This window comes from Botrytis byssoidea (genome assembly GCF_014898295.1).
Source record: "Botrytis byssoidea strain MUCL 94 chromosome Unknown BBYS_004, whole genome shotgun sequence".
Classification (NCBI taxonomy): Eukaryota; Fungi; Ascomycota; class Leotiomycetes; order Helotiales; family Sclerotiniaceae; genus Botrytis; species Botrytis byssoidea.
Window position 1 is genome coordinate 1,270,605 of NW_024065845.1, and position 111,948 is coordinate 1,382,552.

General features: G+C 43.6%; 29 protein-coding genes across 29 annotated transcripts; 17 read left to right on the top strand and 12 right to left on the bottom strand.

Moving 5' to 3' along the window:
- Positions 1–1,018: 1,018 nt before the first annotated feature.
- EAE97_002480 (uncharacterized protein) lies at positions 1,019–2,140 on the top strand (the record flags this gene model as incomplete). Its single annotated transcript, XM_038872991.1, has 1 exon — positions 1,019–2,140. One exon carries the CDS (start codon positions 1,019–1,021, stop codon positions 2,138–2,140), a length of 1,122 nt encoding a protein of 373 aa, XP_038736197.1.
- A 723-nt stretch (positions 2,141–2,863) lies between these two features.
- Positions 2,864–4,025, top strand: EAE97_002481 (uncharacterized protein; the record flags this gene model as incomplete). Its single annotated transcript, XM_038872992.1, has 4 exons — positions 2,864–2,962; positions 3,128–3,261; positions 3,422–3,540; positions 3,637–4,025. The coding sequence occupies 4 exons, from the start codon at positions 2,864–2,866 to the stop codon at positions 4,023–4,025; spliced, it is 741 nt and encodes a 246-aa protein (XP_038736198.1).
- Positions 4,026–6,379: 2,354 nt separating this feature from the next.
- Positions 6,380–8,053, bottom strand: EAE97_002482 (uncharacterized protein; the record flags this gene model as incomplete). Its single annotated transcript, XM_038872993.1, has 2 exons — positions 6,380–7,433; positions 7,502–8,053. 2 exons carry the CDS (start codon positions 8,051–8,053, stop codon positions 6,975–6,977), a joined length of 1,011 nt encoding a protein of 336 aa, XP_038736199.1. The 3' UTR covers positions 6,380–6,974.
- A 970-nt stretch (positions 8,054–9,023) lies between these two features.
- Positions 9,024–12,636, bottom strand: EAE97_002483 (uncharacterized protein; the record flags this gene model as incomplete). Its single annotated transcript, XM_038872994.1, has 3 exons — positions 9,024–10,892; positions 10,945–11,971; positions 12,056–12,636. The coding sequence occupies 3 exons, from the start codon at positions 12,634–12,636 to the stop codon at positions 9,024–9,026; spliced, it is 3,477 nt and encodes a 1,158-aa protein (XP_038736200.1).
- Positions 12,637–15,093: 2,457 nt separating this feature from the next.
- EAE97_002484 (uncharacterized protein) lies at positions 15,094–16,383 on the bottom strand. Its single transcript, XM_038872995.1, has 2 exons — positions 15,667–16,383; positions 15,094–15,615 (listed from the first exon to the last, which is right to left on the bottom strand). Exons 1-2 carry the CDS (start codon positions 16,124–16,126, stop codon positions 15,275–15,277), a joined length of 801 nt encoding a protein of 266 aa, XP_038736201.1. The 5' UTR covers positions 16,127–16,383; the 3' UTR covers positions 15,094–15,274.
- Positions 16,384–19,802: 3,419 nt separating this feature from the next.
- Positions 19,803–21,098, bottom strand: EAE97_002485 (uncharacterized protein; the record flags this gene model as incomplete). Its single annotated transcript, XM_038872996.1, has 3 exons — positions 19,803–20,261; positions 20,315–20,980; positions 21,036–21,098. The coding sequence occupies 3 exons, from the start codon at positions 21,096–21,098 to the stop codon at positions 19,803–19,805; spliced, it is 1,188 nt and encodes a 395-aa protein (XP_038736202.1).
- Positions 21,099–22,395: 1,297 nt separating this feature from the next.
- On the top strand, positions 22,396–23,404 carry EAE97_002486 (uncharacterized protein; the record flags this gene model as incomplete). Its single annotated transcript, XM_038872997.1, has 2 exons — positions 22,396–22,443; positions 22,586–23,404. The coding sequence occupies 2 exons, from the start codon at positions 22,396–22,398 to the stop codon at positions 23,402–23,404; spliced, it is 867 nt and encodes a 288-aa protein (XP_038736203.1).
- Positions 23,405–23,977: 573 nt separating this feature from the next.
- On the bottom strand, positions 23,978–25,011 carry EAE97_002487 (uncharacterized protein; the record flags this gene model as incomplete). The annotated part of the gene is made up of 3 exons (XM_038872998.1): positions 24,826–25,011; positions 24,491–24,770; positions 23,978–24,438 (listed from the first exon to the last, which is right to left on the bottom strand). The coding sequence occupies exons 2-3, from the start codon at positions 24,531–24,533 to the stop codon at positions 23,978–23,980; spliced, it is 504 nt and encodes a 167-aa protein (XP_038736204.1). The 5' UTR covers positions 24,534–24,770; positions 24,826–25,011.
- A 300-nt stretch (positions 25,012–25,311) lies between these two features.
- Positions 25,312–28,524, bottom strand: EAE97_002488 (uncharacterized protein). Its single transcript, XM_038872999.1, has 2 exons — positions 28,232–28,524; positions 25,312–28,179 (listed from the first exon to the last, which is right to left on the bottom strand). The coding sequence occupies exons 1-2, from the start codon at positions 28,415–28,417 to the stop codon at positions 25,501–25,503; spliced, it is 2,865 nt and encodes a 954-aa protein (XP_038736205.1). The 5' UTR covers positions 28,418–28,524; the 3' UTR covers positions 25,312–25,500.
- A 1,610-nt stretch (positions 28,525–30,134) lies between these two features.
- EAE97_002489 (uncharacterized protein) lies at positions 30,135–35,871 on the top strand. The gene is made up of 2 exons (XM_038873000.1): positions 30,135–34,090; positions 34,148–35,871. The coding sequence occupies exons 1-2, from the start codon at positions 30,550–30,552 to the stop codon at positions 34,666–34,668; spliced, it is 4,062 nt and encodes a 1,353-aa protein (XP_038736206.1). The 5' UTR covers positions 30,135–30,549; the 3' UTR covers positions 34,669–35,871.
- Positions 35,872–36,004: 133 nt separating this feature from the next.
- EAE97_002490 (uncharacterized protein) lies at positions 36,005–37,595 on the top strand (the record flags this gene model as incomplete). The annotated part of the gene is made up of 3 exons (XM_038873001.1): positions 36,005–36,172; positions 36,237–36,275; positions 36,357–37,595. 3 exons carry the CDS (start codon positions 36,005–36,007, stop codon positions 37,593–37,595), a joined length of 1,446 nt encoding a protein of 481 aa, XP_038736207.1.
- Positions 37,596–44,603: 7,008 nt separating this feature from the next.
- Positions 44,604–46,365, top strand: EAE97_002491 (uncharacterized protein; the record flags this gene model as incomplete). Its single annotated transcript, XM_038873002.1, has 5 exons — positions 44,604–44,678; positions 44,738–44,802; positions 44,863–45,020; positions 45,083–45,509; positions 45,645–46,365. The coding sequence occupies 5 exons, from the start codon at positions 44,604–44,606 to the stop codon at positions 46,363–46,365; spliced, it is 1,446 nt and encodes a 481-aa protein (XP_038736208.1).
- Positions 46,366–50,138: 3,773 nt separating this feature from the next.
- EAE97_002492 (uncharacterized protein) lies at positions 50,139–52,146 on the bottom strand (the record flags this gene model as incomplete). The annotated part of the gene is made up of 4 exons (XM_038873003.1): positions 50,139–50,207; positions 50,260–50,805; positions 50,858–51,328; positions 51,415–52,146. The coding sequence occupies 4 exons, from the start codon at positions 52,144–52,146 to the stop codon at positions 50,139–50,141; spliced, it is 1,818 nt and encodes a 605-aa protein (XP_038736209.1).
- Positions 52,147–52,604: 458 nt separating this feature from the next.
- EAE97_002493 (uncharacterized protein) lies at positions 52,605–55,243 on the top strand (the record flags this gene model as incomplete). The annotated part of the gene is made up of 5 exons (XM_038873004.1): positions 52,605–54,069; positions 54,122–54,199; positions 54,252–54,424; positions 54,475–55,139; positions 55,201–55,243. 5 exons carry the CDS (start codon positions 52,605–52,607, stop codon positions 55,241–55,243), a joined length of 2,424 nt encoding a protein of 807 aa, XP_038736210.1.
- Positions 55,244–55,696: 453 nt separating this feature from the next.
- Positions 55,697–58,327, top strand: EAE97_002494 (uncharacterized protein; the record flags this gene model as incomplete). Its single annotated transcript, XM_038873005.1, has 2 exons — positions 55,697–55,866; positions 56,050–58,327. 2 exons carry the CDS (start codon positions 55,697–55,699, stop codon positions 58,325–58,327), a joined length of 2,448 nt encoding a protein of 815 aa, XP_038736211.1.
- Positions 58,328–58,863: 536 nt separating this feature from the next.
- EAE97_002495 (uncharacterized protein) lies at positions 58,864–60,087 on the top strand. Its single transcript, XM_038873006.1, has 2 exons — positions 58,864–59,736; positions 59,836–60,087. Exons 1-2 carry the CDS (start codon positions 59,004–59,006, stop codon positions 60,021–60,023), a joined length of 921 nt encoding a protein of 306 aa, XP_038736212.1. The 5' UTR covers positions 58,864–59,003; the 3' UTR covers positions 60,024–60,087.
- A 289-nt stretch (positions 60,088–60,376) lies between these two features.
- Positions 60,377–63,249, bottom strand: EAE97_002496 (uncharacterized protein; the record flags this gene model as incomplete). The annotated part of the gene is made up of 5 exons (XM_038873007.1): positions 60,377–61,400; positions 61,506–62,256; positions 62,334–62,354; positions 62,527–63,025; positions 63,097–63,249. 5 exons carry the CDS (start codon positions 63,247–63,249, stop codon positions 60,377–60,379), a joined length of 2,448 nt encoding a protein of 815 aa, XP_038736213.1.
- Positions 63,250–66,115: 2,866 nt separating this feature from the next.
- Positions 66,116–68,339, top strand: EAE97_002497 (uncharacterized protein; the record flags this gene model as incomplete). Its single annotated transcript, XM_038873008.1, has 6 exons — positions 66,116–66,191; positions 66,241–66,260; positions 66,309–66,409; positions 66,456–66,677; positions 66,729–67,334; positions 67,388–68,339. 6 exons carry the CDS (start codon positions 66,116–66,118, stop codon positions 68,337–68,339), a joined length of 1,977 nt encoding a protein of 658 aa, XP_038736214.1.
- A 427-nt stretch (positions 68,340–68,766) lies between these two features.
- On the top strand, positions 68,767–72,320 carry EAE97_002498 (uncharacterized protein; the record flags this gene model as incomplete). Its single annotated transcript, XM_038873009.1, has 2 exons — positions 68,767–68,783; positions 68,831–72,320. The coding sequence occupies 2 exons, from the start codon at positions 68,767–68,769 to the stop codon at positions 72,318–72,320; spliced, it is 3,507 nt and encodes a 1,168-aa protein (XP_038736215.1).
- Positions 72,321–73,702: 1,382 nt separating this feature from the next.
- EAE97_002499 (uncharacterized protein) lies at positions 73,703–76,462 on the bottom strand (the record flags this gene model as incomplete). The annotated part of the gene is made up of 2 exons (XM_038873010.1): positions 73,703–75,673; positions 75,728–76,462. 2 exons carry the CDS (start codon positions 76,460–76,462, stop codon positions 73,703–73,705), a joined length of 2,706 nt encoding a protein of 901 aa, XP_038736216.1.
- Positions 76,463–79,275: 2,813 nt separating this feature from the next.
- EAE97_002500 (uncharacterized protein) lies at positions 79,276–80,388 on the top strand (the record flags this gene model as incomplete). The annotated part of the gene is made up of 2 exons (XM_038873011.1): positions 79,276–79,940; positions 80,147–80,388. Exons 1-2 carry the CDS (start codon positions 79,478–79,480, stop codon positions 80,386–80,388), a joined length of 705 nt encoding a protein of 234 aa, XP_038736217.1. The 5' UTR covers positions 79,276–79,477.
- Positions 80,389–80,979: 591 nt separating this feature from the next.
- Positions 80,980–83,511, bottom strand: EAE97_002501 (uncharacterized protein; the record flags this gene model as incomplete). The annotated part of the gene is made up of 2 exons (XM_038873012.1): positions 80,980–83,454; positions 83,509–83,511. The coding sequence occupies 2 exons, from the start codon at positions 83,509–83,511 to the stop codon at positions 80,980–80,982; spliced, it is 2,478 nt and encodes an 825-aa protein (XP_038736218.1).
- A 480-nt stretch (positions 83,512–83,991) lies between these two features.
- Positions 83,992–84,717, top strand: EAE97_002502 (uncharacterized protein; the record flags this gene model as incomplete). Its single annotated transcript, XM_038873013.1, has 1 exon — positions 83,992–84,717. The coding sequence occupies one exon, from the start codon at positions 83,992–83,994 to the stop codon at positions 84,715–84,717; it is 726 nt and encodes a 241-aa protein (XP_038736219.1).
- Positions 84,718–86,493: 1,776 nt separating this feature from the next.
- EAE97_002503 (uncharacterized protein) lies at positions 86,494–88,542 on the top strand (the record flags this gene model as incomplete). Its single annotated transcript, XM_038873014.1, has 8 exons — positions 86,494–86,534; positions 86,586–86,694; positions 86,750–86,981; positions 87,032–87,096; positions 87,162–87,249; positions 87,380–88,094; positions 88,162–88,218; positions 88,272–88,542. The coding sequence occupies 8 exons, from the start codon at positions 86,494–86,496 to the stop codon at positions 88,540–88,542; spliced, it is 1,578 nt and encodes a 525-aa protein (XP_038736220.1).
- A 459-nt stretch (positions 88,543–89,001) lies between these two features.
- Positions 89,002–90,860, bottom strand: EAE97_002504 (uncharacterized protein; the record flags this gene model as incomplete). The annotated part of the gene is made up of 2 exons (XM_038873015.1): positions 89,002–90,608; positions 90,665–90,860. 2 exons carry the CDS (start codon positions 90,858–90,860, stop codon positions 89,002–89,004), a joined length of 1,803 nt encoding a protein of 600 aa, XP_038736221.1.
- A 284-nt stretch (positions 90,861–91,144) lies between these two features.
- EAE97_002505 (uncharacterized protein) lies at positions 91,145–93,823 on the top strand (the record flags this gene model as incomplete). Its single annotated transcript, XM_038873016.1, has 6 exons — positions 91,145–91,285; positions 91,346–91,503; positions 91,560–92,601; positions 92,654–92,770; positions 92,823–93,572; positions 93,662–93,823. 6 exons carry the CDS (start codon positions 91,145–91,147, stop codon positions 93,821–93,823), a joined length of 2,370 nt encoding a protein of 789 aa, XP_038736222.1.
- Positions 93,824–94,564: 741 nt separating this feature from the next.
- Positions 94,565–96,851, bottom strand: EAE97_002506 (uncharacterized protein; the record flags this gene model as incomplete). The annotated part of the gene is made up of 8 exons (XM_038873017.1): positions 94,565–94,603; positions 94,655–95,726; positions 95,776–95,872; positions 95,928–96,089; positions 96,142–96,544; positions 96,610–96,621; positions 96,707–96,731; positions 96,832–96,851. 8 exons carry the CDS (start codon positions 96,849–96,851, stop codon positions 94,565–94,567), a joined length of 1,830 nt encoding a protein of 609 aa, XP_038736223.1.
- Positions 96,852–98,221: 1,370 nt separating this feature from the next.
- EAE97_002507 (uncharacterized protein) lies at positions 98,222–103,516 on the top strand (the record flags this gene model as incomplete). The annotated part of the gene is made up of 6 exons (XM_038873018.1): positions 98,222–98,228; positions 98,681–99,105; positions 99,168–99,194; positions 99,268–99,361; positions 99,421–103,360; positions 103,414–103,516. 6 exons carry the CDS (start codon positions 98,222–98,224, stop codon positions 103,514–103,516), a joined length of 4,596 nt encoding a protein of 1,531 aa, XP_038736224.1.
- A 3,186-nt stretch (positions 103,517–106,702) lies between these two features.
- On the top strand, positions 106,703–109,003 carry EAE97_002508 (uncharacterized protein; the record flags this gene model as incomplete). Its single annotated transcript, XM_038873019.1, has 9 exons — positions 106,703–106,747; positions 106,898–106,932; positions 106,996–107,055; positions 107,107–107,429; positions 107,490–107,797; positions 107,850–107,943; positions 107,997–108,079; positions 108,183–108,447; positions 108,534–109,003. The coding sequence occupies 9 exons, from the start codon at positions 106,703–106,705 to the stop codon at positions 109,001–109,003; spliced, it is 1,683 nt and encodes a 560-aa protein (XP_038736225.1).
- Between the last annotated feature and the right edge of the window lie 2,945 nt (positions 109,004–111,948).

A 111,948-nucleotide genomic window follows, 5' to 3' on the forward strand; every position in this document is an offset into this window, starting at 1 on the left:
ATCACGCTCGAGCCCTTCCTCTTGTTGACTAGCTTCGAAATCATTTTAATCCACTCTTGAATTGTATAACCCCAGCCATAAGTTTTTTCCATGTCACGTACCTTGTAACTCGATATGCGAGGCACGTTTCGGCAATGGCGTCAAATATCATGTCAAGCTGTCATTCGTTCACTTCCGTGACTATACAAAATCTCCGAGGACTTCAACTAGGTTACATCGGAAAACAGCTCAACATCAACCACTCAATGGTCTCCAAAGACTATTGGTTTTGAACCAGGGAAACTCTTGGAGCCAATGGATATTGATTTCAGTGTTTGTTCACCCCACCAAGAATAGTTTACACTTACCCCTGGGTCCTCGATCAGGCTGGGTGGCTCGGGTGGGTGGATTGACCGCCCAAGGTCGGAAAGATGGGCAAGGATCTAATAATTCTGCACTTCTGCACAGTGCACACCCACCTGCAGCTCAGTTCAGTTCTTTGTTTGTTCGATGATACCATCATACCATACAACAACACATACGCATCCATCCATCAAATGATCCCGACCTCACAGACCATAGGTAAGACACTTATGCCGCTCCATAGTCCAACACAGACACTTTCTCCACTTGAAAAAGTAGCTCCAAGTACCGGATACGATCATTGCAAGTTTTATTATTCTTATATAGGTACTGGTGCCTACATCTTGAGTTGATCTTGGACCTTCATTACGTCTGAACTAGATCTGTCAGGGTATTTGGGCTGGTCTCTGAGGATCAATAGATCCTAATAAGACTCGTTCACTTATTTCTCTTGAACCCTAACCTTTTTCATCCTCTTTCGTTCACTTACATTTCATATTCATTACACCATTTTTCAATCAAGACCAAGAAGTGAGAAGTAACAAAAGGACCCAGTCGGTTCAACAGTCCAACGACTGATAACAATGTTTTGATAATATAAATCGAGCTTGATACTTGCTCCTTGGCCAAGCAACCTCACTTCATCATAATGCGGGGCATTCACTTATTGTTCGCAATGTTGATGTTATTTCTTCTATCATCCGCTCAAACACTCGTTGCTATAAATGGTTTCTCGATATCAGAACCATCACCTTCAACATCTCCTAGCACAACAAAACCAGAGTTCTCGACATCGAGGAAGGATGAATCGACATCCACGTTATCTACAGCCACATCATTGATCACAAACACAATCGCTATCTCTTCTATTCTATCAGCCTCTTCAACTTCTGGAACAGAGCACCTTACGGGCAATGCCGAAGTTGCATCAACAGCCACAACGAGTGATGCTCAATCGACTCAAACAGCAACTTCATCCACAAGCTCTGGTACAAATCGCAATACGCTGATCATAATTCTCGCTTCTGTCCTCGGTACACTCGCTATCATAGTTGTTTCAATTGCTGTATATCTTCTCAGGCGATATCGAAGGGAACGTAGTTTTAGTGGAAGAGGAGTGACTCCGATAGACGACAGCGAAATCGAATCATGGCGACGCTCTGGGAATGAAAGAAAGGTGTTTATGGGCGAGGACTTGGTATTCGACAAGGAGACTGGAGGTCGAGACTACTTTCAATCCAACACAATACAAATGGCGCACTCTCCGGGTTGGACGTGGACTGCTTCTCCTACATCCACTCGAACACGATCTACTTTTTACCCTTCAGGTATCTCAGGATACGTACCTGATACCCCTACTTTCCTCGCTCAGGCTCCGAACGCTAGAGTTGGTCTTACCGACGAAATCATACCGGGTGCAGAACCATTTATCAAACCAGCGGAACGACATAGATCAAGGTTATCAAAGTCAGGAGGCCATTCACGTACGAAGAGCAGGAGGAGTAGTTTGAGTGCGAGAAGTATGTGGAGTATCAAAAGTGGCAATGGAGGCGAATCAAAAGAATTGAGAGCCAATGACAGGGTAGCGACATGGTACGATCCAGAAGATGACTTTCGAACCCACAGAGATTACAGCCACAACAGAGACTACAACGATTCACCCATGTCATTCCGAGAAATGACACCAGGCCCGGGGACGCCTGGGCCAGTCACATCATTATCACCAAGACCACCACCACGTGCTGCGCACCCGTCATTCTGGGATAGCGACCGTGAGATTGGGTTGGCCATCTCATAGTATTAGGCCTGGACGCCAGTTCTTTTTTTGTTTAAATGCATTGTTTGGTTATGGGGGCAGTGGAGTTAGTTTATTATAAACGATGGGGGTTACTTATATTGATACCAAGGAGGATTTGTTTATATTGATGGAGATTGACAACTCGGGGAAGAAACCGTGCTGATCGGTGCAACATTGTTTGCACTGTAGAATGGGAATTTGAAATTCACCACTCGATGGGAGATTTTATTTATGATATGCACAGTCTGGTGACTGAAGCAACAGAAGAAATACACAGAGGCATGATGTAGCATGCAGATATGACAAATTAAATATAAAATCAATACACAAATAAGCTTTGGCTTCACTTATTCCAAGTTTCTAAATGCTTCAAATCTGTACATTGCGCTCATACATCTGAAAAAGTCGAAGTAACGTTGTCCGAGTACTCTGCTAGCCTCAGCAAAATACGTTGAACTTTCTACAGCCTCACTAACAATTCAAACCTTGGAAGCCATACCCCTCAGAAGCCACAGTAATAATACTTTCACGTGACTCTACACGGAATTTCGCGTCAGCGTGTTTCCCAGGCTTAAATACTTCACCGCCTCTCAATTGAGAAATGAATTGCCCAATCGCATTTGCTCAAAGTCAAACCCATAAATCAAACTACTATTCCCATCCTCGACGTCACTACCACCGGACATCCTAATTCCTCCTTCTCACGAATACGAATATTTCAACATGCCGCCACGAAAGAGCGATGTCGCGAAGCCGGTCGTTGGAGATGAAGCTACACCTGTCAAAGAAACGACGGTAGTTCGAGAAGGAATTAGTATTGAGGTTTGTTCTTATAATTACTTTCTTTAGACGGACCAGACTCCAAATTCTTCTCTTCGATTGAATTTCTGGAATTGGGTTCCATTGACTCTGAGTGACCTCAATTACTTCGATTTCTCTCCTCGCATTCGGACTATACATCAAACTAATACACGTGGTGATGGGCAGGATCTTAGTCTCCCGAAAAGTATCGTAACGCGATTGGCGAAGAGCGTGTTGCCGCCCAACACGCAGATTCAGGGAAATGCAATGTTGGCGATGGGAAAGAGCGCGACGATTTTTGTTAATTATTTGGCTACACAGTGAGTAGATTAGGGTTCTTTGGAGATTCGGAGGATTGAGAGGAGCAAAAGCGATTGGATATTCGGGCAACACTGAAAACGAATGTTTAAGAGAGAAATGAAGAAGGGAAGCGGGAGAGATTGTGTGAGCAGATTGCTAATGCGATTTGGAATGGAATAGTGCCAATGAAAACGCACACAGCCGAAGTGTTAAAACGATAGCGCCGCAAGATGTTTTTAAGGCGTTGGATGATATAGAATTTCCTGATTTTAAACCAAGGTTGGAGGCGGAACTTGCGAGTTAGTATTCCATTCTGTATTGTGTGGTTATGGGCGTTTGTTGGAAGGCAAACCAAGGGAAATACCACATGCTAATCACGAATAAACGAATATCAGAGTTTATCGAATTGCAAAGCGACAAAAGAAATACATATAGAAAGAAAGTCGCAGCGGACAAAGTAGCTGGAAGTCAAGCGGGAGGTGAAGACGGAGAGGGCGATTCGGAAATGTTGGATCGAGAAGGGGATGGAGAACCAAAGGCTAAAAAGGTCAGGCGAGATGGGAGCAGTGGGGGCAGTGGGGAGGCACAAGAAGAACATGACGACGAAATGGATGCAGATGAAGAGCATGATGAAGAGGTGGAGGGAGAGGAAGGCGAGGATGATGAAGAAGGGGAGGGTGAAGCAAGAGAAGACGACGACGGAGAGGAGAAATTTGATGTTGAGGAGCCAGAAGAAAAAGAGGTAGATGACGAAGCGCTGGATAATGGGGAGGATAGTGATTGAAGCTAGCATTGTTGCGTATGACTTTTGAAGAAGAGTGGATGTGAAAAGGAATATCTTGTTTGTTAAGGATTGGGATTGGAAGGAAAGCGAAGCGTGCATTTGCAATGATGGAGTTTGGAATATGGATATAGGTTGTAAAGAACAAAAGTCCGCCAGGCACAGCAACATATGATTGTAAATTTATATCCGCCAAGGTTCTTTGGATATAAATTTTACGACGGAGGGTGATCCCAAGCAAGAAAAGCTTGTATTTCAATTTCGGGATAGAGAAAAGACTAGTGTCTAACTGCCCTCCAAAAGGAATAGGCTTGAGGACCTGCAATGAGCTTCTTGAGTGAAGTAATCCCCAACCTGCACACATCAAACTTTTACATGAATTTGATCAATAAGTTGAATCAAATTGCATAACCTTTCAAAACCATGTATCGGACAGTAAGGCAAGGGCACATGCATTGGGAGTATCAACAAAGCACCGTTCCCAGCTACATCTTATTGCCAAGTCAGGCATCCTTCATATTTCATCTAAAAGTACCTAGATAGGTATATTTGAGAAATTGGATTCATCATATTGCTAGCCATTTTCATGATTACAAATATCCGCTATAAATCAATACACTACCAACATAAATGTGTCATGTTTTCAAACATCAAACTTTCGAAGATGGAGAGGAAGTATAGAATGAACATTCTCAACAAGCCGTAAACATTACCGCAAGGTGAGAAAAAAAAGTCTGCATACAAATGAAGGCTTTGGGAAGTCCATCCTGATGTCAATTTTCTCACGTAGTCAAATGCAAGAGATAATTCATCAGGTTCAATAACATCTAGGGTGATATTGTTTGCCGATCCTGGATATTATGTGCAAGTTGCAGTAGTAGACTCTCGAAAGTATGTCATAGTGTTTAGGGAGCAATAGGCTTCTAGGTCCACCTTCCTCCTGTGTGGGAAAATCCGAATTCGATGACAGTGAGCGAATTAGGGAGGCCAGTTACCAACCCCATATATTGAGATCGTTGAGTGTTTGTTTGTGAGGCACAACTAGGTAAAAGAAGGATAGATCATAGAGGTGTAATTTTACGAAGGAGGAGTAGAATTAAGATGTTTGCAAAGGCGAAAACTAAGTTACCAGCTATTGAAATTATGATTTCAGGGTAAAATTTAGGTACCGTGAGTGTGGAGCGAATTTCTTGTCCTACATAGTAAACAGAATGCAATTCTAAGTCCTGGCCTTATGATCGTAGTGTGATGCTGTGTCTGATATGCTTACACACTACGAATAACGACAATAGTCATTCAATCTCCTCGCGACTATTCGTCTGATAACCTACCATACACCTTTTTTACCACTGTAATCTTGAATATCGGAGACGAGAGTTTGACGTCGACACAATGTATTATAAAGGTTGAGGCGTAGCAGATCAATGAAACCAACTGTTCAAACAAATCAAGTCAATAACAGTGAATATGTCTTTCAAAAACAAAAATTGTAACAAATAGATAGTACGATGAGTTGCTGTTGCGACACGAATGAATATTCACGTGAGCGCACACGCTAGCGTTAGCGCACAAACGTTTTGCATATAGCTCTCGTAGCTCTAGAACCTAGAAAAGAATAATTACAATATCAAACGTTGGATTAGACTTATTACGAAGACGTCATGATCACCACCGAGGTGATATCAATAGATGCGTTGTAGTGATATAAGTATCTCATTACACTTTCATTAAGCGTAGCGAAGCGAATGAATAGCGAGCGTGTGGGGCAAGGGGGCTCGAGGGGGGCTAGAGCAACAAAATATAGATTAATAATATTCTTATAAATACTAGTCAAAGCTTTATTGTAGCACGCAAGCTAAACGATCAATTCACTAGGAACAGAATACTGCCATGAAGCCTTAATCCAACAATTCAAATTGAAACATGATGATATTGTAGTATATAATAATATGTAAGAGTTGTGGCCCCGGCTTATCGCACACCACTCTATTTCGTGACAAAATCCCTGCAAAAATATCGTTTTTCTATATAAATTAATTTTTTTTTTAATTCTTTAATGAATCAAAGATATAATTTGAAAATTGGTTATATAAATATTAGTTATTATTAGTTTCCTAAAAAATGAGTGAATAATTTTTAATAATTTTTTGAATAAAGTTATAAGTATTTAAAATTGAAGATTTTTAAAATCTTTAATATATAATATTTTTTCTATACAAAAAAATCTCTTTTTTTAATTTTTCAGAAATTCTAATTTTAAAAACCTCTAACTTTCTACAAAAAATTATCAAAAATATTTTATTTATTTTTTTGAATTATTTTATTGATTTTTTATTATTTATATCAGTTTCAATAATTCAATCTATTTATATATCAAAATAATATATAATTAAAAAGTTGAAAAAATGAGGGTTTTTGGTGTGTTTTCGCTAAGTGTGTGATAAGCCAGGGCCATAACTCTTACATAGAAAGTAAGTGTTGAAAGAAAGTCAAACTATTTACTCTCCCCTCAGCTTGCAGTTCTTCCCTAGTCTGTTTTCTCTCTCTTTACTTCGACTCTGTTCCGCGGCTGTTTGCGTAGAACCATATTCAAACCCGTATCAGCTAGAAAATATACTCGTGGCGGCCGAATATCACTAAGTAGTCTTATAATTTCCTTAAAACATTGAATCCACGGCGACACTTGCACATTATTCTGCAGAAAAGAGACAAGAGAGCTGTCTTCCCTGGACAAGCCAAAGATGAACTCAGCAAATGGAACACTGCAGGTTAAGAACCGATGAATTGGGTGACCAGAAGAAGTGCAGTATTGTTGTTGAGCGGGCCACGGTAAAGACGGTGCAGACTGAAAGAATGAGGCCTATTATCTTGACCTAGGCGAGCTGTTTCAAGCCTAAGCTGACAAATCGGCAAGCAATTGATGACGTGATAGTTTGATGAGACAGTTCAGAACTATAATATACAAAAGAAATATATCAACGAGACCGGGGTTATCACAAAATACGTTACAAGTATAGGGACACTGGCGATGGCGTAGACGTTAGGATACTTTTTAGATAATATCGGTGCAATTGAAGAGAATAACATGATAACACCTATTGCATTGAACATTGATTGGCCATGTTTTTTCTCAAAAGTTGTCGTCTGAATTGGTTCAAGACAGTCGAGGTGACAAATTTCGCCATTCGATATCGGAATAGAGAGCATGAGATTTAAGTCTGGCGGATGAAGCACCCTTTCCTGTCCACACACAGCTTTACATTGCCAGGCAGGTTGTACAATTTCCAGAGCTTCTGCAAGCACATCCATATCCCATAATACCGGCAGACTGATGGCTGCTACGTCGCGTTTAGAAAATGCATCTAAGCTAGCATCGCGGTTTGCTCTACAGAAATACGAATTGACGATATTCTAGAACTGATCAGCGAGCTATGTTTTGGTGTGTAGTTACACGACATAAAATGTGACTTGTGACTTACCGGTTGATCTGGAAATGATACACATGCCGTGCAAAGAGCTAACCGGTTTGCTTTTGCGGTAGATTCGGCAGCAGTGCTCGATTGCATCCAAGTAGAGGTTCCATATATTACTGCGGCGATAAGACCAAGTGACGTTATAGCTAGCGTTAACGGGCTACTTTTTATTTCTGTGTCTTTCAACCAACCCCACAGGGCCTGGAGGAGAACCAATTTTGTAGGTGTGACTTGTGGTGCCGAAATCACCGGATCAGCGTTCAAATCATCTGCTCCAGAAGAAGTAAGAGATTCGGGGTTGCTCAGAGAAGTATCAGTTGTGGGAGGCTTGCTCGAAGACGCAACAAGATTATGTCCTGTCAAAGTTGGAAGGCGCACCTCTGTTTGGATTGATACATCAATTGACCCTGTTTGAGTTGACATATCAATCGATGCGGGGTTGCTTAGAGAAGTATCAATATCAATTGCGAGAGGTTCACTCGAGGATACAACGAGATCTTGTCCTGCCGAAGTTGGTGAGCGCGACTCTAAATGAGTCGATATCTCAATCGATGCCATCTTAGTATCCTCTAAAAAGATGAGATAGATGAAACGATCACATCATGAGAAATATTGACAATTTTATTCCAAGGTTTTATTCATAATCTCACCAATGAGGCTGGGGAGTAATTTATGATTGGTGGACAGTCAGTCTTGATCATAACCAAATCTAGGCTGTGCACCACAGCCACTTCAGGAATACATAATACTCACTCTACCCATTCGATCGTATGCAATACGCGCTAGAGACTTCTCCAGATAGAACGAAGACTTGCAAATTCCATTTTCTCTACGCACCCTATTGCAAAGGCCTGATGGCACCCTAACAACTCGCCTTCAAAGCCAGAAAAAAAACACAAACTTGAAGTCACGACAATAAAAGCACCAAAGAGTTGATTCAACACGATCCGTTCATTCCAGTTTGATTCCAAGATCAAGTAAGTTACTTGCAACCAACCAATTGATTCTTCTCCCTTTCCTCCCTTCGTTCCATCTGGTATCTAGAAATCCAGTATATACAATATACAACAAATAACCATATAAGCCATTGCTTCTCATTTATCCCTATACCCATATGTATCTACCCCTGTGTCTCCACGAGGCTTATTACCAAAATAATTACAACCGTCTCCATTCCCTTGACCACAACTCTTCAGTTGTTTCACCACCCTGGAAACAATATTAGATAAAATACCATTCGACTCCACCAAGATATCTGTCGACCTTAGTATATATAATATGATGCAAAAGCCACCAAACTGGCCCATCCCATTTGATGCATTTTGTCAATGACTAAAAAAATAATGCCAATCAATAATAAACAAAACTCCATATTCACCCATCCATTGAGACTCATCAATTCCGGAGCTCTTGGGTGATCAATATAGTAAAAATGCTGATGTAGAATCACTACCAGACTGACAAACGCTAAAGCCGCTTGATGAAACAATCTTAAAACCACCCTCTACCTCAACACCCCCCAAATTCATTATGATGAAGAGTTAAGAGTAGCGAATCTCCCCTCGAAAGCTCTCAATCTTTCTTGTTCAATCGTCTTCTGTAATTTCCTCGTTTCACGTACAGCTTCTTCTCTTTCGTTCTGTAGTTCCATTACTTCAATCTGTGCGATATTCATACGGCCGACAACTTCCTCCATCTCTCTATCTGCTTCTGCAAGAGCAGCTTCAAGGTTTACAACTTGTTGTCTTAAAATCTCAACCTTCGAGTCCTCGGATACCGACATTCCTTTTCCGGATGTGGTAATAGAAAGACGCGGTACCTTCTTCGCATTTGCAAACAAAGGAGACATTGGCGATTTAGGCCCGAATGAACGAGGGGAACGGAGTTCCGACTTCACGCGAAGAAGCTGGATATTATGACTATCCTTGATATCACGAATCTCATCTTCATGACGAGCAATTCTGACCTCAGAAATATTCTGAGCAGCCATAAGCTTCTCCTCGAGAGCTCTGAGCTTAGTTTGAAGGAATGTGATCTTTTGCGCATTGGCTTTCTGCTCCTTCTCTCCTCGCTCAATAGCGTCAGCTAGGCGCTGTCTGAGAGTGCTATTTGAAGCAAGTTGCAGTCTGACTTGTCCAGCTAATTCCTCGACTCGTCTGGCTGATTCACGTAGCTCATCTGCCAATTGCATTTCCTCTTGAAGATGTACCTTCTCGGAATCTCTCAAAGATTCCGATTGCTCTCTGACTGCCTCAAGCTCTTGTTTTACAACATCTCTTTCAGTAATTGCGTCAGACAAGCTTTTCTCCAACTGCTCCATAGCTCTTGCAGTATCCTCGTCATTAGAGGCTGAGGTTTCAAGGGCCTTGATTCGCTCCAGGGAAGCTGAGTAAGCCGCTTGAAGATCCCGGTACGATCGCTCAAGTGTCTCGGAGGTTGCGTGTGAGCTGCCGGGACTAGAATCTGTGCTAGATCGTTTTATTAATATGTCCTTCTCTTGTAACAAGCTTCGTAGCGAGCCGATCTCCTGTTCAGCGCGATCGAGATCCATCTTCAAACCACCTAGACCTTTTTCACATTGCCACTTCTGCTCAATTGCTTCATCAGCACGGCGACGAAGGGTATTGATTTCCTCTCTAAGATTTGAAACTTCCTTATCGTATCCTTGCCGCCTCGGGGATTGGTTCATAGCGCGATCTCTTTCCATTTCCAGTTGTCGAATTTTCTTTTCATTTTCACGATTCTGGTGCTCTTGACGTTCAAGCAAACTTTTAAGAGCACGATGTAACGAATCTCGTTGGAGTTCAATATCCTTTACTCTTTCTGCCAAAGCTTCTCTAGACTCAGCAGTCTTGACGGATGTTGTCCTAGATAACCCAGGTGATCTGGCAGTTTTGCCAGTGTGTGCGAGAGAGTTGGCCCGTTTCAAGCCACCTAGACCACTACTCAAACCACCGAGTCCACTGATGCCACCAATGCTCATTATGGATGATCTCGACCTGGGTAGATTGCTTATGCCGTCTTCTTCCGAAAGGGTGTTGAATTGGTTCATCTCCATTTGTAGCCTTTGGGCATTGATCAATGTGGTATTCTCCTTCTTTAGAAGTTGGATTTCCTGATTCATCTTGCTTTGCTCGTAAGTCAACTTTTCATGTTCTGCAGCTTGTGCTTCAAGTCCTTCAACACGTGCCTTGAGCTGAGGAACAATTTCATCTCGTAAATTATCACGCTCGTTGTGTGAGGTTTCAAGATCACCTTTGAGTGCAGTCAAAAGATCTTCAAAGTTTTCCCTGATCTGTTTCTCTTCGGACAGTTTGCGTCGAAGATCCTCACAAGTTGCCTCCAACTCTTTAAGTCGCCCATTGGCATCCACTGAATTTATAGCTGCAAGATCAACCTAAGCCGTTATGTTAGTTGTATTCATTTCTGTTTAATTTAGAGAAAATTACCTGAGCTGCTCTTTCTTCCAAAGACCGAATTTGTGTTTCGAGTTGCTTTCTTATAGCTCTCTCATCTTGTAGCTTATCTGTAAGCTCTAATTTGATAGAAGCCTTCTCTTGCTCTGTCTTTCTCTGTATTCGGTCAAGCTCATCCTGCTTAGGATCGGGTTCTCCATATCTGGGAATCACACTTGTTCCAGAATCAGAGAAATAATCACTTGTTCGCTTGCTACTGTTTGTTCCTGAATTTTGGGCCTCGAGCTGTAACCTGTCTACAAGATCTTCCAGGTCCATCTCCCTTCGTATGGAAGATGCTAGCTCTTGGCTAATTTCTTTCAATTCTCGCTCCATCTCTTCGACTAGTAAAGGCGGTGGACTAGGCGTCGCTATGGGTATTTGTAGATATGCGTTTTCGAAGTAATGGGCAGCATCTGCATTGGCTTTGGGAATATCGATTGCGGCCGGTGGCGCTTTAGTATGTGTCCTCGAAAGGGAGTCTTCAAATTCCGAAAGTTTGTGCGGAGATGCATTTGACGACGGTATGGGTGAGTTTGGTGAATAATCTGCCTTATCTTCCGAAAAGGTTGTCGTTGAACTCGATGGGGATACGGCACCTCCCCAGCTACTAAAGAAAGAACCAAGTTTCCCCGGTGATTTAGGTTTATGTATAGTTGATATAGAGTCGTGAGATTCGTGAGTATAGGTTCGTGCCGGAGCATTAGGTATAATATTATGTGGTGGTGTAGCTTTGGATGAAAAAATGGACATAGTAGCAGAACCCGGACGACTTCCTGGACTTGAATCCCCGTACCAATGACCGGTAGATTCAGAATCAGAACTTAATGGCGAATCACTAACCAATCTCTCATGCCTCGAGGCTCCCGGTGGACGTGTTTGAGACGGAACTAAAAGGTTCGGACTTTTTGGACTAAGGATTTGTTCTTCGTTATCTGTTGGTTGTTCTTCGTTATCTGTTGGTTGTTCTGGTAGCGTTGGCGTCACTGAAGTCCAAGCGATATGTTCGCTCGAGAATCTCCTAATTAAGCAGTCTTAGCATCAACATGAAACAATGAATAAGTTTGATCAGATGTCAGAAATGGTGAATGCCCAGTAAACATACTTTGATGATGGACGTTCTTGTTTCGAAACACTCTTAGAGCTTTTAGAACTTTTGGAGCTCCTTGAACTTCTTATTGAACTTCGGATGGAATTTCTATTGCTAGAACTTTCTGGGGAAAATGGCAAAGCGCTTTTTATATCCGATGGAAATTCGTAAAGTGTTGGACTATCTGCAACATTCGTATACCGAGAATATGGAAGATCCGGCTCTGGTAATTCTTCGATAGATGGACTGAAGTATTCCGCCGTGGAATACCTGGTGGAAAACCTGGTTGCCAAGGGCGAGGCACTTACAGGTAGAGGTTTGCGACGAACGGAATTTACTGACGACGTGGAAGCAGTTGAATATGCGCGCGATCGGGCTGTGGCTGACTGTGTTTGTGAGAACTGCGAATGTGTAGGATTCTTTGGTCGAGAATTTGGCCGATGTTGGTTTTCATGTGGATTTGGCTGTGGAATGGTGACCGGGGTAGTTGAGTCCGTGAGATCAGATGGATTCAATTGAGTATTCGAAGCGTAATGAGTCTCAGAATCAGGAGTTGAGGGGTGAGCTTCTGGTTGTATATCTGCGACGGACGCCATTCTTTCTATAAGGCCCAGATGGCAATATCAAAACATTAGGGTTTAGATGAATACCGGAAGAAGAAAAGGAAAAAGATGTGCAATCAAGGAAGGCCGCTGGAAGAGGTTTGGTTCGAAGGGGGGGAAACGAGGGATGGACCGTATGGGAGATAGAATGGATCAAAAGGGTCGAAAGAGGTTGGAACCCCCGACAGTGAAAGATAAACGATCACAGTAGTAATTGGGCTTAATGATGTCCGGGATTGGGATTGAAATTGAGGAGTAAGCTGGGGGTGGAAGTGGAAGAGGAGAAGAATTAGGTTTACTCTTCAGATTTTGAGATGGAAAGTCTTTCGAACGAGAATTGAGATCCAATGGAGAGGTGGTAGACTATGAATTAAGATTTACCCTTAGCAATAATAGTAAACAATAGAATTTACCCTTCACCAGAATCAATCTTCATTAGTGCTTGGTTCTTACTCTTTTCACTTCACTTGGGAAAATGAGTTTTGACTCAAATTGGTAGTGACTGCTACCGTTGAACCAGGATAAGGATGTGAAGACGGAAAAAATGGACGCGCTACTCATTTGGAGTTAGTGCGGGAGGACGGACGAACCTGGTACTATTACCGATGGAGAATAGTCTCTTCAAAAAAGTGGAGAGATAGAATGGAAGCGGAATCAATTTCAGGTACAATTCAATTTTGATTGGTCGAATGCTTCTCAGGGTGGATCATCAGTTAACGCAATCCCAAATTTCGATGTTCTGTCCATCCAATCTTTGCCTCACACTCATGTTGTTCCCTTGCACAGTAATTATGAATCGTCAACCGCTTCATTCTAAGCCAATAAACTCAATAACAGGACTATTATCTGTTGATTTTGCTGCCGAAACTCTGCGTGTGCGCGCCAATGTGCATATATGCCACATCAACAGTAATAACTCAGTGGATAGCATAGAAAGGATAGGGAAGACGGGGGCCAATCGATCTGATCTTCTCATTGCCGACAGACCCATTACCCCTGATTAACAGAGGTGCAGTAATGCAATGCAACCCTTTATTTCTTCGAGGATAACGTTGAACGTATCAAAGATTCATCCAATACCATTCATGCTTCGCTTTGATCAAGATCAAATTATCAATATCCAAGTCTTCGGTGTAATTCTGCTTAGTCCTCCAATCATCAACGAAAGGATTCATCGATTCATACCACCATTGCGCTGAAGAATAAGCAGCCAAACAGTCATCTTACTGCCCCCATCACATCATTGGTAACCAGGTAGTATTCAGCCCGATGAGCATACATACCATCTTGAACATATGCAACATCCACAGCGATTACACTCGACTCCGATTACGCTTCTTACGTTGCTAATGCTGTGTAGACTTATTAGACTCAACATGAGAATAACCGCACAATCTTGAGTCTATGTAGCACATAAGGTTTGAGTGAGACGTCTTACAATTACCTTGCATCATAAGGCTTCAGCCAAACAGATAGATCATTCGATGATTACCACGACGAAATTACGACTGTTTGTCTTGAGACAGTCTACCACAAACATCCGAGTTCAAACTATTCTTAGAATATTATACTATCCTGTATGAAATTCTTCCATTCATATGACCCATCCTCTGATATCCGGATCTCCGCATACAGATGGACAAACTACAAAGCTACATCCATTGCGTATGTCAGAATGGCACCTCATCCTAGAGGAGTAGATTACATTGGATACCCAGTAGGTACAAACAATCCTTTCGTGAGCGCTAAATCTTCTCTAAATCTTCTCTAAATCTTCCCTAAATTGGTACATTGTACTATTGTACCATCCATTGAATGGCCCGTTCCGGTAGGTAGCCAGGCACTGGAAATTACTATGCCCCCTCGCTTGATCACAGCTGCCGATGCCACACGTTGCTCTAGAATCTGTACGTTTCTTCACAGCCACCAGATCGAAATCTCATTCAACGTAGATTAAAAATTCGGAGTAAATTTTATATTGTCTATTGATCCTCTACTCGAAAGCTAATTAATCTACCCTCAAAACTTTCATTCGTTTTAACTTCCTACAAAAGTAGATGGTAATGTTCCAATGTTCTATATCATTGCTGCATTCACCACAAGTCCTTCATCGCGAGAAGTTTAAAGCTCTTAAACTTTTACCGAATTTGCAATACCATCTCGACGGATGCTTCCACAACACATACCGAGAACCGAACGTGAAAACTATCCAAAGTCTAAACTCTCGAGCATCGTGTACAAAATAAATGGATTTAATCCCCGACGATTACAACCGGCGAAAAGTTGAGAAACCCCCAAACTCAATTTCGAAATTAATAATCCCTTCATAGTGTTCATCTTACTAGTTCAGCCCCACTTTTCATCTCCTTGATGACTGATGGATCTAGACCTTGATAAAGATATTCATCATGATTCTATTTTGAACACACTTTGTCAAATTTGTGAATTATGCCCAAGAGAATTGTAGAATTACACTTCGCTATCGTAGAATTACATTTCTCTGCACTCAAAATTACCCTTCTGTCTACTTTTACATTTTTCATGCTGCGAACCCTCCTATCCAGCATAACCCAGCAAACCTTACTCATTTACACAAAATGTCAAAACGCTACCCGTCCTGACAGCTCGTCTTCTAGGTCTGATGATCCTCCACCCACGTTTCCAACGCTGCCTTACACTCCTGCCTCTTGAGATCCTCAGGCCATCCGTGTTTTCTGATGATAGCTTGCAGCTCCTCACAGTGCTCCGTACCCTCATCTCTCTGTATATCTTCATCATTCCAGACCTTCTCCCTCCCAGTGGGATCTCCAAAGGCAACCCAGTGCAAGCTTTCGAACTTGCTTCTCCATTCAGCCAAGAGATCCTCAAGCTTCTTCGTCTCCCCACATGTATTGCGCCATGACCTCGGGTCATCGGGGGCGTAGTCGACGTCGGCTTCGGTAGAGTTGCTATGTGCCCAATCTGTCACAGTGCCTTGATGCCCTTAGCAAAGGTCCAAGGAAGACCACGAGAACTATAATTTACCATCAGTAGTATCGAGCAGCCACCAGTTCCCCCAATAGTTGTCCTCACTCATCGTCAAGGGGATGACCCAGCTTTTGACTGCATCTTCTGGCCATGCAAGGTCAGGCTTGAAATTCTTTGCTTCCTGTATATCAATCGGCTCTCTGAATGGTGCAGCAGTGTAATCAATGGGAAATGTCCCAAACGCGATCGCATAGCCTTTCTCCTTGTCTGGATTCTGCAGATATGGAAGGTGCTTGAGAAGGTCAATCACAGCACTAGTCTTCTCTAGCGGTGCGAAGTTGGATTCTGTGATATTCGGCCAGCCAAATGTGGGAGGGGAGACAATGTCAGATTCGTCGACATAGGGAAGCTTGCTTAGGGCTTTGTAGTAGGTTTCTATTGCGACTATGATTGATTCGGGTTTGTAGGTCAATACTTGGCCGTCGAATCGAGGATCTGGTTCGTTGGAGGTTGCCATGGTATAGAGGTTGTGTACGAAACGTTGTGAATATTAGTACTGAATGTGACGAATCGTACCCATTCGCACCCGGCAATCATGAGGATGCCTGAGATCTGAGCAACAACTTCGATATTTCAATCTTTTATCTTCTCTTAAATATCATTATCTCAATCTCCGTTTAATTCAAAGTAAAATTCTATCAAAGTAAAATTCTAACCTCTATTTTCTTACCTATGCACATCTTCCATCACCAAGAAAATCGAAACATCAACGTCTCCCTCTCCTCCTCCCCTCTCCCTTGTTTCGCTTTCCTCCCAAAAATAAATCCAAAAATAAAAAATACACAAGCTCCACATCCATACCTCGTTTATCATCATCATCATCATCATCATCCATGTACCGATCATTTCATTCACATCTCCACCTCCAATACCCATTTCATAATCCATTATTTTATCCATCCAGGTCCCAAGACCTTGATGAAATAAGAGCCAAGCTCCACAGTCTAAGCCTCCCCCTTAACTGAGCAAAGATCTTCTCCCATTCCCAAATCCCCATCCGTTTTGAGAAACACCGAAATTGGAGAGAGATTGAAGCTCGAACCAAAGAGGTATCCGGTCGCGTCGTTCATCAGGTTACCGCGTTGATGCTGGATAGACGCGGCTTCTTTACCTCTTTCTCATTAGAGTTCAGTTCAATGGTTGAGAGTGTTTCCCTACTCTGAATTATTTCTTCCATTTGATAGGCTTTGGTATGTACCTGTGTCTCTTTTCATTTACCCGCGTTAACTTCAGGAAATAAAAGTAGAGGCTATTATTGAAGAAATTTCAAGCTCTTGATTTCGTCACATATTGCGCGGTTCATGATCCAGTAATATGTTGTTATTCGTCCTCTTCTGTGCGGAAGTTTCTCATGAGCATGCTTTGAACTCGTCACCTGGTTGATATCGCATCACACCACAAAATTATCAACATCGAATATCACCTTCGATGGATAGATAGATAGTCTGCAGTTTACAAACGGGCGAGATGTGGATGCATTTGTGATAAACTTTCATTCTTGTCTGCCGGCCTATCTTTTCTGCTTTGAAACTTTGGAGTATCAAAGTCCTTGTCCTGATACCCCTGATCTACATATATTCTCTATCACTATTTCATTCTTGCTTCAAAATGTATGATGTTGCTTGTGTGATCATCACCTACCTGATGCTATCTCCCCACCTATCTCTCTATCTACCTACTACCTACTACCTACCTAGGTAACCAATATTGTTCGTCAATCGACGAGCCATCCATCCATCATCGATTTCCACCAAACCGACCGCCCAGAACTGGTTCCATCTCAAACCTCAAACTCCAATCCAAACTGTTACAGATCCACACATGTTCCGTCGGTCCCCTTCTCTCCTCTCCTCTCTACCCACCATATCCCTCCCCCCCTCTCTCCCACATCCCAAAAACCACACCTCAAAAAAGCACCATAAAAATAATAAAAAATGAAAGAATCAAATGTCCTCGGAGAGACTCGAACTCTCGACCTTTGGATGGCTAAAGTGACTGTTATCAATCACCTCATATAGGAATATGAGACCAACGCTCTAACCAACTGAGCCACGAAGACTAGGGTATTTGATCATGTGATGATTGATGAATTTCAGATTCGCTTTTAACAATATATCTAAAACGCATCGTCTCTCAATTTTTGGAAAACTATCTATCCTCTGAAGATTTTGTAGGTGGGCTTTGGGGACTTGGAAACAATAATAAGAGAGAGATCGCGATGGAGATGAATTTCATATACTAGGTAGTTGATTATGTTTATTCATCATCACTGTCTTCTCTAATTTTTTCTTTTCTACAAACTCCATCAATTCATCAAGCTATTTGAAAAGATACAAAACCCTCTTCTACCGATATCCTTCTCGAAGATAAAAAGCCATCCATCTCTACCCATCACGTCCATATATGTACTTAGCATCCCCCCTTCCTCTATTATCCCTCCATAGTTTTCTCAATTCGACCCCTCACGATACCAGCAGCTCAACATCGACTTCAATCTATATTACTATTATATAATCTTCATCACAATTATCACACCCTGTTGACATCCTCCTCCCTTCTTCATACCATAACTTGATCCACCTCCTCTCGTCTCCTCTCATTGCATCGCACTTCCACATTCACATTCACACCCATACTTACTCAAGAGATAGAAATTCCAAACACCACCCACCCATTCATACTCATCCACTCCCTCTCATTCTCATTCTCATCTGTATCCACATCCACATTGCCCCCCCTCCCTTTCACCCTTTCATCCTCTTCTAGATTTTCCAAACCTTATCTTCTCTTGTCATTTCCCATCTCAATATCTCTATCTTACATATCCTCCCTCTCTATCCCCCTTTCACCCCAAATCTCCCAACCAGAAACCATTTCCAGTTCCAGTTCCAGTTCCAGTTCCCAGTTCCAAGTTCCAAATTTCAAACCACCTCGAACACCAGCCCACCTACTCACCTCAACCTCCCAATCTCCAACAACTCCCACCTCCCGCATCCCTCCACTCCAAGAGCGACAATACCCACTAGCGCTCTTCCTCTCGTCATTTAGCCACCTAGTGACATACCTCCAACACTTTTTACTCAGTCCCAATCCCCAAAACTCAATACTCAATACTCAGTCCTAGATACCCTCCTCCTTCGTCTCTAATAATCTTCAACATCCAAGCCCGATTCTATCCACCGCAATTATTTTATATTTTTCCATGCATATATCCTTCCTTCACCTATCAAATCACTAGAAATAAATTCCATGCTCAGCCTTGCGCCATCCATCCCATCACCAAGCAAGTATACGACACATCAAAGAATTTGCGAACAATACGAACCCATCCCCAAAGGGAAATCTCTGCACAATAGCAATGATCTTGTCAAAGAGATACAAATTCTCGAGGAAAGTTTCGGCAAATTCTGAATACAGGAAGGAGAAATTTTCAGGGCTGTTGATGTAACTATTGATCCCCAAATTCTTGAGTTTACACAAGTCAAATAATCAAATTCACTTCATATCACTAATATGCATATATCAAATAATAAAAGTAGAGAAAGAACAGTAATCTTAAATTGCTATCCCCCCACTAAATCCAAAAAAAAACTATTCTTCTAACCATCAAATCATGATTAGATGATTGTCTATCCTCAATTCAAATCGAACTAAGTTGAGCTCCATGCACAATAGCAACTGAGAATCCTCCCAAGGCAACCTGCCCAAGGTATTCTCCGACTATATTGAAGATGTTGAAGTTCTCCGTAACGCCGAATGCTATGTATGCCACTCCTCCCATCCCCGAAAAGAGTAATAACCAATTGCCCGCCATATCTACGGTCTATGTTGAAAGACTTTTTATCTTCATTTGTGTCTTTTGCTGTGTTATTCTTGAAAAACAAAATGAGAAGAAACTCAGAAAATAGTGCTTTTGTCATACAATAAAGCGCTGATCAAAGCAGGTGTAAAAAAAAATGTGAATGATATCATAAAAAAACTCCCGCCATATATTGGCCCCAAAGGTCGTTGAGACCATGCCTTTCATCAATCATTGCGCCGTTAGATATCCGTAGGAAATACAGGGAATCCTGGTTGTACAAAGACGTTGAGTCCTGTACTGATGTTGTGTTTTGAGTTTATTATATTTTTGTTTAGAACTTGAGGGTCTTTGGCTTCTCCCAGCTGAATTCTTGGCTGGTGAAGTGACCGTTCTTGGCAGTCTTGAAGTAGATTGGCTTGGCCAAATCGAGCTCCTTGACAATGACACCAGGTCTCAAGTCAAAGTTGGCTCTGATGATCTCAACAAGTTCATCAGAGGTCTTGCTGGATGTGCCGTATGTGTCAACGAAGATTGAGAGTGGCTCAGCAACACCGATAGCGTATGAGAGTTGAACGAGAGCACGTCTGGCAAGTTTGGCATTGACCAAAGATTTGGCAATCCATCTAGCGACGTAGGCAGCAGATCTGTCGACCTTGGAGAAATCCTTTCCGGAGAAAGCTCCACCACCGTGAGCACCCCATCCACCGTATGTGTCGACAATAATCTTTCTGCCGGTAAGACCAGCATCTCCTTGAGGTCCACCAATGATGAAAAGTCCGGATGGTTGGATCTGAAAGGGATGTTAGCATATTATTATCGCAAGATGATTACAATTAAACTTACGTGGTAGATGGTCTCCTCAGTCAAGTATTCAGCTGGGATAACCTTCTTGATGATCTTCTCCAAAATCTCCTTTCTCAAAGACTCGGTGGTGATGTTCTCGTCGTGTTGAGCACTGACGACAACGGTGTGAACCTTTTGTGGGACAACAGCTCCGTTGTCGTGCTTGTATTCAATGGTAACTTGAGTCTTGGTGTCAGGTCTGAGCCATGGCAAGCTTCCGTCTCTGCGAGCAGCGGACATAGCAGCGTTAAGCTTGTGTGCCAATTGGAGGGTCAAAGGGAATAATTCAGGAGTCTCGTCAGTGGCATAACCGAACATGATACCTTGATCACCAGCACCCAATTGCTCAAGAGCTTGCTCGTAGTGAAGACCTTGAGCGATATCTGGGGATTGTTCTTCAATGGCAACCAAAACGTTGCAAGTCTTGTAATCGAAACCCTTGGAAGAGTCATCGTATCCAATATCCTTGATGGCTCCACGGATAACCTTTTGGTAATCGAGACGTGCCTTGGTGGTAATTTCACCAAAGACCATAATCATACCAGTCTTGGTAGCAGTCTCACAAGCAACCTTGGAGAGAGGGTCCTCAGCTAAGCATGCATCGAGAATAGCATCGGAGACTTGATCAGCGATCTTGTCTGGATGTCCCTCACCAACAGACTCGGACTAGAGAAAACGATCAGTACGGAAAATTTGTTATCGAGTCAAGAGGCCAGCTTACGGTGAAAAGGAAGGTTCCTTGGTTGTGGTGGGAAACCCCATTTGATCCGTTAGCTTGAACCATGATTGCGGTTGGTATATGTGAGTGAGGAGAAGATGGAGAAGAGAGAGTTGTTTGAGAGAAAATGGGAAGAAAAGACAAATTACTGAAAAGTGTTTTGTTTTTAAAGGAAGAAGAGAAGAGTCAGAAGGTTGAGGGGTCGGAAGAAAAGGATCTATGTAGTATGTAAGGAAAAGGAAAAGTTTGTGATTGGGATTTTTTGGGGGAAGGTGGGGTTAAACAAAGAATATGTCTGTGCTACGAATTCCAATTGGTTAGTAATGAAATGGGAGAATTGCACCATATCTCCAGCTCCAGGACTGGTACAGAATACCTCCCTAGTTCCCAATAGAGACTGCCAGGCTGGCCGACAGTCCAGTAGCATATTTCTCCATGCCTAGGTAGGTATGATATCGAACACCTCACCGCTGTCAAACCTTTCCTTTCTTTTGATTTCGCAAAGTCGTAATTTGTATGTAAGATGCAAAGATGCGCATGCAAGATTGATTCCATACATCCCATGTTGATTCCGTACAGGGGTATCGAGGATGAGGGACTTGCAGTTCCAGTTGCCTTTATCAGGTTATGATACAGATATGAGTGATGATCTGGAGATGTTGAATGGAATGATTGGCTGATTGTGTCAATAGTGGTTCACTGGCTTCAATCACCTAGGATACATCTCGGACGCCGAACATTTGGATTCAATATACCCTTCGCTCCGAGATTGTTTGTGGTATTCTATATCATATTATGCTTGGGCAATCTAGATCATCACATCCACTCCATTGACTTGCCTATGTAGTGCAGGTAGTCTCTTAGGTAGCATTGCCGCCGGAGAATTGTCAATAGATTCCCATCTCAGTCGGGTTGATAGTTTATTTGATAGATATCAATATATTGTAGCGGTACCTAGTTTATTATTGAGACAGGTTCGTACGGGGCACACTCGTACCGAGACGGGCCTTGCCTAGTATCCCGTAGGTTAGGTGGTACTAATTACCTTCTAACTTTCTACTAATGATAACAAATACTAGGTAATCACTACGCCTTCTGGAAACATTCCACACCTCAGCCTTGTGCAAAGAAACTTTTGTCCACGCCCAAGGTTAGGTAAGCAAGGAAGGAGAAGGCTGAACTTTTTTTTCTCTCACTGATAGAAGCTACCCCACTATGAACATTTTACAAGTCTGATAATAGGTAGGTATTCATAATCTATCATTGCTTGCCAGGGCACATTATTCACAAACCAATACAAATACTATCATCGTCGCATATTATCTACCCATCACTAATATCAGGTATCTACCATAATATCAAGATGAGTAAATTCGGTGTCCTAGTAATGGGACCTGCAGGTGCTGGAAAAGTATGTCTTTCCATTCCATGCGCGTCTTTCTCATATTTCCAGCCCTTAACCATTCCCAATCCAAATCTTGATTTATGTGAATATTCTCCTGAAACAAGTCAAGAGAGAGACATATACTAATATCCTTCCCCTTTACCTCCAGACAACTTTCTGTGCCGGTCTCATAAACCATCTCCAAAACAATCGTCGCTCCTGCTTCTACATTAACCTTGATCCGGCCGCCGAAACCTTCTCCCACGAACCCGATCTCGATATCAAAGATCTTATATCCCTTGAAGATGTCATGGAAGAAATGGGCCTCGGCCCTAACGGCGGTCTCATCTATTGTTTTGAGTTCCTTCTCGAAAATCTCGATTTCCTTTCCGAAGCCATTGAGCCTCTTACCGAAGAATATCTCATTATCATCGATATGCCAGGCCAGATAGAATTATACACACACATTCCAATTTTACCTGCTCTAGTAAAATTCTTGACCAAGACGGGCGCATTGGATATTAATCTATGCGCGGCGTATTTGTTAGAAGCGACGTTTGTGGTTGATCGCGCAAAGTTTTTCGCAGGCACTTTATCTGCTATGAGCGCGATGATTATGCTCGAGGTCCCACACGTCAACATTCTTTCCAAGATGGATTTAGTAAAAGGACAAGTCGCAAAGAGAGAACTCAAAAGATTCTTAGACCCGGATACGTCGTTATTGGATGATGATCAGGAAGAAGATGATGGAGAGGGTGAAGCAAAGGATGCGCAGACATTGATGAAGGGGAACAGTTTTCGCAGATTGAATAAGGCCGTTGCGGGTTTGATTGACAGTTTCAGTATGGTCTCGTATTTGAGGTTGGATGTGCAGAGTGAGGATAGTGTTGGAGGAATCTTGAGTTATATTGATGATGCTATTCAATTCCATGAGGCGCAAGAACCAAAGGAACCAAATGATGAGGTGGAATATGACGAGGCAGAATAAGTTGGCTTGGTTTGGAATTTTGAAAGAAAGAGAAAATGTGCTATGTGGAATATTCAGACAGCTGCAAAGATCGGTAGTCAAGTATACTTCGAATCTCGACACAAGCAGAGGCGCATAGCTGGTTGGGAGGTACGGAATTGGGGAGGGTACCGAACTGGCGTTAAGGAGAAAAGTTGTATGATGCATAGCGTTGGCGTTTTATGGGTGAATTGTCATATCCAAGAATATCAGGAATTATCAAAGAGTGGAGATATCTACAAGTCTTGTTTTTACTTTCATGAGCTTGCTCTTCAAAATATGCCAATGTCCGCATAACGACGTATTATGTTCATTGTCAAAGTTGCCCTATTCGCTGATGGCAGACGGTAATTACAACGCTCATCCAATCATTGCTGATGCTCCGAAGCATATACCCTTCTATCCAATGCATTTCCTCACCACCACCCGTCTTTTCCTCTCCTTTGCTATTTCCCATTTTCCTCACATATCATCACAAAACCATCCAAACCCAAACGCCAATCAAACCCACCAACCCACAATATCACAAAAAGACCTCCCCATCAAACCAACCCCTCACCTCCTCATCTCCTGCTCCCTCCTTGCCTTCATATACTCACTCCAAAAAACATCCAGCACCCACCTTCCCCCCTCGACCAATTCCGCCCCAGTCCTCCCCACCCCCCTCTGCAAAACCACCACCGCCACTCCGCCCAGCACCCCCCAAAACACCAATCCAAACACCATGCGCAGTCCCCACGCCACCATCCTGCGCATCAAACCCATCAGGAAAAATATAAACCAGATGACTGCCAAAACTCCCACCACGACCGCGATCCCAGGACTCTGACTCGCGACTTTGAGAGCGGCTTCGAGGAGCGGCAGGACCAGTGGCATGATGTGCGTTATGGTGAAGAGGTACAGGGGGTGCAGGAAATTGGTGAAGAGAGAGGTGTAGATGCTGTGGAGGAGAGGGTAGGCGCGCAGAAGGTAGGGGTACGCTTGCATTAGGTAGGGGGCGAGATGTTGATAGATGTCTGGAGGGGAGTTAGCATGGTGGAGGAGAGGAAGAGAGGCAAGTGGACATACCGTTAACGACCGGATTAGCTTGAATGAGCGCCAGAATATCCATTTTGAGCGAGTTTTCAAAGTGGCTTGCTTGTCGATGTTCCTTTATATGGTAAAGACTTCTGATCCTTTGTTTTTTTAGGGCAACTCCCCGAGAATAAAATAGAATACTAGGTAATAATATCCTTTCTTTTCAGCAAGAATCTCGTTCGTCTTCTTGATGTTGATATTGATATTGATCGTTCCTTCTTTCCTTCCAGTAGCAGTATCTCAATCCCAAACACATTAACTTCTTCGTCGCCTGTAAAGTTCACCGTTAACGTTCTGGATATTAATACCAAGTAAGTAAAGTATACCTATGTATCAAGCAACGAGAAAATCCAGCTCTGAGTGATCCGCTCTGCAATCAATCAATGAAGTAAATCAATCAATCAATCAACCAATCCCTAGAATCCAATAGAAAGAACCAGAAGAAATCGACGTGGAATTATTGAAACATTTTATTTTTCTATTTTTTCTGCTTTTCTTTCAGGAATCGGTGCAGCGCGGATGCATATAAAGTTTGTTTATCATTATCAATTTGTTTATCGCAGTCCCCGCCATGCTCCACTTGCTATTGCGTTACTTGCTTCCCGGTTAACGGTAACGTGCCTAGGTAAGCTAATGTTTTTGCAAGTTGTGCTGGGACGGACGAGAGGTCAGGTATGTAAGGTTACGGGTGGGTAGTTGAAGTCGCAGGAATTGGGTCAAGGAAGAAAGGATAGTCAATCATTCCAATTATTTTCAACGTCATACTGGAAAGTCTTTAGACAATTTAATAATTTATATATTCATGTATTTATATCTCGCAAATGCCTATGGAAGTGTGTATACTAGGTACGATATGCGATGCAGCACCAAGTTGTAAAATAGTTCATACAATACGCCAATGCTATGCTAAACCCAAACCCTACGCAATGCAGCCAATCAGTCATGAAAACCATCCCAGTAATTGGTATCAATTCAAATTACTCCTGTCAAATGCAGTCATATCATGCCAAGTCATCAATATCATCATCGTTCCATCCTAACGCCTCATAATACGATACCTCCTTCTTATAAATTTGTGTGGGTTTCATCTTTTCTAGCGCTACTGGCACATCTCTTATGTTCTCTTGATCTTCATTTGAAGGACCCGCAGGGTGGGTGTAACCCGATATCCATTCAGATATTTTACGGATAGGAGTGTCTTTCATTGGTGTCTCCTTCAGTGGTGTCTCCTTCAATGGTGTTTCTTGTATCCCAGTAAACAATGTTGAAGGTGAAGGTCTTTTGACCGGTGTTTCCAAGTAACTTGGGACAGACGACAGAGAAGGCCTTTTGACTGCTGAATCAGGAATGCTGTTGAATAGTTGTGCGCTAGAGCGGCGCGTTTGCAACGGTGAAGAAGGTGGTATTGCACCATAATCAGCGTCAAAGTTTGTAAAATTGCTCGTAGATCTAGACGAACTTGAAAGGGGCTTTCGAGTTGGAGTCGCTTGTACAGAATCTCGAAAGGGGTCAAGATCATATGAAGGGCGAGCTTTGGATTGTGGTATGGTAGGTACACTCGATGGGGGAATGATGCCAAGCTCAATCTGGTCGAAATCTCTAGATCTGCCAATAGTCGATTGAGATTCACCGAACACGTCCTTTTGACGATTGGTTTTGGGAGTGGCTTTAATCTGTACCGATTGAAATGCTTGAAAGAGCGGGTTTCTGTCAGGCTTTTTGGATTTTCGAGGATGTCCACCAGAGGCAGATCTTCGTTCGGCAGTCTCAACTATAGCTTTACCAGCCAGCTCACGATTTGGTTTCTTTAGTGCTGATATGGCATCCTTCAATTCTGCATCAATGGCAGCTTGTTTCTTTGCTTTCGAATTAAGGTCTGGCGCAAGTGTACTCATATCCACCTCTCTTTGGGAAAATCTTTTAGAATTCAAGACACCACCTCTATTAACATGAAGAGGCTTAAACTCTGCAGAAGGTATACTAGACAATGATGGGGCTTCACTTGTCTCTCTCTTCAGTCCGGGGATGGTAGGATCCGTAGCTGACCTCATTAAGGAAATGGCTCTATTTGAGCCTATTGACATACTACGCCTCTCTCTATCGTCTGTCAATACACGCTGCAGACTCTTCTTTTGCTTTGCAGGAACAGGTCGCTTAGTGATAGTCCCTGGCCGAGTAAGTGTGTTTGAGAAACTTGCAGCTTTAGAAGTCCTAGGTTTTGAAGCCGATTTGGTGATGGGTCCTCCAAGTTTACGATTTATCGCATCACAACGATCGGGGAGACGGGCCGAGAAGAAAGGCACAATAACTTCTATACAGAAGTCCTTGAGAATATTATCAGTATGCTTCAAGGTATTGTTGGACGTTAGGCCGGAGCTTGTTTCTGGAGCCTTGATAGCTTCACTTGCAATGGATTGCCAAATGCATAGTCTGTCAATATGAACGTCAATAAGCATCGCGAGATGATCCTGTTTTCGAGTCTTGGGTGTCCTTTCTTTGCTTTGTATTATCCCATCGTTAATCGGACGGCTAGGTAAGCCTCCGTCTAAGTTGTCATTTGTCGAAACCAAAGGTTGTAGAGCAAAAATCTCGAGTATTACAATCATTTGAAGTTGTGTCTCGCGAATACGTAGATTCGCTATGCGAGTTTTCGCTAACTCCTCTTTAGATGATCCTGGAGCCCCGGGCTCTATCTCCTCGTCATGGCCGATCCACCATTGCTTAATGAGCGACTCCTCATTTGGATACAGCCCATTCTTGCCAGGTTTCATCTTCTTATTGCTCTTCTTCCTCTTGGGTTTCACTGTAGTATCGTCGGCACTCTGGTCATGAATATCAATGGATGAGACGCAGACAGGTATGCCATCACGATATTTCTTGTCAAGAAGGGTACTTGATAGTACAAGGCTTTCTAAGAATGCGATGTGCTCACTCATATCGAGACTTGCGTCAAAGTCGAGGTGAAATGCCGCGCGTGCTCGTGATAAAGGACCTTTTGCAAAATAGGCCAGTGAAGTCTTTGAAAGATAGAGTGATTCGAAGTACTGAGTTCGAACATTATCAAAAATTTCAGTGGAAGTAGCTTGTGTTTTCGTCTCCAAAGCAGGTAGACAGATAGTCGCTTGGGTGCCATTTTGAGGTTCGGATGCGGGTACCTTTTCAGGCGCAGCTGATTGAGGGCGGGATTCTGGCAATAGCGGAGTAGATGGGCGCTTGATCATAGACTGTATCGCTTCGATAGCGAGTCTCTTTTTTTTGGTATATTTACTTCCTTCCGGTGTGATCAATGGCTCGGTCGAGGTTTCGAAATGAGATGAACCGAAAAGTAGTCCCTTCACCGGCACATCTGTGCGCTCGGTTTGGGCTACCACGGCCAATGATCTCAATTGATGTATGTTGATCCAGGAACCCAGTTGTAAGACTACATATAATCCTCGAGATTCTCTCTCGACAGCATATAAAGTGCGATTGTCATCCAACCGAGCTATGAGGACCATCGGCTGATTTCCCATTCGTTCCTCCAATTCCAGTATCTTAACATGAGTCTCGAAGAGTCGCGATTGAGGCAAATAATTGGTCGCAGATCCTATGTCTAGATACGAGAGTGGTAGCTGTGACCGTGGTAATAATATCATAGGCTGGAAAGTTCGAGGTCGGGTGTTGGCTTTGGATGGGTATGGCTATTTTCGAATCAGACATGGTATTGTAAAAATAAGTAAATAAATTACCCACCTTGACGACGAATGTATCTTTCAACAAGTCCTCCAACGAATTGCCATCTCTCTTCCGCTTTTTGCTTCCCAAGTTCCCTGTATCATCTTGACAAATTGATTGTGAGCTTGGGGTCAAGACACCAGATTGTCGACGCGCTTGGTGAATCGACGCGTCGGAGAAAGGGGATGCATCTTGACTTGACATAGCACCCGAATATTAATATTTGTTATATCATGAGGAAGATATTTTATACAATAATCTTTAATTGATATACTGCAAAGACTGTTTGAAAAAGTTATGTTGTGGTGAACGATAGGTAATACCTTGACAATATAAAAAGCAATTTGCAACAGTTATAACATTTCCATTTCTACATCTAGATTCTAGACGCGTTCCACGCGAGGCTACCAACTGACAGGGATTAAGAGTATCTAAGTACATTTTAGCATCGGACGTCGGAATCTTTTCTCCGATGGATGCGATCGATCATTGAAACATTTTGTATCCAAAGAATGAGCGAGCCCCCTTCATCAGCCTTTCTGAGAGTTCGGCTCATACTCCGTAACCTTATAAGATACTGGGTAGAGGCCTAGTTGTACCCATCTGCCCTCAACCGCCCAGACGAGTCAAATAGAACCATTTCGCTTGTGTATTAGAAAAGAGGGTACGGCAAGCCTTCAATTCCCAACAGATCACTGGTACCGAAAGGTCAAAGATAGATATGATGTTGAGACAACACAAGCCACTTTCACTATCTGATAAACATGCCTACTCTCGTCACAGTGAACACGCGCTCGGGCGTCCTTTACACTGTCGATCTTTGCATTCATGATTTCCGGTTTGTATGGCATTTAGACACTCTGACTGAATACAACATTATATCAAATGTGCTGTCCTTACTGTGCTAAATTGACATCAAATAAGAATTCACAAGATGCTCCAGCCTCAACAAACTATAACCTACCGCTTGTTCTACAGCCTCGAGTCAGGCTGTCCGATTTGAACTCCCCTCGCTACCTCGCTTCTATTGTAGATGGTAGCTCGGTAAATAGTGGCTTGGCTCTCGAGGATTCACTTTGAAACTCATCAAATATGGAATCCAAGCTTGTCATTGGAAGTGAAGGATATGATCGTCCTGGCGGGTGGCAAATGAAATAATGTCGCGGGGTGAAATATGGCTCGCATGGTTTTCTTTTTGGAATGACAATCATGACATCGATGCTAGGAAAACGAATCCCTTACTACGAGAAGGTGTTGAGTTGTAGCCGAAAAGCAACATCTATGTAGTGTTAGCAAAAGAATATATCAAATCTCATTGGCCTGTTCAAGTAAATTGAATTTCATTTTATATGAGTGTATGAGAGAATACAGAAAAATCTCAATTAGCTGTAGGTATCTATTTGAATATCCATGGATTGTCTAGTACCTCACTCTCGCTCTTTTTTTCTCTCCCGCCCAATCCATCTCTAGGTGTCTGGGTAGGTACTACTCGATAACTACTAGAGCTAGGTAGATATATCCAAGTCAAATCATTCACTTTCCGACGTCGGGATTCGGTATTTATATATATATATATATATACGAATACTGGGGATACTTCGTAGCTGGGGATAAAAGTGCATCGGAAGATATCGACTACTATATACTAGTCAAGAGCCCAAATCGGATAATTTTTAATAATTTTGCATTACAGCGGGTCTCGAAGGTCGATGATTGTGTCCCAATCAACAATCCCTAGTCCTCATCTTAAAAGCTACCCAATAGCCTTACCTACCTTCTTGGGTCTTGATTGGTATCATCTCATCTATTCCGTATAATATCTAATAGATCGTTCAGCTAAAGATTACCAGACATATATAAACGTATGTAAACATACCAGGTATATACCTAGGTATTCACTCGCGTCGTGTAGGGGTTGTTTATATTATATTACTATTTGAAGCTTCTCAAAAAAGAATATCCATCTACCCATCCTATCTACCTATCTACCTACCCACCCACCTAGTACTCATTTATCTCTCTCGCCCTACCTACCTAGGTACATCAGTGCGAAAGTCAACTTAGAATTTTTTCCTCGACTTTAGCTTTTTCTCTCTTATATCTTCATCTTCATCTTTCATTGAAACCTTCTCCAAATTCTACTTTCTACGCACCTGAATCGAGGTTCTAGGCATTCACCAAAAACAAGTACCACTTCAATCTATATCACCACTCTCACTCTCTCACCCCCCTGCTTTATCGGTACCAGGATGACTTCCCATCGACGCTAAACAAAGGGCAAATTAGGTACTTTTCGCAACCTCTGATTTTTCTAATAACCAGTTTCACTCTTGAACATGAGCTCGGAGATTTCACCTCGTGCTGTACGTTTCACAGACGGGGACGACAACCACAGGTTCGAATCATTAAAATCTTCTGTAATCATGGAGCGCCCACATGTTGAGACCAGCGACTCTGGAGGCTCTGGTTCTTCTGCAGATTCCCACGACTTTGTCGAACATTTAAGTCCAGATGCTGCACACGACGCACATCCCGATGCCTTTCACCCCATCGATTCTCGACCCCAGATGAATAGTATAAATTCAAGCATGCGTAGTCGAGGCAGCAATTCGGAAACAAATGGGGCGATATATAACCGCGAAACGGCTTTCAGCCCTCCACCACAAACACCTTTGAATGGCGCAACGGCCAGATCTCAGAGGCCTACTGCACCAGCCCGAACTCCTTCGAGTACATACGCGCCTGCGCGGAGACCCCCACAAGCTCCATACATGTCAATTTCGGATCGTCATCGATCTGGTTCAAACTCGAGATTTAATAGACAAGATCCAAGTGGCGCATATCGTGCGCAAGAAAGAGCTTATGTGCAACGGTTACGGCAAAACGATCCACCTTTCGAATATTTCGCTGAACCTTATACACCTAGTCTTGGATATGGAACAGGATCAGATACTGAAGAGGAATCCCCATCAGAATTACAATTCGATGGTGATCCCTTCGATCAAGAGACTGTACTTTTCTACAACAACGATGACATACAACCTACTCAGGAAGACTTGAAAGATCCCGCAAATAGAGAGCGTCTGGAATGGCATGGGATGTTGGCGTCTGTGCTAACCGGAGACGTAGTTAGGCAAGAGAAGAAACGTTTAATTGGTAATTCAGAAAACAAAGCAGAGAACATTGGCACCGAGATCTGGCTTGGTATACGATCGAAAGTATGCGGCAGAAGCTTAGGGGCCCAGCGACGGATATTAGAAGATACCCGGGCCAATCTTGACACCGTTTTGGAGGAAATTATTAAGTTTCAGGTGCAAGGCGAGAGTGAGGCTGGAAAGTCACCTATTGATCAAGTGCGGGGCATAGTTGCTAAGATTGAGAAGTGTGAAAGTCTATATCCATCTCGCACTGGCTTGGAAATGGCGAATAAACTGGCAGCGTCTACGCAATTCGCTGCGACCTGTGACGCAGTCATATCATGGCACAATACCACCGAACTTATCAACATTGAACTTGCTGTCCTGCAAAACTGGGTAGGAAATCCGGAGCTCGACTTCACCAAAGTGAGAGAGCGCTCACCTTCAGGACACGGACTCTCCGATGAATCATCATTTATTGATAGGTTGCTCAAGGAGGATGGATTAAGATCTCTACAAGGTGATAAAAGCATACTATTAGGTGTATCTGAGGTTATCATGAAAGCAAAGAATACTTTGATCGAGAACTCTGAAGGTTTTGCGAAGCGTCATTTACCTCCTTATATCGAAGAGTTACTCACCCTCATAAACTTCCCATCGCGCCTCATCGAAGAGATTATCAAGGTTCGATTAAATTATGCGAAGAAGATGCGAGAATCCACGCAGCAGAACGCAATGATGGCCGAGCAAATGATTTCGCAGTTCAGAATATTATTGAAGCTAGCCATATTGATTAAGCAGGAGTACCTTACCATATCAAATCCAGAGCCTGGGTGGGATTTACCACCTTGTATCGATGAGTCCTTTGACCAGGTAGTTTTAGATGCACTCAAGTTTTACTTCAAGATGCTCAACTGGAAATTGGGCGGAAACAAAAATACTTTCAAAGAAGCTGAAGTTCTTGAGCAAGAATGGGACTTCTCTAACGAGATCGGACGACATCTACAAGGCGGCGATGTTGAAGTGGCAGAGCAGTTTAGTTCTTTAACTCACAAGGCCTTCTTCCGACTGAATACCACTTTCGAAAAAGAAATGGTGAGAAAGCCAAAGGAAACAGCTTCTGAGATGACGAAGCGTTATAAGCAGAGTCTAGACTCCGTTCGCGTGCGGCAGCGTATGTTGCAAAGATTTTCCAGAGTCTTGAGTGATCGTTTCGAAAACTCGACGGATTTCAGCATTGCTTTGAAGCAGAGTGGTTTGCAGGAACTCTACTCGAGGCTTATTGAAACCGGTCACTTCTTGGTTTATACTGCAAGCATTGAGCACGATGGTATTTTCCTCATAGCTTCTCCATCTTTGTACAATCGACCCCAAGACATCCAGTCCATTCTAGGAACTTGCTATCACACCGAGGATACACAAGAAGACCCTAGCAACCCTTATATATTAATTCTTCGCCCCGAGATCCCAATTGGATGGGATGGTCGACAGGTCGATTCAGCTTTGATAAACATCAACATAGATTTGAAAGTTGGACATCTTCGACTTATTGCAGATGGATCACAAGCCAGATTATCAAACGCACGAATGGCGTTTTTAGATTCGATCGGAATACATCTGGATATGGTAGTTGAACAGAGATCTCATCTCAAGAAAGTGCATCTTAAATTGACCGACATCAAGAAAGTTGTGTACAAGCTATCAAACTTGATTATGGACAGCGTGGAAATTGTTCGAAAACAAACAAAAGGATTAGAATGTCAAGAACTCATCCAAACCTGTTTCATCTTCGCTACCGAGTTTGGTCAGCGGTCTTTGCCTTATATGGATCGAAACCGCAAGCAAATGAACAACATCAAACTCACAAAGATTGCCCTGGACTGGGTGAGCTTCATTTGTGATGACTGCGTTCCTACAGATCGTAAAACATTCAGATGGGCGGTACTAGCACTTGAATTTGCAATGGGTATGACTCAAGGCCAACATATTTTAGCTTTAGGGGAAGATGAGTATACAAGACTTCGATCCAAGGTCTCGGGATGTATGTCTCTATTGATTTCACATTTTGATATCATGGGTGCAAGATCCAATTTGGCCGCTCAAGCAGAGAAACAGCGGGTGGAGACATTGAACGGCCAATTCAGGAAGATGGATATTAGGGGAATGGCTGACGATGAGGAATCAGCTGCGTTTGTTCTTAAACAACGTCTTGAACTGATAGCTGATCTTGATGAAGAACGAAAGGTTATCGAGGCGGAAAGACAAGCTCTTGGCAGAGTTCTTGAAGAAAATAATGAAGCAGACCGATCTCTCACGCATCTTTCTGCTTCTCCATCCAATATCAATATGCGCTGGCAACAAGGAAACTTTGTTGGTGGTGGTACCTTTGGATCAGTATATGCTGCGATCAATCTGGACTCTGGTCATCTTATGGCTGTGAAGGAGATTCGTCTACAAGATCCTAACCTTATTCCTACAATTGCTGCTCAGATTGCCGATGAGATGCACGTCTTGGAGGTTCTCGATCATCCCAACGTAGTCTCATATCATGGAATTGAAGTCCATCGCGATAAAGTCTATATCTTCATGGAGTACTGTTCTGGTGGGTCACTTGCAGGTCTTCTAGAGCATGGAAGAATCGAGGACGAGCAGGTTATAATGGTGTACGCTTTGCAACTTCTTGAAGGTCTAGCATATCTTCACGAAAGTGGCATTGTTCATCGTGACATCAAACCAGAAAGTAAGTTATCTTTTTGCCTCGTTCACATTACGATCAGTTCTCTAACAATAAACACAGATATTCTCCTTGATCACAACGGTGTAATCAAATATGTAGATTTTGGCGCCGCCAAGGTCATTGCTCGCCAAGGTAAAACTCTCGTCACCGCGACTACAGCCAGTCTTGCCAACAAAAATAAATCTATGACTGGAACGCCAATGTACATGTCACCCGAAGTCATCAAAGGGGAGAACCCAGGACGAGCTGGTTCAGTCGATGTCTGGTCACTCGGCTGCGTTATCCTCGAAATGGCTACAGGTCGTCGACCTTGGACATCTCTTGATAACGAATGGGCTATTATGTACAATATTGCCCAAGGCAATCCTCCTCAAATGCCATCACCAGATCAACTCAGCCCTCAGGGTATTGATTTCATCAAGAAATGCTTCATTAGAGACCCCAAGAAACGTGCTTCGGCACCGGAACTCTTACAGCACGAATGGATTGTTGCGATCAAAAACCAGGTCTCTATCGAGCCGCAAACACCAAGCGATAGTGGAAGTTCCCAGTCTAGTACTAGAGGAAGTTTCACCAATTGAGGCACTATGAGTTCTCGCCTTCGTCAACTATTCTTGTCGGTGATCACAACACCTTTCTTCTACTTTCCAAACAAGAAAACGTTTCCTTTGTATTTGCATTTGTTATTATTGTCTTTTCAGTCGTTTTGGGAAAAAGCGCAGTACATGAAGCGTCTTTTAATGGGCATTGGGTTTGGGCACAATGGGTCGAATTGGAACTAGATGTATATGAGGGATATACATATACACGAGACTTTTTCATCAGCGATTGAGTTGGGAGTTGGTGGTTTTCGTAGCATATATGTGTTTATGAGGAAAGTCGGGTTTAACTTTCTAACGTCTATTTGGTTGTGCGAACATAAATTTAGTGCCGAAATGTTGTCGAGGGTTGGAATGGAGGAAAAGCCGGAGGCTGAGTCGGAAGGTCGGATGGTCAGGTGTAATACATGCATGGAAGCAAATGATAGACTGAAATCCGTTTCGCGGCGAAGGAGGCAATGGTGGTACGAGATCAGTAGAAGATGAAGTTAACATTGGGAAGCGTGGCTAGAACACGTCTCGTAATGGAAGAATGGAAGTGGTGGTGGGGACTTGTAGTATAATCAGAACAATCATGAAACAAGATGACACCACCGGTATGACAGTATACCATTACAATAATCTTCAAATTTGTTTTCTTCTGTCACATCATTGACAATGGCTCTCAAAATCCTCTAACCCGGGTATAATATTCCGCCGGAAATATACATAGCAGATGCATCGGACACTGCTCGGCGCTTCCACTCAAATGCCCCACTCCTATATGCTGCAGAGGCGATATCCGCGCTAGTGATCGACGGTTGTGACATGGAAAACCCAATCATGAACTCTTCAAATTGGGGACGCAACGCGCAAGGCTGAAAAGATGCCGTGAGTTTTCGGAGATGTAACGGGAAGGGTCCAATTTTTTTTCCCAATCTAAATCTCAGTAATCAGATTACAGAAGATTGGAGACTGCGGAGATGCAGGTTTGGACGGAAAAGTTTTCTCTTGTGGATGGATTTTGCGATGGTAGATGGTGGATGTGGAGACTTGTAGATATGGATCGGTTGGGTGGATTGGATGGCGAGAATGGGAGGGGAAGTTTGGAGGAGGCGTGGAGGGGTATATATATATATATCTTGCGGATGTTTTCTGTGTATCTAGGATTTTTTATTTCATTTCATTTCATTTCATTTCATTTTTTTTACTTTCCGCTAGGAGGGAAATTTACAAAGGAGGTTTTTGGAATCGCAAAGACTTAAGGCTTTGACACGTGAATTGTGTCAATTCTCATTTCTTAAACTGCACGGAGTTCAAGTAGGGACGCATTCCAATCATGGCTGCATCGCAAGATATTGCCAAGCGGGATTTATCTTCGATGGGGACGGGGGGAGAGAAAGATGGGAACAATAATACGGCGGAAGAGCTGAGATATGTGGATGGAGATTCAGATGCTGAGTCGATGGATACTAAAACGGGGTCTATTTGGACGATTTTGGGTTCTGTAAGTTGTGTATCTCATCTGTAGGGTAGTAGTTGTAATGAGTGTATTTAATTGATGATCGTAGGCAATGGCAAATTATTCAGATGGATATCAACAGGGCTTGGTAAGTTTCTTTCTTTTCTTTTCTTTCTTTCTTTTGCTTCGGTATTACCACAATGTAAAACTGCATAGCTAACACAGACAGGCATCCAGCACAAACGTCGTATTCAACCACCTCCTCGGTCCCAAAATCTACACCTCCACAATCCAAACCCGCATTTCCAATGCCCTCCTTATTGGTTCCGTCCTCGGAATCCTCATTCTCGGCTACACCTCTGACAAGTTTTCCCGCAAGGGCGGCATGCTCTTCACCTCCGCTCTCGTCATCATCGGATCTCTCCTCTCCACGCTCGCCTTCCAAGTGCATCCCTCCGCACACATGCTCTGGTTCCTCACCATCGCCCGCGGCATCGCCGGCGTCGGCGTCGGAGGCGAATATCCCACCTCCGCCGCCGCCGCCCTCGAAGGTTCCGCCGATTCGTTCGATGCGAAGAGAGGTCCCATCCAAGTCTTCATCTCAACTCTGATGGCCACAACCGGCTCCCCCACCTGCACCCTCGTCTATCTCCTCGCGCTGCTCGCCTCGCACAACAATCTCACCGTCGCGTTCCACGCCATCTACAGCATAAGCACGCTCCTCCCCCTCCTCGTCATGCTCGTCCGTCTGCGCATGACAGACGGGAAACTCTTCCAAAAATCGAATTTCCGCACCCGCTCCATCCCCTGGCACTTTGTGCTTCGCACCTACGGGCTCCGCTGTCTCGGCACCAGCACCGCCTTCTTCCTCTACGACTTTGTCAATTTCCCCAATAGCATCATGAGCGCCGCTATCATCAACGGTCTCGTGCCCAGGAAAAACATCCGCACCGTCGCCATCTGGCAGTTCATCCTCGCCATCTTCCCCATTCCCGGCGTGCTGCTGGGCATGTGGCTCGTGAACCGCATCGGGCGCAAGTGGACGGGGATGCTCGGCTTTGCGGGCTACATCATCTTGGGATTTATCATCGGGGGCTGCTATGGAAAGCTGACTACGCCGGAAAATCTCCCCGCGTTTATCGTGCTGTATGGACTCTTTGCGAGTCTGGGCCACATGGGACCCGGTGCGACGATTGGGTTGATGAGCGCGGAGAGTTTCCCGACTGCGATTAGGGGGCTGGGGTATGGAGTGAGTGCGGGGTTTGGAAAGGCGGGCGCGGCGGTGGGAACGCAGGTTTTTACGCCCATTCAGGAGGCGGCGGGGAAGAGTAGTACGTTTTTTGTGGCGGGGGGTGTGGGGGTGTTGGGGGTGATTGTTTATTGGTTTTTGCCCGAAGGGAAGGGGGTTGATTTGAGGGAGATGGATGAGGAGTTTGAGAGGGGATTGAAGGAGGAGGGGAGAGATTAGTAGATGGGTTGTGGTTGGGATAGAGAACGCTTGAGTGTTGGGGATTGTATGGCTAGATAAACACGGTTGATGGTATAATGTAATCTGTCGATCTATTATGATATAATTATCTCACCACAACATATCTATTGACTTGATACAGTCTCTCAAAGATAACATTCGTCGTTTGAGATATCTATATCACTACTCGAACCAATGATTCATAAATGGATATAGCAAGTATGTAGCAAGTATGATTCCAGCAATTTATGTGCATTTTCAAGGTGAATAAAAGAATCTTCCATCACATTCATATCCACATATACATTGCAATCTCAATTCTTCTCTTCATCTCTACTAAAGAAGAAACGATAGAAGGCGAGCTCCAAGTACGAAGATCAAGTTTAAACAATCGAGGAGGAAAAAGAAAACCCACAAGGAGAAGATCAGTCTTGAAGAATAAAAGAGAAGACAAAAAGTTAAGACTTGGAGAAGAAGAGAGAAAACTTGAAGAATTAATCCCTGATTTCTTTCAAAGTGTATATAGAAAAACTTACCAATATCATTAAAAGCACCATTCCTATCTTGTATCCCACTAACCCCCGAATACCCAACCAATCACAAGATACAACTGAATGAATAACTACTTCTCAACTCCTCAACTGAATACATGCTAGAACTCCAAACAACCAATCCAAAAGTAACAGACTATCTCTCCTCAAATTTTGAGTAAAGAGGGAGAGAGGGAAAGCCCCAGTTTTCTCACTAGATTCAATAAATCAAGAGATGTGAATTTCTTCACGAGAGAACAGGTTGGTTTGAGATCAAGCGAGAAGAAGGGGAATATTCTCAAATACAAAGCTGTCTGTAAGCAGTACTAAGTTGGAATACCATAGTGCTGGAGCTTGTACATACTACCACGAGTCAAATGGCGACGTAGTCATCTGCGGCTCTTCAGCATTCGAACAAACCGGCGGCTTAAAATTTGTCATCCGTGCCGGAAGCACCACGACGACCGTTCCGACGCTCACACAGGCCCCTAATCCCACAGCCACAAAATAAAATGCTACATTTTAAGGCTCTGCATGCAAGGGCGTCGCGCCGGATTTGAGTGAAAATCCATCACCTCCGCCTGTGGAATGGAAATGGACCGTCTATCTCCCTGATTGGGGCACGCCTAACAGCAAATCATATCCATAGCGGAGTGCGGAAGGGGCTTTCTAGATACTTTGCGCGGATGCTGTGGCGTCATTGCCGATTGGAGATGTACGAAATCGGAGGACTTTGGTCTGTATGTTTATGTGTGATGTTACACCGCTGTCGAGTAAGTCTTTTTTCTTTTCCCTTTGCTGTTATATCCTACAGCCAATCATCGAGCAGATGTGAAAACTAGGATGTTAAAGATGCGTTCCAGACGACCAGTGGAGGTACGGAGGATTGGAATAGATTGGTGAAGCGCGTGGACAAATCAATCCCCTTGAGGGCGGCTTCGAAGGTGATGCCGAGATGGTAGACGCGATTATTGAGGGGACTGCCGCTGCTTTGAGAGGCAACTGATTCGTAATAATGAAAAATAGAATAAGAACACTGAGAAATAAAGTATCACTCGTGGACTTTAAAGAAAAGGGTTCACAGGAGCTTGAATGATTTTTTGTTTGAAAATGTGAAGATTTAATATGGTACACGCGTGTTACATACTGATCGATGATTAACGATAGCATATGAATAATATGTCGATGTATAGGACAATGGGTCTATATGCTCTATATCTTTCTTATATCCGTTATCAACAGCAAACAACCTTCCTCATCTTCGAAGACTATAATGCATCAAAGTAAAGAGTGAGGAAATCGTAGAAGATATCTTTCTGAAGCACCTACTAGCACTCAACATCTAGGAAGAAGAATTTGTTCAAAAAGGAGGAAGGGAAGTACAAGAACAAATTAATGGTCACATTGTAACATTATACCTAAGAATAGCATCGCCACACAAGATCTTGTAATGGTAAGACGTAGTAAAAAAGTGAATGAGTATTTGAATAACATACACAATGAGATCATATGAACAAAAAGCCAAGCCAAAATCAACCCGTTTCTGGAGATGAGCCAAATGCAATCAGCCTTTTGATTCCTAGGGCTTGGTCACAAAGATACACGGGATGAAGTTTTGTATAACGTGTGGCGTGATGAGGGGTGAGATTACAAGCATGTGCGGTGAAATTTGATGAAGGAAGACATAGGAAAGTAATATTCAAGAGAAAGATACAGATTGTGATATGATCTGATGAAGTCTCATAGTGTAGGCAAGGCAAGCATTTCCGAGAGGGAGAAAAGAGGTGAGCAGTAGAGTAAACCATTCATTCACTCAGTAACTTCTCGGATCAACTCTAAGAATTGGAGCACTTGATCCAAATGAAAGACAATCAAAGAAGGGTTATGATGAGTATCAATTACAATAAGAAATAAAAACAAATATAAGGTTGTAGATAAAACTCTGAGCGGATATTTCATTTAAGCCTTGTACCATTGTGGCGTGACACCAAACTCAAAAGTAGTCATCTACTTTTTAAGAATTTCATGGAATCGAAGAGTTCGTACAACAAGAAGACCACTCATATTCAAGCAAATTATGGCAGCTGGCTTGCTTATGGGCGTACGGTAAGAAGCTCCTTGGCGATACCTTAACACTAGTAACCCTTACTTGCGCATGCGTGATGAAGCTCGTGTTAATTCATGAGATCTTGTGGAGTTAAAACTCCTTTTCTGGCTGAAGCTTTTGAACCATCACTTGAAAGTCCACTCTCAAAGATTTTTGTGACTCGATATTTTCGGTCAGAGATATTCGGAGTATTCCACAGTTCAAGTACTCGTACTCTTATCTCGGCCAAATATTCCCCCAAGGCTGGTTGGTAGAGCGGCTCAAAGAATCCCAAAATGGAAGGACCCCCGGCCGTTTTAAATCATTCGGTTCGGAATGGATGGTTAGGGAGCGGATGTAAGGCAAATGGATGAATGAATGGCATGTTAATAGCTTTAGTTTCAAGTGAATCGAACCACTCAAGTTTAGTTCACCTGTTTCAGGGGAATTGCCCATGCGTAAGAGGCGTAGAATGTTTTTTTTTCAAGTATAGAATCATCCAGTGTCTTGAAACTAGTCCCTTTGCACTGAAAGAGTTCCCATTCGTTAAGGTTGATGGTTCATTATTGATGATCCATAGTGGATATTGTTTGAAATTTGATCGTCCCTCGATGTAGTATGTAGTATTCGCATGTAGGGTATGGATTCGTATGCGTATGCAGATACATCTGGTTCGATGTTATAATTCGGGAGAATACACCGAGGAGATGATGCGCCAAGGAGGCAGAGTTACCTCTCACACGTTTCAGCTATCGATTTGATAGATGAATTGAACCGATTCAAATTTTAACGTCTCTTGGAAGTAATGATGATGATGATGATGGATAGATGGATGGATGGAGGGTTGAATGGTACGTGTAAGTTGTACCATCCAGCTTTACCTAGCATTCCGGTATAATCTTCATGTTCGAGGGTCTCTTTGGGTCTTCCAAAGCTTCCCAGGAGATACTCTTCAATTAGAATGGATCTGGCGTAGCTTTTCGATGTTTAAGATCGTGTAGATGAAATGTCTAAGATGATCTAATCACGACGTTATTCATAAGCGCCATGTAATGTTGATAGATGCAAGCAATAGAATTCCAAACAAGGAATCATCGATCTTCTAGAAAGCGACCGTGTTGGTAAGTTTGGAGGAGAAATGAAAAGAAATCAGATCGCCATCATCATCATCATCATCATCATCATCATTATTATCATGGTGTCCATATGTGCCCTCCCCAGGTAGGTATTCCGTAGGTAGTAGGTACATCGCTAGGTATGTTGTCTGTGCTGTATTGGGTCTTGACTTTTTATTTGGATTGTTAACAAGCCTTGGATCAACCAACCGGATCCACTGAGCCACTGATAAAAGTTACCCACCCTCAGCCACCTTACCTTACCTCGTTACCTCGTCTCCTCGTTACTTACCTAGGCCGGCGGCCCCTGGTAGAAATCCATTGATTTTCGAACCCAAAGAGCCCCACTCGACACTTGTCAATTAATAGATATCGGCCGAACCAGACCCAATGGAGCAAGACTGCGCAGTGTGAGAATATGAGAAGATGAGAATTACGCACACTTCTCATCTCGCCATATGCTTCTCCCGCCGCTTCATTACGATAGGAGGGAATGAGTACAAAGGGTCATGTTATCTCTTTCATCATGTCATGGAAAGTAGAAGTAGAAAGGGAGATTGAAGAGAAGGATGTCGATATGGCAAATGCTTTTGGCCAATGTAGGTCGCAATAGTAAAATACCTTTTGTCTGTGCATAAGATAATGGGAGATTTTAAGGCTGACATTTGAATTGCTGACTCCTGAGTCCCTCCTGTATGACATACTTCGTACTTCGTACTTCGTGCTTCATGCTTCATGCTTCATGCTTCATGCTTCACACAATAAGATCCTTCACGGCTCCCTCCTACAAAATCCAGTGAGCCTCGCTTCTATCTGCCGTGGAACCACAAGGCTGCGACGGTAAAAAATGCCTGTCTACCTATTACATACCTAGGTAGGACTCGAAAGTTTGTCGTATATTAAGATTTTAATGTTATTAGTAGTAATAGGAGGGATGAACAAGAGTGGTATTGGTATTGGTATTGGTAATAGTAGTGATACAACATAATAAAGCAAAAATAGTCTGGGCAAAATTGACGGCATGAATTATACCCGATTTGATGCTTTAAACATTCGATCTGCCTCGTAGTCCCAACTCAATACTCCAGTTTTTCCATAAAGCAACAAAAACGAGTATCAGGTACATTTGTAGCTTTGGAAATTTGGAAGTTTGTAGATCTGGAAATCTGGAAATCTAGAAATCTAAAAATCTAAAAATCTAAAAATCTAGAAATCGGACAATCCGTCAATCCTCCACAAACCTTCCCCCTTCATCCACAAATCAATGTTTGCATGCATCCATTTCGTCTTTTGAGAGGCTCCAAGATACTCGTAGCACGATGGGTAGGTACTGGGTACACTCCGTCTGGAATTTCCATGGCCCTGATAACCCAGTCATGCGATAGATTAAAGATATTGGCACATTTCCTTTCAAGGCTGATAGCTTCTCTTGAACGAATACCTTGGCGAGCTATCGTATGCCCATGAAAGCTTCTTTGACTTCGGCAACTAATACGAATGAACATCGATGTAGAAAGCATTTTCGACAGAGAGAGTTAAAAGCCATTGCACGTGGGGGGAGCACTAACGAGAACCAATCACATGGGATACCAACCGTCGGATCTTCTTATCTTGCGCTAACCGAATCAGGCAACTAACTACCTTGATCAAACCCTGCGATCAATACATGCTTTTTGATAGGTCAAGACAGGATAATTTAACCCCTGTCTATCTTTTATCTTTTTATATTCCGTAGTCAGCTACTAGGCAAGTAGTAATAAGTGTACTCCGTATGTATGTGTGTATGAAGAAGGACAGGTGGAAAATGGGTTGCTACAAGAGAGAGAGAGACAGTAATGATGACTGATGGAACAAAGTAAGAAGAGATATCAATACCAATGCCATTCATCATTTCATCCAAAGATAAGAAGAAATAATATCCGGAATTTCTCATGGTAAGTTTCAACCAACACTCCTCAATATCGGAATCACCATCCATATATAGAAATGGACCAGCTGAATGGGGAAAGCTACCGATATCTGCTCCCATCTGCTTCCACCTTTTCACATGTTACTCAGGCCCAAAGAGGACAAGGAGAAAAGGTTTAACTTAGATAGATTAAAGATTAAAGATTAAAGATTACCCCAAACCAACAGATCAACCATTGGTCCTGGTGGTGACTCTCTAGGTACGTCGTAATAATAATAACAATAATAATAACAATAATAATAACAATAATAATATAAATGACTACCTATCTAGCGACGAGCGATAAAAAAGAAAGAAAAGACGAATCAGATCGTTATTTTAAATCGCAAGCATCGACTTATCTTTTTCCCTTTCCCTTCCTTTCTTTTAGCGGAATCCTAATCCTTCTTCTGACCTAGTACAGTAGTCAAATAACGGGTTCGGGTTCGGGTTCCTTGTCATGATACACCTCCACATCTTCTACATACTCATCACTTCCAATCTGCACGTACAGGCTCCAGCTTCGGATAAGGTTGGACTGGATGTAAGTAAGCATGGCATGACATGGGATACTAGTAGCTTTGTCTGGCCGCCTGCGATGTGATAGCTTTATTACTTTATTACTCTGCTTGTAGATTGTAGATTGCTGCTTTCTTTGATTTGATTGGAATCCATAAAACTAACTAATTCCCTTCCCCTTCCCCCTCCTCCTCATCTTCTTCCTTTTTTCCGTTGTTGTACTTTCCTCCAGTGGTGTCGAAAGGAACGCAAGAATCACAAAAAGGTAACTTGAGTTTGGTCAGTGATTCATCAAGATCACTCCTCACTCATTTGGCCCTATAGCTATCTATCTTCACTCTCAACTCTCAACTCTCAACTCTCAACTCTCAACTCTCACATTCACTCAGAGCTTCCCTCACACACGTGGGCCTTGGATACCTAACAATACGAAACGAAACGAAATTCACCAACAAGGTTCTCACACAAGCCTCTCTCACCTTTACAACTCTTCACAATAATCTCTTTATATAATTAATTCTTTCCGACTTCGCCCGTTATCTTTCCATTGAATACTCACAGCCCTATTCATAGCCTAGTGCCTTATCCGACTTCGGCCATCGTGGTATAATACTCTTTAGTATCTACATACAACCTTCCTCTTCTTCCTCTCACCTCAACAATCTTTCGATCTGTGAGCTTGCTTCTTTGCGAGCTACGACAACCAATCCTTCTCTTCTTGGATGATCTGTTGGTCAGATCTGAAGACAGCTACACCTCACTTGCTCAAGTAGAGTTAACAATTTTTGACAGAGGTCAAGTGTATTCAAGATGGTTGTTGAATACAATGGCACAAATGCCGCGGGGGGTGATTCATTGACTGAGGATCTCAACATCTTTTATGATGTAAGTCTTTGTACACAAAACTCCTCGAATGAAACCTCAGAACTAACCAAGTGTAACAGGCTGGTGACATTGCTTGGATGATCACTTCCACTGCTTTGGTCTTGCTCATGATTCCTGGTGTCGGGTATGTACTTCCAAAAGATGCATGGCTGTACCACAGCGACTAACCTCTTCATCTTCACAGTTTCTTCTATTCCGGTCTTGCTCGAAGAAAGTCTGCTTTGTCATTGATTTGGCTTTCAATCATGGCGACCGCAGTCGTTTCTTTCCAATGGTTCTTCTGGGGTTACTCTCTCGCTTTCTCTCACAGCGCGGGAAAATATATTGGTGATTTGGAAAATAGTGAGTACAACTTCTTCTAGAACATGGTACAACAGCAAAGACTAACCACTCGATTCGAATAGTCGGCTTCCGAAATGTCCTTGGAGCACCATCTGTTGGTTCCACCAAAATCCCCGATCTCATGTTCGCCGTCTACCAGGGTATGTTCGCCGCCATCACCGTAGCTCTCGCAGTGGGTGCCGTCGCCGAACGTGGTCGCATGCTTCCCACCATTGTTTTCATGTTCGTTTGGTCAACCATCATCTACGATCCAATTGCTTGCTGGACCTGGAACGCCTCTGGATGGGTTTTCAAGATGGGTGGTCTCGACTTTGCTGGTGGAACTCCCGTGCATATTTCTTCGGGTTGTGCAGCTCTCGCATACAGTATCATGTTGGGCAAACGTCGTGGACATGGTACTCACGAGTTGAATTACCGCCCACATAACGTCACACACATTGTTATCGGAACCGTTTTCCTATGGGTGGGATGGTTTGGTTTCAATGCTGGGTATGTTTGATCCAAATCTTTTTGCTACTCATCTCTTGTGTGACGAACCATGCAACTTTGCTTGAGGTTTCATTGCACATGACTTGAAGAACAATAAACTTTTCGAGACAAAGGACTAACACTTGTATTCTTTAGTTCCGCTCTTGCAGCCAACATGCGTGCTGTTATGGCCGCAGTCGTTACCAACTTGGCTGCCTGTGTTGGTGGTATCACATGGTGTGTCCTCGATTACCGTCTTGAGCGCAAATGGTCCACCGTCGGTTTCTGCTCTGGTGTTATTGCCGGTCTCGTCGCTATCACTCCAGGATCTGGTTTCGTTCCTGCTTGGGCTTCCATCATCTATGGTGTTGTCGGAGCTGCCGGTGCCAATTATGCTACCAAGCTCAAGTTCGTCCTCGGTGTCGATGATGCTCTCGATATCTTCGCTGAACACGCCGTTGGTGGAGTCATCGGAAATATTCTCACTGCTTTCTTCGCCGCTGATTACATAGCTCATCTTGATGGTTTCACCGAGATTCCAGGTGGATGGCTTAACCGAAACTGGGTCCAACTCGGATACCAACTTGCTGATTCTGTTTCCGGTGGCGTTTACTCCTTTGTCGGAACATGCATTATTCTCTTCATCATGAACCTCATCCCAGGTCTCTCCCTCCGCGCTACCGAGGAAGCTGAAATACTCGGTATCGATGATGCGGAGATTGGCGAGTTCGCTTACGATTACGTTGAGCTTACTCGTGAGGTCTTGAACGATACATCCGAGACTGGAAGCAGATACTCTGGTCGCGATACCGCTACCACTCCTTATCCTCACCATGAGAAGGAAGCTAGACATTCCGCTCAGGACATGGAAGCTTAAATTATCAACTTTGATAAGCAGCTTCGGTCTTTAGCCTTCTTTGTCTTTCGTCTTTTTAGATGCACAGCGACTTCGCATAGACATGGTCTTGATCAATCATGATTAATGATCGTTAATTTTATTTTCCTTTCTGTTTACCTACTTATTCGCCACGATATCAAATTCAATGTTTATTTTTTTTCCAACCAAGAAAGCTAGCAACTCACTCGAGATACCACATTTTTTCTTTTCCTTCAATGTTTTTTCTTTCGATGTATGAAACTGAGGTTTACTTACGGCATACATCTGTACAGTAACTATACATGCAACTTCTGCGTGTAGTTTCTGACTTTTTGTATTTATTGACCATTGAACAGATGGTGAAAAAGTTGGTTACGGGAGGGAGGAGTGAGGCTTTTTTTTTTCTTGCGTGGTGTTCTTTTTCAATCTCGATTCGGAATCTGATTTGTATGTACCGTAGCAGACAATGATGAGGAAATTGGGATCAAATGATATTAAATGATTTCAATGAATTTTTTGAAAGTATGTGAGTGTGTGTGAATATGTGAACTTTGATGTGGAAATTGGATGGGTGATCCATTTTCGAGAATGATGGTGAGGATAGGTGGCGGAAGCGAGGATACGAGGGGGAATCGTGATGGATGGATAGTTGTTTCGACTACACAATACAACGCGAGAAAACGAATACTTGAAACAAAACTAACAAAAGTAAACAACTTGGTCTCCTCATACTTGCACCTATATATGTATATGCATTAATGAAGAATGACCAGAGTAATCTTAAACCCTAGACAATGGATGTTGGAAATGATTCTCTTACGCTATTTTATTACGTGATGGAAACGGGATTTCCGGGGAGGGCGGCTGAACTGGGGAAGGGAGGGGGGAGAGTTGGTATCCTGGGGTAAATGGGGGAGGGGGTTTGGATGGATTTAGATGGGTGCAGATGGATATGGGGGGATTTGGATTTGGATGAGTATGGATGGATGGATTTGGGTAGGGATAGTTGAGAAGAGGGAAAGGAAGAGAGAGAGAAAGGGGGAGAGAAAGGAAGAGAGGAAGAGAGAGAGAAAAAAGTAAGGGGAAGGATTGGAGGATAGTAGTCTGTAAGGAAGAGAAAGATATATGGGATGGGGAGGGGGTTGAGATGAGGGGATGAGGAGGCTGTTTGGTGATGGGGATGGGTGATTATCATCGGGTATAGAATATTGAATTGGGAAGTGGAAGTGCAAGTAGAAAGGGTTTTTACTCGTATACATACATGCTGGATAGAAAGTAGGTAGGTAGGTAGGTAGGTAGGTGTATGGATATATACGGGCTGATGAGGTGATTCAAGAGTGAACTATTTACCTAGGTGAGTATTTATCGTCTAACCGGATGGATGGATGCTTATGATGTATATACGTTATTAGATTATTTAGATACATAGCCATTATTTATCTTCTATCTTCTAATTATATTCTATGTGGGCTTTGGCATGGGATATTCGTGGGATATTTATAATGTACAATGTATAATGTGATGTTCATGGTGTGATGTTCACAATGTGGTATAGTGTGGTGTTTTGCAGCGGAACCGGGAGACGAGAGGGATGAATCATAAACGGGAGGTGATATCATATCATACAATATATTGCCTAGGTAGGTAAGTAGGTAGGTAGGTAGAAAGATGGACTGACTAACTAGGCGATCGAAAATATATATACAAACACGCTTTCCCTATTTTCCAGCTCCTCAATCTAATTCACATTTCAACTTTCTTTCCAGAGCCCTCTCTCATTGTTTTCTCCACATCTACTAAATACCTACCTATCCTCACTTCATCCTCCATTCTCGAGTTATCTGCCTAGTATGTACTTTCACGTAATGTAATGGAATGAAAATGAAATCGAGACAAGTGAGTATTCAAATCCAACTACTATATATATGTGTATATATATATATATATATATATCTAACTTCTCTTCTCACCACTCACACGCACCCCACATATCGTATAGAACAATTTAAATCTCTACTTAACTCTAACATTTAAGTCTTTAAAATAAAGCAACTAACCAACTCAATTCAGATCAAAAACAAACAAGCAAGAAAGTACCTACATACAAACCTAGCACTCCTTCGATGTGGAAAGAAAAGTTTTCCTCCTCTATTTTCGCAGCTCTAGAATGATCCTACCGTCACCATTTTCATTCATATCGCTATCATGAATCAATATCAATGGTATCTACGAAAGAAAAACATGCATGACGGGACGGGATGGGATGGAGAGAAAGAACTTTCTTTTTGTTATAATTGAGAGTTGGAGTCTCGATTTGATCTCGAGGATTTGAATCGTGAAAGTGTGGTGATGTTAGACTAGGTGGGTAGTTGAATACGCACATACTGGGTTTGTGTATTCAAAGATACTAAAGAAATATTTGGACATCAAGAGGAGTGATGAGATATGATAAATACCCTAAACTTGACTTCCACATCGATAGATTGATAGATAGCTATGACCATACAATCGTGCCTTCCACTTTGACTCCTCCTCCCCGTGCCTTCCTCTTCCTCATTCTCCTCAAACTGTCCACCTACCCACCCATACAATACAATACAATACAATATATCGCACTTTAATCCACTCATCAATCAATGCACGCTAAAAGAACGAAAGAAGAATTCCAAGAATTCCAAGAATTCCATTCTATCCCACATCTCATCTCCCCACCCAAATTCTCCAAAAAGGTTCCACCGCGTCCGATGTACATCCTTTATCCCCAAACCCCACAAACTCAAGACCTCAAGACCTCAACACCCCCTCGAGTAACTATCCATCAACCCATCTAAATGTGCAAGTATGACGAATTGCCCATTTATCTATTCATATACACACAAAGCCCCAAACCCCACGCAACACAAGAAATTCCGCAGATACCTACCAGCGGGCCCCTCTAATAGGTATCTGCGTCTCACGACGGTTTACTCCCCTTGGTTGCATAAATGTAAAAGTATGACAAATTAAACATTTATTGTGCCACTGCGCCATGGACACAGGGCGAGGGGGATGGGTTATGAGGATTTATATTTGGGTGTGTGGGAGAGGTGGTAGAGGAAGGGGAAGGAAACGGGGGGTGGGTGGTGCCTTCCGGAGTTGGGGAATAGGGGGTTTGAATTTGTGAGGTTGTGGCTTGCTGGAATACGATGGAGATGATGGAATGAAGAAAATAGGAATGGGCGATATGGTATTTTAGAGAAAAAGAACCTGAGAGTGGAGTGTGGAGAGGAAATTTACAGGATTGATTTGATTTCCCGTTCATTTGAACGTATGATTTATACCTAGGTAGGTAGCAGCTTTTCTTGGAAGATGTTACTTCGAATGATTCAAAACGAAATAGTCATGAGCCGAGCACTTCGAGCCCAGTACTTCTTATTACCTTGGTATCATCTTTAATCTATTTCCACTCATGAACAGATTTATAAAGAAAATCAAGATATTTGATAACGTTTTTTATATGTGAGAAATACGTTGGCTCAGACTTGCCTTTACTACTTCATAAACGTCCGTGTTTGAATCCAACGGCATTCTATGAATCCTCCCTGGTTACCATCTCTACATAAATGCAAAGATTTAAACACGCGAGAAGAAGATCACATATGAATGAGCTCCCGTTGGCACACGAAACGATTCAGCAGTATCTGGTTTTTCATCATAGCCGACAAGGTGTGAAATTGGGAAGAAGCTTGACAGGATATTTGAATAGAAATTAATTTGCATATGCATGAAAGATTTTATGAGATTAATGTAGTCCCTTTCGTTCGTCCAATCTCCATTTTTGCTGTTCGGGCACCGAATTGAATCTGATGATGTGAGTAATAGTACAGAAGTGTGAAATCGGTAGGTAACACTCACAGCACGTTTTTTCTCAGTAGCAACTGATGTCATACCCAAATCATAAGCCAATAGTCTTAACACTTTCTTACCCGGCTCTATGTCTGGTGTTCCAGGGCCTCGTGATTCAGATGTAAACCCACATTTCTCCCATATAGGAGATTCGACAGCCCACTTGACTAAATCTTCATCCAAGTATGGAAACCGAGCTTCTCTTCCCCAATGTGAGATCACACGATCATCTCGACCGAGATTGCGTTTACCAAGTCTATTCACATCTAATTCTAGTTCGTCTAAAAGAGCAGAGAAGCCGTTTCGATTGAATGCGGTTGCATGTCGTGTATAACCACCGAACAATTCATCTGCGCCGAGTCCAGAAAGAAGAACACGTGCAGGTGTTGTGTATAGGGATTCCTCGGAAGAATTGCCTTGCGATGCTAAACCAACACCGCGAGATGCAAAATATAAGGCAAAGGCTATTGATAAATCCATTTCGGTGTTATGTGGATGTATCAAGTCTACAATTTTTGCTCTGTGCTCCATTGTTTCTGTATAAGGGACATTTATCTGTTTCATGTCAACTCTTGAGAACTAATGTCGAGTTAAGTTATCGACTCACTGCAACAAATCTCCATGTTCGGTCAGGACAAACACTTTGAAGCTCTTGATGAGCTTTTCTCCCCGTTTCTCTATCAGGACAGAGCTCATATGGAGAAACTTTCTTATCCAGTAATTGAGTTGTATCCGGAGGCGGAGGTTGTGCCCCTTTCTTCAGCCGAGGTCCAGTTTGTGCAGCTTTAATGACACGAGGATTTTCAAACGCAACATTGAGAAGATCAATCTCTTGATCTGATGGTAGTAAATCATGTGCCAATCTTGCCAAAACTGTGCAATCAAGTCCACCTGAGAATAAAATTGCAAGCCTGACATTCTGAGAGTGACCTATACTTGGAGGAGCGGGAATAGTCAAAACCCTAGGTTTCAGAGACTCACATAAATAATGTCGTAATGACATCACTGATGGGGAATCAAGGCCGAGTATATGACTTTCATTTTCAATAGTTTTGTTGAACTTTCCGAGTGAAGGAGACTGCAAACTTTGATTTAGTACTGACTATATCCGAACAGAATCCTAGCTGAACGACAAATAATTTGAGAATAATAAGGAATACATACCGACGAATCAGCTTCTGGATCCTCCCAATCGAACTTTTGATATGGCAATAGTGATCTCGAAAGAGATTTATCTTGTGAATCAGACATTGATGAAGGAAATGTATTCTTATCAACACAGGTAAATTTGTAAATGCCATCTGCTTCAATTTCTTTCCAATCGCCTTTGGCGGGATCCGCTGTACTTGCAAACTCTATAGATCCAGTTGGTCCCAGATCCCCGGATTCATCATCAACATCATAAAGGAGAGATCGGCGACCAAGGCGATCTCGGCCACAATATATAGAACCGTGAAAACTATCCCAGAAGACAAATGCAAATGGTCCAGAAATGCTTCGTAAACTCTTAACCACAGCAAGTGTCGCATCTGATGCCGAGGTAGCTGTTGAAACAGCTTTTACAAGCATCTCATATATGACTTGGCCATCATTACCATTAACGAGTTCACCACCAACCTTCCATGCCTCACCATTCCAGCAAAGGATGGAGCCAGAGTTGGTAGCAGACGCGTCAATACCGTTTGAACCATCAAATGGCTGTGGAGTGATATGATCTCCCCTCAAAGCTAAGACAGTTGATAAAAAAGATAAGAAGTATTGTGTTCCATCACTTGAAGTATAACTTGATTGTGACAAACCTGTGTGATCAGGACCTCTGTCGCAAAGAGAGTGTTTCAAAGCATGACTCGGAGTTTGCAATCCTCGCGTGGATATCGACGCGTAAATACCACACATTTGCGAACTTGTTAAATTAGTAAATTCCTAGTCAACCAAATCCATTTACTTCGTGGATATAACAGAAGACCAAGGTATTTTCAAGGTTGTGCTGTCGTCCGGCGTTTGATTTTATATTGGATATTGATATTGATAAGGATCAAATTGACTTTAAAATTTATTTTTAAGTTCAACCTTGTGCTGCACTACGGATCGTCATTTTAGCGAATCGACCAGATTACTTCACTGTCGAGGGTTGAGGAAACTTAGCAACCAAGATAATTAATTATCTTGTCCAACAAGAAGAGAAACAATAATTTCGATGACTGGCTATCAATATCCCTCTTAAAATACTCGAGTACACTCTGCGAATCTACAAAACCTCTTCTCGAAGCTCCAAGATACCCTGGACCTTGAAGCTCGAATACCCCGCCAATCCTACAATTACACAAACGCCGATCAGAGGCGCTCGCGGATGTATGTCGTCTCCCAGACAGTCGGCAGAAGTTGTTCAGATCCCAGATGGAGTATCACAGGGGCTCTCATTGATGGTGAGCTCGAATGAAAAGCTTGACAATCACAACGCTGAGCCAGCCTCGCCAACCAGTAAGGACATGGAGGACCAGGATGTTGGCAAAGAGACACTGTTGGCAGACGGAAGCGAGCCAGCAGAAGTCAATCCTCATACGACACTAGATAATGCTTTGGATTCACTGAAAGATAAGGGAAAGGGCAAAAGTACGGAAGGAAACACTATGGACGAGCTACGGACGGCGACCAACGAAGAGCCTGTACCGCAAGATATGGAATCATCTACTGCGACTCTGAAACCCGTTCAAACCCGACCTCCGAATATTTCTACGCAGAACATATCACTAGTTGATCAAACGTATCTGGATCCTACCCCAAAGACACCTGGCACCTCTCGGCCTGCTTCACGATCCGCGTCGACTGCAAGAACACATCATCTACATGCGGAAGGGTTGGATAGATCACCTACGAGATCTGACGCAGGTTTTGACGAAAAAACCAGCGCAAGTGAGGACGAGCGAGAAGGAGGGTCTAGGTCAGAAATACAAAGCATAATGGATCAATTTGGCGAGGACGGACAAGGCCCCGGGCACGAAGAAGTTATGTCTCCCCGTCTTGAGTTTGCTGGCCCGCTTCTTGGCAGTCCAGTACAACACCCACCTCGCAAATCGAGCCTGGAACCCTTAAATGCAAATATTCTGAGCCAGAGCATAGGCGATTTACAAATATCATCAGATCCTTCATCAGGTCAACGAACGAGGAACGACTCTGACGTCGGCCCAGCTGTCCCACCGAAACCAGACTCTATACGTAGCTTTGGTAAAATGCAGGACGATCGTTATTCCTCCACAGATACTCCATTATCACCCCCTTCTTTACATCGGCCCCCACCTCCCGAGCCAGAGCCTGAACCGGACCTACCTTTCGATTTTCATCGATTCTTGGAGCAGCTGAGGCACAGAACAGCGGATCCCGTAGCGAAGTTCTTACGGTCATTTTTACAGGAGTTTGCAAAGAAACAATGGATGGTACATGAACAAGTTAAAATAATAGGCGATTTCTTGGCTTTTATCACCAATAAAATGGCCCAATGCGAGGTATGGCGTGAAGTTTCGGATGCAGAGTTTGATAATGCGCGTGAAGGCATGGAAAAATTAGTTATGAATAGGCTATATACCCAAACGTTCTCTCCTGCAATTCCTCCACCCCAGCCTATCCCAGGTGCAAAGCCAAGAAGGCGGGGTGCTGATCGACCCATGGGTCCCGGTCGAAGAGGACAACATCAAGAAGATGTCGAGAGAGATGACATTCTTGCTCAGAAAGTCAGCATTTACGGTTGGGTGAAAGAAGAGCATTTAGATATACCACCAGTTGGCGACAGTGGAAAGCGGTTCTTAATTTTGGCACAACAAGGTCAGATAGGAATTCGCGTAAGGTTGGATGTGACTGCTAATCAAGTCACTAGAAATTCTGAAGATCAAAACCTACAGGGCTCCAAGGGACAAGATAATATGTGTTCTGAACTGTTGCAAAGTGATTTTTGGTAACTCCCAAAGTTGGTTATTTTACTGAGCATTTTTACTAAATTCAATCAGGGCTACTCAAACATTCGAAAACAGATTCATCGGCAGACTCATTTATGCCTCTCCTAATCTACGTTGTCCTTCAAGCAAACCCCGAGCATCTTGTATCCAACGTTCAATATATTCTTCGGTTTAGAAATCAAGAAAAGTTAGGAGGAGAGGCAGGATATTATCTTTCATCTCTGGTTAGTCACTTCAAGTATACTTGCGCATTACAACATTAATTCCTTCCAAGATGGGCGCTGTCCAATTTATCGAAAACCTGGACCGAACAACTCTTACAATAAGCGATGAAGACTTTGAACGAAATGTTGAAGCCGCTGTATCCGCCATTGCCGAAAAGCATCAAGCTGAAGTTGCTTTGAGCCCTGTCCAAAACAGTCCGCCAACACAGCTTTCTGAGAAATCCGCTCTTAGTCGCCCCGAAGTAACCCCTCGACATTCCATGGAAGGCGAGTCGTCAGCCCCCAGAAGATCAACATCATCAAGCGAGAGTGAAGCTGGGGATGGCATGGACGAGAAAGCTGCCATGAGCGGTCTGCTTCGTACTATTCAGAAACCACTTTCTTCCATCGGAAGAATGTTCTCGGACGACCCTTCCCCTTACAGTGGGCCCGCGAGGACCCCTAATCCGGGGAATACGCCGCGAATGACTCCATCTCCACGAGTAAGCATGGACGGGCTTCAGCCCCCACACCGGAGGCCCAGTGAACGTGAATCAAATGCTAGGAATAGGATGACAGCTGAAGATGCAGCTGCAAGACAAGCAAGTGCCGAGGCTGCAGAAGCACATCGCCTTCAGCGCGCAGAGCACGAGAATGTTGTAGAGACTCTTGCAGGAATGTTTCCAGATTTAGACAGGGAAATTATTAGTGATGTGGTCACTCAAAAAGAGGGAAGGTGAGGATTAGCCCCTTCAAGAACACTCCCCAAGAGATTGTCATACTAATTGTTAATTTAGGGTTGGTCTGGCAGTCGATGCATGTCTTGCCCTCAGTTCTTGAACAAAAAGACACGAAATAGTTTATTATCATATTATCACGTTTAATATCTACAGGTTTTATGCATTCAGCGGGTGGAATCATAGCGTTGCGTGGTCGCATTGGCGTTTTCCTCGCGTTGAATCTTCTGGTATATCCCTAGCGCAACTCGGCTTCAGAAGATCAGTAGCGAGAACGAAAGTAGAAGATACGAGGTGGTGTTTTATATAGTCGTAATTACTTTGTCCGAAATAATGATAGATGATTATGAAAGCCTGGCCGTACTTTCATATTGAACATACTTCAGATGGAGATCAAAGAACCGTATATACCATCTGAAAGATGGACATATATTTCATAGCGTGCAAAAATCTCGGTTGAAATTGCTTGTGCTATCAACCAAATTTTGTCTCGGGAGGTATTTTAGTATTACCATGATTTATTCATTTCCAGTATAACTGAGGATATATATCAATCATGGCCAAGAAGAAGAATAAGAGCCAAAATAATGGCGATTCCCCAGAAATCCAGGTTCCCGCCGCTTCTGCGCCATTACCAGCATCAACTACATCAACAAAGACGAAAACAAAAGATACCAAGCCCACGCAACAACCCTCAACATCTGCACTTATTATTTGTCGCAACAAGTATGTCAATTGTTTACAATATCGATCCCCTATTACACAATTATGCGCAGATGTCATGGCTATTTTGCAGATGCCGTGCCTGAACTTATGAGGCGAAATTGTGCATCATCATTTTTTTCCAATTTGCCTCAATGCGCGTCCCGCATTTATATTTAAACCATCCGACTAATATTTTCCTCGCAGACATTGGCGTTATATCTCTTCTTTCCATGGACCATGGCTACAATTGCCCCCTGAAGTTCTCGAAGCTCTCGCGAATAATAATTATGCTCTTCCTCGACCCCGACCGATCGACCCCGCGGTCTTCTTCGATATCCTTAAAATCCGACAGCTTGTTGACGATGCCACGAATCTCGCAGTGCGCGCCGCCAGTGGTGTAACATCTTCTTCTCTCTCGAACTCCTTGAATGCTGGAAATGGCTTATTAGGGAATGGGGGGACGGCGCTGGGCCTGGGGATTGGGGGCGGAGGGGGGAATGCGAAATTGAGTAAGGAACGAAAACATCGAATGCGGGAACAGGCTACACAAAAGCTATCCAAGGCATATCATCTGGATGAGATCGCATGTAGCGTCGCGACGATGCAATCTGCTTCTACACTGGAGGATGTAGCCCAGCTTGTCCTTCAGAGAAACCCCAACGATTCGGATGCCAAATACGTTCACTTTTTTCACGAGAAGATTCCTTCGCGGCAGCTCGCAGAATGTACAAGTTTAACACCATTGGATGAAGTAATAGCAGATAGGCCGAGTGAAGGCGAAATATTAAGAACCCGAGCCGTTACAAAGACATTCAAGGAGGATTTTGTGGGAGCGGCGCAAGATCTTACTTCTGCTTTATCAGTCTGTAGATATTATCAGAACCAGCATAAGGCGGGCCGACAGCAAATACAGCTAGCAAGTGAAGCCACCGCAGAAGCACAGCGAAACAATGGTGGTAGATGGAGAGACGAATTCAAGTTAGATGAAGAGGACCACCCGAGTAGTCTTGAGACCCAACTTCTGTTTCACCGTGCCGGTGTTTACTTAACTATTGCATGTCAACACGTTAATGCTGCTCTACCACCTTCGCCCCACCATCACGGTGACCTATTTAAATTCGAGGCTATAGACAAGGCCATGAATAGTCCCTGGCCCACCAACGGTGCGACAAGTAATGAAGACACAAGTAATGGAGAGAAAATTAATGGAACGACAAATGGTGTGAACGGCACGTCAAATGAAGAGCCAGAGCTGTCCGTGGCTGATAAAGAAGCACATCGAAAACGTCTGGAGGCACGGAAAATTGTGAAGACAAATGCAAAGAGGGCATTAAGAGATTATGTAGCATATCTGTCGCATCTGGACTACACCCCTGGCCTTCCAGCTGAGATCACGGAAGAATTCGTTCGCAAGGTAAATTTAGCTGCGAATGGTTACAAAATCCCTCGACCACCTCAAAGCAAGCATAGTAAGCGGGGCCTTGATTTGGAAAGCAACGCGTCACTGAGTAATGGTCAATTGTCCGATGCACTCGTACCTCATGTTGGCTATAACGGAAGAAGTCGTCCTCAATCTAGCACTTCTCGACCACCGGATTTGCCTACTTTACCTCCGCCCAAGGTCTATCAAATCTCTTCTCTATTCTCTTCTACTCCACCAGCCGATCTTCCTCCTTACCCAGAAACGGCCACAGCACTTACAACTAAGCAACAACTTCGCGCATCCCAATCCGAGACAGCCCAGCACATACTTGCCCAGGCCGATTGTCATGAAGCCCTCACATATCACCCCCTTCTAACTGATGTCCTTCATTCCCTTTTACTTTGTCACTGTCTTGTGCAGACCTCCGCTCGTGAACTGCAGCGCCATGCCCATATGGTTGCGCGACTTGCTCGTGTTTGCGACGGCTACCCCATTTTCCAAGCCTCAAGATCGCCGTCTCGCGCCGACTGGATTGAAGTAATTCGCCGTAACGACAATTGGATTTCTCTCGCCGCATCATGGGAAACTCTTTGCGCACCCGCGCCGTTACCAGGTCAAAATCCGAGCAATCAACAAAAAGAGACAGCTGCGGAAAAGAAAGAGAGATTAAAGCAGCAAGCTATTATGGAAGCACTTGAAGATGATCGTGTTCATGATGAAGCTAGTTTTCATGCGGCAGTAGCGGCTAGGCAGAGAAGACAGGAAGAGGAAGCTAGGAAGGCCGAGGGAAGAGAAATGCCTAAGAGATGGGCGCAGGAAGATGGGAAAGAGTATCCTATAAGTACTGATAGGGCTCAAGCGATTGTTAGATGGATCCGGGAAGCCCCTCCTGGAGGTGATGGTACTGGGCTAAAGAAGAAGAAAAGAGGTGTCAGGGGGAAGGGGAAGAGTGGTGTGAATGACCTTAACGGGTCAGAAGCCGCTACTCAAAACACAAAGCTTGATAGGGAGGGAGAAGGTAATGAAGAGTTCGAGAAGATTGAGGAGGAAGTCGACTGATTTCCTGTCTTAGTTCGCACTGGATACCAATTTGACACACAATTTTGGACATGCGGCAAATCATTATGAAATGAGACAGTCCAAAATCTACAACTATGTGTATATATATTTGCGATTAGCGTGTCATCGAAGAGAAGTGACAAATCTTACCTTGGCGTACCTATTATGAGTTGAGAGTACATCAATCAAGCCATCAAGCAGTAGAAATAATATATATTCCAGCTATAAATTCCACACATGTCATCCTACCTCGAGAATAATAGCAGGGGCGAGGAAGAAGCGATCTACATTGCATATTGTGGGCGCCCTTCCCTCGACATCAATCTTATCCAATTTATCCGTAGAAGCCTATAGTCGTCTTTCCTTGTTGGTACCATACGTCTGGATTGGCGTCGTATTTATGACGAAAGTAACGGTAAGCCTGTAGATCACGTCGGTGCCTAGCTAAGTGCGGGGTTTCTTGTCATCTTTACATCTTTGCATAGGTGTTTGTACCCAGGTGATATTATAAGCAAGAGATGGGGATGAGTTCTATAAGAGGTGGGTTGCTCTTGCTTTACTTTGGGATAATGCATTACTTTGTTTTTGATTACATACTTATAGTGAGATTCCGAATCACTGAGAGCACTGAAGCATTAAAGTATTGAAAACAAAATTACTATCAAGTGCGAGCAAAATGGCGGGAAAAGTCGACCCCAATGATCCGAGGAAACTGACAGATTTTAAATTATTATCTTTTGATGTGTATTCGACGTTAATCGACGAGAAAGGTGCGTTTCTTGCTACTCTCATTACCTCTTTTTACCATTACAACATTAAACCATATTCTCATGAGCACCGAATCTTCCCCCTCCAAAAACACACCGAACAACTAACCCCGTCTTCTCCAGGTGGGCTCTTCACCGGTCTCCACCCCCTTCTCTCCCGACTTCCCGAACCCCTCAAATCGAACTATCTCGATTCCCGCGCCTCTACCCTTCAAGCCTTCCAAACCCACGAAACCCAACTCCAAAGAACTCACCCCACACTCCCCTACCCCTCTATCCTACATCTCGCCTACCTTTCCTACGCGCAATCTCTCCCTCTCACCCCTCCCCCCTCACTCTCCACTCTCGAATCCGAAGCCCAGGAGTTCTCACAAAAGATTCCAAGTTGGCCCGCATTCCCCGATACCGTTCCCGCGCTGCAAAAACTGCATAAGTATTATAAACTCGTCATTCTGTCGAATATTAATGAAGAGTCAATAGAAGGGACGATCAGACATAACATGGATGTAGGATGGGATGCAGTGTATACGGCCCAGAAGATCGGGAGTTATAAGCCTGATTTGAGGAATTTTGAGTTTTTGGTTGAGCATGTTGGAGAGGATTTGGGGGTGAAGAAGGAAGAAATTTTGCATACGGCGCAGAGTTAGTTTTTCTCTTCTTATTATGTCGGAGGGCGAACTGGATGAGAAGGATATGGACAATTTGTAAATGGGATGAACGTTACTGATGATGTTAATCTAGGTTTGCGAGCCGATCATGTGCCTGTGAAGAAAATGGATATGACTGGAGTTTGGATTGATAGGGGAAATGAAGGTCAGGATTATGAAAAATTGAAGGATGAAGTCGCTTATACATGGAAGTTTAGCACTTTAGGAGAGATGGCTGATGCAGTGGAAGAGGCGTTCGAAGCCCAGGGAAAGAAGGTATAGATACCAACATACATCAGTAACATGCAAAGCATAATACTTGGGTCTCTGGATGCATTCCATGAGTAACTACGTAGTACAGTTTGTGACTTTAGAATTTGAATGATAGATATATATGTAAAAACACCCTTGACACTGTGAAGTCGATCCCTTCTGTAAAACCCAAAACTCAACACCTAACACCGAGTAATGATTTCGTAGCTCGTTTGCTCATCTCGATGTGGATATCAAATAAAACGGAAAATCGCAACAAAACATTCAAGCCCCGCGGGGGATCGTGGCTATGATACAGACGTTGTTTTCTACAATACAACTTATTATCGAAACCTGGCCACAAAGGTCATCCATCAAATAGATTATTGTTCATATTTGATGGGGTGCTCATACTGTGGGACGGGATTCATAAAATTGTTAATCTCCGTCAACCCTTCAGTCTCTAAGCTGTGCATCAATTCTGTTTGTTGTTCTTGACTTAGACTACCTGATCTTAGTCCTGCTTCGAAGTTGTCTTGTGAGAACAAATGAGGCGGAAAGTTATAGTATTCAGGTTGCGGAAAATAAGGCATATTTGCTACTAACGAATGCTGCATTGATGGTAGTGGCGCTTGAGGTGGCATTTGATGTTGCTGTGTGTTTGAGACTGGACCCCAGGGCATAGGATAAGATTGCGGTTGTTGTGGTTGTGTGAATTCTGGTGGAAAGTAGCTAAATCGACGGTCGGACTGCCCACTAGAGGGACTTACAAAGATTGAGTTGGACCGAAAGGATGGTTGCAGTGGAGGTAAGGGATGGCTGTAGTCATATGGAGGTATTTGCTCTGGCATTTGGTTGAAGACGTATCCGAATTGTGGGGGGGATTGATACGGATTGTTATGCTGCGCATTTTGTTGCGAGTGAGGAAGTGAGGTTGATGTTGCGCTGGAGTGTTCGGATGCAGAAGGCGAGTTTGCATCGGTCAGCGATGGGGAAGTGGCAGAAAAGGATGAAAGCGAATTATCGCCAAGTTCATAACTTTTGAGACATGCCTTGGTGAGAGTCATGTAAAGTTCTGATGTTGCTTGAGTTCCTGGCCACCGTTCGCGAGAATGTGCAACGATGTCCAAGGCCAAAGAAATATGCTCTTCAAGCTCTTCCTTTGTGTGAAGAGCGCGAACTTCAGAATACGAAATAGACCATAGTACTGTGTTTATAGCCATGAATAGCGACAGGAGAAATGGCCATGTCAAGTCTATCATGGCGGTCTTTATTTGTTCGCTTTGCGTCCTGATGTTACTTGAAGCTGCGTCATAGCACATTATCGCGGAATGATAGGACGGCTGGGGAACTTGAGGTGAAGGACGAAACAAGAAAATTATCATTGTATTGTACCTCCCGTTAAACCTAAAAAAAGTTTATCAGCACAACCGTGTTTTTGGGAAGACTAATGCTCGAATGGGCTACGCTGAGTCGCATTAAACTGTCATTGAGTTGGAAGATATTGCCTACCAGGTTTTACTCCATGCCGGCTTTTCAGGAGACGCCTCGAGCCAATCTCCCAGTTTCTGAAGCATCTGGGCATACCAAGGATGCTCCTCATTCTTCGGCTCGTTTCTTTTTCGCAAATAAAGTGTTCTCCGAATCTCTGCTTGCAACAGTCTCATCCGAAAGAAGTGGATGGCTAACCGCTTCTTATCTGACATGGGACCAGGAAGAATACCATCAGCGGTTATGTACTCATCATCTACAGTTTGGAAAAACTGTATGTCCAAATGGTCTCTCCCAATTGCGAAAGCATTCGGTCTGCCCATTGACTGCGCTAAACCAAGCTCCATAGATAGAACAATCCAAGCGAGCCTTCGCCGCATGTCCAGCTGTAGAGGATCAACTAGACCAATAGATACCCCCTGAGTAATGGTCTTTTCCTCCGCTAGACCTAACTGTTGACAAAGTCTCGTAGCAAGTCCGACAATATAGTATATAGCAGTGCGAGTGGGAGTAAGCATAGAATATTGAGCGATCAGAACAAGGCACTGTAGCGTCTTGATGTCTTTTGGTCTTATAACATCTTCAATGTATCCCATAGCAGCCAAATAATAGCTATCAGCAAGGCCTGCATACTGCATGTCCAGCTTTTGCATGCTTATAGCTAGGACCATGCGAAGGACAAAATTCTTATATGGATCATTATCTCCATCATAAACTTCTTGAAGATGCTTGGCGAACGTAGGCTCGTGTAAAGTAGGGAGCATATACTGGGCTGTGTTGTGGTTAGCGAAAATTAGAAGAGTCCAACGTAACAATGCGGATGAGGGTTTAAGCCAAAATTGAGCTCACAATCAGCAATATGTGACAAGGCTTCTTCGCCAAAGCATGGTTAGCAGCTTGAAAAGACACGCATGTTCTTGAGACTTCACTCAGTTCACCTTTATCCTTCAAATTTACCATTGTTATCACGAAAAACACAAATGCTATAAAGCAATTCACTACTCGGCAAAACAAAAAGATCGAAAGAAATTCATTGACTGACCTTTCTGACTAAATACCTCCACCAACTTATCGGTCACTAGGCGACTTGGTAATGTTGGCGCCGGTACAGCAGATATCATAGGATAAGATTTCTTTCGTTCCGAGGCTATATCTGGCGACTGTGCAGGACTCCGACGTTGCCGCACTTCAGGCACGAGCTCTCGTATACTCCTGGTATCTGTATATTTCTTTGCCTCCTCCATCACTATCCGAGTCATCGCAATGCCACTTGAAGGCCCTAAGTATCGTGGCGTCTCATCATCTTCGTTAAGTCGGATCAAGCCTCCAGGGCGTACAATGTCTTCCGAGTCTGGAGGGTTCCCCTCTTCTTCAACCAATTGACTAAGTTCCATCTCAAGTGCCCGAACTTTTTCTTGCAATTTTATCACATATGTCCTAGAGATTTTCTTGCCTTTCATTGTATCGAAGTACTCGCATACTGCCCCCGCACGCTCGCAAGGCAAGCATCGTGGTAAATTGGGATCACACCTTGTTTTCCTCTGAAGAACAACAGAAACATCATTAGTATATCTATACTATAAATTGATAGAATGGCTAGTGTATTACAAACCTGGCGGCATCTGCAGCAGGCAGTCAAGGTATGTGCGATCCTCGGTGAACTATCCTCGCTTTCATGCGAGCTCTCTCTTGCGTGAAGGGACTTCGCATCGCGAGCTCTATTGACAGAGCCTAAGGCTTGTCTGAATAGGTCTGCTGTGTCCATCGACAGAGTGATAATATTAGATAAGAAGGTCGGTTTTGTCGTTGTAGCGCCAAACTTTTGTAAGGCTTATCATCGTTGGGGTGGGCTATCGTTGAGAGATCGTCACCAGAATTAAAGTTGTACTGATCTAGGTGCACTATCCACAAATAAACAATCAAACCTCCAAAAACACCTGACGTTGTTTTAGTCAAAGAACTTTTTATTCGGAGCCATGAGAAGAAGTTGTGGCGAAGAACAATGGTCGTTATAGAGGCATCTTAAGAAGTGGAAATCTTGACCGTTAGGAATTTAGGATGGATCGCAATATTGTATGGGTAAAATTTGGGAGGGGGCAATTGGGATTAGGGATTAGGAATGAAGGAAACCATCCGAGTAAAACGACTTTTGAGAAATATCCCCGCGATCAAAATGTGGCCCTGTGGAGCAGGGGAATTAAACCTAGTACGCCCTCGAGGCCCACTACTTCCTAGGTCAGATTTGTCGATAGCACGGGGTTGCAAGAATATTGATCTATCATACCAGGTGGGCATACAAAGTGTCTCGAGAAAGAAAAAAATCCCCTGCTTGATGCAGGACACATCTGATAAGTGATGATGTTCTAGTTCTAGTTGTAATTATATACGCAGATATACTTCATAGGGGGATACGAAAGTTCAGTTTGAGAATTGGTCTTGCAGCTCGTATTAATAAGAGCTTGGTCTCCTCATACCTATAGGAGGTGAAGATTGTAGTTAACACACCTATCGAATCAGACACTTCCCTATATGTGAATAGCGAGGGCCTGGGTGATATCAAGACAGTCTAATCGAGATTCTAGTTTATTCAATGATTAATCCAACGAACTGATCTTAAGGGGTAGTCGGTAATGCAATCTAATGGCATCGCGATGTTTTATTTTCACTCATTATCAGATATTGAAGTAATCAAGTATGTATTCCATCCAAATTCTAGCCTTTTGAATGATTGCATATCTTACCGAGGGACATTGAGGGGTGGATGTGAGGATGTGCCACAATCGGACAATTGAATTATCGAAGGATTATTGCTTGCTTTTGTAGTATTATACCAAAGCTCGAGACTCCCAAAGACTTTCTTCCAAGGTTGATTAGAAAGCGAAAGAGATACCGTAGTATTACTTCGTTCATAATCTTTCCCTCTGCCGCCCTGCCTGTCCTCCTTTCCTTCCTTTCTCTGTCTTATCGTATTGCCGTTCGAAACAACAGGAGAAAGCAATCATCGTGCTTCATTGAAACACATGCTCTGCTCACAACCATGGGGCGTCGGATGGTAAGCTGTATGTATTTACCAGGTAGTGTAGTTATGCACATTGGGAGGACCGACAAGCCGTTGGTATCACGATGACCAGTATTCCGGACTGACAGAGTGAATACACGCTCTCAGCGATTGAAAGTAGTACAGCCGCTACCTACCTGGATATTCAAAGTAAATTCTTTTTATAATCGTTGAATGTCCTGATCATTAGATTCGTGAGTTGAAGGCTCCTGATTGTCGGATTACAATCCGGACTATTGGAAAGTATGATTGGTATCGGCTAAAAGAAGTAATAGACGTTGGCTTCTTCTGGAACGGTTTGACTGCAGATATACATACCTACTCGTGCTACTTACTGCATTACAGTTAGTTTACTCGTAATGTTTTCTCGATCGATTTTATTGGATCACGGGATCAGGACTTACATATCATTCTACACTATGCCGATGCACGGTACACGCTCGAGACACGATAAGAGCTGGTCGTGCAGGAATAAGCGGCCGTTTCTTTCTTTACCTCCAAGGCTGTCCTTGTGTCTTTGCGTCTTTGTTTTCTTTCAATTATCTTTCAACTGTCCTGCCAAATTTTTGCCCTGCAACTCCACCTGCTCCGTACACTCTAGTGGGGCGTAGAAATCAAAAGATCGTCAATCACGAATTTTGCCTGCTCGTAAGATTTACCGAGTACCGAAGGAACGGCTGTACTCGAGGATTCTGCAGCAATCCATTCATTATTGAAGTGCACATTTCAATAGAAAATTTGATGCAAGTCTTTCGGACCCTCCGAACATCATCAAGTCACATTAGACTCGATTCCTCTACCTCTGGGTTCTTGGCTACATATATAAGTTGGATCGTGAAAGAGTAATTTTCGAACGCGCGACGTGCTTATTTGGTGGAGGCAAAAGTCGACTTTTTTCGACCTTCAAAATAATCATTTCTCGGTGTATCATCAAACGGGAAGTCGAGTAATTAAGGCAGCCAGCAAGTACTATTCATCTATCGATAAACAAGGGCATGAATCCTTCCTGATTGCAACTTTCCCTACACCCCTGGACCTCGCTGCGAGACGATCCAGACGGATTAATACTTTTACTTCCGCTGCAATTTTAGACAGCAAATTTGTTGGCCAGAGTTCCGCTTGTTCAGAAGGTGGGTTGAGTAATTCCACTTTCGTCTGTCTTTGTGGATCTCTAAACCCATCTCAGTGCGGAATGGTTGCTGTTATTCATTCGTGCATGATACTGCCTTACCCTATGCTATTTGCTCGTGAATTGCTAGATCTGGCTCCATGGCAACTGTGATAGATTTCTATCCGAGTCACGCAATCACATGAGAGAGAAGCTGTTGACAGGTAGTACCTTGCATAATATGCAACATGCATGATCTTGCGGAAGGTGCTTGGGAGTATAGGCTCTCTTTCTTTGAACCTGCAGCTTTCGGTTCCAGTTAGGATTTTGAGTTGAATCACGAGGCCTTATATTCAACTGACGTTCTGTAGCCACCTCTTGATGGTAAGAGGGACATGACATATCAACAACCAAAATTCTTCACTGAGAATTCCAAATATCGAAATATCTAGTGCTAGAGTAAGGATGCGTCGAGCTGGGCAAAGCGCCGCTGATACCCCGCTCCTACGAGTATCTAGACCAGTCTCAGCATGCTCAAGATGTTAGTCCATCTACCAATAAGTATAACTCCATTGGCTAATACATACTAGGTCGAGCCGCAAAAATTAAGGTCTGAATCCTCCAACCTCAAGCGTAGATTCACTAACACCTTTTAAAGTGCGATGGGAAATTACCTGCGTGTACTGCGTGTGAGAAATCTGGACGACTGAACGAATGTTCCAGTGCAAATGATCAGTTCGCGAAGGGGAAGGAAAGGAGGTAAGACATTATCGCCATATTGTTTTTGCATATCTAACCGTCAAAGTTATGTTGCTTCTCTTGAATCACGAGTTGAAAAACTCGAGAAGCGCCTGGCATACGCTCGGTTGAGGAAAGCTTCTGTTGCGATGCATGATGTTGATACACCAACGGAATTTCCAGACCGAAAGGACTCTCTGGCTACCATTAGAGCCGCGATTCATGGAAAAGCAGCTAGGAGGAGGGAGGCTGCTGATGTGAATGAATTGGTCTCCGACTTTGGCTTCCTGTGAGACACCAATGCTCCTCATATCTGGTAGATTCATACTAACAACTGTAGATCTGTTCATGCTACCACGCGCGATTTTGAATCATCAACAACAAATATGACATTCGCCAGACTCATTCTTTCGGCGGCTAACCATGACGAATTGCCTGAATCTGATTTTCTACAATTGCCACCAAGATCTGTGGCGACAGCATCGATTCAATATTATCTCGATAACATTTTCGCTCTATATCCAATTGTCTCTGAGACAGCTCTTTTCAATGCATTGGATAAAATTTACCAGGGTGGCAGTCAGCCGGTGACTGACTTTGAGCATTGGCTATTCTACATGGTCTTAGCCATATCATCCACCGCTCAATCCCGAAATTATTTAGATTCCAAATATGAGGAGGGCGTTTCTTGGGCTGGCCGTGCTCTTGCCTACGCTGATCATGTTCTCATGCCTGGCCATGTCTCCCAAATTCAGGCCTTGGTACTATTTGTTCAGTATGCAATGCTGGATCCAGCCCACTTTGACAGCTGGCAGTTGATGGGGTTTGCTTGTCGGGCAGTTGTCGATTTGGGATTTCATCAGGACCCGCCTAAAGAGCAACAACCAGACAAAAAAGCATTAGATATGAGGAGGAGGATATTTTATTGCGTCTACTCGCTCGATCGGTAAGCAGAAAGTCTTCATTTGAAAAAATACCAATGGATGTTAATGAAACCAGATCTATCAGCATGGTTCATGCAAGAGCCTTTTCCTTCACGGACGACTCATCTAGCGTTGAATATCCGTCTGTATCACCCACGTTTCCTCCGATGGGTCAGGCAGATTCAATAGTTGGCCCCCATTCTATGGATTCCGCACATCTGCTGTGGCAATTACGACGCGCTCAGTCAAGTTGGTATCAAGAGCTGTTTCAGTCCAGTCGAGAACCATTGCCACAAGGCTCAACATATCTCTGGAAGATGTGTCAAGAAATGCGAGACTGGTCTAACTCCTTTCCCGATTCACTCCCGCTTGCCTTCAAGGATTTCTTTGACTTGGAATTACTCTATAGTTACGTTTATTGTCTTGCCCCATCATGCCGAGTCCACGTAGTATCAGATTATGCAAAGAATTTGATCTTCGACCACGCCATAACATATATGCAAAAGATTTTTCCTATCAGTCAAGATCCTATCAATAAGGTATTCTATACCTATCATGATGCTCTGCGAGTTTATTTCATTGGAAGTCAGTTAATGGCGGTGCTATCAGACAGTCAAGATCAGATATTCAATGGCTCATACAACACTGTTGGAACGAGCTCTCCACCACCGTCTCTTCCGATAGTCACTGGATCTGATCACACCGATCAGAGCCTCAACTGTATAAATCACATCAAGGAAACTTTGAGGACATTTGGTCAAAGATGGGAGGATTCTAAGGCACTTCTGTCGAGTTTCGACACTCGAGCCGAACCGATCATCGCAAGCCTGCACGGGAGAAAACAGCAGCAGCAACAATATGTCAAAGAAGAGTCTCCCATTGATCACAGCCCGAATTATATGCCACCACCTGGCTACGATCATAGAACTTATCAAATGAAGCATGAGTGGCAAAATATGAACCCAACATATCCGGACGCCTCAGGATTTGGCGGAGCCGGTCATGGAGCTGGAGCGCCCGGCTTGTAGAACAAATGAAGTACTTGACCAGCCGTTAGCTACGGACTCTTTCTTTTAACTTGGAGAATAAATTATCAATCTATCGATAAATCATGGCATCACCATCGCTTGAACTTCGCAGCTTCCTATAATGGAAAATCTGATCATTATGGAAAGAGTGACCCCAAATTCTCAGCTGTTCACTTGAACATGCTGCTCGTGCCTTCCTCGCGTTCCAAATTTCATTGTTTATCCCTTAGGGTCAATCTACTTGCCTACATCTTTCTGTTCCTTTCATCCAACTTCTATTCATCCGCAATCTTTGAAACGCGGTTGTGTCGTATTGTTAACACACTTTTGGAGACAAACATCGTTCTCAGCATTACAAAAATATTCTACTTTATCATATCACTTTTACTCTACTAGTATAAGCTAGCCACTTGGCCCATCCGTCAGGATGCCGCCGTTCTTCTCGTGAGTAAATGTTTTTTTCTTAAAAGTATGCTTTCTGACATTTTCAGACCAAGAAACCCGAAGGCACCTAGTCGTATCAATATAGAGCAGCGGGCTACCAACTCGCACTACTACACAGCTTTCAAAATCGTCTTAAAAATCACTGTTATTGCTCTCGTTATTTGCATTGCTTTTTTACCAACAGTAGCACTTCGCAACAAACACGGACATCATTCTGACGAGGTTCTTGTTAAAAATCCTGAATATCCCGCCAAGTTTGATGTCTCGACTGAACTTGAACGCCAAGTTACTCATGTTCCACTTCGCTTTGTGAAGTCCGCGAAGTTACTCGTTCAACAATTACGCATTCGTGACTCGACATTGGGAAAGTTGACGGATGTTTCTGCTAGCAAACAGGTCGAACGATCTGAGGACGTCACCGATGCTACTACTGGTGGTATTCAATATGGGGATCATGCGCTTGGTGGCCCAAAGCACCAAGCCAAGTCCGAAATCGAACGATTACAGCATTGTTCTCCAGAAATCAAAAGCAAGAACGGAGGGAAATGTATCAGACAATTGCCTCTTATCATTAGAGACGATGATCGTGTAATTTCAAGGCGTTGTTCTTGGCAAGCGCGACGCAGGCACGGCGGAAGGTGTCTCTCTCATGAGTGGCAGCCCACACCTCGCTCATGGATCGTGGATGAGAATACTGCTCTTTCCTCAATTCACACGCTCATGCCCACTTCTACTCATACGCCTGATGTCACCAACATTTGTTACTATGACAGTGGGGTTAAGAACGATGGAAGATTCCCCAAAGGGTTAGTAAATGGTCTAAAGCCATCAGAGAACCAACCAACTTCTATTTTGGTCAGGCCACCACCAGTCGATCCCAATAAAAAACAGCAATCACGGGAAGCAGCAATAGATGAGGTGACCAGTGTCAATTACAGACCCTATAAGGCAGATTGGTGTAGACATGGTTGGGTCCGTACCACTGATGGTTGGTGTATCTATCGAGGTAGCTTTGAACATCAGACGGTTAGACCGGAAATTTTCAATGATCCACCACCCGCTTTTAAAAGATCGGTATATTCGAGACAACAGCGTCGCGAAGCGATAAAAAATGAACCTACTAAATTCGAGCCCAGACCATTTCAGGCTGATTCATGTCCAGAGTTTTGGGTTCATACCAATGACGGTTGGTGTTACTATTGGGGCTCATCGAGTAAGCCGTTGGGGTTTTGGGGACCCGATACAAAGAAGTCATTCTCTTCAGGGCAAAAACGTCGTGATGGTGGTGTGAGCAATGAGGCCAAAGAAACAAAAACTGTTCAGGACGACTCATTTCATTGGATCATAAACTACGACGGTATCTGTGTTCCCGAAAGCACACTGTGGGCTGATGATGACGATTTGGGATTCTATTCGGGAATTCATTCACCATTTGACTCGGGGCTTGATACAGTCGAGTCCATAAAGTCAGATATTCCAGAAGACTGCATGGGTGCAGTCTTTCCGGCTTCTTCGTGCCCATCTCCTTGGAAGTACGATGATGGCTGGTGCATATGGCTCGGTGATGGTATCGATTCCGATTGGAAGAGATCATTTCTAGAGCCTGTTGGGCTAAACTCTCAACGTCGTAATAAAGCTGAAGGCCAGAAGACTCAGGTTCCTTCTTCACTGACTAGTAACGGGTTTCCATCTACCATAGAAACTAAACTTTCTGTTGCAACATCGTCATCAAAGCATCCTGCGACTACCGCTACTACACATACTTCTAGTTCACAATCCGTCTCCACCGCCATATCTTCTGCTAGAACTCTCTCTTCCGCCACAGTCGGAAAATGTGACCTCCCTTGGATCCGTACTATGGATGGACGGTGCTTCTTTGATCCCAATTATGAACGCAAGCATCCTCATGATCTATTGTCCCGGCCTCAAAAGACAATCCGGCAACGACGCGGTGAATCTATAAGTGAAGAGCATGAAGAGCGTGATGTTACTCCCAGTTGGCAAGCTGATCCATGTGAGCCGCCCTGGGTTCGTACTGATGATGGTTTGTGCATATATAGACCAGACTACAAGCAAGGAACACATGCCTCTGTACCTAACAACACAGAACAATCAATTACCACAATCCAATCCAATAATACACCACAGCCGAGTATAACGGAAAAGCCAAGTGCCACGGAAACGTCGGGCGTAACAGATCAATCAACTGCTACAGCACAACCAACTCCCATGGAGACAGTAACCAAAACCCGCCACTGCATCAATGACTTACGAGGAAATCTTCAATGCTTTGAAGAGAAGTCTGTACCTTGGTCTACACCTACAGGAGTTTCATCAGCTCGTCATCGTCGAGGTCTTTGGCCCGCCGACTGGGTACCACAAACACCAAGCGACTGTGATCGTTTTCTCGGAAACACGTTCAAGCACCACCAGTGTCTCCAATCGGTAAAACACAAAAATGTCGGATTAAAACTCATCATGGCTTTCCTACTTCTAGCTGGATTTGGTTCGCTTGTGTTCCTCATTATCTCTTGTGTTAATCGAGCTGCGCGTCCCAGAGCTCAGCCTTTTAGACAAATGAGCGGGACTGTCGATGCAAATGGTATGACTCAACATTCAACATCTTTGTGCAACAATTATCCTTGGAATAATAAAAGAGATACAAATGCAATGGACGGAGATCGTTGGGCTAGGGGTCCGCCTGCTTATGATCCTTTGAGACAATTAAGTCCAGAGCATTCAGGTAGTCTAGTTGCTTGTACCAGGGAAAATAATTGCGCAAGTGGTAGTTCGGATTCGAATCAGAGTTGGGTTAGAAAATTGTGTAATAGATGTTTTAAAAGTCAAACAAATTCGTCGGCCTCGGACAAGGAAGCACAGGCTGGAATTTTGGGGAATGGGATGAGGAAAAATAATCACAGGATTGATACACTGAGATTGCCAAGTGCAAAGTTGTCGACGGTAAGAAGGGCAAGTGGATTGCCGAGTGACGAGAATGGAGATGTATTTGTGGGTGGAAGTACAGAGACGGTGGTGATTGGAAGTGTAGGAAAGGGGTCGGGAAGTGCGGTGGGTATGAGGGGTTCGGATAGCGGTTCTGCTAAAATTTTAGCTGATGTTGCAGCTGCTGGTGTGAGTGGTTTGATGAAATTGGGAAATCTTAGTGGTGATACGCTTGTGGAGCCGGAACTGGCGATGTTGGAATGTAGTAGTGGAAACGATGGAAAGGATATCGGAACTGTGGAGATGGGGGGTGGCTTGAAGACGGGAAATGGGAATGCGAGGAAGGTGGAGTTTGGGGGAGGAGAGGAATTTGAAGAGGTGCGTGGTTGGAGGGATGTTGAGAAAGTTGAACCGTTGAGGGTTGAGAAGATTGATAAGGAGAATGTGAATGTGAAGAGAATTGGAGAGGTTGAGAGAAAAGGTAACGAGGTGGAGATGATGTTGATGACGGTTGTGGAGGAGGAGAATGATGAGAATGGGAGAAGAGAGGAATTAGAGAGGAGGTCTAGTATTGTTTGTGTTAGTGGATGTTAGGTTGGGTGTGGATGTTGTTATGGGGGAACGATTGAGTATTCTTTCAAAATCGATGGATGGAGATGGGGATTGTGATACCTGCCATTCGTTTATGGTTTTGTTATTGGGAGTCGGTGCACCGTGGTCAGAAGATCACAACTTTCCTCTTTTCCTTTCTTTTCTGCTGAATAATATCCCTATCCATAGAACATACCACAAGAAAAGGAAGAAGGAAAAGTGTGGAGAAAGGGCGAGAGAATGGCGGAGTATTTGTTATTTGCTCGACTGGAGCAGGAAGATTGTCGCGTTTCTACAGGAGGTTGTTTCTGTATTTTCTTCTCTCGTGGTTTCTTTTCGTTTCTTTTGTCTTGTCTCGTTTTGCTTTGCTTTCGTATTAGTCACTCGTTTAGATAAATTTATAGGGTTAGAATGCTAGATGCTAATTACTAGCTAGAGAGTTTAGAATTGAAATGCATTTCTACTCGATCCCTCGTTCACTGGTTTACATGCTTGAAGAAAAGACTGGTGATTGTATGATTGATTGTGTCATAGTGAGGCAAAAGAGGAGAGAGAAAGGAGGACGATGGATGAGTGGAAGGTTCTCCTAATGGGTGGGAGATCTTGATGGTTTCGAGTTTCGAGATTTGCAAGCAACATTATCATTACTGGGAAGGTGATGAGTACCTCGTGGGTATACATAGACATGCACGCTCCTGTTCCATATCACATATCTTGAGCTCACTTTAGTGAAATATTCTGCCGCGTTCTTTGCAATTTTGATATCTTTTGCAATATAATCACAGATTATGTATTTCTTCATTTCTTCGTCCATTTCTATCTATCTATCCATCACTTTTTCCCCCGCTCTTCCGTCTCCCGTCTCCTCGCACCTCCATCCCCGGTGTCAGCGTAAACAGAAGATGAGATATAACTAAATAACTAAAACAGGGGTATCAAAGAAGAAGAAGAAGCCTCTCCAAATCTCCAACGAAACACCCTCCCCTTTTCCCCCCAAAAATTATAAGAAAAAAAGATTATGTAAGATATATTACGTTTTATTGTGGGAGGTGATACCCGAGTGAGTAAGTAGTGCCCACCAACCAACCAACACCCTGCCTAACCTTGGAATATGATCCCCTCCCTCCTTGAAATTATTGCCGTGCCGTCTTAAATTTGTGAATATCCCATTTTGCTGTTGTTCCCATTGCCGTTATTGCTCGACCCGTTTCCCCAGCACCATATTGATTGATGGTATCCCGTTGTCTCCAAAGAATTAAGAGAAAATATTAATATATGAAATGAAGTTGTTACTGTTTGCATGGCGACATAGCGAAAAGGCAATGAAGCTTTGACTCGAAACAAAATCAAAAGGCAAGAAAGAGAATGAATGAGAGCGCAGGCTATCAAATAGCCCCCTCTTCACCATCCAAAACCCTCCTCGCAGCATCCAATCTTCGTCTCCAAATTCTCGAGTCGTAATTCCCAGCTTCTGTGTCCTGCAATTCTAAAACACATTTACCCAAGCTAGCGACTAACCGTTCGACGAGAATTTGGTCATCTTTGGAGAGCATCTGTACTGGTGATGTTCGTGTACGATTGCGGTTATTCTCAAGGAAATCAGAGCGAATTGGGTGGGAATTGGTACTGGAGGCAGTGCCAGGTGGAGTAAAGGCACTGAGTTGTTCTCTAGGTTTGACGGGGAGAGGGACGCTACGTGCTGTACTGGCAGAGGTCGCTGAGTCGCGGGAAAGGTTCCTGGAGTGGACACCAGGTATCACATCAATATCGTATAATCCGGACCCTCGAGCTATTCCAATATCGTTGTAGTCATTGATGACGGTATTTCTGGGGGGTAAAGATCCAAATGTAGACCGTTTGGATGCGATAGAAGTGGTTGTAGTTGGCTTATAAGGAGCGATTGTGGGTGAGTCCGGGGCGTCAATTTTACGAGCATCGGTAATAGGGATAGTTAAATCGAAAGGATCTTCATCTTCATTATATTCATCATCCTCCACGTTTGACTTGGCAGTTGCAAAAGTGGCTAGAGTAGAAATCGAAGTATTACTGTCAGATCTAAGATGTACCATAGAAGATCGCTGACTGGGGTCATGGCCATTCTCTACAAGTGGCATTGGAACTGAAGGTCCTCGGGTTGTTTCCACAGAATCCTCTGAGCTGATGCTTCCTCGTCTTTCTCGGCTCATCGTACCCATTGCGCTGTACAGGAAGAAATGTTCATAATCGAACGCATCTTCACGGTCTTCGTGTGATACCTGTTCGGTTACCGATTCGTGATAAATTGATGCATCACTGTTGTCCTCGTTGTCAAATTCGTCAAATTCTGAACGGTCGTCACTGTAACTATCATTGCCTGAAACTTCAGACACCTCTGAGCAAGTATCATAGCTCTCCTCTTCAACTACTTCTGTTTGATTCTGATGAGTAGAGAACCCAGGTGGCTTTACCTGGCCCTCATCAACATCTTCATATATACTTGTAGCATCCGATTCGGCATAGGTCGGAACCTTTTTTGCAGATACTTGAGTCGGCTGTGCAGTGTATCCATTCTTCGTAGGGTCGCCATTCTGGATCCCATTCGACTGAACATGATCTACTACTGAATCTGTCTTGGAAACGACATCTTGACCATTAACTCCTCCACTATACCACTGTTCTCCTGCAGTAAATGGGCTAGGAGTACGTAAGCTTTGGAGACTGCGACGCTTCATATTGTCATCTCTAGCGCGATCTCGTAAAGCGGACAATCTTCCTTTCAGATCACTCATTTGATGTTGTATATCCTGCATTCTTATGCTTGAAGTCGACGAAGAGCGACTTAAAAGTCCTTCTCGGGCAGTTGGATATTCCCTGTCAGTATCAGTCCTGCCATTAGTCCTGCCGTCAAATTCAGGAACGCCATCCTCGACCAGGGGTTCAAGATGCGATGGCTGTGAAGGAGAAATCCTGCTATGTGGTGGAGACTGCCCGGATCCTCTTGGCCTTCCATTTTCATTGCTCTCCTCCTTGATCATGCCCGGTGAAAGTGGCGATGCTGGTTTTGGTGTATGCGATCCCATGGAACTTCTAGCCCTGTATGTAGCTGCCGCGCTCGAGGCGCGAACAGGAAATGCTGTGGCTCGCGAAGGGGATATGTTATTCTCGCTCCAGACCCTCGAATGACCAGGACTCGAAGCAGTTGAATCTGTATGAAAATTGGAAAATGATCGTTGTCTCGAAGGAATATTAATGATGCGCCGATCGACTTTTAGGAGAGATGGATTGTTTAAAGGACTACTACTGTAAATCGAAGGCATGGAAATTGATGGCGTTACAATAAGAGAGCTTCGCGCTCGTGTTAAATTCCCTTCCATATTCTAAAGAGACAATTGTCAGTGTATGAACTCATTCTGTGACTTGACAAAACTCACGTTGAGTCGACGTTTGGCATTCAATAGAATTTGTTCCGCTCTCCTACTCAAAGCGGCACTCGAATTCTGATCATCTTCCCCCTCTCCAAAATTCCCTTCCCTGCGCGACAATCTGCGTGTCTCCTGTTCCACAAGTTCCTTGCGATAAGGATCCGTATACGATTCTGCCACACTCTCCTCATCATCACCCTGGAAATTACTATCATCTACACTGACTGTATCATCGATATCTCCAAACATGGCCGATTGTTGTTCCGACGTGACAGTACTAGTAGATTCCACAGATATTTTTCTCTCGTGCGTCCCGGTCTTGGTTCCCAACCTCCTCAAATCATGCCCCAATGGTGTTGAACTTATGCGATGACCATTTTGAAGCTGCTGTTGCTTGATGAACCTTCGTTCAGCAGGACCCGGTAACTTCTTTCCTGGCGTACTTTCCACCTCTGTGACCTCGCCTATATCTGATAACATTGTTCCATTCCCGTAGATAATTGGCGTGGTGGGCGTCCTAGGCGGCGGGCCACCTAGATATTCCGAATTATTTGATCGTTGCCATGAATCCCCCGACGAAGAAGTAAATTGAAAAGATGTATGCCGCGATGAAGGTTCTGAGTCGTAATTCGTTTCATTATGTAGTGGGAGGATCATGTCTGGTTCAGTTAAAGTTGGACTTTGTGAACCAGGTCGAGGTGGATAAACCATGATTGCTGTAGTACTGGAGGATTGACTCTGCATGATGGCCTAGTTCCAGGCACTACCACGAGAGCTGAACAAAGTTTCTTTTTATCTCCTCCTCCTCTCGAGCTGGGAACTTTGGAACAATGTGTTAGGTACTGAGTCTGACAATTGACCATCCAATGAAATATATCTATATTTATTTTGACAGGTTTTTTTTTTGGTTCTTTTGGCGCCAGCAGTTGTTGGTAAGACTATTTGTTAGTCGGCGATTATTGATTCATAGATTGGGCTTGCAAGTGTGCTATGAGGATTGGTTTGGTAGGATTCGGGGATAGGGGCCATTCGCTTTCTTTTTGTCTATCCAATATCACGGTCGTGCGAGGTTGCAGTCAGTTCATATATTCCTGGTGAATAGTTACCAAATTTGACCATTGGATATTTTAAGGAGAAGGAGAAGGAGAAGGAGAAAAAAAAGGAAAAGGAAAAGGAAAAGGAAAGAGAAGAAAGTGTAGGGGACAGAGATGGAAAGGTCTATGAAAGCTACCGGTATCTATCTATCTATCTATCTATGCTCTCTCTTCACAATCGACCTACCAGCCTACCTAGTCATAATGATTACTTTTATTTCTCCCTTTCCCTTTCAATACTGCACAGTATTGCATGCATTGCATCTTGCATCTTGCATCTTGCATCTAGCATCTAGCATTTGTTCGCATATCCCCACGCCACACCGTACAATCTACGAAGCACTCGGCATTTAATCCTGGTTTTGAACTACTACAACTGGTACTGTACCTAGATACCCAAAGTATTCGCTACAGTAGTAGTAGCACATAGTAGGTAAGGTAGGTCTTCAAGAACAGACAGTTCACGGTTCACAATTTGCACTGAGAACCGACATTATTTCTCCGTGGGTGGTTTTGTATGGAGATTCATATGACTTTGGGACTTTTCACATCGTACTCCGTCTAAATAAGTTCCACAAGTTAATTTCTCATTTGCTCTTGGGAAAGTGACTAGCATATAGTATTATGTATCCGGATGATCTTCGTCGGTAGTGAAAGTGGAGGTGGAATTGGAATTATTGGCATTAGAGCTAGAGCTGGAGCTGGAGCTGGAGCTGGAATTTGAAGGGCGGAGCTTGGTTTTGATTTTTATATTACCGTCATGTTTATCCTTTTTCATCATTTATGTGTTGATTGTTTTTCCTTCCTTTTCTTTTGTTCTGTTCTGTTCTCTTCCCTTCTCTTCTCTTCTCCTCTTCGATCTCTTTTCTTCTTCTGTGCGATTATCCGTTCTTGCTACATCCCATACCAGGTATTCGAGCTGGTATGAATACAGACAGTACTACCTACCACCCATGAGGATGAAGGAGTTCCGGATGGTACACAGAGAAGTTTCTGTAATTGCAACTGTCCAACCCTCAATTCAAGATCATTTCTTACTCTCAATTCGTCCCACCAAGTGACCGGCCACTGTAAGGTACACAACAGATTAAGACCCGGCTTGTTATAGGCACAAGGCACCTTCTATTCCGGGGCCACACAATAGCCCTTGACGGTCCAATCCTTGTAAAGCCACGTTGATATACGATACTGATGTTAATCTTTACTCAAGAAGTTCAAGGACAATTGAAATTTGACTCCATAGGAAACATCAAAGCAATCAAATTCTAGAACTTGAAGGAGCACACCACACGGAAGAAAAAAACGAAGGGAAAAAATGGTAACTTGGATCACCATGATCATCAAATTCATAAAATAAGATTAAAATCATCGCATTTGTACATTGGGCATGTGAAATACATCGTTAGATTTTCTCTCGAAAGGGAGTCAATTCCCCATGGCAACTCTGATAACGTGTCAAAAAGGGTATTCATTACTGTGATCATTACCAAAAGTATATGCCAGTATGAATCCAAATGCTGATTGATGATAATTAGATTAAATCCCCTCTCTCATAACGTTCAACATGATTGATAATGAACCCAGGAAGGTAGGGAAAGAAGGGTCAACGCCGATTCAACGGTCATAAAAACCTCCGAAATTGGATTCAATCACGCACATCGGACTCAACTCGAAGCAGAATGTTTTTTAATTGAGTAATATATCTCATCCATGGTTCAAATATAATTGCTTGCATGAGACTTTGGAGATAAAGAGTCATATCAATCATTAAATACGATGATTGCGACATGTTTTATAAATCATCTCAACAAGGCTGAATGCCGAAATATGTATTCATCGGGATAGGGAGACAAAACTCCGCATACCTAGGTATTAGGTTACGGGGTCAAAATATGAGTTGTGGGGTGTGAAATCTGACTGCTAACAAAGTAATCTTACAACCCTCTTTCCAATTGATGGAACTGTACATGATGAACACCGATAGGAATTCGGGCTCGTATGTTGAACTCGCTATGGGCCGGGTATATACAGTCAGACCTGGCTATACGGGCCTAAAAATTTCAAGGCCTAAATGCCCGTATATCTGGGTTGCTTGTATAAAAAATTTCAGTCTTATCGTTTAGTCTCGTTTTATATACTTAACCTCATTTTATACCTTCAGCCTTTCTAATTTCATTAAATTTGTTAACTTATGTGAATTTATGAATTTATTATATAATAAAACAAAGTTTGGGTTAATATTACCAATTTTATAAGAACATTGGGAAATTTAGGATTATATACTTTTATATAAAGGAATGCTTGTTTACATCAATTTCACTATATAAATTTTTAGGAAATTAGAAAAAATGCCTGTATAAAGGGGATGCCCGTATAGCACGTGCCTGTATAGCCAGGTCTGACTATATTCATCATCTCAGTATTAGTAGACTCCTTGCCCTGAAAGTGGGAGGAGTCATGGAATTATAAGTATGTTCTCCAAATACTCATCAATCGTGTATTTTTTGAAATATACAAAACATCACAATCAAAACTTTAACAATATCTGTATACTCAATACTAAATATTCAAAACAAGATTTCATCCTCATCCATTTCCTCCATAACCCCTCATCCCACAAACCCCCCTCCTCTCCACCAACTTCCAAACCCCCCATCTCCTCATCATGACCCCCATCTCTATCCCCTCCTTCCCCAACCCCTCCTTCTCTATCCACCCCTGCACCCCCGCCGACCTCCCCTCCATGCTCACCATCTACGACCTCGCCTTCGCAATCGACCCCTTCCGCCTAGCCCGCTGGCCCTCCTCCCAAGTTTCCCCCTCCGTATTCACCTCCTGGCTCACCAAAGTCTTCACCAAGTATCTCCATGCCCCTCATACACACACCTGGAAACTTGTGGAAAATTCCACAGGGAATATGGCAGGCTGGACGCATTGGGCCGAACCGCATGTGGTGAGTAGGGAAGAAGAAGAGCGAAACAAAATAGAAGAGGAGAAGGAAGAGAGGGAGAGGAAGGAGAGGGGCGAAGGAAAGTTCCCGGAAGGTTCGGTATTGGATATATGTGAAGCGAAGACACGGGGCTGGGATGAACTGAGGGAGAAGTGGTATAAGAGAGGAGAAATGTTTTGTATGTCACGTTTTTCTTGCTTCTTTTTTTTCAACTCTTTTGTTTCTTTCTATGCTCTCGATATTCTTAAGCGAGTGCTTTCATACTTTTCATTGTACTTCTACAGTCCGTTCTATTCGCACAGCATGGATAGACACCTCATTTCAAGTCCACTTCGCACCATTCTCACATCTCTTCTTCCATCAACAACCATCTAATGCCCCTAGTAATCTACTTCCTCTCCATTTCTCCCAACTACCAAAAACTCGGCCTCGGCACCCTCCTGCTCACCGCTATCACAAATCTCGCAGATGCCCAGGCGAAAAGTAGTTATTTGGAAGCAACGGCTGCAGGGTATCCAGTGTATGTGCGCGCGGGGTTTAAGGAGGTAGATTGTATGGAGGTGGATTTGGGGGAACATGGGGTGGGCAGGAATTGGGCGATGATTAGAAGTGGGGAAAAGGAGTAGAGGAGGGGGAAGGAGATGTTATGGGGTGGGGAAATGGGATAGGTAGAGATACTGGGTAGATAGATGAATGGAACATATCGCTTTGCACGTGCTTTATTGCAATAGAGATACACACACAAAATCTTAAGATTCATCACACGTTTTGCTTTTTCACTCAAACACATGGCACAACTGGAATTAAATCCTCATTTGACCACTGTATACATGGCCAATGATGAAAAATTAATGAACCAATGTCATCCATCACGCAAGGTACCATCTAATCCTAAACCCCAACCCACAAAATCGCATATCGTATTACGATATCAAAACAATGCAATGTTTACTCCAACCAGTTTGCTGTAAGTTTCTCATCCAGAAATCTTTATACGTTACCCAAAAACGTCCCCTTTGGATCTGATTTCGGGTCTTGGCTTGGATTCGTGATACATGTTCGATAGCCTTTATGAAAATCCCCAAACTTGGAACCCGAGCCGAAAATGCACAAATAGATATCTTCCACCACAACCAAAAACGCACCGCCTGCTTGGAATCACCAAGCTCCCCTCTCACAAAATTCCTCTCACAAAATTCCCCTACACCTCTTGCCCACTAATGCAAGACTCTCTCCCAGGGTTCCCTCCACGGCACCCCCAACGCCTCGAAAATCGCCCGCTCATCTCTTCCCTCCACCAACGTCCCGTCCGTGACTTTCTTCCTACTTTCCCACTTTCCCCCCTTCATCCCACCTCTCATAACATCTCTATACAAGCCCCGCTGATTTAATCTCATCCCTTTTTTCCCAGCCAGTAAACGCATACTTCGATTAAAGATATCGTCACCGGTGAAATAGATGAGTGCTGCGCCGATTTCGGACGCAGGAACGAGGAGGAAGTCGATGCGGCGCCAGGGGTTGGGAGGGGATTCAGAAGAGAAAGAGGGAGATGAAGGAGAGGGGAGAACACAACATCCGTGCCATTTTGAGCCTTCGTTATTATGCGGCACGGCGAGGGCTGCAGTTAAAAAATTGGAATCTGTGAGAGACTTTACGAGAGAATAGAGGAAGGGAGTTAGTGGTGTTATTTTGGTAGTGTGGGGTTTGGAAATGATGATATCGATATCGCCAGATGATTTTGCGCCGCGACGATAGGAACCGCCGATTGTGATTTCGATTTCGGGATCGAGGGTTCTAGACGTTTCGATGATGAATTCACCCAATTTTTCGATTTCATGGCGGGGAATCCGGAGCTGTAGATCATCGTAGTGTTCGATGCCGATTTGTTGACTGGGTGTGAGTTTGATGTTGTTTTTGAGATCGGCAAATGAGCGATGGCCTTGAGAAATCCATTTTGATGCTAACTTGTAGTTTACGCCATAGATGCCCATGAAAATCTTGAGAATTTTATCGTCTGGTTCTGCTTCTGCGTGGTCGAGACGCCGGAGATGGCCAGTGAGGACTATTTCTTCGATTTTTTTGGCGATGCGTTGGCCAATTTTGGGGATTACGATGGCTTCAGAGAAGGTACGGATGAGGGTTGGTTGGTTTTTGAGTTGCCCGCATGCTTGCATGTAGGAACGGGTACGCCATTGATCGCCGATTCTTTCATAATAGTCTTTCATTCGTGACAGGATTTGGATTGTGTGATCGTTGGGATTGGGTTCGTCGAAAGCGGTTCCCCCAGTCATACATTGGAAGTTACTTAGACTTCCTTTTCCCGCAGGGGCTGTTCGACGGGTTTTGACAGGAGCTTTCAGAGGGGAACGACGATCATCTTCTGAATCTGATTCATCTATGGTATCATCAAATTCACTGAAATTTGATATTAGGTCGTCGTCAGAGTTGTCATGATCGAGTACACCTTCTGTTGCCCTAGCTAGTTCAATTGTTTCATTTAGTATACCAAAGTCTGCGTATTGTGGATTGGAAGAAGATGCTTGACTAAGGTGCTGTGGCCTCTCTTTTGTCAAACGATCTGAATCTGCTCCAGGTAACTGTGATCCAGAAATTGAGGTTGAGGGGAAAGGAACTGGTCTGACGGTTGGTATTGAACGTTGACTGCGCTCAGGTGTTTCTTTTGGAGGCACATATTCCCACTTATTAGGCTTTCTGTTATGGGGTTCCAATTGGAGAGACTTGTCTGACTGCTGTAACGTTGATGGCATTGGCATCTGCTTCTTTTCGATGACTACATCCGGATTTTTGACCTGATATTTCTTCCCGGTTGGTTCATAGAGAAATTTCTGTTCAATGCAATCTAATAACCATTCCTCATTTACCATACTGGCTCCATCCGGAAGGATTCCAAGGTAGGTCACAACGTCTTTGCGCGTCAAGGAGTTATCAATGATAAGATGTGTGATGGGCTCGTTTATATCTCTAATCCACGTTGCGCCGCGCTCTCTTGCTTTAATGATGCGAAAACGTCTGACTGGAGATTTATCATCGTTAGGAAGGAAGAAAAACTTAAGACCTTGAAAGACCCGATCCTTTGGGGGAACAAACTTTAGAGGTTTCTCTTTCTTCTTGGTAGGGTTTTTCGTGGCCCCGTTTTCCTGGGTATCCCCTTTTCTCTTTTTGCTAAGCATTGATGCGATTCCTGTACTATTGGTAAGAACTAAGGTAGCTGATGTCGGGTTTGATATGCTGCGTTGATCTTTAGTTGGCCTTTTTATTGAACCATCTGCACTTCTTAGAGACGACGAAGTTTCCTTTTCAAAAGAACTACCAGTAGAAACCGTAGCACGCGATTCGCTTCGAAGACCAGACCTTTTACGAGGTGACTCAAACAGTTTCTCCGTCGTACCATCTGCCGTACCCTTAACCGTACTTACACTCCCTTTTGGCTCCGAATGACTTCGTTGTAATGTTGGAACATTTTTGAGAAGCGGTTTATGTAGCTTTCGAGGTGGTAGTAGTTTTGGATCCTTAGGTAAGGGAGGTAGCAAACTACGTTTTCTTTGTGATGGAGGATCCAAAATGGGATTGTTGCATCTCTTCAAAAATTCTCGCGATTCATTGAGCTCTCCTTCATCTGAGTCCGAGTTACATAAGGCATAGAGCTGTGTGAAATAGCTAGCTTTGTCTGCCTATTTCTGATGTCAGATGAGAATATTTGGAATCCTCCGTGGCGTTCCACTTACCATGGTGCGTAGCAAATAGAAAGGCAAAACAAGTAGCAATATCTATCCATAGACTCTCAAGATGAAAACATGAGAAGCTTTATGCTTGTAGGTTTTCCAAAAATCGATGACAAAACAATGATGCGTGATGTCTCGGAGTGTGATTTCCTTTGTTTTTGATATTGCGCCTGGTGATCCCGCCAAGGAAAATGGACGCTAGTACTAGGTTACCGAGATACCGTCCCTTTCCCTTCAGCAAAACAACATCAAATTCTACTCCCTACGACTCCAGCCAACCTTGAACATCCAAGAGTGCGAATTATGAAGACATCTAAATATGTGTGTAATGTTTGAACTCTGACACTACCTCAATCTGGTTCCCAATCCGGTATCGACACCTCTAAGATCTCGTGCCGTCCCGTACGCCCCTTTCTTTCAGGATTGCTGACTTTCGAAAGCTCCTATCGATACCTATATTATACTCTCAGCGGCATTCATCCGATCATGAATCCTGAAAATACGTTTCCCCACTTCCTTGACCTCCCTTTGGAGCTGAGAGTACAGATATGGGAGCTTGCTGCTTTTCACAAACGCATTCTAGAATTGAACTACGACATCGTTGATAAGAAATTTGTCAATTATGGTCCACCTCCAGCCATACTTCATACGAATAGAGAATCTCGTAAAATTGCTCTCCAATCTTACAATATGTCATTCGGTACAGATACACAGCCAGCGGATATCTACTTTAATCCTGTTTGCGATACTATATATTTCAGTTCGAGGCAATATGTGGACGAAGTGATGGCTATCGCAAAGCACTTTTCTATCCAATCATCATTTCTACCCTACCATCATCAGATTCAATCAATTGCTCTGGCTAAACAATTTTGGGGTGCAGCTGGTTACAGCCTTCCATTTCATCTTTCTCGCGCTCTGGGAAGCATTACTCGTTTCCGTTCGGCTTTTCCGCACATGAGAAAAGTCATCTTAGTGAGAGGAATGCCGAGCGAAGAAGAAGTTGATTCGTGGGACCGCTATTCAGGCATAACTCTATTGGAATCAAATATAGACGAATTCAAAGATGACATCTTGAGCCTTGTTATGTATGCATTTGCAGAGGACGCGAAGACGCGACCGGACGAAATAATCGAGGTCAAGGTGATGGAACACCCTCAAAAGAGATGCGATCCTCATTTCCCCGATCAAGATCATTTGGTTCTTTGGTAGGACATTAATATCTTTGCAATTCAAAGCACCAATAGCAACCATGCGAAGATCATGTAATGCAGCACTTGTCTGTTGGTTAATGGCGTATCATCTCATTCACCAACTCGAGCTATGCAAGAATCTCGACTCATGAATATAAAGTGTACACCAGAGCAGGTGTTACCAGATTGTACAGCTCACATGTCAAATAATTTCTCTGTTACATATGTGGTGTTTGGCGTTCGGACGAAACACAGGAATACCCCCTTGTTTTTGTGTTGAGAGTACATAAATCAAAAGTAACCTGCAGCTTGCAGAATCTGGCAGATTTCCACGCATGTAGATACTCACTTTGGCTGCTCATGTGGCTTTATCCTTTATTGAATATTCTCGAGGTGGTGATGATGGGATCTTCACCCCCTCAAAAGACTGGTAAGATGGGTAGGACTTGTGTAGATGTATTGAGACGACCAGAAATCTAATCGAATCCTTTAAAATTGGGTAACACATAACGCATAACACACATAACAAACAACAAAAATAAGCAGTATCTCAACGCTTTGTTCATTTACACATTTACACATTCACACATTACAATGAGAAAACTTGGGTAGCAATTTAAAGCAGGCGTGACGCTTAATTAATTGTGTCTAGGTACGTACCGTCCGTACCTAGGTACGTTTGTCACTCCAATACACTAACCCCGCATTACGATCTATTATCCGGAGTTGAGTCTCCACCATGTATGGATTATTGCAGGGAATGAAGATGTATCAACAGTCTTAGTCCAAAATATACTTCCTACATACATTGCCACTCGTAAGTATGGTGTGGTAGTATTGGTGGATGTTTCGCCATTTCATATTGTCAATCAGATACTTACTTGAGTACACATACATATACATACATTAGGAGTTTCCATGATAAGTATCTACTCCGATAAAATGTTACGTGTAACAAGGAAACTTTACTTGAAGAAGAAACCTGTACCAACGCTCAGTTTCTGTTGGTATTTGAAAAGAATATGAGTATGCATTAGTGCGCTCGGTCAGAAGCAATTTAAAAAGATACTTGGGTAATATACTGGGGTAAAAAGACTTCGGTTCCAGATCCCATGTCTGTATCCCGTGGACTGAGAAAATGCCTCCTTTGGTGGAGTTGCAGGTTTGAAATCTCGGTAGGGTATTTCGAACCAGAGGTTTGGGATTGTTCTTGTCTCTTAAGTAGAAATGCAAATAAAAGCCACCACTTGTTTTGTCGACTTGCTTTGATTCGCGGATTTTCTTCATGTGGGATTGTCCGCTTGTATTGATCCACCACAGAAGCTTTTTCTGGAGTATGGGGGATCGCAATTGTCATCCGCTAATGTTGGAAAGTTTCAAATCCATTGGGTCGAGATTCTGCCCTAGCTTGGGGCTATTCTTTCCCCGTTCGTTCGTTTGCCATTTCGAGTTTCGTTGGCGTAAGCTTCATGGTTATAAGCTTCAAGGGGGAGCTAAAATCGCTGAGAATGGGGTGTGGGAAACGGCCTTAGTAGGTTACCATCCTTGTCGCATCGAAACCATGTGCAGGCACAATATATATACGACCGTAAACTGCTCAACATGCGATGCTCACGCAATGAAGTGTGGGTGGAGCCTTGTAAGAAGTCCTAGCGGTCGATCTTGTCTCCTCCATTTTTAATTGACAGTCTTCCCACTTCTTCGTTGTAGCATTTCTCTTGTATCAATATCGATATCGATATTGTGATCTACCTATCATTTTATAACTCATAAGGCTGGGTCCTAGTTGACCAGAATGGGGATCTTCAATACAGATAAGACGAGAGTGTACAACTGGTAAGGTTTACAGTAATTTTTTGACAGTAGTAGTGACCTAACGCTACATAGGTATATCTCGCTCGTCGCAGCATCATGTATGGTGCTATATGGATATGATGCCTCTGTATATAATTCCGTACAAGGCTCAAAGAACTGGGTAGCTTACTTCAACGATCCAGTATGTTTCCCTATCAAAGAGTTAGCGTCTGATCCCGTCTAACAAATGATCAAAGGATACCGAAAAGATTGGTGCTGTCAATACTGCCTACACTGTCGGTGCTATTATCGCTGGATTCTTTCTCGGTGGCCCAGTAGCAGATTGGCTTGGTAGAAAATGGGGTATGGCAATTGGTTGCTTCGTGACTATTGTCGCTACTTTCATCCAAACGTTTTCTCCTCGAGGCCAACTTGGATGTTTTATCGCTGGTCGTGTCATTATTGGTCTTGGTCAAGGTGTTGCATTGAGTATGTTTTTTGAACACTTCTGTTCAAGCCTCTGCTAATCATATATACAGCGGCGGGACCTGTGTACATTGGTGAACTTGCACCACCTGAAATTAGAGGAAAGATCATGGCCTTTGTGAGATTCACAATCCCAAAATTTAGCGAAACTCGGAATTGCGTACTAATATAGAATTGTTCCAGTGGCAATTATTCTATTCAGTCGGTTCATTCATTGCTTATTGGATCAACTTCGCTTGTCAAAAACATGTCAAGACGCTTGGAGAATGGGGTAAGACTCTCACTATTCACTATCACGTTTCTTGCTTTTCAGATGTGTTCAACCATCTCTTTTCATCTATCCTTTCACCTCAAAATCACATCAACTCATCCCACCGCAAACTAACACTCCCACCCCACAGACTGGAAAATGGTTGTCATCTTCCAAATGCTCGTCCCCATCATAATCCTCACCCTCCTCCCCTTCATCCCCGAAAGTCCCCGTTGGTACATCCAACACGGTGGACGTGTCGAAGATGCCCGCGCCGCCCTCCGTCGCGTACGTGCCACAGAACAAGACGTCGAAGACGAAATCCTCGTGATCCGCGAGGCCCTCGAGTTCGAAAAAGAAGCCATTTCCTCCTCCTATTCTGCGCTCTGGAAAGATCGCTCGGTCCGAAAACGTTTGATCCTAGCTTTCATTTTGAACATCGGCCAACAACTTACCGGACAAGGAACACTGAATACATACAGTACTGCGATTTATAAAAAGGTTTTCCCTGATGCTAGCACGATTGCCTTGATTAATGCGTTGAATGCTACTTTTGGAATTCTCTTCACCCTGAATGCTGTGTGGACTGTTGATCGCTTCGGACGTAAATTTCTTCTTATTGTGGGTGCGATCGGTATGTCGCTTTGTATGTTGATCGTCTCGCTCGTGGGAACCCTAACCCCGAATACTGGAGTCCATGGAGATTCAAAATCACATCCTGTGGCCATCTCGATTGTGTTCCTACTGTTCCTCTTTATCTTGTTCTATAAACCCAGTTGGGGTGCTACGGTGTGGATTTGGACCGCAGAAGTCTTCAGTATGAATGTCAGAGCCCAGGCGGTGGGTATGTCGAGTCAGATGCAGAAGTAAGTGAAGATTTCTCTCATCCTGTCTACTCTTGAGATGATCATATAGATTACTAACATTACACAGCGTAGCAAACTCCATTTTCCAACAATTCTTCCCCACCTTCTTGAAGAACCAAGGCTTGTGCGTTCCCTCCTCCCCTCTCCTTTCCTCACATAACTAACCTCTCCCCACAGTAAAACATTCTACTTCTTCTTCAGCATTAACATCTTCCTCGCGCTGTACGTCTGGTTCCTGGTCCCCGAAACGAAAAAGGTATCGCTCGAAGAAATTGACGTGTTGTTCGGTGGTTCCAACCATGTCGAGAAAGGTGGCAATCTGCTGCACGTACATGATGCGCATCATGCTTCGCTGGGCGACAATGTAGCGACGGGAGGTGCGGTGGAGATGGGGGGTGTGAGTAAGGGGGGAGAGATAAAAGAGGAGGAGATCAGAGGGGTGAGATAGAGTCGGTCGGTTGGAGAGACGGTACGGGGTTGGTATGTAGGTTGGAAGATGTAAGATGAGAGAGATGAAAAGTAAGGATCTGGGATCTGAGATTTTGATGATTAAGGATGAGGTTTGATTTTGAAAGGCCAGCAATGTTTGGTTTGGTTTGGTATGGGATAGGATAGGATGGGACAGGATAGGGTGGGACAGGATAGGGTGGGATAGGATAGGATGGGATAGGATAGGATGGGATACTAAATGGCTGGCTACCGTCCAGACCATGAAGAAACCTTGGAACTGTTTACTTTCGTTCTCTATACCCATGTCGTCTCGCAATAATTATGGGTGCAAATGGGGTTAATTTATGATAAATATCATTATTCAATTCAAATCTCCTTTTTACAATCTAAATACATTATATCTCATCAATATGAATAACCCTTTTTAAGATCTTTGAAGATCCAACTGTGAAGCTATTTACTCCTTCGGTTCAGGTTTGACGACGATCGTCGGTAAATCCTTGATATCTACATGCTCTTGCGTTCCTAGATCTACCACCCTTACAGCTTCTACTCCCACAATCCCTTCCTTTAACGCCATGAATTTGAGTTCAACTTCGTAACATGCGGATGGTGCAAGTGGCCCTACACGCGTATCCGTACTTAGACAAACTATTTCGCTGGATTCCATTGCTGAATTTCGCTGTATGGCATATATTATATTTTCATCGAGGACAGCATCCGCAACTTTTGGATCCCGACGTGCGCTGCCATGACCAGTCGAAGGAGGGCGTGTTATACGAGCTTCAGTTCGACGTCTTTTTGGTAATACTAGAAGAGCAAGCTTCCGAGGTCTATCGGATCGATTCACTATGAAGATTGACCAGATGAAAGGATGACCTGGGTAGATAGGAGATGTAGATGGAGAGGAAAATGTCATGGTAACGCCAAAATCTGGGACAGAATTTTGATGACGATGGTGTGAACGTGTTGGAGTGGTCGCTTCGATTGTTGGAAGAGCATCGGGATGACTAATTGCAAGAGAGGAAATCGTTGGAATGCTGTCAAACGTTGCGCCGATAGACAGCGCAGAAGGTCTGTGAGGACGTTGAATAGGTTTCGTAGGTTGACCGAAGCCATTATTAATAGGAGGTGTAAAGTCCAGGGATGTAGACCATTGCATCACAATCTGTGGCTTACAGACAGTAGTGACATTGGCATTGGCGGTGATAGATATGTCGATGGCTCGAATTTGAGATTTGTTAGTAACATCAACGTCATCAGGTAATATCCGATAAAGGAAGCTAACATCGTCTTGAGGCCGACAAGTAATTGGAAGCGCTAGCCCAGGGATTTGGTTTAAATCTTGTACCTGTCCGCCATGCACCTTCAATTGTATATCTGTGAGTATAATGTCACAATTCACAAAAGAGGTAATATCAATATCTAGCGAAGCTATTACCGAAGTATTGTTGGGTGTACTACTTGGCCTGGAATATCGTACACGGGCATTTATAGCTGGGTATACTTTAATCGATTGCCGTGAGATGTTCTTGAAAGGTCGAGCTAAGTCGCGAGCGATTTGCGCTGCGGGTGCAACTCTTGCGACTCGCAATGCAGATAGCCGTGGCCTGATACCATTTAAATATGCATCACCACTGAAAGCTTCAAGAAGATTCAAGCCCGAGGGGATCTGACTTGGTAGATATTCCTGTCGCAATGCATCCGTGTCAACCTCTTCCACTGCTTTGAGATTCGCCGTGGCCGCGAACACCATGGAGGGATTTTGCAAGCGTAGTCGCGGTCTTGCAAGAAATGCAGATAATTTCCATATCAAAAGTATATGACCGTCATTATTGGTGCCCTCAGCCTCGTCTGAGCCTTGCACAACTATTAATGGCTCGTCACTTTCTTGCACAGAGCCCTTGTAAATCAGTTCACGCCCCGCCGAGCTATCTTGATGCTCGCCATTCGAATTGATGACCTGGCCTTCCACGTTGATTATAAGTCTGTTAAGATAGGACCGGAGAGATCGTTCGTCAAAGTAGGGGGTTTGTAGGACGACATAAATGTTGACCGTTTCATCTAACATCTACGAATGAGTAAGATAGAGAGCTTTTCCAGTAACTCGGGGGACTAACCAAAGAAAAGAGCTTGCCTTTGAGGAATGGCAGCTAATGGAGAACCATTACCCTCATCAAGCTTTTCTAAACTCCCACTCAAAGCCTCCTCTATATTCAAATCGCTGGCCAGTGGAATGATTGTGTCCAAGATTGAGCTCTCAGTGAACTCCAAGCTGCTCCTAGGAATTGGCTCTTCTTGCGATTCTTCCATCATTGTGATAAGCCTTTAAAACAAAAATAAATACAATAGACTGTAACTTGTTATATATTTGTAAATCGCATAATGTGTTAAGAAAACGAGTATGTGTTATGACGTTGGAAACTCACATGAAAGGAGTTCTGGATGGCTGTAGTGGTTAGCTTCCGTACTGAAAACGCGCTAAATAGCGGCCGAGCAAAATCGCGAACCTTTTTTTGGAAACCGCAAATGCGATCTTGGTCTGCGCTTTTACTAGCAACTCAACCAAAAATCCGTTTTCTGCTTTCAGTTTCATCAACATGAACGGAATGAATGGTCATGCAGCTGTTCCTGCTCTCTGGCAGGAAGCGCGAAATGCGGATGGACGGGTTTATTATTATAATACTATTACGAAGGCGACGCAATGGACCAAGCCAGAAGATTTGATGACACCTGCAGAGGTATAATTCTTGTCTCCCTAAATTTATCAGTCAAATGACTTTTACTGACAAGCTATTTAGCGTGCCCTCTTGAACCAGCCATGGAAAGAGTATACAGCGGAAGGGGGGAGAAAGTATTGGTATAACACTGAGACGAAGCAGAGCTCATGGGAAATGCCAGATGTATACAAGGAAGCTATGTCAAAAGAGGCTGCATCGCCTGCAGTCGCTGCTGCACCGTAGGTCTTTTCCGAGAAGCCCAAATAATATGATTCTAATTTTGATTTGTTATTAGGGTGCCAACCTTCGTCGCAGGAGGTGGATTCTCGGCCTCTCAGTATGACCAACCACGAGACAGGGAACCTTTAGGAGAAGCTCGTCAAATTGCATACGGCAATGATGCCAATGGAAGTCGTGCTCAAGCTTTTGTGCCTGCTAATAATGATCCCGATTATTCCACTTTTGAAGAAGCAGAAGCAGCTTTCCTCAAGCTTTTGAAACGGCACAATGTTAAACCTGATCTTACATGGGAAGAAGTTATGCGATCAATTATCAAGGATCCTCAATACCGAGCGCTCAAAGACCCCAAAGACCGAAAGGCCGCCTTTGAGAAGTATGCCATTGAGGTTCGCCTACAAGAAAAGGACCGTGCAAAGGAGAGACTTGAGAAACTCAGATCTGATTTTGCTACTATGCTGAGAAGCCATCCAGAGATTAAACACTACACTAGATGGAAGACAGCTCGACCAATTATTGAGGGAGAGACGATTTTTCGCTCCTCGAATGATGATGATGAAAGACGTCAGCTATTTCAAGATTATATCATGGAACTCAAGAGGGCGAATACGGAGAAAGAGGTCGCAACGAGAAAAGCTGCGATGGACGATCTTGTTGATCTTTTGAAAGGATTAAATCTTGAACCATACACAAGATGGTCAGAAGCACAAGGTATCATCCAGTCAAATCCACGTTTCCAAGGTGATGAGAAATTCAAGGCACTCAGTAAATCGGACATGTTGACTGCTTTCGAGAATCATATCAAATCTCTTGAGAAGACATTCAATGATGTTAAACAGCAGCAGAAGACCCAAAAGTTCAGGAGAGAGCGTCAGAATCGAGACCGCTTTGTAGGCCTCTTGCGAGACCTCAAAGCTGGGAACAAAATAAAGGCAGGAACGAAGTGGAGCCAAATTCATCCTTTAATTGAAAATGATGACAGGTACGTCGATATGTTGGGTCAATCGGGATCTTCTCCTCTGGACCTGTTCTGGGATGTAGTCGAGGAAGAGGAACGCGCACTGCGTAGTACACGAAATGATGTTTTGGATGTTCTTGATGTAAGTTCAATAGATCCTTAATATGGTGAAGCTCAAACTGACCAAATTATAGGATAAACGGTTTGAACTCCAGCAAAAGACTCCGTTTGAAGAGTTCCTAGCACTGATGCAGAGTGATCGACGAACTGCTAACATTGATCGAGACTCATTGTTGCTAATATTTGATCGGGTTAGTACCTCTTTGTTGCAACAAACTTACCCTTGGCTAATTGTCGAAATAGTTACGTGAAAAGATTTCTCGAAGAAATGAGGATGACAAGCATCACGCAGAGCGCCATCAACGCCGAGCTGTGGATAACTTGAGATCGTACATTAAGCATCTCGAACCTCCTATTCGCATTGGCGATGATTACGAACGGGTTCGTGCTCGTTTTGAAGGGTCCGAAGAATATCTTGCCGTGACAACAGATGAACTCCGTCGCTCAGCTTTTGACAAGGTAATTCGCCGGCTCAAAGAGAAAGAGGAAGACTCCGAAAAGGATCGAGCCAAGCGTCGTGATCGAGCCTCAGTCGATCGACCAACACACAAGATACACGACCGAGAGCGAGAACACCGTTCCTCCGGATCTACTCGCTCTAGGCGTAGCCGCTCCCCGGAGCCTGACGCGTATGAAGCAGACAGGCGAAAAGCTATCGCAGACCGCGAAAAGAACTACCGAAAGGGTGGCATGGCTGATACATTACTTTCTCCAAATCGTCGTGATAGACGTGATCCTGATGCTCATGATCGTGAACGTGACCGGGATAGATTAATGCGAGATCGTGATCTTGACAAACCTCGCAGTAGACGAGATGATTCAATGAGTCATTACGAGCGAGAAAGGAGAGATCGCGAGGATGAAAGAGAGAAACTCTACAGGCGACGCGGGGACCCTCGAGGTAGCATTGATGAGTTGCCTTATGGGGACGAAAGATCTAGTGCACCAAGAAAGAGGAGAGAAAGCGAAACGGAAACTCGCAGGGATAGTAAGGTTCGTTACAGCTCATCATTATTATTCTGTTCCTTTCCCCCTCGAAATGAATATCTTTACTTTCAAAACTAACACCAATGCAAAAACAGAGAACCAGAAGAGAAAACACACCTAAACAACGTGAGCGCTCCCCAGTTCCCCCACGTGAACGGCGTCACAGGACTAGGTCACCACCTGCTGCGAAAACCCCCGCCAAAGAAGAGCCTGCTGTCCACTCAGGCAGCGAAGAAGGCGAGATAGAGGAAGAATAGAGAAATCGTTTGGACCTTTTTTTGTGGTTAAGGTCAAGGTCATCATGCACCAATCAAATTGAAGAAAATTCGCCCTACCTGTACGTATCCGCACGCACCGTACTTCTATTTTTGGCTTGATGATATCGGCAAGCAGGCAGTTCACGATCGTGTGGTACTTAGACAACGCTAGGCATTGTCCCAGTCTGATCAACGGGGATGAGATATGAAAGAGGGGCGAAGTAAAGAGAGATGGGGGAAGCATGAAAAATTCGGTGTGTATTGTTTTCTTCTAATTATCTATTGATTCTACGCATTCAATATCCTCTTCACGAATGTCATTTAAAATTCACCAAGTTTGTAAAGTAATAAGTTTCAACTATTGCCATGTACTAAGAATTGAATTGCAATTCTAATGCATTGTACCTCTTCGCTTTGGAAATTGCCACTCGTGAAATGTTTTCACCCATCTTGATGGCTTGTCATCCAACGTCTTCCAATGCCCCTCAACCTACTTCTGACAAATCAGCCTATGTATGATCTACTTACCAAATCTTGGCGATCGTCAAAGTAAGACCAGGCATCGAGAGGATAGACTACCGTCACCCTTGTTAGCCGCCTGGATCACCATCCTGGTCGGATGAGCCTTCCTCCATTACCATGCCTTGTCCATCGTTTTTCCTAGTCTCCCGAAATGCCGACCCCGTAACGCCATGCAATGCCTTTTCTGGAGGGGGAAATGAATCTTTCTCAAAAACCTCTTCAACTAGTAGCAGCTTTGTCATCCTCATCCAAGAAGAACTAGAACATGTTAGTAATAATACACTTGAACTAATGGGACTTGGTACTTACGTAGTTGCCGTTCAACTTCTGCTCCTGGTCCAATTGGGAGTTAAGTTTGTTGATACGAGGTCTGTAGTTAGATGGATCACGACGGAAAGTGACGTCGAGGTTCTTTAAGAATTTGTTGCAACCAGTGAGTAGCGATTCGGGGGTATTGGCGCGAGCATCGATACCAGGCTGGCCGTCAAAGACAATAACACGATCCGCGAGGTAAGTAGCCATAATGAAATCGTGCTCGACGATGAAAGCAGTCTTCTTCGAGTGCATGATGAATCGCTTGATGACACGGGCAGCAATGATACGCTGTTCGGAATCGAGGTAGGCAGAGGGTTCATCAATAAGGTATATGTCTGCGGGGATACCAAGAGCAAGAACGATAGCCACACGTTGCAATTCTCCTCCGGACAACGTCTTGACTTCTTGATCGATGAATTCTTCGAGCTTGAGAGGCTTGACAACGTCGGTCTGGAATTGAGGCAGAAGGAAGGCAGTCTTGATCTTCTTGAAGAACAGTTGTCTGACTGTTCCCTCGAACTTTGGCGTGATCTTTTGAGGCTTCATACTGACCTTCATACCTGGAACTTTTTGATTGCCGTCGGGCTGAGTGGCACCGGCAAGCATCTTACAGAAAGTCGTCTTACCAGTACCATTCTCTCCCATCATGACGACAATCTCGGAATCGGTAAAATCACCTGCCTCAATAGACAAGTGGAAGTTACCAAGAGTCTTTTCCATAGATGGATATTGGAATGCTCGAGATCTGTCTGCCATGAATTCATCGGCAGCCTCGGCAATCTTGAAAGTTAAAGACTCTTCTCGGAATCGCAAGTTTTCAGTTGGGATGTTACCATCCAAGAAGATATTGATACCTTCTCTGACAGAGGCTGGGAGAGTGACAACACCGTAAACGGCGGGTTTTCCATACAGAACGCAGATGAAGTCCGACAAATAATCCAACACCGAAAGATCGTGCTCAACGCAAATAACGTAATCATCAGGTCTCAACAATGATCGAATGATCTGAGCAGCGCTAAGACGTTGCTTTACATCCAGGTACGAAGATGGTTCATCGAACATGTAGCTACATCTCAGTCAGCAAGAACTTTTGGGGAGTTGTCAAGACCACGTACACATCGGCCTGCTGCACACAAACAGTTGCAATGGCGAATCTTTGTAATTCTCCACCTGACAAAAGATTGACGTCTCGGTCCATAATATGATTCAACTCTGAAACAAAGTCAGTACAGTACTGCAAGCTTGAATGATTGATAACACAGCATACCTAAAATGTCGCAGACCTCCTTGAAATTATCCATTGTTGCAACACCTTCGATCAAACCTCGAACGGTCTTATCTGGCCCCTTGATGGCTCTTGGAATTCTGTCAACATATTGGGGCTTCACAATTGCTTTCAGATCATCTTCCAAAATCTTCGTGAAATAGTCTGTATTGCTGTAAGCGTACGTCAAGAATTATTAAAGATTCGAGCAACAAACTTTGTAATTCAGAGCCACGGAAGTATTTGATAACATCTTGCCAGTCGGGTGGGTTGTCATATCTACCCAAATTTGGCTTCAACTTTCCACTAAGAATCTTGAGTGCTGTACTCTTTCCAATACCGTTGGAACCAACCAATCCCAAAACTTGTCCTGGACGTGGTGTAGGCAATCGATGCAACTTGAAACTGTTGGCGGAGTATCGATGAGTTACGTGAGATTCCAGATTTGTTGGCAGATTGATAATGTTGATAGCACCGAATGGGCACTTCTTGGGGCAGATACCACAACCAATGCAAAGATTCTCGGAGATGAAAGCGATTTTCGACTCGGGGGTAACTTCGATACAGAGACGACCACTTCGCACGACCGGGCAGGACTTTTTACATTCTTGTCTACATTTCTGTGAATATATGATTAGCAACTTGCAGAAAGTACTGAGAAGACTAGACGCGTATATTTATTTACCTTTGGCTTGCACTGTTCGAATGGTGGATAATGTCAGTGATATTCATATGGCGCGGGGTATGTGGTGGGGCAAGGCTCAACGCAAAATTTGTCGCACCTTGTCAGTACTGATGATAGCAATACTAGAGGTAGGAGAGTCAGCAAACTGTTGAGGTGTAGATGTTAAATATCGCAGAGATGCGAGCTATATTGCTCAGGCGACATTGAAGTGGGATTTCGTACCGGGTGAGTTTGTCAGACATCTTGGATGCTGTTGCTCTCACAGAGCACTACAAATTTGTGGGAAAAAAGAAAAACAGAGAATTCGCTGGGAGACGCGGAAATTTGTTGATGAACTTGTGCTATTTTGTCTTCCAAGGTTGTCGTGCGTGTAGCGGACTGAAATGCTGTAGAGACCTTGCGTGGATATGAGGTTGGTTGGTCTGGATGTGATCATAAGAGATTAAAAAAGTCTTCAGCGTTCAAGTTGAAATTCGATTATTACACAATTGATATTATTGGCTGTAGGAGCTTAAACCTTAGTGTGGTTTCATTGTAGAATACCTTTGGCCGGAACCACTATTCTCCTTTGTACCCACCAGAAACAATAGATAGGACTTGCTTGCACTTCAGACGAATACCTAGATCACACCAAGCGTTTAATAATGATTGTTCAATTCAAAAATATATGTTAAATTGCACAGTCTGTATTCCTTGTGGAAACTCGGGGTAGAAGGATTCATTCTCGTTCCATCTATCAATGACACATACTACAAGCAATTAGATGTTGTCCTTTTCATGCCAGAGTCAAAAGAAATACACCATGTAGATATGGATACTCGATACCTCTCGTTGTACTGGATACGATCTGGTGGATCAGTGAGCAGCATAGCATTCAGTTGATCCAACTACCTAGGTAGATGTGAGTTCAAAATCATATATTGATTATTCGATCTGCCAATTTTATCCAGAAAAACACGGGTACCCGTAGTCATTCTCTTTCCCTCTATCAATGATATCGATTTTGAAGGCTTCAATACCCTCTGTTTTCTATCAATTCCATTATCTAGATCCCTATGCAGAGACAAAACACAACATCTACCTACCAAACGCGAGGCATATTCCATTCTTGCTACCAAAAATGACTGTCAACATCAAGATCAAAATTATATGTTGCTGGTTAAAAATACGTATCAAATCAACCAACCAATGTATTCTTGTAGATGTTCATCTATATGTTGGTTTCTTTCTTAACTATCAATCCTCCTAGTTTGTAGAATATTTGCTCATTGCTACAGAGTACCGTTATACTGTTGTATTCCCAAGAATACAATCTTTACTTTTGATGGTTTTCATCATTATAGGGTTTGTCCGGCCAAAGTACAGTAATATCACGTGAAACACTAAAACATCCTAGCTTCTTCTCGGCTAAGTACGGTAGACCTGTGGTTCTATCCTGACCAACTGCTCATGTCAATCATTATGGGAAATTCATCACTGATTGTGTAGACCTTCAGATCCGCTCTCCAATTTTAACGTCCGAAGTACCCAACATCACTACCATCTACCTTTATCTTCTTCAAATTAAAGATTGACTCTCAATTATTTTGATATCAGGGGGGCCTTATTAAATATGGCTTGTAAGTTTTCCAATTTTCCCACAAATTCCACGCAAAACTATGGTATACCTATTCCCATCATCACAATGCATCTGCCATCCTCGAATGCCATCATTTCCATCTTCCTATCTCCCCATGCAGTCTTCAAACTATATAGAGTCTCCTGATCTTCACTCATGTCACTCTCTCGTTGCTGTTTTCTTGCCCTTATCATGCTCTTCGGCACACAAAGCTCCTGTGAGCTGGCCTCAATCAAATTGTATCATTTCCATCGACTTTCATCGCGAGATTGCTATCAAGCACACGAGAATGCGCCGATGACATTCAGTATGTCGTTGTTGCTGGGCTCATTGCAATCTTGGTTTATATAGGATCGCGGCTTCTTTCCCTTCACGGGCGTGTAATTGTCAGAGTTTTCACTACACCCATCCATGGGGTCATACTGTTCATAATAGCTAATATCGTCGTCGCAGCCCCGCAGGATACAATCGAAGTCATGAACTCGATATCCCCGTTACATATGTCCAATGGACACGATGAATCATTTGCAAGGTCCTCGCCATCAAATGATGACGCACCAGGCGAAAGCGAGTCAGAACTATCCGATGTTGGCAACCCTACCGTCGATGAACCCTCACCGGCTTCCTCAAACCAACAACCAATGTTTGGTGGTCAAGATTCCGATGCAACTGAAGACTCGTCACCTGAAGATCAAGAACAATCCGATGACGCGGATTTTGATGAAGAAGAAACTCCTGCGGCTGCAGCTTTCAATGGCCAACGATCAGAGCGTTCGAGCACTGTCGAGTCGTCGCGTCCTGCTAAACGCAAGCCGGGCGTCACTGATCAAGATCGGTACATGCTAGAGAATCCCGAACTATATGGTTTACGGAGAAGTGTAGGAGCTTCCCGATGTCACATCCCTCTTAAACTATTGCTAACGGATTTTTGCAACTACAGGCGCGTCCAGCACAAACTCGAACTATTGTATGTCGTTCCCGAGTCACCCAATCAATATGCGAATTACAATACAGTTGGATATAAGCGCTGACTATTATAGGTTGAGTCTGATGATGATGAGGAAGAGGAAGAAGATTCCGATGCTGTTGCAGCTCATAGGAATAAGCGTAGGAAGCCAGAGCGCTCCCAACAATGTAAGCGCCTTCTTGTCGCAGGTGAACTGGCTGTGGCAGAAAGTTAATCTCATGTACAGCTTCCAAACGCCAAACACCAGCTCTGCAATCTGCATCTGCCTCTGATACCGACGAAACCGAGGATTACGGTAGCTTACGAGCACGAAATACTATCAAGAAGAATCGACGCCGCCAATTAGAGACCGGCAACATTGCTCTTCAATATCAAGAGAAGCGGTGGAACAGCCGTCGTGCTGCACAGGTCACAACCGGTGCTTACCAAGAAAGCGATCCCGACTTGGAAGATGAATCTGAATTGATGACCCCAATCCAGTGGGCGGAAGATGTCGAAGATACCTCACCATATATCGATGTTGTCTTGAAGCACAAGATTAAAGCTGACAGAGATGTAAAAGATGAGAACCTTACGAAGGACGATTTTGAGTACTATATCAAATGGCAGGGCAAATCGCACTGTCATGCTACTTGGGAGACAACATCCACTTTGGCTGGAGTTCGTGGTTTCAGACGCCTCGAAAACTATTATCGAAAAATCGTTATCGATGACATCTACATGACACAAGGTGCTGAGATACCACCGGAAGAGAAAGAAAAGTGGATGCTCGATAGAGAGCGTGATGCAGATGCCCTGGAAGACTACATAAAGGTCGAAAGGGTTATTGGCTCGCGAGAAGGTGATGAGGAAACTGAATACTTCATAAAGTGGAAGGCTCTATACTATGAATCTTGTACATGGGAGACTGCCTCTTTTATCAGCGAGAAGGCTCAAGAGGCTATCGACCACTTCTTGGATCGCAGCTCAAGATCTCTGGTCTCAGACCGAAAGGAGTCGAACCCAGACACCAGAAGCCCTCACGTTCCTATTCGTGAGCAACCGGATTACATCAAGAATGGTCAATTGCGAGATTTCCAGATTACAGGTCTTAATTTCCTGGCTTACAACTGGTGCAAGAACAAGAATGTCATTCTTGCTGATGAAATGGGACTTGGCAAGACTGTCCAAACTGTCGCTTTTATGAATTGGCTCCACAATGATAGAGGCCAAGAAGGTCCACATCTTGTCGTGGTACCTTTGACAACCATTCCTGCTTGGGCTGACACCTTTGATAATTGGGCGCCAAGTCTTAACTATGTTGTTTACAATGGTAAAGAGTCATCTCGTCAGATCATACGTGAGTATGAACTGTTAGTTGATGGAAACCCCAAGCGTCCAAAGTTCAATGTCCTACTCACATCTTATGAGTACATTCTGGCCGATTCTCTTTTCCTGTCCCAAATTAAGTGGCAGTTCATGGCCGTCGATGAAGCACATCGTCTGAAGAACAGAGAATCTCAACTATATCTGAAGTTGCTCGATTTCAAGGCTCCCAGTCGTTTGTTGATCACCGGCACACCGGTTCAAAACACTTTGGGCGAGTTGTCGGCCCTCATGGACTTCCTCATGCCAGGCGAATTGGAAATTGAAGACAACATGGACCTAACTGATGAAGCTGCTGGTGAAAAAATTGCTGCGCTCACCACCAAAATTCAGCCATACATCCTCCGCCGGACAAAGCAGAAAGTCGAGAATGACCTCCCTCCGAAAAGTGAGAAAATCATTCGTGTCGAGCTATCAGATGTTCAGCTGGATTATTACAAGAACATTCTTACTCGCAATTATGCAGCTTTGAATGAAGGTTCAAAGGGTCCAAAGCAATCGTTGTTGAACATAATGATGGAACTTAAAAAGGCCAGCAATCACCCCTACATGTTTCCAAATGCAGAGGAGAAGATTCTGAAGGGTAGCGAAAGACGAGACGACCAGCTGAAGGGTTTGATTGCCAGCAGTGGAAAGATGATGCTCCTTGACAGATTACTTGCCAAGCTCAAAAAGGATAATCATCGTGTTTTGATTTTCAGCCAAATGGTCAAGATGCTGGACATCCTCGGTGACTACCTTCAACTTCGTGGTTACCAATTTCAACGCCTTGATGGTACTGTTGCTGCAGGTCCAAGACGCCAAGCCATCGATCACTTCAACGCCGATGGAAGTAATGACTTCTGCTTTCTCCTTTCCACACGTGCTGGAGGGCTTGGTATCAATTTGATGACGGCCGATACGGTGGTCATTTTCGATTCGGATTGGAATCCCCAAGCTGATTTGCAAGCCATGGCTCGTGCACATCGTATTGGTCAGAAGAAGCCTGTAAGTATTTACAGGTTTGTCTCAAAGGAAACCGTCGAGGAAGAGATTCTTGAGCGTGCTCGTAACAAGCTCATGTTGGAGTTCATTACCATACAACGAGGTGTCACCGATAAGGAGAAGAAGGAGCTGCGAGAAAAGGCTGCAAAGGCTGGCAAAATTGATGATCCTAAATCTTCCGAGGATATTTCCCGTATTCTCAAAAAGAGAGGCCAGAAGATGTTCGAACAATCTGGCAATCAGAAAAAGCTTGAAGAGTTGGACATTGACTCGGTCCTTGAGAACGCCGAAGAGCATCAGACTGAAGTACCAGAAGGCATTGTCGCCGATGGTGGTGAAGACTTCCTTAAGAGTTTTGAATATACTGACGTCAAAATCGACTTGGAATGGGACGATATCATTCCAAAAGATCAGTTGGAGGGAATCAAAGCTGAGGAAGAAAAGCGAGCTCATGAAGAATATCTCGCCAAGGTCGTCGAAGAGAATGCACCACGTAAAGCAGCCATGAAAAATACGGCTGAGATTGAACGAGAGCAACGGCTTGCAAAGAAGCGCGAGCGTGACCAAGTTAAGCAAGAAGAGCTCGAAGAAAAGAGGGAAGCTCAAGCAAATCGTTTGGATCCAAAACGTCCTCTCAACGAAAAGGAAACGAGAAACTTAATGAAAGCTTACCTACGTTTCGGCTCTATGGAAGATCGTGGCGAAGAACTTGTAAAAGAAGCTCGTCTTGTAGGCCGCGATGAAGACTTGATGAAAGCTACACTGAAAGCCCTCACCGAAGAAAGTAGCAGACGTCTCAAGGCAGAGACCGAACGGGTTGAAGCACTAGAGCGCGCAACCAATAAGCCATTAACCAAAAAGGATAGAAAAGCAGTGTTGTTTGATTATTCCGGAGTCAAGAGAGTCAACGCTGAGACTATCATGGAACGTCCAGGCGAAATGAGAATGCTAAGAGACGTTGTCGGAAACTGCCCCGATTTCAAAACCTTCCGCGTCCCTGACGCTTCCAAAGGGGCCCATTACTCATGTGACTGGGGTGCAAAGGAAGATGGCATGCTTCTTGTCGGGATTCATAGGCACGGCTATGGTGCTTGGACGCAGATCAGAGACGATACTGACTTGGGGCTCGGAGACAAGTTGTTCCTTGAAGAACATCGAGTAGACAAGAAAGAAGAAAGAAGCAAGGCTGATGAAAAGGTCGCCAAGGCTCCTGGGGCCGTCCATTTGGTCAGACGAGCCGATTATCTTCTATCTGTTCTGAAAGCCAAGTACTCGGATAACCAAGCTGCCAAGCGTGCCGTGGAGAATCATCATCGAAACAACAAGAAGCACGAGCGTAATGGATCCAGAAGAAGCGAGGCAAGAGGGTCAGTTTCTGCTTCTCCTGCCCCACCGATCAAGAAAGCATCTCGACCATCTGATCACAGTAGTCGTGATCGAGAAAGAGATAGAGCGCGTAGTCACAACTTCAGTGATTCCCGTGATTCTCGTCGGGAGAGTGGAGGCTATGGTTCTTCAACGCCATTGAAAAGAAAGTATAGCGACGGAGACGATGAGAAACAACTAGAACGTCGCCCCAAATATCGTAAATCCGACAATGGCGAACCTGCACAGAACGATATGCTTCGTAAACTCTTCAAGCCAATCAAGGAGAGCCTTCGACGTCTTCAAAACGGTACAGCGAAGAACATTCCCAACAAAAAGGAGCGTGCTACTGTCTTGAAGGAGGAGCTGTACAGTACTGGATTGTTTATTGACTCTATCACTGCACCTAAAAAGGATGGGTCGGTGGACAGTAAACTGAGAGATAGCCTTTGGTCAGTTCCTCCTTTACGTCTCTAACCGTGATATATTTACTAATGTTATCCAGGGAATATGTCATGACTTACTGGCCCAATCCAGGACAATCCACACAGGCAGTGGCATCCATGTATTCGAAAGTCAGGAGGGACAGGTTAGAGTCAAAGAATTAAGATATGAATTCGTAATGTAGGTGTTTGGGAAAGTGCTTTCACCTCACGTCTAGAGGAATTAATGTCTTGAGGAACGTGTTGCATTGGCGTTTAGATGATGGGAATTCATTACAGTTTACGTTGGCTCAAATCACGGCATGGGCTGGCGTACGGTTTAGTGGGTTATGGGAAGTTTTTTGGTGGGCGGAGTTGATAATACTCATTGCATGGGAGACGGTGGGGGGGAATCATTGTGCGAATTGCACCGGCGTTTTGTCAGGATCAAGCAACTTTTACTAGTCAATTGATCCACGAAACAACACGAGAATATGTACAAAAAGTGCGAGCGTTGAATGAGCTTCAGAAGGCACTTAGTGCCACTTACTCAACACCACGATAGAGTTAGCTACTTATACAGACTTTGATACAACTACGATGAAGTTTCAGTCAAAGAGATGAATGTCTGCGATATATTAGTCAGAATCAATTATGATTATATGCGTGAATAACGAATGGCAATCATTTCGATTATCTTACAAGGTACTTGAGTAGATTGTTGGGCATACTAGTATAATAATTTACTTTCGACACCTCCTTTCTAGATGAAAGCGTTGGTGCAAATGCTGAAGGTGACTCATAAGCCAATTCATATTACCTTACTCTACGTACAACTTCTAATCAACCTTCTCAAGGTCTCAATATATTGATTGGAGTTCTTCAAAGTTCAAACTCATCAGACGCTAATCTCGACAATTTCCGGCATTTGACCTTACTTCCCTCTTACTAGGGTGATTTCTCCACGTGTGAGATCCATTATTTAATTAGTCTCTCATCTTTTTATCTGGGTACCTAGGTAGTAATCTTTTTTCCAGATAAAACCTAATATTCACAACATAAGACACCATCAAAGTAAAAGGTCTGCCAGCCTCATATTTCTTTGTTAATCTATATATACATCATCGAACGAGTTCCCAAAGTCGTGTACTACGATAACATGAATCGAAGTTGTACTGAACCTAGAGGTGATGTTCATGTTGCATTGCATTTCGTGCGTACTGTGCGACTCGTGAGGTGAGGGAGGATGCGATCCTAGCATGATTGCCAGCTCTAGGATTATACTGGTCGCTTACTGCAGTGGGTTTTGCCAGCACGGTTGGGGAATGTCACTGGCCAATGGAAAATGGAGACTATATGGCGGGGAGCGAGGAGATAAGAGGCACAGTAGTGTGGTGGATGGGACGGATTGTGATGTGGAATATGCAATCTTCAATTTATCCGTAATGTGATGCGAATACGGGGGTAAAGCGTTTCGAAGGGTGTTCGCTGGCTGATTAATGAGCCAAACCTCAAAAGTATTTTGTTTGTGGAAACAATACCGAGTTTGTTTGTCCAAACATGCTCTGATCTTGTACCGAGTAAGCTCTAGATCTCGTGTCAATTTTAGGTCTCGTTGGAGCCTAAATGATCAAGTGACGGTTGTGCAAATATTTCCGACGGCGAAGGAAAGTTTTCATAATGTTTACAACACGAAAGCTAGGAGCTAGGGACGGGCTGACATGCTGTACAGTATGATTGTCGTGGATGTGGACCACTCATGACACCTCGCCGTACTTGTACTTCAGGAACGAGCGTATAATTTCCATTTCGAGGGCGAAAAACGAAGGACGAAGGAACATGCCAAACATTCTTAAGTAACCATAGCAGCAGGACCGGTATTCGGTATTCTGTATATTCACCGATAGCCATGGGCTCGAATATTGATAGTCCTGCAAGTCCACCTACGCAAGTGCTCGCGAGGGCTTGGCTTGGCTTGCTCGCTTACAGATTACGGATACAATTTCTGCATGGCTAATAAATAGTATGCTGGGAATAGTTGGGGGTTAAGCTTTTGCAAATCTAGTATATTTGCCATGCCGTTGTCAGTCAAGAACCCAAGGCTCTTGTCTATAGAGCTTGTTATAACATTGATGAACCCTTATTACTTGCTACATCTTAAACCCTATTATCATCTTTTGCGTTCACTAGCCCGTTATTTTTTTTTGCGTTTAATACTTTTCTCCACATGTTCCTCCTTTATTCTCGATTATGCCTTGCTCAGAGTTTTACTTTCTCTATAATCCGTCCTACAATTCGGTCCGACTTATTCATTTTACAAGGGCTTGAGCAGAAAATCTACCCTGCTATAATGTATCATATAAGCCACACGAATTTTATGGCTTACATGACACCACTTCACCCCATGCACCCTGTCCCCCGCATGTCTCAACCCCGACAAGTCGATCTTCCCCACGAAGGCAGCACCTCCGCGTTTTACTACTCAAGGGATGATTTAGTCTGGAACCAACCTCTTCCTTCAAACGGTTTACCACAGCAACAATCATGTGTTAGAGTTGGTGGAAATCGACGGCGAGTGCGGAAGAGGGAGGGATAACTTCCTCCGTGCTTGCATTGTTCTTGCTTTTATTGCTAGTGTTTCCAACTCAACAGCTGTGAACTTTCTTTCTGTATAGGTATAGTATAATCAGCAGCTTCGGTTCCAGTAGGCTTATTTCTGTAGTACAGAGGAATTTCGCTTCTGAAAACAAGTTCGAGTAGTGTCATTTCAGATTCCAATGTTTTTCGAATGACATACTATATCATTTGAAGTAACTGTTGTATTTTTGATTGGCCATTCTAAAAGGACAAGCGAATGTCAATATATGAAAATTGACCCCAGAGCACCTCGGCATTCTAATACGCAGGGTATTGCTTGGTCTGAAGTCCCCGACTTACTTTAAACGGTTTAAGGAAGATAACTGCAACAATCGTATATATCCCCGGTTGCTTGGCAAATGTGTGAAAGGTTCAAAGACAAAAGATTTCCTGGGAAGAATACGGCGTACAGACCGCGTGCACACAATCTCAGCAAAATGGCTGCAGCTTAGCAGGGGTAGCTCCTTTGTGATTCCTTACTTTTAACGGCTCAAGGAATCCTTTCTGATTCATCCCCTACATATTGACTGGTCAGAGTAGGTCCGGTTAAAACAATCGATTTCAGCAGTGACAAGCTTTTGCTTGTTGGATGCATACATAAAGTGTGAAGAAACCCCAGAGCTTTGCAATTGATTCTTCTGATCTCTGTTGATATAAACGAGCCTGTATCTTCAATTCTCATATAGGCTGGCAATAACAAGTTTTCATATTAATTGAGTAGCAATAGTCTTCATCATGCCTGGAGGAGCAGTTGTTCATGGCACGACCGATACCTCTCGGGTAAGTAATGTTTCCTCAGCTAATCCTCGCCATCGTGTATCTTTGTCGAGTTCTATCGAGGCTACTACTTCGACGGCAACATCTCATCGATTCTCCAAGTTATCAGGTTTCTGCCTTTATATTTCACAATGCTGATTTGATAATGTATAGATCGAGGCGCCAGTAACTGTCAAGGCATACTTGATGTAAGTTCCTTATATCAATTGCTCAACTTTTGAGCTCAAGAACAATGACTGAATTTTGCCAAGGTGTGCTTTTGCAGCATTCGGTGGTATTTTCTTCGGATATGATACAGGTTGGATGTCTGGGTATGTTTCCTGACTCTTTAGATGCTGTATCCATTTGCTGATGTGTTGAAGTGTCTTGGCGATGCCTTATTTCATCACTCAATATACCGGATTACAACAACCTCCTGCAGATGCCCCAAAACCCACTTTGGACGCATTCGCCGTCTCTGCTAGCAATCAATCTTTGACAACCTCTATTCTTTCTTGCGGTACTTTCTTCGGAGCTCTCATTGCTGGTGATATAGCCGATACAATTGGTCGTCGTATGACTATCATCGCTGGTTGTGCAATCTTCTGCGTCGGATGTATCATGGAAACCGCCTCCACTGGTCTAGGTCTCATGGTAGCAGGTCGTCTAGTTGCTGGCGGTGGTGTTGGATTTATTTCTGCTATAAGTAAGTCTCATTAAGTATCAGCTCTCAGCCTCAACTTGTCTGACCGGTCATCAATTATAGTCATCTTGTACATGTCAGAAATTGCTCCGAAAAAAGTCCGTGGTGCCCTTGTCTCAGGATATCAATTTTGTATCACAATCGGAATCTTACTTGCCAATTGTGTTGTGTACGCTACACAGAACCGGACTGATACTGGCTCATACCGAATTCCTATTGCAGTTCAATTTTTGTGGGCTATCATCTTGGCGGTTGGGTTGTTCATTCTTCCCGAATCGCCCCGTTATTTTGTCAAGAAGGGTCGTCTTGAAGATGCAGCCAAATCCCTAGCCAACGTTCGCGGTCAACCGATCGAGTCTGAATACATTCAAGTAAGTATAACCGAATTCACAATGCGGGTATGCCTTCCTAACATGCACATAGGATGAACTTGCGGAGATTATCGCAAACAATGAATACGAACTCTCTGTTGTACCACAAACATCATACATTTCCCAATGGACCAATTGTTTCAAAGGTTTGTGCCTTCGGTCAACCCGAACCCTTCATCTTGTACTTACATACGTGCAGGATCTATGTTCGATGGTTCCAGTAACCTTCGAAGAACTTTTACTGGTATCACGCTTCAATGTATGCAACAATTCACTGGTATTGTAAGTGGTTTCTCTGTTTCCCTAATTCTTGACATCCTCAAGTCACATCATTTCATCGAAAGCAAGCTATCGGAGTAAACTGGTACTAATCCTTATTTCACAGAACTTTATCTTCTACTTCGGAAATGTCTTCTTCAAATCCCTCGGAACGATCAAGAATCCCTTTTTGATCTCCCTCGTTACTTCATTGGTCAACATGTTAACAACCCCTCTCGCTTTCTGGACCGTCGAGCGTTTTGGTCGTCGTAGCATTCTTCTCATTGGAGCTTCTTGCATGATCACCTTCCAGTTCATTGTTGGCATCATTGGCGTCACTGCCGGTGAGGCTGACAAACATAACAGCTCTGCCGTATCTGCTATGATTGCTTGTAAGTACTTACCAGCTCATATTTCAATATCACTACAATGCATACTTGATTCTATTATAGCATACACATCAAACTAACCTACCCAGTCATCTGCCTCAACATCGCCGCCTTCGCCACCACCTGGGGTCCAGCCGCCTGGGTCGTAGTCGGCGAGATCTTCCCTCTCCCCATCCGCTCACGCGGTGTTGGTCTCTCCACCGCCTCCAACTGGTTCTGGAACTGCATCATCGGAGTCATCACTCCATATCTCGTCGGCACTCAAAAAGGTGACGCGAATCTCGGCGCCAAAGTGTTTTTCATGTGGGGTTCTCTCTGCGTGTTAAGTTTATTGTTCGCGTACTTTTTCGTCTCGGAGACAAAGGGCTTGAGTTTGGAACAGGTGGACAGAATGTTGGAAGAGACGACGCCGAGAACGAGCTCGAAATGGGTACCGCATAGTACGTTTGCTGGGGAGATGGGTTTGGCGGGGGATAAAGTGGTGGAGCATGTGCCGCATGCGGAAAAGGGACATGCGTCTGATGAGGCCGCGACGGAAGTTAACAAGGATGTTGTTTAAATTCTCTTTTGGAAATCTGGCTTGAGCTTCCATTTATGGCGCCAGGATAGTTTTTGTGCGAGGCAGGATTAATTTTACCGGCGAATGAAGTGGGAAGAGTGGGCAAATGCAGAATGGAGGTGTTGAGTTTGTTGTACGCAGTACAGTACTCTTTCCTCGAGTAGATATCTGGCAGTGTTTCAAAGTAGAGTTGAAGTTACTATACCCAATAATTATTCTCCTTCCTACATTATATTTCTATTGATGTTTACTTAATTTCATGCTTGGTTATTGCTATGGCATATATTGCGTCTTTCTTCATATCGTTATACGATATTTCCGATGCTAGGTAGATATGTTTGTGGTTGCATCAATACACTATGTCGTAAATTCTCAAGTTTCTAACTTGTTTTCTTGAGGGTTGTGTATATTTTCCTCTATATCAACTTTAGCATTGTGATCCTCCGTGTACATCTCCCTATGCCCCGCTCTTCGGAGTTTATACTCCATCCTAATGTATAAGGGTCAACGTATAGTCTAACAGAAAGCACATTGCATGAAATTTGTTTATTGAATATCCCACAAGGAACTAGATAAGATTCGAGGGGGATCATATAGATCGAATACGAGGCTCGATGTCCTGTTAAGAGGTCCATGGGTTTGAGGTATCAGTAATACAATACTTGTGACTTTCGGCGATGAATAGGGGAGATTGTTGTCATTGTTGCGCATAAGTGTTTTTTTGTCGCTGGATTTGTGTCATCGGCTGGATTTTTCACGATGGTTGTCAGTTTATTGCACCATGGCTATTTTTATTGCATCTCAGATTCTATATTCAATTTCGCATACCTCATAACTCCCGACTCGGTTCGGTCCATTGATCCCTTTGGCACATCAGAGAAGTCTTCACCTACCATGAGTCTGTCAGATGCTTAAGTGCGAAGCATTTTTGCGGTTTCAGAATGACTTTATGGCGCTTCTCAACTCGTTAAATTGTGTATGGATAAACGAGACAGAAGATACGTACTGACAAGCATGGAATTATTCACATAGCAAACTTGCTACAGAGTTGAGGACAGAACATATTTTGATCTTCGAGATCTGTGAGTCACTCTGATTCTTTCACGCTTATCTTTCTTTCTTTATCCCCGTCCCGCACATTTCCTTTACTAGCAACCTATAGGAGAACCAGAGATCTCGAATGAAGCATCATACAAGGAGAAGTTGATGGCTTTAATGTAACCAAAGAACATGACTGGGATCAGTTATAGCAGTTGAGAGTACCAGAGTGAGTTGAGTCTGCGATGTGTGTCTTGAGAGTGGAGAAGATGGGTATAATTATAGTAAGATCGGTGACGGCAGTGGAAAGTTATTATTGCCATGGGTGAAAAATGGAAGTGTTGTCGTTCATATCCCTTGATTTTCGTAGGAAGCACTGTTGAATTTTATCATTTTGGCCCACGGGATTATTCATCTCATGCTTTCGACCCTTTATTTCTTCCTTCTTTTTCTTCCCCTCGCACCAAATAATATACCAACAAGACAACAGATATCAGCCACGGGCTTTCAAGGCTCAATGGTTCCTTAACAAAGTAATCCATCTTCACACGGAACAATCCCAATATCATCCTTACAATCCGAAGTATAAGATGGATTTTTATACCCTCTAATATGGAAAGAAATAAAGAGGGAATAACGGGAGAGTGGCTATAGTTTGTATTGCAAAGGAGTGGAAGAATGAAATTATAAGATAGGAACAAAAATAACTAGAGAACATTCAAACAGGATCTGATTCCGGATATAGCGAAGCGTGCGATGTGATGAGTGAAGATGAAAATATGAAAGTGGTAAAGGGTTAGCAAGTAGGTATTCAGATATCTTATTGTTGTTGTAAATCTTTGGATACTATCCATGGTTCGTGGAAGGACTTCAACGATTCAAATTTCATTGACAGTAAAGCTGGACTCTCGTTATCAAGAATTTGAGAAGACTCCTCTATATTGTCTTAGATGGGAGAATGGACTCACGAGGTTCTGTTTTACGTCGAGCCAGAGCCTAAGCAACTGAGGTTCGACATAGACCACGGACTCCTTATCCAAATATGAGCCCCTCCCTCAGTGTTCAATCTGGTCTCATATTCAAGTTTAAACAAGGATTTTTATATAGGCGGAAGAGTCATGAGAGATGAGGTGAAAGATTCATCCCACTTGATACTTATCTAGGCAGAATATAGATACATGTACCCGCTACCCTCATTTCCTACACAGTCTTAGAGAGAAACAAGTATCAGCATAGGCTAATTCTCTTCCCCACCAATCGATCCTTTTGCGTATCTTTACTCAACCGGAGGAAGCCTATATAAACTTCCAAGTAAATAGACTTGTGCAGTAGACAAAATCTGTAGGCCGAAAAGATCGCTTGTGGGGGAGTTTTGTTGATCAAAGAGAAGAAATTAGGGAATAAATCATGTTAGTTGTGGGAGCCAAATAAAGGAGGAAAAGACGAGTAAGATAGGTGAGTTGAGGACTAGGAAGACGGTATGCTTTTGAATTATTGTACGTGCTGATGACAATGACGAATGTAGTCAGAAACGCAGAATAGCGACAACAACCCATTTCAAGGGCAATATAATCTCACATTTCTTCCATGTATTAGAGATACTATCCCATCATATCCTAGATGACCCTCTCAAGAAAAGAGATCACTAGTACAGAGTGCCCTTCTATCTCTTACCCAACCTACACTTGCTGGAGGTACATATCTTATTTTGCTTATCCTAATCAAGATTGAAAGCAAAGGTGTTTAGATATCTAGTACCTATAAAAATACTTAACTCTAGTGGGATCACACAACTCCCAAGTTATAAAAGGAAACTGGAAGATCACCCGATAAGGAAGGAGCTATGCTTTCACAATGGTGAATTCTTTTGGTCAGACATCTCCTATTCAATGAACTCTGGTAATGCT

What these genes read in the sequence shown, in the direction of transcription:
- EAE97_002484 (XM_038872995.1), bottom strand. Translation starts at nt 16,126, where the DNA reads ATGGCAACCTCCAACGAACCAGATCCTCGATTCGACGGCCAAGTATTG. An exon ending in GCTGCTCGATACTACTGATG is followed by an intron (nt 15,616 to 15,666) that starts GTAAATTATAGT and finishes AAGGGCATCAAG; the next exon opens with GCACTGTGACAGATTGGGCA.
- EAE97_002488 (XM_038872999.1), bottom strand. Translation starts at nt 28,417, where the DNA reads ATGTCAAGTCAAGATGCATCCCCTTTCTCCGACGCGTCGATTCACCAA. An exon ending in AAGATACATTCGTCGTCAAG is followed by an intron (nt 28,180 to 28,231) that starts GTGGGTAATTTA and finishes ATTCGAAAATAG; the next exon opens with CCATACCCATCCAAAGCCAA.
- EAE97_002489 (XM_038873000.1), top strand. Translation starts at nt 30,550, where the DNA reads ATGAGCTCGGAGATTTCACCTCGTGCTGTACGTTTCACAGACGGGGAC. An exon ending in TCGTGACATCAAACCAGAAA is followed by an intron (nt 34,091 to 34,147) that starts GTAAGTTATCTT and finishes CAATAAACACAG; the next exon opens with ATATTCTCCTTGATCACAAC.
- EAE97_002495 (XM_038873006.1), top strand. Translation starts at nt 59,004, where the DNA reads ATGGCGGGAAAAGTCGACCCCAATGATCCGAGGAAACTGACAGATTTT. An exon ending in AATTTTGCATACGGCGCAGA is followed by an intron (nt 59,737 to 59,835) that starts GTTAGTTTTTCT and finishes ATGTTAATCTAG; the next exon opens with GTTTGCGAGCCGATCATGTG.